This window comes from Falco cherrug, chromosome 13 (genome assembly GCF_023634085.1).
Source record: "Falco cherrug isolate bFalChe1 chromosome 13, bFalChe1.pri, whole genome shotgun sequence".
Classification (NCBI taxonomy): domain Eukaryota; kingdom Metazoa; phylum Chordata; class Aves; order Falconiformes; family Falconidae; genus Falco; species Falco cherrug.
Window position 1 is genome coordinate 18414552 of NC_073709.1, and position 122089 is coordinate 18536640.

A 122089-nucleotide genomic window follows, 5' to 3' on the forward strand; every position below is an offset into this window, starting at 1 on the left:
GAGGTTTCGTTTTACAAGTTTTGAAAATGCTGGGTTTTACCAAGTGCCAGCCTCTGTTGTAAGAAGCATCATGTTACCAAACATCTGGATTATTCTTTTCCATTTTTCCCTTAGTTTTTTGAACAATGTCTTCTGTATCGTGAAATGTCCAGATATAAACCTGTATGTTACATTGAGTATCTAACATGCTCACTTGTATTACAGATGCTATGTCAACAGGAAAATAAAGTCTTCAGGCCGCCTTATGTGTCCTAAAGAAATAGGAATGTCTTAGTTTATTTTATGGCACTAGAAAGCCAGATCTGGTGATGGTATTCTGAATAATTCCTTTTTTTGTATAGCAGCGATCACTTGCAAAGGATTTGAGTGCTGTTTTGATGTCTGGGGAGTTGGGATGTCTGCTAACATCCCATATATGTTGTGAAAAAAATACCATGATTTCATACCTAACCCCTACAGATAGGATTGATACTCTATACTAAAAGAAATCAGGAGCATCAGATACCTAATGGAATTGGCCATACCAATTCAGCTGATGTTTACAGTGTGAATATAGACCTTTAGTATTTTTGCTGTTGTCCATACTGGAAGAGGTAGAAATTATACTCAGATAAAATTAACTCTTTCTTCCATGGAAATTGCTGGTGGTCTAATTGCTAGTAAGTTTTTTCCCCAATAAAAAGCTTGTCTGTACAAGCCTAATATGCTGCTAAAATAGCACAGCGTTAGTGTGCTAGGAAGTAACAGGATTCTCAAATGAGCTGTTAAGAGGCACATAAAATGTTACACTGTTGCAGGGATATTTTTACATGTTCTTCCCCTACCCCCTTTTATCTGACAGTAATATCCATTACTGATTTCATAGTAGAGTACAACATGGCACATAGCCTCTTGTCTTGTTCCTTTTTGGTTGACAGGCATTTTGTGATTTCAAAACACTAGAGAAATACGTGCTTGAATCTAATTTAAAATACTGCTGCAAGGAGTGCTTCTTTGGTCTCTCTTGCATTGATTGATATGAGAATCTTATTTTACATCGCTTTTTTATTTTTGAATGCTTCATAGTTGTCAGTGTTTTCTGTGCATGGAATAACCATAATTGTTTGCTGCTTTAAAGGAGGAAAGTCTTTTACATAGTTATGGTTATTGTGCTGCTCTAATACTCTGAACGCTATTTCTGTTTAGGTAACATTATTTGTACTGATCTGAATTGTTTCCAAAAAATGGTGTAGAAATAGGCTCACTGAAAACACTGTAATGGATCTTACACTAGTGGCTTCTATTCAGTTTGCTGTGTCTGGACACATAGAAGTACTTGTGGCCACTGAAGTCTGAATTGATCTTTATTGCTTCTTAGTGTGACTAACAGCAAGTGTACTGCTGCTAGGTGTCACCAAGCCTCACAGTCCTGTTAAGATGATGGTTTGCATTTGTACTGTGTTCTCTGTTGAGAGAGGAGCAAATAGATATGTCTGACATGGCTTGTACTATCCCAGTGCAGTGCATTGATGTATACTTGCCTGAGAAATGCCAATGAAAATCCTTCAGATCTGTGGAAGGAAGTTGCTTTTATAGCCTGCATCCCTGTTGTAAGGTGGTTTGAAGGTAGAGATCCTCTCTGTTATGTTCTGCCGAAAGATGATAGAAGTAAGAGTTAATGAAGAGGGCATCTTATATGAAGAAGTATTGCTGTCTGTGGCATATCTTTTGATAAGTCCAAGACTATATTTCCATCGTACCGTGGAAGCTGCCATACTACATTTTCTGGCACTGTATGTGGTTGGTTTGGCGTTGGCAGACATGTTTTTTGCTCTGTAGTAATGGAAATAAAAAGATACTACTGCTGTGGAATATGGTTGAACTGAAGGTGACCTGAGAGTAACAATTTGGCATAGCTGGGATTTTCAGAATATGTAGATGACAAACAGAAATATCCCATGCTTAGCCTTTGGTGTAAAGCTCAAACATTAACACAAAAGGGTACCTGCTTTGTACAGGCTTAAGTAGATAATAGTTGTAAAAACCTAGCCTTTAACTGGGTGTTGAATTTATTCCTGGCAAACTGTCAGTGTTGTATCCATGGCTGGTGTTTCTGGAACTTCCCTTGCTGTCAGGTTTGGAGATGAAGACACTTTATACAAACCTGACAGGTAACGTTACAGCTTAGCAAAGAGCAGAGGCAAAGTGATACTGTCAATATTGTATTGCTTTTGAACTTGTTTGAGTTGTGACTTGATTAGTGATTGGCATCCATCAGCTTTGTAATTTACATAAGAATAAATGTGAGTATTTGGCTTCAGATGAACTGGTGAAAAAGCCAGGGTGAGAAAGTGGCTCCTTATGCTAGAGCAGAGATGGTTGCAGCAGTCAAATGTCTCTTGAGGCCACATGGGTTAATATGCTTTAAAGAGCAACCTGGGTTTTTAATACAAAACAGTTGCAATGAAGGTCGTGCACACAGTCCTTCTTGTCAATAAAAAGGAACTCAGTGAATCAAGACCAGACTTGGGATATTTAGGTGTTGCCCTGGATATTTTTCTCATGTGTCTTCTGTTTGCTTCTGCTAATTAGCAGTAACAGCTTTTGGGCTGGCTCCCAGTGCAGCTGTATGCTTTTTTTCTCTCCTGGATCATACACTGATTTTGCCTGCTTTGTTCCAAAGGTTGATCAAAGTTTTGATGACAGCATCTAGCCAGGTGGCTGCATGCAACTCATGAGCTTATAACCAAACATTCTTCTCACTGCATGCATCAGATGATCAGAGCTGAAGGAACCTCAGGCCATATTGGACTGAACACTGGAAAACCATGTGACAGTAAGTCAGTGTTGGGACGGTAAATAAGTTGCCGAGATGAGACACAAGTTTGGGTACTTTGTGTTGTTAGGGGTCTGCCATGTTCTCATCTTCCGTGGATTTCTGGAAATAGTAGTGCCTGTGCATCTTCCTTGCAGGTCCCTTGAGTTGATGGGGAAACAAAAACTGTTTGGTCACCTGTTCTGTATCTTAATGTGCCTTGTTAAAATAAATAATGATCATAGAATAGTTTGGGTTGGAAGGGACCTTAAAGATCATTTAGTTCCAACCCTCCTGCCATGGGCAGAGACACTTTCCACTGGACCAGGTTGCTCCAAGCCCCATCCAGCCTGGCCTTGAGCACTGCCAGGGATGGGGCATCCACAGCTTCTCTGGGAAACCTGTTCCAGTGTCCTGCCACCCTCATGTTGAAGAATCTTTCTTACATCCAATCTAAATCTGCCCTCTTCCAGTTCAAAGCCATCACCCCTTGTCCTGTCACCACATTCCCTTGTACAAAGTCCCTCCCCACTTTCCTGCAGGCCCCTTTAGGCACTGGAAGGCTGCAGTAAGGTGTCCCCGGAGCCTTCTCTTCTCCAGGCTGAACCACCCCAACCCCCTCAGCCTGTCTTCAGACGAGAGGTGCTCCAGCCCTCTGGTCATCTTCATGGCCTCCTCTGGGCTTGCTTCTACAGGTCCGTGTCCTTATGCTGGGGACCCCAGAGCTGAACGCGCTACTCCAGGTGGGGTCTCTGGAGTGGAGCAGAGGGGGAGAATGACCTCCCTTGTCCTGCTGGCCATGCTGCTTTTGATGCAGCCCAGGACACGGTTGGCTTTCTGGGCTGCAGGCACACATTGCTGGGTCATATTGAGCTTCTTGTCCACCAACACCCCCAAGTCTTTCCTCAGGGCTGCTCTCAATCTGTTTTCCACCAGCCTGCATCTGTGCTTGGGATTGCCCTGACCCATGTTAATGACCTCAATGTGTTAATTGGTAATGAGGACAAAATTGCATTCTTTTCCAGTGTCCTGTTTGAACTCGGTAATCTTGGCACCTGTATGTCCTAAGAAATGAAAATTTTAAAATACAATTCAAAATAACCATTTACCCTTGCCCAACATATGGCTATAGTCATCTTTTCCAAGGAAAACTCCTACTGCTGCCTGAAACAGTCTGAACAGGTGGAGCTTTAAGCAGGGTGTATGCACTGCATGTGGCCTAGCACAGCACCCTTCCTGTGTCCTGCTCCTTAATTAACGCAATCTGCAGCCCAAGCTTCTTGTTTGGCTTACTGCAGGCTCAGTCTTAGAAGCAACCTTATCAGAAAGCAGGTGCTAAATAGGTCCAGCTGCTAATAAAGATCAGCAAAAGATGTTCTGTATCTCTGGGCGGAGATATAAACTTTATGTTAAAGATGAGAAAAGCTCCCAAGCAGAGCTGTAGAAACAAGCACCACTCATCTGTCCTATTTCAAGGTGATTTTTCATGCCCAGATGTTAAGTTTCAGTGTCTTAACTTGAGTTACTGTTAAATGGAGGACGTAAAGCAAATAGGTGGGGTTACAACTCCTGCTGTTACAGGTGGCTGATACTCAAAACTAGTAAGTTATATTTACAGAGAGTAACATAATGAAGTTACTGGGTTTTTCCTTGAATTTTGCCTGCTCATGATGCTTTAAAGGTTTGGATCTTCAGGGTGCAGGAGAGAATGCTGTAGGTAGACCCAATTAATTACTGAAAAGGCTTAGCCAGAAAAGCAATGGTATCTTGTGGGCAGACCCGTACAGCTCATGACATGAAGCAGAGGAGCACACAACACTGATGAATGCGGAGGACAGCCTTGCCAAGTAAATATATTCCGGTGTAATGTGTTTCTCCATCACTTTAAAAGTCCCAACAAGCATATTGTAATGTGAAACTAGTTACAAGTATTTCACATTGTTCCTTCTGACTGCTTCCTAGCATCGTTTCTGCAGTTCCTCGTATAGGTCCCTCATTGTCTTGTTGAATTTCTGGCCATGTATAAATCAGTCATTTTCCACTAGCTACCCTGGAATATTTTTTGTTTATACTTCAGGTTGCTATCCTTGAGTGGCTTTCTGCACCTTCTGCAAAGGTGGAACATCTGTCACTCCTGTGTAATGCTGGGAGAGGGAGCACGTTATGAGAATTACGTTTTAGTGGGTATCTTAACTGCACCTTAATTGCATCAAGCTTTCAGGAGACTGGGTTAAGAGAATGAGCTGTAAGACTTAAGGACCCATTGTGTTGAAGCAGTGATGGAGAACAAACACCTCGTTGAATTATTTCCTACTCAGAGGCTCTTACCTAAAGGTACAGCAACAAATAACTGACATGCTAGTCTTGGAGGCTTTTACCTTGCCTTTACCACCTAGAGTAAGAAGACATATTCTTTTCCTTGGTCTGTCTTGTGGATGCTAATGCTACACAAGAATTTTAACACGCTTCATGAAAAAGACCCAATCCAGTTGACATAATTTTTTTCATGTTAGAAGTGGTCTAGCATGCAGGTGACATCTAGTGGTTGAAGGCCAGTGGATGAAAAGCTGTCAGTGCAGAACTGGCACTTTATGTTGGTCCTGTACTTGCCTGATGTGGAAAGTTTGTCCCTTGAGCAGTACCGAAGTACGTCCATAGTGCATGACTTCAAAATAACCCAGATCTTGCTGCACTGAAACCAGGCTTGCCTCAGTTAGGTGTGCACATTTATTTCCCTTGAAGTTGGCAGACTTCATGAGGTCTATTAAAATTATCTGAGGATTCTGAATGGAAAAAAAAAAAATATCAGAGGTGCCATGAAAAGCATAGAAAAGGTAGGCTTTGTCTTAGGCGAAGTTTTCTAGGTTTCTTCCCCGCTCTGGAATCTTTTGTTCCCAAGTCTAACAAAGTAAGGTGATAAATTTTCAGTGATTAGAGGAGAACTGGTGAAAAAAATGTAAGATGTAGTATGTTTAGATCTGATGTAAAATAATATGACTACATAGAAGGAAAAAAAAAAATTGGCTTTGGCTTAGGTGTGGTGAGCTTAATTGGGAGATGCTATCAGAATAGGGCTGGTATTAAATTGGAATACCTTATCTACCCAAATGTTACATAATTTGTGTTGCTTTTAATTAAGCAGTTCTTCCTCTGCTTCAACCATGGGCTTGGTATCACAGGCATATACTGTGGAAAAGCAATTTGTGGAGTTTAGACCTGATTTGAGGGAATCAGTTGATACTCGGCCACGTTCCACTAGTTGTCTACAATGAGTTGCTCTTGGAAAGCTGTATCTACGCGAGTGTGTTAGAGCAATTATGAAGTGAATCCTCCTGATTGTCCTTGTATACTGGTTTGGACTGCAGAACTTGTGCTGTTCTATGCAAATTAGATCTTTTGATTTAGTTTCATGCAAAGGTGATTTGTTCCTAGTGTATGTCCGTGGTGTCAGTGATCCAGACTACTGAGTGGGCCATACCACTGTGAAGTCTCCTTCACAAGCAAGAATCGGTGACGTACGGGTGGTACACAGGTAGAATGGAATCAAAATGTGAAAAGCCAATGTGACACTGAAATGCTTCCCGTGCTGTGTAAAGTCGAACTGGCACCCGCACTTCTGAGATTGTCAAGTGTCTGTTACTCGCCTGTTCTACAACCTACACAGTGGTTTACTCTGGAACCTTTCCACTCGTTCTGTTGTTCTCCTCTTGCACCTGTTTTTTTGGTGTCTCTTTTCTGACTGCTTTCCTACCCAGGAGTGGAAAGGTCTTTTTGGCCTCCCAGGTCACACCTGATATGCAAGGGAATACTAATTTTCAATCTGTTGTGAGGGCTGAGATCCGAGTGGCTGGATAACCTAGCAGCAGGAGGTGGCAGCTGTGTATCTCAATAGGCACTGACTACCAGAAGACCAGCAGCTGAGGTATGTATACAGTTCAAGAAGGTAGAAGGAAGTCTTCCTGCAGATCAGGGCAACAACCGGATTTTGAGGTGTCGTAAGCATGTGTCCTCGCGGCAGTGAGACTGGAGATGTATTTGGAAGCATACAGCCTCCTGTGTGTGTAGCAACTGAGACGGAGCCCAGGTGCATGTACTGCTTTCCTGTACATGTTGTTAGGGTGAAGGCGGTAGGACAGGCATGTGAGGCTTCAGTTGGAACTAGGACATGGGTCCAAAGTGTGTGGAGAGGCAGTATGTTGCTACTCTGAGCAGGAGGGCTGTTCTGGGTCTTTAAAAGCAATGCCATATGGCTGTGACCTGTAGGAGAAGTCTAATGAAACTGTTTTGTCTCAAAGTGCTGATTTCTAGACGTGAGGTCTCTCCAAGGGACTAAGCAAACTGCGCACAAGGATGATGTGCTTCTGTTACCTTCCTCGGCTCCAAGAGGCAATGCAGCCTTTATCCTTCCACAAATGCTGTAGGGAATGAGCTAATGGCACTGCGCACAACCCTGGTAGCAGCAGCGATGACCAACACTGGTTGAGGTATCAGTTCAGTGGGAACGAGAGCCAGCTACCTGCTGACACTGCAGTAATGTTTTTCCCCCTCCACATTCCAGCAAGCCTGAAGGGTTTCGTGGCTGCCCTTCCTCGGCCAGGCCCTGGGAGCAGCAGTGTGAATTTTGCCCTAGAGGAGCTGCCTCCCACCATGGTGGGCCACTTCAGGTGGGCCACTTACTTCAGGATCTGAGGCTTGGATGTCAGGTACAGAGCTGCTGTTTCAGTAGGCAGCCTGCAGGTATGGATTGGTTGTGAGCCAAGGGCCCCCAAGGATGGCAGAAGAAAAAGGATGTGTCGTCCTGCTCGCTGGCATGGTTTTGTTCCATATATATAGCAGTCCAGTGGGAGGTAGACAAGCTTAGGTCACAACAATTTCGGGTGGTTGGTTCCGAAGGGGAGGCTGTGCTGGAAGGCTGCTGCTCACAGCTGTGGTCTAAAGCAAAAGTGAGAAGGGAATGAAGAGCTTAGCTAGAGCTCAGAGTTACCTAGAACTCAAAGCAGTTCTCGGGCAGCCTGCATGCCAGACTGCCTGCATGCTCAGGAGCAGGAGGCTGCGAGGATGGTGGGAAGACCAGTATATTCGGTAGGCATTTGATGGCCCTCCAGAGTTCCCATATCATACTCTTTGGTAGCGAGTCATGGACCGACTGCAGGAAGGAAGGTAGGTGAAGGTCAGCTTGACTCTTCTAGCAGCTTTCATGCACCTCTGGTTATCAGATGATCTCATGCTCACCAGTGTGAGAAGAGGGTATGTGGCGTGGGAGCAGACTCTATAAAGTCTCCCAGGAAGAGAAGTTTAGACACAAAGAGCTTTTTTTTTATATGGTTTTATTTATTTCAGTGTGCACAAGACCATGTCCATCTGATGTTAATGGTGGCAAGGTTGAAGGAGCTTGCATTACAGGTAAGGAGGGCAATACAGGACCTTATTTTGTAGTCTTGGAAGGGATTCTCTCCCTGTAGAGTTTTACATCTGTGTAGGAAGTTATATATTTTTGACGTATAGCTGTATAGATGTGTGGATGAAGGCTGATCCTCTAGCCTTCCTCAAAACTGGGAGTGTGATACTTGCCCCTTTGGTTAGGCCACACTGTTTGGCCTGTTAGTCCCTAGTGGGCCGTGTTGAACCCCTAGGAGAGCAAAGGGTATCGGCCCGCTTACTCCTATCTCTGAAGTTGTAGGCCCCCCTGCCTCCCCCAGGGCTCTGCCTCTGCTCATCCACCTGGGGATTACGGGCCACTTCTCGGGGAATACAATTTGGATGCTTTTGCTGAGCTCACTCAGCACTCGGATTTTTGGGTTTCCACCTCAAATTACCTGGCTTCCTGACTTGTGGTTTTCTGGGGTACAGACTGAGCCATGTGTAAAGCTGGAAGGGTGTGATAATTCTGAAAAAGCTGCTTCAGCAAAGGCTGGGCTCAGAATTAATGGATGCCTTCAGCCTTCTGCTGTATTACTGGCTCAGACATCCATGGGGGATGAGTAGCACGTATCTATTTTGGTTATAAAATATACATTGAGCCCTTATAGTAGTATCTGGTAGTTGAGAACAAACAGCTTATGCCCTCAGGGCTCTGCGATGTTGACCTGAAGCTATGAAGCAGGCTGGGAGGAAAGAGAGAAACTCTGAAGTTCGTGGAAAGCTTGTGGAGACTGGATTGAGCGTACCTTGTTGGACACCTCTGGGAATCATGCAGGAGCTTGACTGTCACATACTTAGACTTGCCAGGCATGAGTTTGTTCCATACAGCGCTGCACATTCTTTTTTTTTTTTAGCTTGTAGTAGAGAAATGTTAATGGCACTAAGTATTTTTGCATTCAGATGAACTGCTGTCTCTCCCTTAAAAAAAAAAAATAATAAAATAAATTCAGTACTAGATACAGAAGTTTTTTGTCTGAGTTACCAAAATGGTCAGGAGGTGGCACCAGCCTACCACAAATGAGCATCTGAGCTCTAGGTGGCACTGGAAGGAGGCAGGTTCACTGAGCGTTTCTTCAGTGCTTGCTTAGCCACCCTTGTCTGTACAAGTCTGCTGTGTTGCGTAGGTGAAGTGCAGCGTTTTCACGTAACTTACCTAGATCAAGAACTAATTATTTGCAGGCAGTTACGGTCAGGTAATTTTTAGGGTGATTGGATGTGGTAATTTTTGTACACACTTACTCAGACTGTATTTATGTGGTTACTAATTTATGCATGTAGGTTTTCTATAGGTCACTGGTTTTAGTGTCCCAGTCTTCAAACTGAAGAAAACTTGGGTAGCTGAAGCTTTATAATGCTAATGCTTTATGAACAAGAAATGCTTGCTCCATGCTGCAAATATAATGCATTCCTGTCCCCCTTTCAGGTTAAAGTCATCTACAATCCACACAAGTATCCAAGCAATAAATCTGCCTCACAATCTTTTAAGGTAGATTAAGCATGATGGTAGAAAACAAATAGGACTTTTTGAAAATAGTGCTTGCGAGGACTAGAGCAAAGATGTGAGAGTTCCTGACTCAAGCCTCCAGTCAGGGTTACATTCCTACCTAAAGACAGTAATTGTCCTGTGTACAATACTGACAGTTGCTGGACACTATTTCCTAGTAAAGGGCTCGTGTTTTTTGGTTTTGGGTTGTGTTTGGGGTTTTTTTGGCTTGGAACTCTTCCAAAACTTTGGTTCTCCTTCAGCCTTTGTTTTATCCTGATTTCTTTTTTATTTTTTCTTTCATTTCAACCTTTTCAAACAATGAGCAATAGAAGACACTTCCTCCACCTGTATCAAAGACACTGCTTTGTTCCTGTGTTTTTGCTGACCCACCAATAACACTTCTAAGCTGTAGCTGAAGAAAACACTGCGGTCCCTCCTTCACAATGGTGTTGTCATATTGACAGTAGCACTGACCTACTGCAGGGTTAACGTGCAATGCTCTCCTCACCCTAGATTGTTGGCTGCTCATCTCCCTATCCTCTTCTTATGCTTCCTAACCTCTTTTGTTTGTACTTTGATGCCTGCAATTCTTGAAATCAGTTCAAGAGCGGACAAAACAGTGCTGTTGTGAGACAAGAAAAAAAAAATAATCCTAGCTTGGCTTTATTACTAGCACATACCAGAGGATGACCTGTGCTATGCCGGGGTGATTGTTTGGAATGCTGCAGTGATCTTGCATGTGGCTTTGATAGATGATTTCTGCAAAGGCTGGGGACAAAAGCATCTGTCTCCATTCTTATTGGAGCCATTTGTTAGTATGCTGTGGAAGATCCCATGTCAACATGTTGTCCGTGAGGTAGGAGTTGAGCTTCTGAAACTTCACAAGGTGCTTCTTGCTGTTCCTGACAACAAATGTCAAGTGATTGTAATTCTCTAAAATTCAGTTTTGCATTTGTTTTGCATATGTCCCTTTTTTTTAGAAAGGCAACATGTATACTTGAATTTACATGGTATTAGCCTGTGGCGCTAAGTTATTGTACATCTCTCCATGCAGGAGGTAGCACACGCTGCCCTGTACAACTTAAGAGAGAAACAAGAACTTCAAAGTGGAGAGCACTGAACTGATACGCGTTTCTTTGAGATAGGCACCTGAGCCTACTGCTAGCTTTTACTGGAAACTACTCAAAATTCCACTCAGAAATAACATTTGAAAGTCAATTGTTTTTATACGTTTCCCTATAGGAAAAACGGAAGTGGTGTGCTGCAGTTGATGCTTACCTGTTGTTTCAGTAAGACTGGTGTTTTTGCAAGAAAATTGTTCACATATGACTTCAACCCGTTTTAGTATTTCCATTCTGGGAGTACTAAGCATTGTAGGCCTGGTGGGAAATAAGCTGTTTGTGTAGTTCCTTACCCACTTATGGTGGTCTTACTTATTTTTATGTATCCACTTTCTCCATCCTGAAAATCTGCCTTTATTTCTATTACCTCTGCTCCATGTGTATTAGTTTGTGGCTTCTGGTGATATCTCTTCTTACAGGTAGGTGTGTGTATATATAATTTTTCAAATATATCTTCTGACTCCTTTGCAGTGGAAAACTGGGTGGATGGTTCGGGGGTCGGTAAGCCCTGAATCCCAGTAGACACACAAGCTCATTAAAAACAAAAAAGCAGCAGTTTAATTGCAGTAGCATAAAGTAAAGGTAAAGGTAACTTACCTTGCTGAGGTGTTTGCATGTTCTGTGCTGCTTTAGCAAGTGTTTTACTGGATATCCAGGCTACCTATTTCAAAGCTATCTTGCTGGAGGCAGTTATGGCTGGTAATACTGTTTTATAAACAGTACAGCTTGGTGTGAACAACCCCAGGAACAAATACATCTTTGAAATGCATGGTGCTTCTGGCCAAAAGAGTAGACACAAAGTGACCTTTCATACAAAGAGTTAGAGATGTGCATTTACTCACTTAAATTTGAGCTGCAATAATTTAGGAAAATAGCATATAGAAGTTTCTGCCTAAAAGGAATTCTTCAGCTGAGTTCTGTAATCTGTAGCAAAGATACTGACAGAAATTATATTGGGTCTCTCTCTCTGTTCTCCACCAAGAAGGACTTAATCTGGCAAAGTGCTGACCCTCTTCTATTAACAACTGATATTTCCCAACAATTCAGTATCCTTCAGAAATGTTCACTTCTATAAGGACACCTGGAAATGGAAGAAATGTGGCTGTTTTCAGTGGCAGGTCATCTGTATATCAAACACCCTTTCCTTTCTTCCTAGGGTTATTTTTTGAGAACTATGGAGAAGCTGCAGGGAGAGCAGAGGACTGAGCCACAAGCCTAAACACGGGAATAGTTCGGTCTGTGTACCCTGAACACAGCATAGGTCTAAACCTCCTTGATTTCCTTTTGCAAAGACTTGAACTCTTAAGATATTACTACCTCGTGCTTCTAACCGTTCGTACCCTGTTTATGATACAGGGCAATGCAAGACTGTTTTTGTTTTTGGTTTGGTTTTTTTTTAAGAACTCCAAACTGTCATAGATTAGAACATTAGCTGCAGTTGTGTACCATCTGTTGTTGCCTCCTGGGCATACAAGCATGTTCCTGAATATCCCCTGTGTCAATATCCCACGTACAGTAGGCAGAGAGATTTAACTCTTTGTTGATGGAGCATCTGTGTATTGGTTATTTATTAAGCAAATGATATCTTGCATTAGAAGATGTTCCTATATCACATGCTACTTTTAACTCGAACTATTACTGTTATAGCAGATATTTAAGAGAAAAAAATTGTAATTTTTTAGGCATATTAAAATGTTCACTGATTTAAAATTAATAAAACTTTCATGTAGTTACAGAATATAGCTGTATCCACAACCAATATATGTCTGTAGTTATTGATTCTCTTGAAACGCTATTTCACTAATAAGAGCAAATGTTGTTCCATAAAAAGCAAGGAGCTTATGTTGATCCCTGTAATTACTGTTATAGCAGATGGAACATACATGTCCAGCTCATTTCAGAAGCCCCAGGCACAGTATTCTTGCAGTTATGAAGAATCACTCTCACTTCCATGAAAAGGAATGGCATTAAAGATAAGCTGTGAACTTTTCTTTGATCCCTACCACACAGGAAGTGCACTGCTGAAGGGCCGTGGCAAGCCTTGAAAAAATAGTTAAAAAGAAATGAATGCCGCACAAAGTGCCCTGAGCACTGGAAAACGCTGGTTTTCAATGTTAACTATTCCCAGTGTGAAGCTTTTATTTCAGTGATGGTCATACTTTGAGGCAGGCCAGCCTAATGAGTCAGCTTTCTGGCCAGAATCCTGCATAGATTGTTAACAAGTAGTATCCCAAAAAACAGCAGGGCAAAGGTTCCTTCTCACACTGTACAAAAGCCATCTGTTTGGGCTTCAGGTTTAGCTACTATTGCATGGAATCAACATTCTATTGAACATAAAAATCTCATTTAAAGATTGTCTAATGATTAATATCTGCAAACTGTCTTTTGTTGGATCCCAACAAAAAGCCTGTCAAGTCATATATTAATTGAAGCATGACAAACAACTGTTTTTCTCACAGATGATGGCAAAAAAGCAACAATTTAAAGGGCTACAGTTGCTAATTTGGAACAAAAATGAAAGATGGGATCTGGATTCTTTTCTTTTGGCTTGTACTTTATCATCGGGATTTCTGAAAGCAGCTGGAACTTCTGCTAAAGAGAAACAGGGTCTGGCTCGCTCCGCTGTGTATAGCACTGCCTGTGCCAGCTGAGCTGTCTTTCCCAGTGGAAGAGTTCCGTGCTGTGGGAGGGCATGTGGTGGTGGTGCCTCCTGTCCTCCTGGCTCTGTCAGAGCAAAGCCCAGCTCTCTGCGGGAGTCCAGGAGAGGATGCCCAGAACCCTTCCACTCTTGGTTGCCCTGGCAACGGCATCTTCCTTTCTGAGCTGCTTCTCTACCACAGGTACTGTCACATACCCCAGGGCTGCAGCTGCCTTTTGCTCTTGGCCCCTTTCTGTCTAGGTTTCCGCTAATGCAAACCAGGAGTAGGTTAGGCATAACCTTACTAGCGAGAAGGTTAGCGTCCCTCTTGCATATATTGACCTCCCATTGATTCTGGCAAGAATGGCGTATGAACTAACACTTACTACATAACCATGAAGTAACTAACCTTACTAGTTGGTTCCAGTAAAGATGTCCCTAGTACGTAAGTCTCTTCAGATCAACCACTCACCTCAGTCTGTTGTCTTTGATATTTTGTTGAGTATTCACAAAACATCTGTAGCAAGATGTAGCAAGTCCAGATAATAGAAATCCTCTGCCCTCCCACTCTATCTGTAATTTTTTGTGCATTGTGCAATCTTCCTTCTGCAGTGTGGTAAGGGTACATACAGATGTCTGTAAATGGCTTTTTGACATGGGTGTAAAAAGCATGTCAAGGCTTGTGCTAAAAATTTAGTGCAGCAGCTGTACAGTAGTGCTTGGCCCCATTCTCTGGCCCTCTCTAGTTTACCCATATGGACATGTCTGTGAGTCCTGCAAGACTAATAAGTGCATCCAGAAGGAAGCTGCAGAATGTGACCTATACAACCTGTTTAGTCATAAATTGCTCCTAAGTTGTAATTTCAATGAAGCTCTTGCCAGCAGCTCCTTTCATTGTAGTCATCCTGTCCTGCATCTAATGGCTGAACAAGATGAATTCGGGAAAGTTGCATTTGTAAGAGATAAGAAAGCTTAATTCTTATATTTACAGGAAAAAATGTGACCTGAAAACCTCGGCAACCTGAAGTTTCATCTAGGTTTATCTCAAGACTTTTACTAAGGAAGACAGAACTGCCTTAAAAGACAACAGCCAGCTGCCTCCTGAGAGAAAAGGGTCTCCTTCGTAGGGACAGTAGCTTTGGACAGATGACATGCAATTGAGCTGATGTAGTAGGGCTGAACTAGTGGAAGTAGGAACTGTACTTGGAGATTGTATATATGGTGTTCTGGAACCCTCTGCTGACATGGAAAGAGTGGTGTCTGCCTCCTTAGCCCTCAGTAAAGTGGCTTGGAAGCATCTGAGATAAGCTGCTCACATCTCCAGGGAGTCGTGTTTGTTGCTGGAACCTGTGCAAGCTATGTGAGATTGAGGAAGGTTATGCCAGTGGAGGCCTCGCCCAGCACAGCCTTAAGAAATTGAATTCTCACTCAACGGGGCTACTCTCTTGTGAGGTTGTTCTCTAAGGAAGAGGAAAAAGCCTTAAGATAAACCTAACTACTTTCAACTTGCTGAGCTGTCCAGGGAGACACTTTGTCATGCTGAAGGTGAAATAAGGTGATACTGCTTCCTTCCTTCATATGATGCTTCCAGTAAAAAGCAGATCTGCTTCATCTGCCTTTCATTCATCGTGATTTTGGGACTTTATAGTTGTTGTTGAAGAAATATTGTAGCCTTTTCCACATAGGGACTTTGCTTTTGCAGAGTCTGCAAACAGTAGTAGCTATCAGTTGTTAAGATGAATTTGTTTAATGAAACAGACTAGGTGGTGGGAGGGAGGACAAGCCTTTCCTTCCACTTGGGTAATCAACCTTTATGAAATAATTTGCGTGCCAAGAAGAATAATGTATACTTTAAGATTTGAAATGTTTTCTAGTGGGTAAAATAGATGTTACAAAAGAGGAGACTGTGTGCAAATGTGAGAATTAACTGAAGGTGAAAGTGAAACCAGAAGCATTCTGTTACTACCCTCCTGCGATCTGAGTGCTGCTTTTAAAGCCAATAGGTTTTGCTCATGTTCGGGTTCTGTTTGGTTCTGCGTTCTCTTTTGGTAGTTTTGCACTATTGAAAAGTAGTGTAGAACAACAGTAGAAATTAGCCTTTCAGATCTATTTGGTTATGTTCTTCAGGCGTATAAGGTAGAAGGAAGCTTTCATACGGATTAGCAGTCCTTAATCCTTCTACACACCGATTCATTGGAGCACCTAAGTGTGTACTTAAAACTAAGCACGGAAGTAGGTCCCTTCCAACCGTTAGGCTATTTGCATGCTGAACTTTACAGAAGTATTCATGGGACTTACCCAGATCAGGATCATAAACAGGGACTCTGACATGGCTGCAAAGTACATTAATACCAGCTCTAATCTTTCCTGAACTGTTTCACATCTTTGGGCTGTTTGTGCATGCTTTCTCCAATGGGTAACTTGAACTTGTACTTGTCTGATCCATTCTTGAGAAGCTTCCTGGTCCCTTAGAGTTCAGCAAAGCAGTGTTTCGTCATGCATGCCACCCATAAACAAAAGAACTGTCCTTTTCCCAGTGTTCTCTGACTTCAGCAAAATTATGGAAGCAGAATGTGGCTTTTGACCTACTGTTTCATCCCCCAAATTTTGCCATTGGTTTTAAGATCATGTGTGTACTGTGATAGAGGATGGTAGGTAGGCTCTTACATCTTGTGTATTACTAGTTAAGAATCAACATCAAACAGGAATCAGATGTTCTCCAAAGCTTGTGATGCCTGTGTCCTATAGACGAGTGTCCCCAGCCCTTTCCAATATATTCTATACATTATTGATCTCGGTAACATTTGTGCAGTTGCCTGCAGGCTCTGTTCTGCAGTTTGTTCCCAGGTTTTCCCATAATTCAGATGTCTCAGTTACTGCTTGTCCTTTGCATAAGTTGAATGCAGCCTTTAAAAAACCAAAAAGTGAATGCATTGGGCCGTTTGAGAGCTGTAGCTGTGTTCTCCTTTCTTTGAAGTTATAGCAGCTCATACAGAAAACTTGACCCAAAGTTCAGGGAGGGTGGTAGGAAGAGGAGAAATCTTGTTGGGCTTGTATGAGGGTGCAAATATGTGCAGGTGTGGATTTATCTATGGGTCGGTACCTTGCCCATGCAGTGTCTGTGTTGCAGCCTTGACCGTATGATTCTACTTCCCTTGAAATATAGCTGCTTGCAGAGGTGTTGAAAAAGACTTTACAAATGAAGTTACAAGCAAGAGTTAAGTGCTAGTTCCCAAACTGTTCACAGAAGAGGCTTTCAAATCCACCAGAGTGATTTGAATATCCAATTCCTCTTTTAATAGGAGGTACTCATATATCCAAATGGCACCGAGAATCTCGGCCTCTGTTTATATTTACATTAGCCTCTCTGTGTGACTTACATATGCAATATTTTACACGTGCGTATTGCCAAGCTAAAATTGCCATGTTACAGTAGTGCACCTGTCAGTCATTGTGATGTCTGTTTTACTTCAGGGAGGGGCAGGATCAAATGGAATAGTTGCATCGTGTTTGCTGTCCCTAGATGTATATTTTCTATAGGAAGTGGGTTTGTTTGCATGAACAGCAGCGACAAGAGAAGAAACACCATATATCTTAGCCAGCTTCAGTAAGTTTAGTCTTGTTGGTGTTTGAGTAGTAAAGGGAAAACACAGAAGAAAATGAATGGAAGAAAATGTTATTCGAGTTTTGCTTGTAGCTTATAAGCCTGTAGCAGCTCTGTAAAAGTCTCCATAAATTACAAAGCTTTAAAGGACCGCGAAGAACTACTGGGAAAATTGCTGAAAGGAATTCTCTGTATTATAGGGATCAAATTGCAGATAGACATCGGTATTATATAGTGACCAGCATCGTTTCTTATCTGTAACCTAAGTGATATTGCTGTCTTTATTTTAAGATGATGAATTAGACTTCTTTTTAAATGCTTCCAAACTACTTACTAGGATGTTTTGTCTGGACAGCCTAACTGCTAGGCTGCTAGGAAAGTTTGATAGGTTTCTGGTGCTGCAGTGATTGTGCACTGCAAAGGAGGCTCCAGGCAGCTTCACTGGGACATTTTGTTAGGGAGACTTACGGTAATTTGGTACAGTCCAGGTCAATATATAGTAAGTCCTAAAGTAGAAGAAAAAAACAAAAGATGGTACAGTCAAGGCTGCAATGGTCTATCCATTGGAACTGCAAACTATGGACACATAATAATGGAAAATATATAGCCTCATAAGCAAAAATGTAACAAGGAGCCGTCAGCCTATGGTCTACTTTACAAAAAGTGTGTATCCACTTGAAGAATTTTAAAAAGCAGCAAGAAATCAAAGCCTTTTGTTCTACTTGTTTTGTTCTGCTTACCACAGTTTTATTATAGTCTGAATGGATGCTAGTGTGCACATCAGGCTGGCTGGCTGGGTACTGCCTTCTCGGAAGTTTTAGAAATGTGTTACAGCAGAGGGCAGCAGGGACCTACCTCTGCGTAGAGCTGTTCTGTATTGCAAGCGTGCGAGTGCTGTTTTCTCCGCACTTCCCTGCTATCATGATATTCAAGGGCCACATAAAGCTTATAGAGGGGAGCTGCCACAACTGTTGTCGCTGCACTTGTCACAGTGAATGCAAGGTCTGTGTTTGTGGATCCATTTCTAGTCAGCGACTGATTCTCTAGATTTGATGTATGCTACAAAGAATCCACACCCAACCTGATGGCAGAAACTGGGCAATTTTTACGTCTGTTCAGTATCCTCTAACTGTTAGTAGAAGGGAAATGATGTGACAAACTGTACAGCTCATCCTCAAGCATGTTTTCCTGCTAGCTGCTGAAATACCTTAATCTTCTCCTGGAAAGCTGTTTGTTAATTTCCCAGTACAGTATTTAGGGTCTAAAAACCGGAGGCTAAAAGTGCATGCCTTCAGGGGGAAAAAAACAATGCTGCAAAGCAGCTTCAGCTGGGAACCTCTCCGACGATGCATACAGTGTGATGATGTCAACAGTGCTAGGATTACCTCCCGCTGCGCATCTCCTCATTGCTCACCCTCAGCATCTTCTGCCAGTGCTGGCGAGCCACTGCGGTTCGCTGGGCTTTAGCTGCTGTTTCCTCCTGGCAGTTCAGGTTAGTGTTCCAGCACAGCCAGCCACCTCAGTAGGTCTGGGGGTTCCCTTCTGTCCTGTTTCTATTTCCTGATGGGGAGACATGCTCGAACACCCGCTTCTCTGGCTTGGTGAACTTGTGTCCTGGCAGCAAGTGCCTCTGAACGTAGGGCCGGTTCACAGCAGAGATCAGCAGAGGCTTTGAACTGGCTCCCTCCTTTAATTGGGAGTAGCCTGGGTCTGATGAGCTTCCAGACAACATTGCAAAGCTCAGCTTTTCCCCCGCCCCCGGCTTCTCCAGGCATGTGAGAGTGTAGGTGTGTGTGAAGGAGGGAGTTGTCTTTGTGAAGAATTGTTCAGGAGAGTGGGGGATTTACTCATTTCCTAGTTTACTGGTGAGGATCTGCCTTGTGTATTGCTACACCTAGGATGCATTTTTAACTTTTCTCTGGTAACTATAGCATATGTACAGATGGACTTCCTGAAAGACAGATAAGACATACTACGGATTACACAGACTGTGCATAGGGGCACAAGGAATGTGGCTGGCAGTAGAAGTTCCTAGTTCTTGCAGTGATTCATATTTTTTTTAATGGAGACGTTACTAGATAGTCTGGTTTCTTTTTTATCTTATCTTCCTTTGTTTGCCTGTACGCTTGTAAAGGATAGGCTGAAATCAGGACTCACGTAGCAGAGCAATTCACAAAGTGGGTTGCTTCTGAGGCCAGACCAGTCCTATCTGTAAAGGACAAAGGCTGCTCACTGCATGGTTGTTCAGAGCTATTCAAGGATGGAAAATGCAAGAAATAATAGAGGTGAGCTGCAGCTTCCAAAGATACGCTGTATCTTGTTCTGGTGCTTCTCTTTCCCTATTACTGAAATTAAACCCATGCCAGGTGAAGTCCCATTTTGGGCAGACAACTGTCTTGCAGGATAAGCAGCAGGAAGGGGAGTCAGGGAAGTGAGTTATTAAAGTCTTTTGCTTTGGTAATGCATGCAGCTTGTCATGTTGTAGCATTGTCATAACTCCAGCGTTGCATTATTGCAGCTCTGTGTTCAGATGACCTCTTTGTGCCGTGCTCTTGTGCTGCAGGGGATCAGGGAATACTTGAATGTCTGCCTGCTTCTCAGAGTTGTGCCCAAGATGCTCTGATGCAGGAAACATTTACCAGGTACCGGGTGGAGAACACACACCTCTCCAGGCAATCTCTGCTTTCAAAGCTAAATAACCCTGAAAAATTCCTTTTAGAAACTGGTTTCTCTATGCATAGCTATAGAGATTGCTTTTATAAAACCATATTTAAAAAAAAAAAAGCACAGAACTGACCACACAAAAAATCAGTGAGATGATTTTAATATAGAAAGTTAGCTAATGATTGTTCCCCTAAAATATAACCATTTGGACAGATAAATATACTTTCAATACACATTTAAGTCCAAATTTCAATACTTATACCTGAAGGAACAGCAAAGGGCGTAAGAGAGACCCGTGTAGTTCTAAGAAATCTTTAAATAGATGTTGTGTGGTATATTATCACAGTTTCACCATGAAATGTGAAGAACGCAGCTTGAAATGAACCTCTGTTCTCAGCCCAGCTTCTTGAGCAGATGGGTGTCAAAAGGCTGTTTTCTTCTGTGGGCATCAGAAGACTGAATGATTCGTCACGTAAAATGTACCAGGACTACAAAGACAAAGCATAGTTCATTAAAAGGATGTTTTGTGTTTAAATTTGAACTTGCTGTTTTGTCAGTGTAGATTTTTGATGTGAGTACTTGCAGTGGCTCTGTTCATGTCTTTTTAGAGAAGACCAGAATCACTGAAACTCTGGGAGAAAAGCTAAACCACATTATTCTTATCTAGTTTAGAGCCCTGCATATGCTGCATGATACCAGTGAGACAACTCCTCTCCTATCAAGTCATGCTGCAGCAGTACCTTGCTTATGTTTAATTATGTGCTGCTTATTAACAGAAAATGGTGAAAAGAATCAGCTGTTCAGAGGACGAGCAAAATTACTAAAGCAAAATAGTTGACAGTTTTCAGGCAAACAGATAGTGTTGGAAATCGCTGGTTAAGTAAAATGAAAGCATTTCATATATACAGACAGATTCTGTTTAAAATTTCAAGGAAAGCTTTTGAACCTTTTCTTAATTTGACAAGCCAAAAGTATCTCATTATAATTTTAGACGTTGCATACAATGTGAGTTTGGTACAAAGCATTTTGAAAGGCAATTTCAGTATTTTATTTTGCCATTTTTTGTATTTTTAATTATAAAGCAAATTTGAATGTTTCAATGTCTTCCAGAGAGGATGGAAAGTATTTTGAAGCCAGTACTGCCTGATGTTGATCAGTATCTTATGCAGATGTGAGGTCAGCATGCTGGGTGGAGGAGTTACATTGCAGGAGTTAAGGGAAAATAAAGAAACAAATACGTTGAATCTGCACAGCCTATTTTAACCTTGGTCAGACTTTAATGGATGGTTGCTTTAATGTGCCTACCTGTAGCTGAAGCTGAACCAGAGGGCTGTTAGAAATGTTAAAAATCCTAGTGTGAGGTCTTGGGACTCCATCATCACTGGACTTTCCCATATTATGGGCATTTTGGTAAAGCTGTCACTGATGTGGAAATTTGAGGAAAGGTCTGAAGAGGGTTCACAAAAGCCATAGTTGATCCAAACACAGGGAAAAGAGCTTGGCAAGAGCAGAGCACCCAGCTGTTGAGGACCAGATAATATGATGGTGTTAGCTTCATTATATAGGCTTAGAATACAGTAACCTAGAGGAAATATTCCTATTCTTATAAAAAAAGTGCTACATTACCTGATAGGTCCTTTGGTTTCCAGTGTCAGATCCATAGTCAGCCCTGTTCAGATAGGTAGGTATTGAAATAGGAAGGGAAAAGCAGCTGTTGTTACCCAGTTCCTCCTATTGGGTGTGAATTGAGAGGAATTTGGGCTCTGTATCTGTCTGTGTTATTGTTTGGGGACTAAACTGCTAAGTAAACTGTGTGTCCTAGCTCATCCTCTGGTCTGCTCCTGGCAGGGTGCTGAAATGTCCCTACAGAGATCCTGTAGCGTTACTAGCAGGATTTGTGACGGCACGATTTTGGCGGCATCCATAAGGAAAAGCACTGAGGCAATAAATTTCACACAGGTCACTTGTATATCCTTAATAAGAAGCTTCTAGCACATGACTAAGAGGAAAGTAGCAGTACAATTGCTTCTTTATGTTCAACAGAAGTTTCCCAAACTAGGTAGTAAATTCCTAAGACCTACACCATGAGCTAATCTTCCCTGGAGTAACACCCTCTGCTACCTCGGAATCGTTATGATTATTACTGTTACGTAGACATGCTGGGGATCAAGATTTCATTGCTTTGAGGTGTGCAGTATGCAGAGCAAGAGGGGCCGCCTGATGTTAAGAGATTCAAACTAAATGGAAAGACAGATGAAGGGAAGCATTGCAGTATGCTTGAGTCGTGTGTTTTCTCATTGGTCTTTGCTTACTTTGAAATACAGCTTTCACTTTGCCCTGCTTTCAAATTCTTAAAAAATCCTTTTAGAAGAAATTAGGCAGAGGTTAATAGTAGCTTTGCTTTGAAATCTGCTTATACTTTACATAACATAAAAGCCTGCCTGTCTAGGTTAGATGTCTGCTTAGTTCTGTGCCACCTTGTATGAACACAACAAGTAAGACTCAGTCTTAAACAACAGAAGGTCAACTGAATTCCTGTTAATTCATTTCTTTCAACTCCCAGAAAGAGAAGGGGGGCGGGGGGGGGATTGGCGCAGAATAGAATGACACTCAGATGGTGAACTTCTCATGTAATTTCACAAACAGAGGTAAGTTTAGCCTGTTTATCCACAGTCTCTACTTTGGGATCAAGTACAGCCTTTTCCTATTCCAAAGGAGAGAGTGTTCACCTCATTGAGAACACCACTGTGGCCAGCAGACAGCGTCTGGCACATCGTCTCGCAGCTACAAGGAGGGCTTCAGCTCTTAAAGTGAGTGCATCCAGCTATGATGATCTGTATAGAAGATTCCTGGATATTGGGTTTTCTTTTTCTTTTCCCTTTCTTTCAACAGCTGGGAAAACTTCCATGAATTTCAGACCTGCGTTGTAGCTGAAAATTAGACAGCTTGGGTTTTGCCAGCATGCAGTTCTCCTGGCCACACTCACATGCTGCTCTGACACTGACTGCTACTGAGGTAAAACATCCTGCTCCTCTGAGATCGAATGGGGTGCCAAGCAAACACAGCCAAGAGGTTTTGGTAACGCAGTTAGCCTGGGTCCCTTGGCACAGCACCAGATCATGTATGTATGCGTTTGCAGCCCAAAATATATTAGCCTGCATAGCTGCCGAGCTGCATGATATAGTAATACCTAGCTAGCTCCCTGCTTTCACTTCTCGTTGACTTTTGCTATTGTTGCTTTTCAGATTTGTCTCTTAGAGGAGTATCTGGCTTTGTTTCCTGCAGAGAAAATGGTAGTTTGAACTTTTCTTACTCAAGAAAGCATCACTGAGTCAAGGGCTTTCTATCCTCAATTCAGTAGACTTCAGGTGAGGTCCTAAATCTGCTTGTGTTGTATTTTCTTTCTATTTTAGCCACACTTAAATTACTTCCCTTGTAATATTTCTTGGCCCTTTGAGAAAAGTTTTGGTTTAATATTGTACGTTACTGTCATTAACGTGCCAATGACTCTGTCTTCAGTATTGCTGAGGATGCTGAGAAAGATGCCTGGAGACATCCCCCTTCTTTTCATATTTCAAATTCATATTTAGCCTTACTCTTTCAGTATTTAGGGAGTTCTTAGTTTACATGACCTGGTTCGTATCTGAGAGGAGCTGAATCAATTTTGAGAGGAAGCTGTGTGTAAATTATCTTCTATAATCTAACCCTGTATCTGATGCTTCGTTTCTGTTTGCTGGTGGTATGTCTAAAATGAAACAAATGGCAGCAATATCTGCAACTGAAATTAACCAAAGATTTGTGTTTTAGAGACCCATTCAGTAGATTGCTCCTACTTTTCTTATCCTCTGTATGCCTATAGATTTTCTTTCGTGTCTCAGAATGTGTTCATTTTATTGGCAATAGATGTTGTCATTACTGCCACAGAGCAGAGCTCAGCAGTTTTTCAGGGATGCTTTACTATATTGCATTTTGTGTCCCAAGATGGAAGTCAAATGTGTTGTCAGAAATTTAGCAGAACCCAAGAGACGCTTCCTCATGAAGAAATAAGATGCAACCAGACATTTTAGCAAAGGTGGTGGTCTAGCTCTGGCTGAGTTCAGTGCTCAGTGGGCACCAGAACCCACTGCCTTTCACTGAGGTTACCACAGGTGCTGTAGTTCCCAGGTCTCCTGCACATGATTCAGCATTTGTCTATATGAGAAGTTTGCTGTTGAGGTGTGGTGGGATGGCCATGGCTGGCAGCCAAAGTCCCACCAGCTGCTTGGTCGCATTCCCCTGCAGGAAGGGGAGACAGAATAGGAAGAACAGGAATGAGAAAGCTTATGCATTGAGATGAAGACAGGGAGATCACTTCCAGTTACCATCATGGACAAAACAGGCTAGACTTGGGGAAAATTAACTTAACGTATTGCCAATTATTATATATGTATTTAATTACTGATTTGGGTATTGGAAAGCAAAAAGACAAATTAAAGAAAACATCTTTCCTTCCCCCTTTCCCAGGCTTAACTTCACTCCTGATCCCTCTCTTCCCCTTCTTTATCACCACAGGTTATGTATGATGGGTCCCTTCAGCGAGGCAACGGGGAGTGGGCTCACAGTCAGTAGCTAGAAATGGTGGCACTGTGCCCTGTGCTGGATGCCACGCACAGCAGTAGCGTCAGGAGGACACCCAAGGATGCCCAGTGACAGGGGAGCCTGTGTTGGCCCTTGTCTCAGTGTCCATGGTTGAGTGTGAAGGTGCTCAGCACTTTCCAGGATTAGGCTATCAATAATAAACCATTTTAAATATCTCAAAAGCAGTGCTGTGATGACAACCCCAGTAATTAATTGCATTACTTTTAATAGACCCTTCAAATACTGCCAAGTCAGTGACATCTGCTGCAGTGTGGAAATACCTTCAGGGAAGAACATTTTTAATACAGTAATACCTCAAAAGGCAGGCCGTAGATAGATAGGCTGAAAATGACCATGCAGGGGATAAAGTGTTTTAACAGCCTGTAGAGCTCTCCTGCTTGTTGCTCAATCAAAAAAAATGACCATTCACTCATTTACTGGTGGATGATTTAATTAGGACCTTCTTCTAAAAACACAAAACTTGTCTGCCTAAGATGCACTCTGCACTTCTTGGAGAGGGCCATGTTCTCCTGCACCTTATTTCTGTTTTGTATCAATTTGCTATTGCTCGTTTTAGCATAGCTATATTTGGTACCCCATGGTGAATCAAATCCAGAAAGGCCTCATCCTCAGCTGATGCAAACAGGCTTGCCCCAGAGCAATTAAGAACACAGATTAACAGCAGTAGAATATATGGAGCTGGAGTTTTCATGCAAGCACAAATTCACTTGCTGCTCTGGTTCTCTTGGGGAAAAATGCAAAAGATGTTATTAAAATAGGGCTTGTTTATTGACCTTCTCTAATTTCTGTGTTCATAAAATGATCTTGTTTATTAATAAATCATCCTTAGCTGAGATGCACTGTGTTCCCTGAAACATTTTATGCAGAATTCGTGAATTGAAGCTGGACAACTGAATATTGGGGAATTCATTTCAGAGGATATGGTGTCTCATCTCACTATTCATCTCTGGAGATGGATGGATTTTTGGCTGGCAGCTGCAACCCTGGAGATGAGTGCATCCATATATTCGAAGGAAATGAAACGTTTTTTTTAAAAGATACTTACTGCTACATTTTCATGCTTGTGTCAAGTATCAGGGTTTTAATTAAAGGCTAGGCTTGTTCTTTTAGTACTGGTACCTGGCCCACTCCTATTGAGTGGAGTTAATGTGGAAATAAATAGTGACCTAACTTTATGATCCTGCTCTGGTGACTCTCAGAAGGACTGGCAGTAATGCAGCTTTCTAGGGTCTCTCTTCAAGCCTTCATGATTCTCTCTGCACCAAGAACCATGTGCTGCAGTGGCAGTGCTGAGCTGGTGGAGTTGGCTTTGTGTTTCGAGGTAGTGGACTTGTACGTCTAGGTTTATTCTGGAGCCAGTTTGCAGCCCCTTTGCTCTGTGCACACAGCAGTGGTGAATCACAGATCCTGCAGTGCTCCTGAAATGGAGAGAGGGACAGTGTGCTGTAGCAGGTGGAATATTCTTACTGTTTGAAAATGTCACCCCCATAGAAAACAGCAGAAAAGTTGCCTGGAAGCAGGGGAGGGTTGTTCAGTGGGTCTTTGCTATCTCTGTGGCCTGGAAATAGAGGGCTGGCAACAGTGTATCAGTGACTGGAAATCTCCAAGGTAATTTCCAAGATTTGCTGAGAGCTTACATGGAAATTGGGCAAATAATTTTACAAAAGAGTACTTCCCAGTTAATTCCTCCTCTCTGTATGCTGTTCCCTTAGTAAATGACTGTGTAATTGCCAAAATTTACTTGTTTGGCTGCATTGTTTGTAGTCTTCCTTTACACATTATGTGCCTAAATTTCAGAGATTTCCAAAGGACTCATGATTTCCCCTGACATTAGCTAAACCTGCCTGGAGTTCAATAACTGAAAAAAGAGGCTAGCTAAGTTCCTTTAAAGCAGCAAGTGAAAAACCCAGCCTCTGGCACTTAAATCCAGAGCCAAAGCTAGGTCACATCAGCTGTGATGCAGTTAAGCATTTATGTAGGTGAGTAGGAAATGTTGCTACTCTGATTCCTAGGGGCTGTTCTCATGTTTAAACGTGTCTGCCTGCTTTGCTGAGCTGCAGTCAACGTCCCAGAAGCTCAGGTGAAACGGGTGCTTCGATGCCGATGGGCCAAACTGCCCCATGTGCAGATCTACACTCAGCGTCCTGTCACATGGTGAGCTGGACCCTTCAAAGGAACAGGGGCTCAACCTTATTTCTGTTTACTTTGCCCTAGATGAAGGGAGCAGACATAAAACTACATGAAAAAGGAAATGGGCTTGCTAGGAGATATAGGACATCCATAGGTATTAAGACTGAAGATCTCGTAGTGAGGACTCTTAATGAAGCAAGGCCCTTGGAAAAGGGCCTGAAAGCCTTTAGGCTGGGATTGTAGGTAGAAGTTCTGGAAAGAGACGCTGGGGAACTGTGAAGTTGGGAGGTGAAGAGCCTGATGTTTTAGAAACTGGCTTCTGGGCTCTGCTGTGGGTGGAGGTTGGATAATGATGCACCCAGAGAAGCTCGTGCTGGTTTTCTTGCCAGGAAGGAGGAAAAGGGATGAAGGAATGGAAGTGGAAGTTTGAAATTGAAGACTGAACATTTTTTTCTTTGATTGGACTTTTGTTCTGGAAGCTGTTGATCAGCATTAAGTCACCTCAGCTGGGTCATGACCCTGTGATGAGACGATATGATATGAATGAGCCTATGGCTAAATTGAATAATCCCCTGCTTGAGGAAAACTTGTCTCTATTCAGTGCAGTAGTAGGCTATGTTTTACCAAGTCCAGGTGTAGTCACCTTGCTTTGTACTCACTGCCATGTGAGCAATTCCAACCATGTAACATATCCAAAGTTACAATAAGCTAAGTGGGAACAAAAGTACTTTTATGATGTGGTGATGAAGCAGAATTTTAAAAATGTGAGCCACCTTGAACTGCTGGTCCTCTGCCGAAGTGTTTTGCGTATTGCAAATTGCATCTAGGTTTTCAAAACCAGGAGAAGGAAGAGCAGCGCCAGAACACTTGCAAGAAGGGCTGTGCCAGACACTTGAATGTTAGTGTTCTCATTCACAGGCCCACCTGAGAAGTGTTGCCAGAGATCACAGGATGACATGTGATAGGTATTAAAAAAGAAAGATATAATTAAATCCCTTTTTCCATGACTTTTCACCTGATACAAACTTCAGGTGAGCCTAGTACTTTTTGCATGTTGTAGCTGAAATGCTGTGGTTGTCCTTAGCTTAACAGGTGAAGAAGAACGAAGCAAACAGTTGCATAATTCAGGAGGAGACTGCTGGTGCATCTGTCAGAGGTTAGCAAGGATGAGACTCTGACAGCAAATGCCACAGAGAGTAGACTGGTAAGAAGGCTGTCTTCTCCTTTGCCTTCTGGCTGATTGCCCACCAGGTTAGCTGAATATGCTTAAAGATTTGTTGTGCTGGTCACTAATTTGTTGAACCTGACAAGTACTTTCCCATGCTGGTCGTAGAAGGCTGGACTGGAAGATACGGCGTTCTTGTGTGAGCTGCAGGCACAATTTCAGTTAATGTTTCCATTTTTACTTTGGCAGCTGTGGGCCTATGACTTGTTCTGAGTAGTAAAATCTTTCCTGAAAAATAGATCACCTAGTATAAAGTAGATTTTAGTAAAACTGCACAAGTTGGGTTTTGTAAGGATTGGCTTCGATACCCATTGAAATCCATAGAAACATTTCAACTGACTGTGGTGACTACTGGTGAGATCAAGTAGGCTGTTCCACGGAAAACCTGGAGGAGAATGGCTATGATGCTATATTAAAACTGTGAACAAAAGCCATTACTCTCACTAGCATCAGTGAATGGATGGAATTTTTTTTTTTTTCGTAGTGTGCCTGGCAGAGAAAGAATATAAAGGTTAGGAAGAAAGATAGGCCCTAGAGCAAAGAGAAATATGAGAATCAGTCAGAGCTTTCAGCAGGACCTGACTCTGGCTGGGGTTTTCATCTTTGTGCACAGAATGAATATAGCGTACAGAACAACTACTGAAATCAAGATTTACATGCAAAATAACTGAAGTGGGTGAATTTGGTATGTATGATGGCTTAATTTTTTGATCTGCAGAATAAAATGTGACAAACTTCTGAAGAAACGCAGTCATCCTTGTTTCAATACTAAGTGCTCTGTGGGAGTTGCAGCACTGATTAAGTTGCAGCCTGTGGATTTCAAGGGCCCATTTTCGAGTGTGATGGTTGAGAGTTGTTGATAATGAGGTTAAACTTCACATGGAAACCCAGTGATTCAAGGGAGCTGAACAACAGTGCTGCTTTCTGCACCATGATCTGTGCTCTGCTCAAAGGTCAGCTGGAATAGGCAGACCTAGGAGAAAAGCAGCAAGTGAAAGGAAGTTTTTCTTTGCTCTGATATACAGCAGGGAAGCAAACATTGCCTTTTTTTTTTTTTTTAAATGGTGCTACTGCTTTGGCAAGGAAGGTACATAGAAATCTGTTGGTTTTTATTGGTAACATGCAAAGTTTTATTGATGGTTTTTACTGATGTAGACTCTGTGTGCAGTGAGCTCCACATCTTTCCAGAGCCACAGCGAAGTCAGGAGGCTCTATACAAGTGTTAAAATGTCCTATGCAGAGATCTCTGTCACTGTAGGGTTTTAGACACTGCATGTCATAAGGATTATTTGCTGCACAACAAGCAGTTTTGTGTTCAAAACATATTTTAACAATATGACAAAAGACTTGAAAAAAATTGTTCCCAACTTTAACTAAAGAGGTAATTGCTAAGAAGAACGGGACTACTTTTCTTGTGTGTTACTTAGCTGGCACATCTCAAATTAGCTGATGCAGGAATAAATCTGCATTTTTTGAGAAAGCTGTAGGTAATCCAAATCATATACTTGGCTATGCATTCCCACTCCACTCAAATTCCTTTCTGAAGTGATGACATACAAGGAACTTGAATACACTGTGGAGGAATAAATGCTACAGTAATTTAAGGGGAATTTAAAAAAGGGGAAGAAAACCCACAAAGCATGCTGAGCTGCTGTTTTCCAACTTGAGTTAGATTGGGTTTTTTCCCTGAAGTTCTTGTGTTGGTTTCTTCTTTTCTGTTCCTTTCTCTGCCTGTTGAAGGATGAAATGAGCCCTGGTAAAAAGAGAAGTCTATGGCTTTAAGTCCTATTCTGTGGACTGAAGTGGGTCTTAATTTCTGCTTAGACTTTGTGCCAACTGTTTCCCAAGTGAATTTCATTCATTAAAAACATACAGCTTTATTTCTCTGTTTGCATATTAAGTTTGGGTAATGATCAGTCCCAACTCCTGTTTAGCTCAATAAAGAAAGTTTTGTTTTTTATTAATGCTCACAACTCAATCAGTGCTTGTGCATATTTAATTTTTTATTTCTTCTTCAGCTTCCTTTTAGCCCACCCATATTAGATGCATGATTTTGCCATTTCCCTTGTTAAGTTCTTGTTTTTCTATGAGCACTGTGGTAATATGCATGTGACATAGGAGGATGGAGTTTCTAGGCATGGTCTTGTGGGCAAAAAAAACCAATTCCCTGCCTTTCTGTTAACCAGTATGATGTCTTTCAGACATTGTTTAAGTATTTTTTCTATTTTTTTTCCTTGAGTAACTTTTATAGGCAGTAAAGAAAGTCCTTATTCGTACCAAGATCAGCTCTGAGAAGCAGAAAATTCCAGGTAGGCATGGGGGCTATCTGCCATCAATGGACCAAGGACACTGCTCAGAAGCAAACAACTCCATACCAACCCTCCAGTATTGTTTCAGTTTCTTCCTCATTGTCTAGTCCAGAAGCTACTTCCCAACGGCTCAAGGTCAAAAAGTGGAATGCAGTTTGTAGCCAAGACCCAAACTGAGAGAAACCAAAGGGTCTTTAGTGCAGGAAATGTGAAATGCTGCGTGTTTCCTTCCCTAAGTATAAATAATTATCTCTGTGACCCCAGTTGCATGGTCCCTTGTAAGTGATATAAATAGTACTTTCTATCAGAAGTAACGAAATGCTAACTTTCTGGGGAATGTAGGTAGGCAGGCATCTTAAGACCAACAGGAGGAACACTTGAGTAGAGCAGACAAAAGCTGGCTTTCAAAATTCATGTTAGCAGCCTTTTCATCTGCAGAAGCTTGGGTTTTTTTCTGAAGCAGATTTTGAAGCATGTTATTACAGTAAATGTAGGGCTTTAATAGTGGTGCTGAGCTGATAATCCTGGAAACCAAAGCTCTCAGCTTACCTAAAAAACCTAACACAGGGTAAGCAGCAGAAGTGGATGCTTCTCCACCCTAGCTCCCTCCCAGGAGGGGAAAGCATAGCTGTGTCCCTATCCCAGCAGGTGCTTTGCCTGCTGAGCTGCTAGTAATAGAGTATTGACTCACTGCCACTTGAAATATCTCACATACTGATGTTGCCCAGAACCCGAAGTGTATTACCTCTGCATTAATTGAAATGTAGCTTTCAGCAGCCCTTATAAACGTGCTCGACTGTAGTGTGAAAGCATTTGTTTCCAGTGGAGATCCTGATAACTACTGAGATTCAGGAGTGGTGACTGACCTTTGATCATCAGCTTTCAGCTTGGCTTGCTGCCTTGCTGGAAGGAGGAAGGGAAAGTTCTTCCTTATAAAAGCCAACTTCATGTCAGTGTCTCCTGTTAACATTTAGTTTGTTTAGCTAAAAACACGCAGCTTTAAAGCTCCCTTTGTACTGAGTTGCCTGGCTCCTTTTGCCAATGGTACTCACAGCTCAGAAGTTATGTCTTCTTACTTAATCCGTATGACTTCCATTTTAACTGATACTGCTGCTGCTGCATTTCCAAGTTTGCCTGTCTCCTAGCTTTCACTTCAGCTCAAAAACTGCCTTGGGATTTTCCCCAGGGCTACCAAAATCACCTTCGCTTCTTCCTTGGAACCTCCTTAGCCCCAGTGTTTAGGGACAAAACCTCTCCTTGGATGCTGCCCGAGTGCTGCTCCCGCTGTACTGCCCTGAGGGCTGGGAAGGTCAGGGCGGGCTGCTCTGTGCTTTTGCAGTCATCAGACTTCTGAGAGAACCAGGGCTCTCGCACTTGCAGCTCCTTCAGGATTTGTTCCCGTTCATTCACCCCCAGTGCTTTTTCTGATCGTTCTTCATGACAGGAGGGTCAACTGACACCTGTTCAAATCTAGGTTTTAGATTGCCGTCTGCTATATGACCTGGTTCCTCCTGTGACTTTGGAGAAGTTTATGCAATCTGACCTTCACTCTATGCTTTTCTCTGAAATTACTCTGATTTACCCTGATTGTACAAAAACCTTTAGCCCATGTCACTGGTCATGTAGTTCTTTGTTAGTGGAAACAATAGCAGATCTATTATAGTATCTTTGGCCTCCAATGTGCCCCAAAACAAAGCAAAAATGAAAACAGGAACGCCTGGTAAGGCAAGTTTAAAAAAGGAAATGCAGAAAGGGGAGCAGGGAGGTCACAGTATTAGAAAAAAATGTAAATTGAAGACACAAAGCAAACGCATCCTGGGATAAAAGCTAAATCTGCAATGGCAGCTGCCCACTTTGAACTGTGTTTTCTTCATGGTGCACTGCACCATTACACTGTAGGTTAAATAACCACAGCATAAGGCCAATGGCACATTCAGGAGTGTGCTAATTTCACACTATGCCATTACTAATAGGCAAGAAACAAGAAATGAGTTGTTGGTATTTAGTCTCCTAAACAAATTTTAGATCATTTTGAGCTGCCTTGTTAGAGGATCAGTTCATTGTTTCTGGCAATTTTCTGGTTGGAAAATTAGTCTCATCTTTAAATACTGAAAGAAATGCATGCTGTTATTTCTGTTGGTGTTCTCCTCCTCTGCCTTAGTTTCATGCTTTCTGGTGTTTGACAAGGTCCATACAAGCAGATGTGCAGAAAAGGGGGAAGGAGTAAATCTGTGAGTGGGACGAGTTCTGGGACAAGTTTAGAAATGTAACTGTTCTCACAAATATTTTTTTCTATCCCCCTTAATGGTGTATTTTGAATCTGCTTTGTTGTAACAGGTCACAAGTCACTTGGTGTTTTGCCCAAGCCATGGATTCTTTGGAAACCCCCGTTGGTTCAATTCATGTACCACTGTTACATGGTTTCCTAGAGAGTGCCAAATTTCGATCTGGTGTGAACTGATACAATTCTATTGGCTTTAGCGTTGCTGCTTGATTTTTATAGTAGCATACCTAAGGGACAATTTGCATTGTACTTATGAAAAGAGGCTTGTAAAAGGCCACCCGGCTGGGAATCTCACTGCCTTTTGTGGTCCTCTGGATTTTGCAACCTGCCGTAGTTGTATTTGCATTAACAGTCTGCCTTAATGTGCATGAGGAAACACTAGGGCAAGCAACTTCAGTGCATGCCTGTTGTTACCTCTGGAGATTTGCTGTGCCACAGCAACAGCAACCAAGCTGTGAAGCCAGGAGGGCCTGATTCTCAAAAAAGGAAAACTGAAGGAGGACATTCAAATTCTGGATTTAGAGGCACGTGTGTAATAGGTTAGTGTGCCTGTCAGAATCTGATCAGCTTATTTCTGAATTCTGGTGAATTTACATTTTAAATTTGGGCTCACACTAACTCAGTAACCCATGAAGTTCCCTTACTGGGTCAAAATGCAGCTATGGGCCATACTTGCCAAACTGGAGTTTCTGAGTAGAGGCTGGGCTCTGGCCTGGGTTTTGATAGCTTCAGTTATGGTGACACTCTGGACTGAGAACCTCTTCTTTTTCAGTAGGTAAGCATATTTTGAAGGTCTGCAGCAAGAGAGCATTTAACAAGCCTCTGCTGGAATGAGAACCAACAGATTGTAAATTGCAAAGTGCAGTGTAATTGAATCTGATCTTTGGCTTTTACAGACTGTAGTAATTGGAAATTGCCTTTCTTTTAAATATATACCATTTCTAGGGTGGCGGCTTCTTGAAACTGTGATCTGATAATTTTTAAAGAAATAATAATGCGAAGTAAGAAGTGCTATACAGTCCCCTTGGTACTGGTGGAGAATGGCAAACTAGAGACTTTGGGATACTTCCTGCTGTGTCATTGGTATTAAACTAAGTCCTACACAGTAATTAACAGCTTAGCAAATATGAACTCAGTCCTTGAATAGCCACGGCCTGGAGCCCAAATATCAGTGCTCTGTTCCAGGTCAAAACAGATGACCTACAGAAAAGCTGCATGGAAGCAGTCCCGGTTTGCACTTGGCAGCAGGATGCAGAGCGCTGCTGCAAGCGCCCCTCTGGCCAGCCCTGCAGGGGTGCCTCCCAGCAGCTCCGCGCCTCCTGCCCAGGCTCTTCTCACCTCTTTAGTCTCAGCCTTTGAACACTGTCATGCGCAGTGGCTAAGCAGGTCTATATGTAATGCAGGGGTTCTAAAATTTTCCTTCAGCCATGGATGTATGGCTTCCCTAATTTTTTCATGGAATCGTTGAGGTTGGAAAAGGCCTTTGAGATCATCACGTCCAACCATTAACCCAGCACTGCCAAGTCCCTATAAGCCCATATAACCATATCCCTAAGCACCACATTTAGGCATATTTTAAACACCTCCAGAGATTGGTGATTCCACCACCTCCCTGGGCAGCCTGTTCCAATGCTTCACCACCCTTTTAGTGAAGAAACTTTTTCTCGTATCCCATCTAAACCTCCCCTGGTGCAACTTGAGGCCATTTCCTCTTGTCCTGTTGCTTGTTAACTGAGAGAAGAGACCAACTCCCACCTGCCCACAGCCTCCTGTCAGGGAGGTGTAGAGAGCAATAAGATCTGCCATGAGGCCCCTTTTCTCCAGGTTAAACAGCCCCAGTTCCCTCAGCCGATCCTCATAAGATTTGTGCTCCAGACCTGTTGTCAGCCCCTCAGCGTCCCCCCTGCAGTGAGGGGCCCAAACCCAGCCCAGGGTGCGAGGTGCGGCCTCACCAGGGCCGAGCACGGGACGGTCACGGCCCTGGCCCTGCTGGTCACGCTGTTTCTAACACAAGCCAGGAGCTGTTGGCCTTCTTGGCCACCTGGGCACACGGCTGGCTCATGTTCAGCCGCCCATCAACCAGCCCCCCCAGGCCCTTCCCAGCCCCCTGCCCCAGCCTGCAGCTGCGTGGGGCTGGTGTGACCCAGGGGCAGGACATGGCACTGAGCTGCGCTGAACCTTATGCAGCTGGCCTCAGCACATCGGCCCGGCCTGCCCAGAGCCTCCTGCCCTCCAGCTGACCAACACTCCCCCCCAGCTTGGTGTCATCGGCATGCTTACGGAGGGTGCACTCAATCCCCTCATTCAGGATATCCCCCTGTTGGCCCTCGCCATGATTCTCACCCACAAATGCTCAGCCCTGTTGCCACCATCATTAAGCTTTAGGCAGTTGAAACGCTCCCTGACATACAGAGCTACCCCACTGCCTCTCCTTCCTTGCCTATCCCTTCACAAGCATTTGTAGCCATCCACTGCAGCACTCCAGTCATGTGAGTTATCCCACCATGTTTCCATGATGGTAACTATGTCAGTCTTCCTGCTGGACGATGGCTTCCAGCTCCTCCTGTTTGCTGCCAGTGTTTCGGGCATTGGCATAAACATGCTTCAGCTGTGCTATCGATCCCACTGCAAGCCCTGGCATGCCGCCCCAGGCCCATCTCTAATGAGACTGGGTTTATTCCCTTCCCCCGTCAAATCTAATTTACAACTCTTGCTGAACCTGTTATCTCCTGACCTAGAATCCTTTTCCCCCTTGGAGATGGGCGGGTGAACCCCTGGATGTATTTTGTTCCTGTATGCCTGGGAAATGTAAGGTTGAACTTAAGGAAACAAAGTAAAACTGATGAAGTCTAGACCTGAACAGTGTCTTTTGTAACGTTGTAGGCTTGCTGTTTAGGGCACACACTCTTTCTCTTCCTATGTTCCTTTTCTGTCTCTTTTTTTTTTTTTTTTTGACATGCAATGATGGATATGTTAGTTGCCTAAGTATGGATTAAAGATTGTGCAGAAAGCCACAAACAGATTTGAGGCCTGGGATCGTTAGTGGAGAGCCTATTTAGCTTTATCAGGAAGAAGGTTAAGAGTTTATTTTCTTATTATAAAGTACACTCATGGTAAGACTGTACTGGTCACCAAAAATGATTGAACGGCTCGAGACAATGTGTGGAGACTGGTGAAGTATTTCTTAGCCATTTGGAACCTGTTGCTAAGTAAGCTCAAATTAGAAACTTGGCTTATACTCTGAAAGGGTAGTATATTGCTAAGAAAAACCTCCAAAGGAGTTCCTATCCTCTTCTATAAAACAAGACTGAATAACTTTTTAGAAAATACATTTTTAGCTAGATGTTTACTCAAATAGAAGGTTATTTGGTTCTATATGGGGTTACTGAGTCAAAATTAAAAGGTAATATATCAGAAATTAGAAAATGTGATTGTAATGGTCCTTTCTTGCCTTAAACTCTCTGAACCTGTAACAGACCAGATGAGTAGATACTCAAAACTGGGTCTAGGTCTAAGCCAACAACCATGAATTCTAGAAAATTCAAGATATGATGGTGGGTAGTAACTTCTGCGGACCTTTCCCCGCACCTACCTACCTTTTCCATGGAGGAAAGAAATATTTGCAGTGCTCTTAGCTGATGCTGCAGGTGGAAGCTGGCTATCACCTCCTTGTCCTTAAAACAGTTGTTTTGTTGTCATTCTTGTTGATGAGAAGATGACATACCACCACTTCTCCTGTCATTGTGCATAGTGAGTAATAAGAAATATCCTGATGATCAGGTGGTTTGGAGGGTCGTCATGGAAGAGGCTGATCAGCACCTACTGTTTCAAAGGCTGAGTCTCTTGTAGTTTCCAAGTACTTCAAAGCTGCCATCCACCTGCTTTGACTGCCAGTCAAGATGATCATGTTCTCAACTTTCTGTTTCATGGGCGGGGTAGTACATGAGAATTTGGACTGTGAAGACAATTATTACCTGCAACTGCACGCTGACAAGATGTGGTTACAAGCTGGGTTTCAGTTTCACATTTCTTACTTGCTGTAGCTATTTGGAGTGGCTATGGCATTTTGCTCGATGTTTTTCCTTCATGAAACCCATCTGCTGGTATCTTCTTACTTAAAAAACATATTTTGCATGCAAGTTCTCCAAATAGCCAATGCTTCCCCAACTCCGACCTTTTTAAGGAAATACAGCTTGAGTGTCCATGCATGCTGAGCAGTGTTTTAGAAGAGTGGGAACATATTACTGTGATCACAGGGAAGAAGATGGGATTAGGTATGTATTGCCCATTGCTTCCATTATTTCAGTTGGAGTTTGCTGTGCAGACCTCTAGCCGTTTGGTGATTCAAGCGAGGCACCTGAAATAAGAAACCACTTTTAATAAACACTGTATGAATAACATTAGTATGAGGGATTAAAGGAAGAGCATTGAAGGAATTTAAGGGCATGGGGCTGATGCTTCTCCTTATGACCCTCCTTCGAACCTGTGACCAAATCCCACTGTTTACCCTGCGGTATTACTTTGCTGTGCCAAGGCAGTTGTCTGTTTTGGAAGAGGTAACAGTTTCACATATGTACCATATTTTTAGAATGATTGATGGGCTTCAATGAATCAGAGTTTTAGTTACATCTAGGTAATTCTGCTAACTAATAAATATACTTAGCACTAACCTCTTTGTGGCTGCTCAGAAATATCTGCACACAGAGTCTGAAGGATTCCCTATGCTTTTAACTCATTTTTTTCCGTGCTAATGTCAGTGCTGGGATCCTCTGTTCCCTGTTGAAGGTAGAAGTGGCATTGTTCCTCTTTCTAGGACACAACGTGCTGCCTGCATGTTTCTACCTGTGAATTCACAGCTAGGCTTCACCCAGGAGGTACTGACATAAATTATTTAATGTTGTGTTTTGAAGGTTCCCTCTGGTCGTATAAAATAGATTCTATTTGAAAGTGGGTTTTTTAATCAATTTTTCTATTAGCATTTAAGCCATAAAGTTGTGCTGAATGCACTTGGACAGAGCATACCCTTTCAATTAACTTTTGTGTTAAGAACCCTAAACCAGATCTGTTTAACAAATGTTCAATGAACATGTTCTCTGCTGCTCCTGTGGTAGTGTAATGTTGTGATATTTCTACAGAAAGGCAGACTGCAAGCAGTTTGGACCTGAGAAGTGGTTAGCAATGTGTGGAACACAAGTCAGGGTCTCTGCTGTGAATTCCTCTGCAAATGTTATGTGATCCCGAGGAAGTCACATTGCCTGTCCATTCCTGCTTCTTCCCATGTCTCATCTGCTGACAGTACTCTATTTAACATGTTTCCTTTGAAAGGTAGTAAATACAGCATTTTCGTGTCCTAAACTGTAATTTTTTAAACTCATTTTATACTGATACCATTCCAGTTGGATTAGGTAAGACATATAAAGAAGAATTTGGTCTTCACCTCTTGGTATCACACATCCTGAACCACTTACAAAGGTATTATCTCCTGCGTAAACAAGCCACAGACATATAACCTCACTGAGGGTATTTGCTCAACGGTGTGGCTTTGGAAATCCAGCTCATTGTGTGCAGGCGTTGTATTAAATATGTCTTGTTCAAAAGTACTGAGCACATTCAAGTTGCCAATTGCAAATTCCCATGAGAATATAGAATGTTGCATCTTACAGGGGGAAAAAAAAAAAGCCACCACAAAACTCCCACATTCGATGCTGATACCACACACTGAAGTATTTCTTAGTCGGCCACTGAACAATTCTGCTTAGCAAGTTAATTTAAAAATACTGTTTATTTATTCCTTCCATTTGTTTGCATGGTAGGAGAGAATAGTTTCATTTTGACTGACTACATCATACACCTTTGTGCTGCAAAGCAGTAAATGTTCACGTTGATAAAATTTCTCTCAAATTCTGCTGAGTGCAACTTTAAAAATCATATGATGAATGATTTTAAAAATGCAGAAGTCTGCTTTTCCTAAAGTTTAATTACAGAAACCATTTAACTGCTTAGGCCTCCCCAAAACCAATCTTTCCTAATAATATATAAAGATTCTGCTCAGTATCTTTGCACTATAATATATATGTGTGTGTATATATATGTTTATATAAAGTGTTAATGCAAAACCCCATCTTCATTGTGTAATGTGACATGAAATATAGTCACCAGTGTACATGTGTGACAGTAGGCTGTGCAGTGGAGGAAATGCATTGATAGCTGCCTTAGCTTTCCCTGTAAATCTGGGGTGGCACGTACTATATAAGTCTACAGCTAGATAATCTATGCAGGCTCTACCACAGAAAGCACACAGAGCTTGATCTACAAAATGTCTTTTACAGAGATTTCCATGGGGAAGAAGCTATTTAGATGCATCACTAGCTCTGGAATCAAATATATGGCAATTCTGAGATTTTTCAAATGGTGCTGTATCTGCTTCCTTTGGAAAATGTATCTGGATGATTTCTGTGCCTGTCTTTCAGACAAACTACTATTCTGTTGAGCATTGCTGATATCCAGATGAGATCCAAAAGCAGAGCTCCCACTTTCCTACCCATGCTGCAGCCGGTGATGGACTCTTCTGGTTGTGGTACCTTCCATCTTCTGATCAATGCCGTACCACTAAGCAAAAAGAAATACAATACTCATAGGGAGGAAGAGAGAAAGCAAGGAGCTATGTCTCTATTTTTCAGTGATGTGAACAGGAATGCAGACACCTGGATTTCGGTCCCCACTCTCCTTTTCAATATGCTACATGTGACCCAGCATCGAACAGAGAAAAGGTAGTATCTTTTTAGGTATCAGATCCCATATTTAGAAATTAGCATCAAGTCCTATTTCTGTGCCAAGCAGCTCTTGGCTAGCTGCAGAAGCTATCTCGCTACTCCCACCTGTGGATCTTGTATTATGAAACTAGGTACAGATTTCTTTAATAGTCTCTTTAAGTGAAAAAGCAATCTGCTGGGTCTCTTAGAAAGATTTTGATAGGTCAAATGTAATTTTCCATGTAGGATTTGGCCAAGACATATAAACTACTGTCTGCAAAATAGTGAAAGCTTTGGGGCCTTAAAATGACTATTGAATAGTATCTATAAACCTCTGGTTTTGTCTCAGATAAATATCTGTGCATACTGCTGCTATCATTTAGCAGCATTGTTAAGCGCTGTCTTCAGAAATTTCACTGTTGCATCACCTCAACTCAGCTGCAACTGCAAATTAAACAAGAAGGGAAGCAAAGCTTCCCCTACATTTTCTGCAGCTGATATACTATAAGCATTACAAAAATAAAATGGGGGGGGGGGAGCAGGTGGCAGGAGAGTGTCAGCAATAAGCCTATTTTCTTTGTGCATTTTAATAGAGATCTGCTATACTGAAGCCTGTACGTGGCTTAGTAACAGCCGCCTCTGTGTTGCCCTAGCCACGACTTATCATTTGCTGCACATCTAGTACTGAAGGCTAGACCCTGCTTCTTTACACAGCGTCTTAACCTTGCTTTGCCCTTCTACCTGACAACAGCCGCTTTGTTTCCTTTCACTAAGAGTCAGACATCACAAATTCCTTCTCTCTAAAGCCATTAAAACAGAGCCAGCACCACCCCAAGTGGTTTCAGAACTAACTGATTTAGATGCTGGAGTCTGCTGCAAGGCCAAAAATAACTCCCCAGGTTTTTTTCTCCTTCATTGGTGAAAGAGGAGAGAAAGTGGCCAATGACAGAGACACAAATCCCCTGTAGGCATCGGAGACAAATCTATTTCGTGGCAGGGAAAAAATAATGCTCTTGAAAAATGTTTCTTTGCTCAGGCCAATAGATACAGAACTGCTGCATGCAATTTTGCTGAACCGATGGTATCACTTGAATGGCTCACGGACTACATAAAATGCATTACATAATTATATTTTTAAACACTGTCCCCAGCTGTGCTGATGCACATAAAAGCTGTGTTTACAATGGCCTCTGCACATGTAATTATTTTGTGGCACTAGCTCTGTGCATTTCCTTGATGGATGCTCCATGGTGCATAAAATTGTAGCTTTTATCATAGAGTCTTGAATATATTCTTTTGCTGTTTCAGCTTTAAATACTCTGTTGTCCTCGCATGGGTGAACAGAACTGATGCCTGGAAGGGCTAAATTATAGCATCTGAGGGGACACCTTTAAGCCCTCTGGGAGCAGAAGCGGGGGAATGTGATGAGTGGTGAAGTCAAGGCACCTGGGTCACGGGAAGCACAGAGCAGCAGAGCTGGCTGCTCCTCCATGAGCGATTTGCTGTGCTGCTCCTCGGGATGGAGCAACAGCTCCGCTCCTATTTGGCCTGCACATGTTAATTAACACTGCATCAACCCAGCCGCTTTGCAGCACAGGGAGGCTGTGCAGTGCCCTGTGCCTCTGTGAGTGCAGGAGCAAAGGGGCTGGAGGCTGCTGGTACAAAGTCAAACAGAACATGGCCTGGACTGTCAGGATCAAAGAGCACCTTTGATTTATCTTCCATTCTGTTTGTGTACAGTGAGCAAGCCCCCGGCATTTCACTGTGAGCTCTCCCTTGTCTGTTCTCCATCCAGTTGTGGAATACCTAACATTTCTTTATGCTAGCAGAGTAGTTGATGTGTAGGACCCAGCAAAAAGGACAGTGGGATATTTATCTTAGATCTGTTCCAGTATTCTTGAGTATTAATGTCACTGTGAAAACCTAGATGCTGGAAGGATTGGTACATAACACAGTCCAAGAGTTTTGCCTGCCAAGCACTAACGCTTGGAAATAAATAAAGACATAAAGTAATACAATATCCTGAATGACAGCTTCAAAATGATGAAAAAGCAGCATCATGGGTAGCTACCTTTTCTTCTACTATTTTTTTACTATTGCTGCAAAGAACTGGCAAACTTTTATTGTCAATAAGCAAAATGCTTTGGCATTTTACCTCTCATCCCTGACTAGCCTTAGATAGGAGACTTCACAAAGGAAATGCGGATTTTCTTGTGAGCCAGTTTTTAATGACAGGTGTTTGGTTGGAAGTCAGGTCTGCTTTCTGGTAGTAGATAGCTTGAATTCCTTTGTTATCATTCCTTGCCCTTTTCAGTCCTGTGTTTGGTCGTGGAAGCTGGAAGCCTACGCTTCCCAAAGGACAGTTGCACCATGTAATATAGTAATTGGTCTAATGCCAATAGTGACCAAATTATTCCACAGCAAATGGCCTGTCTGTTGGTAAACCAAGTTTTCCACCCTTGCATGAGTATAGTCTTTTCCCATCATGGAAACTGTTCAGCTATGGATGTCCTTAACATTCCCTCTGTTTGGCATGTGGAGTTTACATACCAGCTTCTAGGCTGTTGATGCGTTTTTCACCAAAGAGTCAGGCAATGGAAGAACAATCTCTGGAGTGGAAAAAATGTGGAACTGCAAAAGTTTATTGTATGTTCATTTGCATAGTCTGCCTTCAGATAAACCACATCCTTGCAAGTATCCTGGCACTTAGAAAAGAGTCTTTGGATAACCTGCACAGAAGCTGAACCAGCAGAGAGATGCTACTTTGGAAGAGCAAACAGATAAAGGTACCAGCAGCAGTGCAGGGACAACGCTTCTGGAGTAAGCACCCCCTTGTATTGTTCATATACATGTCCATCCTGTTTCTGAACCACAAGTTGTTGTTATTTTATTATTTATTTATTAGTTATTTTATTTTATTTATATGTGGCTTGTACATATGAAAAAAGGGTACATTTCTCACTGGGTAAGACATACTTCTTACTGAAGTATGTGACTATTATTTTCTAAAAAGGTTTATTTCCTTCCAGTCCTTTACTCTAGTAAGCCCTGAGAGCCTATCAGCCATCTAGGCCAAAATACTTTTTCCAAATATGTGATCATCTTATACAAATCAGTCTAATTCCATGTGCTTTGATAGATCCTCCGCTGGCTTAAGTTGTAGCTCTAACACCTCAGTATCTTATGCAACAGATAAACCCCCAAAATCTGTGATCAGAGAAGATATTTTCCTAGGTATAACAGGCTTGCATCATTACTCTTCCACATTAGGTGCAGTCCTTTACTGCAGCCGCTTGTGCAAGACTTCTGTGTTTATCTTTGTGATACATGGAGATAAGAAAGAGTTGCCTGTCCTTTGCAAAATGCTAGCGTTGCATATAGACAAGAGTAGACACTGAAGTTAGTACAAATTTCACAGTTCAACAGGAGCAAAACAGTCCTCTTAAGACTACTGTTTTAACCCTGACCTTTGCCTTTTTCTGTCTATGTCACCAGCAGCTTCTGTTTCCAAAAGCACGATAATGCTTTGAGAAGTCAAAGTTCAGTGTAAATGATGTCATGGCTAATAGGGGTTAAGGCATCATCTTTGTTGCAGTAAGTCCCTCTTGGAAATGTCTGATAAAGCCAGAAATAAAATGGGACTTACTTTACAGATTTTTGGAGCACTATAATTCCATTCTTGCTATATTATTATCTGTGAGAAGCTTTTTCTTTTTTAATTCCATAAAGGCCTATCACTATATTATCTGAGCAGCTAAGTACTCAGATTATGTAAGTTGAGCATAATAGGATGTCTGGAAAATGTTGCTGCTTGCAGCCTTGGAAATGTCTATATTGCTTTTTTGTGGTGATTCAGCTGAAGATGTCCAATATGATCTTGGAGAATGCATGGTGGGGTGGGATTTCCATCTCTTGAAGGAGTGTAGCATGGTCCTCAGGTATGACCTCAGCTGTGGCCTTGCTCTCCTTCCACATCCCTTGGACTTCTCAGGGCAATCTTTAACTGCTGATCAGAGAGGATGCTTGCTGTAGTTCCTGTCATGCATTTCAGTTCTGTCCTTCTAGGAATGTTTACCTTGTGTTTTCAAAGCAATCCACCTTCTGATTTGCACAGCAGGAGAATTTGCCTCTTGTACCAGATAGCAACCTTAATGTGTACTTTCACATTCTGTTTTTTCTAGAGGATATTTTTGGCCTACAAGTGACATTTTAAGAATAATTCTACCAGTACCATTTTTATGATATCTATAGCTTCACAGTGCATTACTAACCGTAAATCCAAGCACAGTACATGCAGCTGCATGGCAAGGTTTACTGCCCAACAGAAATGAGAAGCATGTATTTTGAATAGATGTGTATTGAGGAAAAATGGTTCCTGGTTCTCCCTTGCTCTTGAATGAGGTTCAGCATCGTCTCCCTTGGAATCTTAGTGCAATAATATGGGCTCAGAGCAGCTGTTTTGACTTTGCTTTGTTGATGATAGGAGATAAAATGCAGAGGAGTAAATTCTGCCTGGCTGCTACAGGTTGCATCACATAACCACTGGTAGGTCTCTGAGAAGTGTTGCTGATAGCTAGATTTTATCTTCATGGGGGTAAGAGCTAATGAAACGGGATGGGTCAAGGAATGGCTAATGAAAGCTTTATGATGAAACTTGTGTCTAAGCCATGTCAGCTGTGATGGCAAATTATCATCAGGGGGTTATCTGACAGTCTAGGGTGAGTGAGCGGGTGCCTTGAGTCCAGTTTGTTGTAGATATGTGTCTTCAGTGTAAAATCCACTAAATCAGTTTTTATCAATTAATGTCAGTGGGGAGAACCACAAATGGTGATGTGGCATGGTGGTGAACTGCACTGTTACCCCTCAAGTGGCTTCTCCGATTTAGAGCTGGGCCACTTAATGAAGCAGATGATATTGCCATTACTTTGTGTTTTTCTCTTTTGTAGAGAAAAACATCATTCCAGTCAGATGAATACACACAGCTGTGTTTTGTGTGTTCACACAGAAACACAGACTCCAGTTCTCTCAGGAGCAGTCCCAGCTACTCAACTGGGACTACATTATTAATGTATCCCCTCATTATATTTAGGTGGGCCCCCCATGCAAATGTCATGGCGAGTCCCCCTGTGTGACTCTAATTTACAGCTCTACCAAAATACCCTTCTTCAGCTCCTTGATCCCAGCCCCTGGGATTTGCAATGCTTTACAAGTATCTTTGCTTTTCTTGTGACACCAGTAGCTCTTGTACAATCCCAAATCATTAGTTACGCACTGAAGTCAATGTGGAGGTTTCACGTAGTGGATTGACTTAGTAGCGCTCAGTAAGATTACTTACTGCCTTCTTATGCCAACGATCATATCCTGCTTTTTGCAAAGCAATGTCCAATTTCCCCGTTTCTGCCATAAAGCATTATTTCCCCTGAAGAAGAACAAACTCCACCTTTTTGGGCAGGGTTTCAAATGAGGCAGGATGTGCTCAAGGTGTGTGGGGGTGGGGGGGTGGGGTGGGGGGGGTGTAGAAAGTTTTTTTTTGCTTTTAATTGCCAGTTTTGCGGTGGGCAGTCGGGAGACAGAGTGGGAATCAGGGAAGTCAGACCTTTAGCCTCGGCTCCAGTAATGATTTTCTGTGTGGCCTTTTGTAATCTTTTTCATGTTTCCATCTCGTTTTGCCCAAACCTAAAATGGAGTTCAAAATCATCACTTCTCTAACACCTCCCCCTCCCCCCACACACACACAGAGTTGTGAGAAGGTTTACTGTTTATCTTGGAGGCTTTGAACAGTATCATACATCCAGGGAATGTATACAGGCATTAAGAACCCAGAAAGAGCTCTATAAAATCATCGGTAAAGAAAATGGCGTTTATATTGATCATAAATTTAGGATTGGAACAGAATATGTGGTTAACAAACCTGCAAAACAAGCTTTGTTTTGTTGGCTTGAGCTGCTTTATGGTTCTGTTTGTGTACGTGGAAGTGATGTTCAGTCTTTTTAAATGAGTCACAGGACTGGAAGAAGAAAAATATTTGATGGTAACATATAGCAGCAAAACAATTACTCTTTTCATTCTGACAAGCCTGATAACTAGAATAGCAAGTTAGAGGTAGAGATCTAGGCTGGTAGTTTCTTTCCATATATCAGGGATTTTAGATCTGCTTACAAGACAGTGAAACAGAACTGAAATGTCATAGCAATAAAAAGACAACGCTAGATCAAACAATAAAATCAAGCATGCTGGTTAAGATACAACTATTTACACTTAAGAAGGCTCTCCTGGTCAGTGAGTCCATGCAGTACTCACACAATGCAGCCTTGTCTAGCAGCTTTCTGTACCTTTATCCAGAGGAGACTCCTTTCCACCCTGCTTGCTGCATTGCACCACTGATTTAGTGAAGACATCATCCTCATAAGGATGCTCTTCTAACTCACCTCTGAAATCCGCTTGCTTTTCTCCTCTGACAATTAGGTTTAAATGTGCTGCAGCAAAGTACTCATCCTTAGCAGTCGTATGGGTTTTTAAGTGATAAACTGCATTAGCAAATTCCTTCTTAGATAATCTATCAAATGAGGTCATACATAATTTTAGCGGTCTCATCTTGATTTATAGCATGATCGCAGCAAATTACACATACACAAACCAGCATGCAGGCTGTCAAAGTCAGGTATTTTTATTCTCCTAAAAAAAGCTATTTCCAGGACAGCCCAGTGGCCTACTGGTAGCACTCTGCATCGCCACGGCTTGCCCAGTTTGCCTGACAGCCCTCAAGCTCACCCCTCACCTCTTATTAGGACTGATGAGAGTTTGAGGCAGCAGTCTAAATCCTTGCTTCATACCTCCTAACAATAATCCTTAATGGTCTTTATTCTAACAGGTTTTCCGTACTCCCCTTAAGTAAGGGCATAGGCCCACTAAAAGCGTAAGCTTAGGTACAGGGAAACTGGGTCTGCAGGGTGCCAATCTGCTCCCTGTCTCCTTTCTGTGTTCCCAAGGGAATGGACAGCTAGCTGGAGTGAATCACCCGGCAGCGTTGCGCACGACTGTACGGCGTCTGCTTGCCGGTTCAGGCTGCTCGGCCAGCAGAGGCTGGGTCACCCGCGCCCACAGGCACTGGCGGGAGGAGGCACTGCTCCCTCTTCTACCGCCATCTGCATTGGGAAGCTGTGCCACCTGCCTTGCTACGAGCAGAAGGGATGAAATCCAGGGGAAACGGGAGGGAGCTTCAGGAACTAACGCTGTTTCTGACCTGCACTTCGTTATCGCTGCTGCACTTCTGCCTGCTGCACTCAGCGTCTAGTCCCCGTGCTGCAAGTAAATTGTTGCTGGGATCCAGGAGCGAGTGATAGGATTCCTGTCCCCCAGCTTCAAACTTCTGCAAACAGCATTTAATCTGTGATTTATCTGTAACTACCGTAGGGGGGAGCTACAATAAGTTATCTAGTCTTGCCTTTCTCTTCACCTGCTCTCACCTCACGTTGGTATTTCTAGGGCTTGAGCTGTGCGAAATGGCGAGAGCACGTCATCCGCACGTCTCTGAGTAAGATACGTCTTTCCCGTTGGACACACGGCGAAGCCCTGTCCATGAAGGACAAAGCGAGACAGAACAAGATGTGTTCCTTGGCATTCCAGGTACCTGCCCCTAAACTCTAAAATAAAAACTAAATGAAAATCTGAATAAAAATTTCCCCAGGAGATACAAGATCGTAGAGGCCTAACTATCACTGCATGAAAACTTCTTGAAACGCTCAATACAAAAGCTTCCACGTTGTCTTTGCAAGAATGTTTCTGGTGTGAGAAACTGGAAGAAATCGGTGTTGTTTATCAAAATGAGTAAGCAAAGGGCACGCTTGCAGCAAATGGCACTGCTGTTCTGTGCACCCTCTGGTAATTTTGCCTAATCCTACTGAATGAGTTTTTCATGCATATATATGTATGTGTATGCATATCTGTCATGAGTAAAATAGATTGTATCCTCAGCTGACAGGCTGTGTGTGACAGATTACAGCAGGGCTTAGGGAAAGAAATTCATGACCCACACTAAGTGTGGAGTTGTAGGACTTCCCTCCAGAGCCTGTCGGCCGCAATAGCAGTCGCACCACCTCCCCACACCGGTAGCGGTGCCGGTTTGGGGTCCCTCTCCTCCTCCTACCCCTGCTAGGGGTGACTGAAGATGCAGCAGAGGGGATGATGAGAAGGGGTTTCTTTCTTCGGGGTGCAAATACAGGGTGAAAACTGGGCGAGCGAAGGAGCGCCCTGGGTCACGCCAGCCCTGCAGTGAGGCCGTGCCGCAGGATGGAGAGGGGTGAGTGGACAGGGCTGGCGGGCTTGCTGCCGAAGGGGTGAAATGCCCCCATGGGGGGCCTGAGGATGTGTGCTGAGGGAGGGCGGGGGGCTCTGCAGATACCCCTGCAGACCCCGCAGCACCGCCGTGCAGATGGCAGCCTCTCACCTGGCTCTGTGTTGCAGGGGCTTATTCCTCAGTGGGCACTGAGCAGCGCTGACCGAAATCATAGCTGGAGGCCCGGCAGAAAGTCTCCATCGGTGCAGCGGGCACTGCCTGGCCCCCTGGCTGCTCCGGCCCCTGGACAGGGACCCCCAGGCAGGCAGGGGAGGGGGCACAGCCTCATCTCCCCACTTTACCCCCGCAGGGACCCCTGAGGGAGCAGCCGTGCCACCCCCCAGGCCCCACGGGGTGTTGGGGGACCCCCAGCAGCGAGCAGCCCCGGGTTGGCCGCTCCTTCGCTAGACCTGCCTCTGCAGAGGTGTTTGCAGCCATTGGCACAGGCGCTGCGGAGCCGGTTGCCTGGCAGCAGGAACGCGTCCTCTTCCCCATGACAAACATCATCTCCATCGACCCAGGCCACCTCCTGTTTCAAATGTCTGCCCAAGCTGAAAAGCCCAGCGAGGGAAAACGCAGCTCACCGGAATGAGCTGGGTGAGCCCCGTTTCATCATTCTGGTGATGCAGGGACCCTTGCGCTAAGTGGCTGCCCACAGGTGAATTCATCCAGCACCATAAGCAAAATGCTGCTGTGCTCGGCAATTCAGCCTGGATTAGCACTAAAAGAACAAGCTCCCTTAAAGAAACATGCTAATTAGAGAGTATGAATATTCAGCTTTCTGCAAAACTGTCAGAGGAAAACTAATTGTGAAGCTAAGCCCAAGGTCTGCCTTCTTGCGTCTGGGTCTTTGGTCCCTGCTGAAAACAGGCTGATGGGTTTGATGTGCCGGAAGAAGGCAAAGCGTTGTGTCTGAGAGCGCAGAGTTGCTCCAGGTCTCTGTGGCTTCTAAAGCATGTGCAGCGTGTTTATCTGCTCCCAGCTTGGCACTCAGCCTCCGAGCTTGCTGCTGCATCCAGCCACTGTGCTGTAGTAACTCAGATGCTGAGTATTGCAGCGATCACAGGATTATGAATTTGAGAGAAATAAAAATTAGCAACTTCAGAGTTAGACGTCTTTCTTAAAAGAAAGAAAACCATTATGAGTGAGTCAGGCGCATTCCCCACCAGCAGCCTACTGAAGAGAGCCATCTTCTGCAGAGAGGTGGAGGACAGGAGGGTGCCTGATGAGTCCAGCAAGGGTGAGGGCACAGGCTAGGAATGGAAGGAACAGACTTGTGCAGCCACAGAGCAGCTATGGTCAGCGTGCCAGTGCCGTGCAGGGAGCGCACGGGAGAAGGAGCCAGAGGGCTCTGCCCGGGGGGGTTGCGGTGTACTGCAGGGATGTAGACTGGGGCTGCTCAGGCTCTGGGAGAAGCTGGGTTTGACAGAAATGCAAAGGTGCCCTGCTCTGCTGAGCTCCACAGCACTGCAGCTGACCCTGCGTTGCGAGGTAGGGGGTGTCTCTATGCTGGGGTGCAGTTGCTTGTATTGTGAGACCCTCTCTTCCTGCCTACAGGAAAGCTGAAATCAGTGTGGTCTACCAGGAGTTTTCTCAGTGTACTTTGAAACATGAGATTTGTTTCAAGGAGGCTCAAGCTACATGAAAGCGGGCACACCAGGTGCAGAGGCAGCTCTTTTCTGACTGTGACTGCTTGCCATGACGTGGGAATGACCATCATGCCATCGAGGAGCTGCAGCTCCATCCTTGGCAACACCAGCATCAGCCCTCCCCACCTCGGGCAGTGGCGATGGCTCAAGGGAGCCAAAGCAGAGAGGCAGAGACGAGGTGGAGGGCAGTGTGGCAGCTTGTCCGTTTTCAGGTGAAGAAGGAAATCTCTGGTGGGTGCTGCATGAGGGGAGCTGTGCCACAGCAGGCAGGGGCATAGCTGTGGGAGGAGGCCGGGGAAGAAGGGCTGCGGTTTAATCGCCAGCCCCGGTTCTATCAGCAAATACAAGGACAAGCTGTCGCTGGTGTGGAAGGTAGCAGATGGCCTAATTGTGAGATTCTCCCTTGCAAGAGCAAAACGATGTACCGTTTTTAACATCTTTGCCTAGAGCTGAGTGCTAACTTCAGATGCTACCAAGATACACTGTACAGAGGCACTCTGTGCCAGAAATGTGCTCTAAGGATAATCAGGAGAAAACTGTGCTTGAAGTGACATTTAAAAAATAATTATTATGTCCCATTGCTGTTAGTCACACATCCCAAAAGCTGATCTGGCTAACAGAGCTTTCCAAAGCATCTCCTGCTCGACATATCATCTGGAAATTATGCCATCATTGTGTCACTGTGTCTCGCCTCGTAATCACCAGGACATTGTGTATGTACACACACTGTTTCTTCCCCATTTCTTGGAGAAAATAATTCTGTCTCCTGATTTTTCTCATGCTGCTTCAGCTGGCTTCGTGCAGATTCTTGCCTTGGCCATTTGCTGGAGGGCACAGGCCTTACCTTCCCAGAGACAGCTACAAAGCATTGCCACCTTGTCTCCTTGTGCGAAGCCTCAGGCAGCACCACTGCTGTGAAGGTCCAAGGTGCCTTGGAACAGCTCAACACTCTGCAAAACTCCAGGCCTGTAGCAGAGACAGCAGAGCTCACCAGCGTCACACTAATATCAGGTGCTTGAAACTTTATATTGAAGGTGCAGGGTCGTTACTGGTGAGTTGTTATGGCAGGTGCATTTTGTCAGCTCCAGCTCTGATGTGAGGACAGGGGAGAGTGCAGCGCCTCTCTCAGCTGGGTCAGCTTTTCAGAGAAAACTCTGGTAAGGACCTCACTGGGAGAGAAAACTTCGACTAACCTGTAGATCTGCTTACTATTACTTATCAGTAAGCGCAAAACTCATGCCAAGGATCAGCTTGGTCTGAATCAAGTGAATACTCCATTTGAGGGTAACAGCCCTTTTCTTGTTGACTTTTTGCAGCCCACTGGATATGTCTTTAAGGACTTTCACCTGCCGAGTATACCATGTGCTGTCTCTCTTCCTGCTAGTCCTTTAAACTTCACCATGTTTGTTGGGGGTTTTTTTTGGTAATAAAAGGGCTTTAATGGCTTATCTGTAAGCTTTGTCTCCTACAGTATTCGGACGTATTGAATCTTCTTTGAATCTACCTTTACCTTACTGTCCATCTTCAAAAGACCCTTACCCATGCAGCAGATGTCTATGCTGCAACAGTCTGTCCACTTTCCCCTCCCCTCCTCTACTTTCTTCCCCGCAGTTTGCTCAGGAGTCTCCTGCTTAAAATCTCACAGCTGTGACACACCAGCCCATCTCTCTCAAATCCTGCTGATTGCATGTCTCTCTCAGCTTTTTATTTTCCCTTTCAAGGCCCTCCATAATGTTAGTTTACCTTTAATCTCATTCCTCTCACTCCTCCTGCCTGTATTCTCCCAGTCATCCCTCCTTTCTGCTATTTTAACTTGTTCTTGGATGGTTCAATCCTGCTTTTTTCTTCACCCTCCTCTGACACCTCAATCCACCTCCCATTTTCTGTTAGCCAAACATTTGTCCTCTCATTCTGTCACCTCCACCTTAAATCCCTATCTTTTTCTTCCTTGCTAGCACTAACACCCCACACACGCTCATGCAGAGTCACCTGAGTTGTTGTCCCATGTGGTTTTCCTGGAGTGCATGTTATTCACACCAGGAATTTGTGGTTCTCCTATAGTGCACACACCCCAGTTACAAACACACGAGGGTCTTTTGAAGAGCAGCAGCCGCTGGTAAGTAACCATTCATTATTAATCCTCTTGCTTATATGATACACAGAAAATGCTAAACTTTGTCTAGCTGGGTAATAAGAGGAATCTTTTCTATTTTGATGATGTGAAGGCCCACTTTGGATGCTCTAGATAGGTAAATGTATAAAAATGGATGTTATTTAAACTTACAGTGACTTAAACTTCCTCTAGGCAGCAAAGCCATTCAAGGAACATAAGTAAGAAGCTTGCTACGAGAAGAGGTTTTGGGTCTCACTTCACTGTGCTGCCTTGCACTACCACGTCATCACTGGCCACGTTCAAGTTGCCTTTAACATCTTTACATTCCTGCACATGACAAACAATAGGGACTAGCTCCCATACAGCAGAGGAAATATAGCAGCAAGTGTCTCACGTCCATTTCTCAACTGTCATCAAATAGCTTTTATTCATGGCATAGCACAAGTGTCAGCCAACTGGCAAAAGCAGCCTATATTAAAAATGTTAGGGATTATTCATGTCAACAGACACAAGGGAGCTTTTCTCAGTCAGTGGTCTGAAAATGCAGCAGGTTCTCTAGAGTAATCTCAAATCTGAATAACTGCAGAAGGAGGCCAACAGCTGACTGTCACTTCCAAGTACAATTAAAAAATTCATCTAGCACAATTGGATAAGAGCTTGGATAGGTGAGTGTTTTAACTGTGTGGATAGCTAGAAAAGGCTATACCATAAGGATGTTATGTAGAAAGAGTAAGATGATATTTTTTTAAAAATGCTCAGATCGAAGTTGGTTTGCAGGTTGTGAGCTGGTGGTGGCTTCTCAGGTTTGCTTCTGATTACATAATTAGCTGATAGGTCCTTGGCCTGTTTGATTGCAGCCATTTACTGTGCTATACAGAATATGATTTTCATTGGCCGCGTAGTTTGTCTTTTGTGGACAAGATGCGATTTAGAAATGGATTAATTCTTTCTCCTCTTAAAAGGTGATTTAAAAAAAAAATCCCCATTTAACTGAAAATACCTTTTATTAAATTTGTGAGGATAATAATAGAAAAAAGAATAAGCTGGACACAAGCAGTAAAATTGCTTACCTTAAAAACATCAAGTAAAGATGGAAAATAATGGAGGTTTCAGATATCTAAGGTTAACAGTTAGAGGCAATTCCCTAACCAGTTATTTCAGTCCTACTGTATTTGCAGAAGTCTATTGTATTCTGTCATCTTGCATTTTTCATTTGTTGCTTTTAAAACGTATGGCCTGCTTCTTTTCCCCCTCAATTATTTTTGACTAGTTTAATTCCCTGAACTCAGTGATGTTATGGATATGAAATCAGGAGCAGTTTAAGTGGAAAATAAAAAATTAAGACCCATGCAAGTTATCATGAATAAGGTGACCTGATCTTCTCTGACACAGATCTATGTTCCACTTATGCTCTGGAAAACTTTGGATACTATATTTTCATCAAAACCTAATTTCTGTACAAATATGTGATACAGAAGAAACCCAACCGACAAAACCCTCAGACGTATCCCATGGCATCTCCATGACAACATATAGATGCAGTCTGCTATATATGTCATTATCAGGAGACTAACTGCTCCAAGATTTTTCCCACATTGAGCTGAAAGGCAGACCGACCAACGGGGTAGCTGGCTGCAGAGGATGTTGCTGGGATTTAAATGTGGAAACTGCAGCTCGTGATTGATGCCGCGTAAACCAGAGGCTGATGGAGCAGCCTTACCGAGGGGGTCAGCCCTGTACCACAGCTTCCCTGGCTGAGGCTGCTTGGTCAGGTGAAAGAACAGGCACCGGCAGGTTCTCCACCGGGTCGGAAAAGTCACACGGAGCACCTTTGCAGGGTTCTCTAAGTCTTCCTGAAAGGCCGTTAGTTACCAGCAGAGTGAGATAAGAACAGAAGGTAATTTGGGTTAATAAATTTTCCTGAGAGGTGTCTTTCTCCCCTGCACATGTAGAAGGAAAGAGAGAGTGACCCTGCCCTCTCTCCCTGGTGGAGAACTCCGAAACCTGTGGCAAGAGGTGTGCTCCCCACGCCCTGGCGGTGTGCAGGGAACCAAGGTCAGCAAGCCAGGCCAGCGGCACGTGCAGCCAGGGCTTTTCCCAGATGGATGATCCATTCCTCACAGGTAAAGGATCAGGCTAGGACCAAGAAAAGGAACCTGCCACTCACTCTGTGTGTGTGGTTATTTCCCCTTTCATAATCCCCAGTGTTTGTTGCACTGGATTTAATTGTTCCGTATGTTTCATGTTAAACGATGCCTTGTCATTTACTTGCTTCCCAGAGCAGTTGGGAGCAGGACCTCAGGTGGATGAGCAGTCCCATGGGGTCAGGAGACTGGCTTTCTTCTTTGGGCCACCCTGCAGAGGGACTGACCCCGTACAGCTGCCAGCGCCGCGTCGGGTCTGCCTTAGGCACTGGTGCTGCATTGCGCCAGCTCCCAGGAGTTTCAGAAGCGTGGTAAGGATGCACCCGCTGGGATAGCTGAACAATGATCAATTCAGTACATCCCCCGCTCCCGCCTTTCCTCCTAACCTGTCCTTTCCTCAGCTCCTTCCCCCAGTGCTGGTGTGGTTTACAGGACTTCATTGAAGGGTGAGCGGCCCTGCCTGTGCAGCGGCGCCCGGGCACGCGCGGCCGCTCCTGCGGAGCAGCTGAAGTGCTGTAATTTCATACTCCAGCTGACGGTGCAGGAACTTGTTCATCTGCCTGTGCCCTAGTGCAGACACGGTCCTGGCCGCCGTAGGCAGGCTCAGTGCGGTCGGTGGCGCTGAGTTAGTGTTTGCAGTGGTTAGGAAACATTGCTGCTGGAAACAGGGCTGCGTGTGTAACTGCCCGAGTAAAGCAACGCTGGCCTTTTTATACTTGTTTCTGACTTCTGGACTGGGGAGGTCTTCTTCATTCCTGCACCTCTCTAAGGCACCTTAGGCACCTTACCCCGACTCTCTGCTGCTCGTCTTTCCTTTCTGAGAAATGGAGAGAACAATATTTACCATTCTGGTAGAGCACTTTCTCATCTGTTTCGTGAGACGTGCTACTTAAAAGGTGATTGTTAGGTTTTGTCCAGCTATAAAAAGTCCTCAGCTTCACAGCAGGGCACAGTATGTTATCAGCCATAAAACCCCCCTTACACTGATCTTCAGCATTTAGGGATAGACCTTTGTTCAGCTTAGTTACTCATACTCTTTGGAGTGGCGCGGCCTGCATTTGGTTTCTTTTTTGCTACTCTCTGTGTATGTATTGTGTACATATGGTTGGCTTTTGCTTCTATTAGGGCCAAAGATCATTTGGTTTAGCTTAACATACAGATGTCAGTTGGCATCAGATGAGTGACTTGGCCTTTGATCTGCTGTTCAGCACATTTCCTCTGAAATATAAGGGAAATTAGTTTGCCAACAAATAAGAAACAACTGAACCAAAAAGGACAAAAAGAAGGACTATGACCCCAAGAAATAATCTGCCTTTCCTTCAGCATACACTCTATGGTTGTTTTATGCTGACAGCCAAAGCCTGCCCATTTGCTGCAGATAGCCTTTTCCTTTACCATAATAACACATTTCCTTCTGTGTAGCATCTGAAGAAGAAACTACATTCATTTTTTGTCCATAGGGCAGCTGGAAGCTTGTCTCCAGCCTGGACAGCACAGTGCAAGGGTGGCAGTGGTTACAGTGGAGTGCCCAAGTTCATGGCAGATGGCATGGCAGAACCAAGAGGCAGGTTCCTATTTAAAGCATTTCCACTGCAATATCTAGCTACGCATGTCAGGGAGGTGTAGACAGACAAAAAGCCATCACAGATAATAATCGTTCAAAGTCAAGATAATAGCAGGAGCAGCAAAGTCAAGCCCCAAATAGTTCCCCGTGGCCTAATACCTCTTATTTTGAAAAGCAGTGTCTGGAAATGACAGTGGAGTGTACAAAGCATGGGGAGCTCCTGGTGCTGGGCTGGATGATCCTGGAGCCTCAGCTCTCTGGGTACAGCCTCAGCAAGCGGCAGTACCGCTGGGACAGTGTTTACAACAACGATGACTGAGTTTAGGGTGTTTCAGAAAGGATTCAGTATATTCTGCCAGCTTGGGCTGATGTTCCTGATGGATGCCGACGATTCAGTTGAGAACAGAATAATTAACCATTCTTTCACTTACAGATAACTGAAACAACTGGAGCTGGGCAGGCTTCCCATAAGGCTCTTCAGGAATCCGAGCTGAGCAGCAGGGTGGCTTGGCCAGGGGCTAATCTACCCACTAAGGTGGAGATCAACTTGAAGGCAGCAAGTTCCTTGGAAGATAGAAGAGAAGAAATGGAACAGAAAGCCTAGAAGGCTTTCCTAGAAGGTTTAAGGTTAGCTCAAGGAGCCCCCAGCAGGGTGACCCTGAACAAAAGCCAAGGGAGGGTTTTTGGACACAGTGCTTTCAAGCAAAAGACACTTGAAATTGTGAACAAAACTCCTCACTTCTTGTTTGGCCTTTGTTTTAAAAGGTCAAGGACAAAGGGCTTTGTGCCTTCAGTGCTAATCAAGAGCAATGATGTGAGGAATTCCCCGACTCCACCAGCATTCCACCCAATGGAAGCAGCCCAAAATAACTCTCGCCCCAAACTGATCCAGGCTGTGTAACTGATACAAGCTGAAAATAATAATGGTCTATATATTTCTTTAAGGAAAAGTTCTTCTTGAAGACTTTGTTGATAAATACATGCAGGAGTTGAAGACAGCAAAGAGCTGGATAGGCTATTATTCTCCAATCAATTCAACTTTTAAGCCTTACTTAAAGAATGCTAATTTTAAATGAGATATTCCTCTGATCATTTCTACAATTGAGGGGATGTAAATTCACATTCGTAATGAATGCCTTTTTTTAAAATATTTGATTGCAGTAATCCAAATGATCCTATTTAATATCAAGGACAGAGCTGGTATCTATTTTTTGATAACTGCTTTGCATAGCATACTCCATAAAGTTAAGATTTTTGGAGAATGGTTTTAGAAGACACAACTTTTTGGTAGGACAGTCCTGGTGGCTGGAACAGGCTCCTCCTGCAGACAGAGCACTGGCAGGCCACAGATTTAGAAGTCACAAATTCCAGGTTCTTTGTGTTTTGTCCTAATAATATTTTACTGCATTGTTCTAACCTCAAGCATCACCTGTTCGGACTTCAAAGAGTAAGATGTGCTTATCTTACCTGTCTTCTCTTTTTAGCTTTCACCTTATGCTGTCATCAGAGCTAGCAAGTCTTATTCTGGTTCCCAGTCTTACTGTCCAGTTGTACCTTCTTCAGCCTGAAAACAACCTCCTGTGCAAGTTGATTGGCTTCCCATCCTCAAGGTGATGAGTTTAAAACCCCACAGTCTTTGGAAAACTAAGATAAAACTTAAGCTCTCAGGAATGGACATGTGAAAATCCTGGGAAAAGAATTTTGGAGAGCTTTTGACCAATGAAATTTAGCATAATAAAAATCCTTAGAACAGTTTAGCTTTTGCATGGTAATTACATGCACTGAGAGTCAATGAGGATGTGCAATAAATGCTATTAGTTTCTATGTGTGATATGAATAATCATCTTTATCAACATTACAGAATGGGGAAGAAGACAAAAAGCAGATATTGTAGATATGTTGGTGATAATGGACTGTTCATAATGGGAACATTTTTATGTGTTCCATGTAGTAATATGTAAATATTTCAGTTGAGCAGATTTTTAGGTCATATATAGTTTTATTAAGATCTATAAAAAGATCAAGAATCATATTTGCAGAAAAGCAGCAGAGTTGAGTGTAGTGCAGATGAGAGGCAACACTGGTCCCTGTGACATCTTCAAGCGTCTTGAGCCTGAAAGTTACAGCTAGCCAGGTGCCACATGGAATCACAGGGCAACTGTATACTCCCTATCCACTACAGTGCTTTATTGTTAATTATTATTATTCAGACACTATGCTGCCTGCAGTTTGTAGATACTGAAAGAATTTTAAGAGGGACATAGTCAGAATTTCTCAGCATAAGTCCAGGAGCCAAACATTTCACCTCTAACAGAGACTTGCTTCATGGCTTCAGACAAAATATCCACTCTACCTTCATTCTCTCTGTAAACGAGGGCTAGGATTTGTGTCTCATGGGATATTGTGAGATTAATTTTTTTCTGGTATGCATAAACTGTTTTGAAGGTGGAAAGATCCAAGTTTTATTTCACAACAGCCTTGCAGTTACAGTACAAATGGAGCAGACCCCGTCTCTCTTCAGAAAGGGACAAACAGCTTGGAACTCGGCAAGTACTCTAGCCAGCTAGAACAAATACAATTTTGCAGTCCATTGATTTCCATTTACAATGCCAAGTTTTATTTGATTTATTTTTTTTAATATCTATGTGCCACAACACTAACTTCCTTTTTTTTTTTGCTGTTTTTTAAATGAAGTGTCACTGGCATGTGATTAGCCTAGAGATATTTTGGATAAGTTAAGACAAAGGATCAGCAGGCAAACAAACCAGAGCCATTTAGGACAGTGTTGATGATGCAGCCCAAAATTGTTTCCTCCTTATGTGAGAGAGTTTAGGACTTCTGAGCATAGCTGCATGGACTATGTAGGAGGACCTCACACATATGTAGTTAGAGCCAGAGTTAAACGTCTGCATCCTAGGTGGTGTTTAATGACTTTTAATAAAGAATGGCAGCAGATGTATGAATGCTATTTGGGAAAAATTCTGTCCTCTGGTGTGACTCTCCCTGTACTCCCTTAGCACTATGTGATTCCCAGCAGAGTACTGCAAGGCATCCAGCCAGAATCTTCCTAGTGTTGAAAGGCTGATGCTGGGAGTGGGTCCAAGCATGGGGTCCTCTCCACAGAGTCTGATTTCGGGCTGTTTCACCAACTGGACATGCACCCTTCCACCTTTCCTTTACCTGGTGTACGGGTCACTGACTGTGACCATGATTAAATAGTGCCTGCTGTTACTGAATGAGCAGAGGAGTCTCAGGCAGAGTGGTACAGGTGCCATCGTCTTTCTTGCCTAATGACAGTGGGCTATCACTGCAGCCCACTGGCTGGGGAGGGAAGAGAGAGAAGGAGGGAGTAGCTACTATCAAGAGGAGCCATGCATTGATACCCTCTAAACTGCTGGAAGAAGAAAAGTTGTTGCTGATAATAGAAAGTACACACGATACCTTGGGCTTGCAAAGAGAATCGGTGATTAAATATGGGGAAACGTGCATTGTCATTGCTCCCACCCACGGGTGCTTATGGGTAAATGGAAGATCGGCCTGTCAGGCTGTCAGCTTCTATGAGCCCTAACTTCCCCATGAAAGGGAGATGGCCATCTTCCCAACAATGGCCCCAGCTCGTTCGGTTACAGCCAGTCAAGTCCAATGACATCAAATATTAATCTGGCACAGAACTTGGGCTGTCCAAGTGCATTTTATAACCAACAGCATATCAAAGCTTTTGGACCGGATGACAATCGCTCCTTTGTTGTTACATCAGTCAGTCACTTTAACCCAGATTCTCAGTCAATTCAAAGGAAAGAAAATGGTGCTTCAGCGAACTGACTGCTGCAAAAGTACTTTTAAAAAAAATTAACAGAAGGAAGGCAGGGCTGAAACTTATTACAAAAGATCCCACCATAAAATCAGGAAAACGTACAAGGAGCCTTACATGACCTCACAGCAAGAGGCTGTATTGCTGTTCTGTGCACAGTTTCTCTGCAGGGGCAGATCTCAGATCATCCTGAATCTAGTCTTTGGGCTTGCGGTTAGTTAGAGGCTTGGGCCTGATCTGTTTGCCTAAGAGCGTTTATACTCCTTTTATAACAGAATTTCTGTCTGCATAACAGAAATTTCTAGCACTATGAAAGCAGACAAACTTCAGAAATCAGTTTTCCCAGGTGGAGTGTGCAAAGGCAGATCCAAGGCACCGGTTTCTTCCAGTTGTTGTCTGACCACAGCCGCCTGTAATCTGGCTGGCAGATGCCAGCTTGACTCTGTGTCAAGCAGCTCCTGTCTATGTTTTCTCTAGCATCCAGCACTGGCATGACACTTTGGTCCACCTCTGGGTTTGCCTGCTGAATGTGCGAGGAAAAAACTGTTAAGACTGTTAGCAGAGGGCTGAGCGTACAAGCATAGCACATTAACAAAACCACTCCAATTAGCTGGAGGGGGGAGACAAAAATGACAAGAATTTTGCTTCTCTCTGCACAAAACTAGAGCCAGTGAGAAAAAATTATCATTTGACTCTAAATTATTCAAAGGAAGCAAAGAAATAAAATATAGTCTAAAGAAGAATTCTTCCTAATAACTAACTAAAAGTCAAAGCACATTAACATGTGAGGACTGGAAGATCTGGAGAAAGAGCTGGAAGGAAACTGCATGCCTGTAGTCTTGGAGGAAAATGTAGGAACTTAATTTAGTGATATTCGTGCCTCAAGAAAGAGAAAGTTTCTACACTGTGTTGGCACCAATCCCGATCTTATCGTGTGCAGAATAGATGGCTCAAGGAACAGGTGAGGAGTAAAAAGAGGTAGTTTAAATGTTCAGAGGGATTCTGCCATTTAGGTTTTTTTCAGAAGGCGTTTCTGAGTGGGCTGGAGTGGGAGAAAGGGTTGGAAGGCCAGCGTGACTGCTCTCATCTGCAGTCACCTATTAAATGATGCTTAGAGGCATAAGCTACCCCAGCTATGGAAAATCATGTACTTCAGGGTATTTTCTTTAAGAGATCAGAATGAGTGCTTTCAGGTGTCTTCCAAGTCCTTGGAAACCTGGTAAGAACCTTTGATATTTCCAAAGTTGTGTACAAGTATCTGAGTTTAATCTGTTTATTTTTAACAACAAAAAGTCAGCAAATAAAGAAAAAATAGACCCAAGCATGTTGCTTAAGGATATGTCAGAAAACTCATGAATTCATGTGAAAAGCTACTTCTGTGGCAATGGAGTGCAAAATTCAAATACACTGCTAAAGCTTAAAAGTAATCACTGTCTGGAAGGCTTGATAATCTTGTGTCTGTTCTAGCAAATGTTTGAACACTCATGTGCGTGTACACACATGCATGGGCCATCATAGCTGCTAGTTCCCCTTGGGGCAGCTTCAGCTGCGAGGACAAAGGCAAAATAAGCGCAGGGATGGGGAGACCCAATCCTTGGTATTTGCATTACCGGAGTTTGCAGTATAGTAGTCCATGCAGCAGTTATTCTGCAAATGGAGAGCTCTGGTCTAGTGCTGTCAGTCTCACACCCACTGTTCGGGAACACCTACATTCCCTTTAAAAATAAAATTGTAAGAGCTCTGAATACAAATGTGTGAAAGTTTTACTATTTAAAGGGATCTTCTGGAGAAACTATGTCAAATGTGTAGCTCTTTCTAAAATGCCAGTGGCACCCAGGATTACTTGTTCTGGAACCGCTGCTTTCTGCAGCCAGCCAGTAGATGGATGAAGCTCACATCCCGTGTGGAGCTACCCCTTCTCCCAACCACCCGCCTCCTGCCATGCTCCACTTTGCTACTGCTTAGGCAAAAGCATTTCCCAAAGTTGGAGAAGGACTGGAAATCGCATGGGTTTCCAGCTGGCAGCCTTAGCAGTTGTCCTGAGTCATCAAAGCCAGTGGCCCGGGATGAGCGGTGGGAGGTGCGGGAGGCATGCAAGCTGCCTCCGAGTGATGCTCCAGAAAGGGAGAAGCAGCTGGAGGGAGCGTGCTGTTGGCAAATACCACCCACACGGGCAGCACAGCTTTCTGAAGCTCTTCTAGCTTCAGACAGGTTGGGGCACATGGCACGTTGTGAGGGTTGTGGAGGTGCAGGGGGAGCAGAGGGAGGTCAGGATGATGCAGGATTCCAGCACAGGCACTATGCCAGGTCGGTAGTGCCCCATTCAGAGGTTCAGGCGCTCCTTCACCCATCTATCTGCTCTATATACGTTGGCCAGTTTTAGTGGGCATTTGCACCGTTCTCAGCTTCCTGAAGAAGTGAGATGCCTTCCACTTAGGCATTACTGTTATTTAAGATGGAAAGCAGGGCATTTGCACAGGAATGGAGGCATCGAATCTGATATCCCCTTTGCCAGGTAAGCCAATAGCATGAATGGGATGTTCACCCAGTTGCAAGGCATTCAGTATTTCTGCTCTGACCTACACCAGCTCTGAGCTATTGTCAGAAGAACCATTAGCTGCTTACATCAAGACATTAAGCCAAATCCTGGCTCCAGTGAGGTCAGTCATAAAACTCAAAATTGTTTTCAGTGGCAATAGAAATTCATCTCCTAGACAGTGGTCAGGAGGGAGGAGTCAGATGGCGGTTTGCTGTTGCCTAACGGTGCAAATTTAAGTTCAATTCACTCAAGTTTCAGGACATACTGGAATTCTGTGTGTGAGTGTGTGTACAGAACAGAGGCATGGTAGTTACGGCACTAGGAGACCAAGTATTGGTAGCTACTGGAAGTGCTTTCCAAACTTTCCTGCAAATACAGATGACTATTTTAGGAACTGAGGGATATGGGCATCCTGGCTCCCAGCTGTGTATGGCTAACAGTGTCTCATCTATGTCATATTGCTTAGTGCTGATATTCTATTCATTTAATTACTCAACCAGACAAGTATTAAATGGTGTTTCAGAATTCTTTATTACAATATATGCTTTCCAGTAATTAGCTCACTCATTCTTTGATAGCAGTGGGGGGAAAAACCCTCCCCCCAGGTATTTCCTGCCTGTAAGAGTACACACCTCTTAGAAATGGATTTTGTTCTACAGCTTTTGTTGTTTCCAGTTGCATTTGGATTGGTCCCAAGAAGATGTGCAAATCTCTGTGAGTGCTCTTCAACGTACATTTACATTTTCCCTTGCCTTGAAGGAAATGCACGCCGACGATATGTTTTTGATTTCCTATTTGCTTTTTATTTCTCTGTAGTTTCCTATTGTGACCACTTTTTAAATGCATTCTTTTCAGACTCTCCATTCTGCACACATATGAAATAAGTTATTACACTTTCTTCTACCCTGGACCTAAATTTTACATTCATCATTAATCTGGACCGTTTCCTCTTAGATTGCATAAGAAAATCTACAACTCGGAGTCATGTCTGCTCTCCTGTGGTAATTCAAGTCTTAGATTTATTATAATTGCTAACAGTAAATACTGTATCCATTTTTAGAGAATGATCCAATCTGCTTGTGTTTCCTGATCTTTCTTCTCATTCCTTTGTTATGATATGCTTTTTGCCTCCTAATTGTTTCCATATGAAATGGCCTCAGTCAAAGCGGTTGCAATGAATAATGTCCATTTCAAAATGTCAGCGTTTTGGTCACAGCAGATAACCACGAGCTGGTTACTCCCTGTGCACAGTAGCACTCCTTAAGGACAAGTAATGCGTTTTGCAGTCTTCTTAAGTGAAAACCAGTAAAGATCAAACATAAGGCAGGTTATTAAACGTGAATTCTGCCCTTTCGGCCAATAATCTTGCTACAATTTCTGCTTTCTGCACACCCATAACATTTTGCTTTCCTTTTAGTATAGCTGAATAGTATTAGGAAGTAACTTAGCTTCTCTCCCATGGACTGTGTTTAAAATGTCTTTTGTCAAAATAACTTGAGTGGGGCGGGATGTCCCTTATACGCTTTCAGTACTGAGACTGCTTTATTGAAGTATAAATCAGGGCCCCTTCACCAAGGCAGAAAGCTCTGCTGGTTCTGCTGCATTTCCACAGCTCGGTACAGGGCTGGATACACTTAACTGAGAGGTGTGAAGGAGCATCCTGGAAGAGATGGAAGCTAAATATATTCTGCTACAAGATTTCTTCCATTCCTCTCTCCACCCCCAGATCCCAGAGACAACAATGGCTTATGCAGGGTTTTACATATGCAGCTAATGGTGGAGGGAGGAGAATTCCCACAGATAAAGAGCTTTAAGTCCAGTACCAGCACAGCACACAGCCTGAAATGGTGCTGGAGCTGGTTTTGAGGGAAAGCATGCCAAAGAGAGGTCCTGCACAATTATTTTTAGGAAAGGATCCCTGGCTATAAGGAGATCCTTCCCTACAGTTTTGATATAAGCACCTGGACAAGGTGGTGAGGGGATCGGACTTCATGTAGACCCCCTGCGCTTAGTGTTTCCTTTTGCTTAGTCCTAAGGTCTTCCTGGTTTGGGAAGTTTATTTTGTTTCAAACCACCCTTTGACACCCAGCTATCTGTGTGCATAGTCCTCCTGGGGCCAGGTACCTGATGACACGCTTTCCATCCCTTACGAGAGCATCATCTTGTTCATGTTTAAGGAGCCCAACTCCATAAAAGCACAAAAGAGCGAACGAGTTTCCTCTCATTTGCCCCTGATTTTATGCTTATATAATTCCACTAATTTCATTTGCATGGGAACAGAAACAGATCCCTAGTCTCTTGGTAGAAATGATTTTACAGGGCTGTTATCCAAACCAGAAGGCCAAGCAGGAATCTACTTCACATGCATAAACCACCGCAACAGAAGCGACATGCATAGTGGTTGTTTTATTCCCACTCCACATTTTTTTGCACATTTACATACACTGTATATAGTGGAATGGGGGCAAAGGAGAATAGCAGCTGAGCAGCCCTTCCTCTACTACAGGTGAAAGGTGTCTAGCTGAATGGTTTTGTCTCCAGGTACACAAAAGAAAATTAAACCATGAGAAGGGATACCTCAGAGCTGTAAACTCCGAGGGGAAGAAATTACTATCAGTTTGACAGGTTTGTAAGTGAATTACTTATTTATGTAGCTCAATAGATTTAATATTTTCACAGATGAAAGACAGAAATTAAACATGCTTTGCAAACACATGTGTTGCCTTCTCCGTTTACTTGAGAATGGGTCAAGTTAAAATTGCTGCTGGTATGGCCACAGATAATCAACGGGGGAGAGCTGAAATGATAAACAAATGAAAGCAAACAAAATTGCTTTTAAAAGTTTCAAATGAGTATGCTGTTGGAAGTGCTATAAAAGATAACACAAAAGAGCCAGCTAAAAACCATGGCTCAAGCTCAATTTTTTGCAAGCAATCATAAATCTTCACTTCAGCGGCTTTGTGCTCATCTGGGGGCACTGGACAAGTGAAAAAAGTTGACCTCATCATCATGTGAAGTTTCCTATTCCTGTCCTAAGTTGTCATTGGTAAAAGCAGGCAGCAAGAATTCCAGTTGTAAACAGTCGTGTACTGCCAATGTTTCAGCAAGGGTAACCCACATTTTTTCCTCTCTGCAACTGTAACAGCTTGTGCCTAAGGTGCTTAGTGGCTGCAGCGGAGAAGGCTGTAGACCAGCCCTCGCTTCATTTGCTTCTCTGGTGAAACATAAATGCCCTTGCTTAGCTATAACTACAGAGGGAGATGCCGTAATTTGGCAAATGGACTTTGAGAGTCATAGGGTCTTGTTTCTGTGCAACGACTCACAGAAATAGGAGCAAGGAGCCCTTATCCTCTCTTGCACCCACTCCAACTGCACAGCATGAAGACATGTCTGCAGGTCTTGCACCCTCCTGACTTGTTCCCAGAGCTCATGGCCCTTGTCCAGATCATCTTCCTGGGAGGGAGGCAGGATGCTTGCTTTTTGGGTGGTTGACCAAGGACCATATGGGTGGCATTGCAGCCCTTCCAGTGAGCAGATATTCCTGAAACATGAGGTGAAATTCAGCTCACCCCAGCTGCTATGGGTTTGATATTGGTGCGGAGCCGAAGGACCTGATGCAGCAGGATAATGAGCTCCCTTCCAACACATCTGCCAAAGGCAGCAGGCATGTGCTTCAGCACGCAGCTCCCGCTCTTACTTGCGGGATGGCTCCCTCAAATTTAGTTTTAAAAATGCAGGTATTAGTGACTAGGTATCTCACTACTAGCCTAACAGTTTTCCTTGGTGCAATTAAAAATGTGTTCAGAACGTATAATAGGAGTCAAATGAATTTTTAAAGCATTGTGCAGACAATGTACATCAGGTTGAAAAATATATTTGACATCTGCTATCCTATGACTGCAACAGCCATAGAGAAAAAGCTCTCGTTAAAGGAAATCAGAAAAAAAAGCTTTGGAGCAAATTTCAAGGATAGTAATCTCCCTTTGAAATGTGTCTGTGCCACCATCATCTTTGAGAACCTTGAAAATGTTTGTGCTTTTTTCCTGCTTTATTATCCTTAAAAGTATCCCACACCTCCCACTCCCCACCCACCCCACCCCTGGTCTTGCCAATATTGTCATTTAAGCAACCAAAGGATCTCTTCTAAACAATTAGAAAAAAATGTGCTTGTACACCTGTGCAAATACCTATTTCCAAAAATAACTAAAACTGCTGTTTTATGTATTTATGTTATGATGCATTTTGAAATAGGACTAAATGTTTATTTACATGAGAGAGCACGCTAGCTCTAGTCTATTAAGAAAATAATGGGCATTAAACCTTATACAGCATACAATCTACTGAATAAAAGTAGATTATATTTTAAAGAGATCTGTGGCTTAGTGATCTACAGTTTTAAAGCAAAACAACTCACTTAGCAGAAGAATAACTATTTTGGTAACAATTTATTTCTTTTGATTTTAAAACTCTTTTAGGAATTGCTTTAAACGTAATGAAAGATAATGAGAGGGGACGATAAATTAAAGCAAGAGTGAAGATGGATTGTTGTGCCCTATAGAAAAGTGTCAGTCTAAAGGCGGATTGTCAGCTCCTTCACTCAGTCTTCTCTGTGTTGCTCAGTCGATGTAGTGAGGCTTTCATATGGTCTTACCCAGCCAGTGGTGGATCTCCTCCAAGGCAGAGGATGTCCGCAAAGGTAAGAAAGCTGCCCGGTGCCCTCGCCTACCTCCATCGCTCAGCGAAGGAGATGGTGTGAACAGTTAATGGCAAAGAGATGCGGCCTGAGCAGAACAGGGCTGTGATACTTGACTGCTCAAGCAGCTAGCACTAACTTGAGCAGCCCAAAGGTCACGACTATTTATGCAGATAAAAGGTCAATGGCAAGCTGGCATGTGGCTGCAGGCTATCTTGGTACGCACTTCACCCGGAGCACTGATACAGGCTTCTGATTCACAGTTTGTCTTTCTGCATGAACTTTCAGGCCAAGCTTTGGCTGGGAAAAAAAATCTCTGCCATGGGAGTTGACACAGTTAGGAGCCAGATGCAATTTTTGTGGCTCAGGCTCATTTGTAGCTAAATCAAACCTTTGAATCATTATTTATAAAAGACAGCCAAATTCTGAACTGTTTGCTCAGTGTTTAGTCAGCCCTTATGTGGATAAACTCCTCTGAAAGCATGCCTGAGTACAGATAGAGGAAAAAACTGAACAAGATGCTCGGGATGTGACCTGCTGAAAGAAAGCCTGTGAAATGCCTACAGCTTCACCAGAGGCGGGGTTCTTCAACTGTCAGTATGTAGACAAAAATCACTTTAAATGTGCAGGACCTTACAGCACAAGACTAAATGACACGGTTTGAATTTCCAGAGCAGTTTCAGTTTAGGTGAAACAGTGTCTATTTGGGTGAAAAAGGGAAGTAGATAAACTATGTTTAGTCTATTCAGGTTCTATACATTTGAAATTTTATAGTCAGTAAATGCTTCATCCTTTGCTGTCATTAGAAAATTAAAACATACTTTAACCTTCAGTTCCAGCAGCTGTCTGTCTACCTGCACTGATTTTGAACAAAATCTTTTAGCCTTCTGTTGCAAATCAGTCCTGTATGCCCTGGTTCCCAGTAGGAAGTGTGCAAAATATTTTGTGACATTTCATTCCCCCCAAAAAAGGTAATGGGAAAGCATCATTACATTGATTTATTTTTCATCATAGAGGTATTTGGCACTATGCCCTGATTTAGGTTGCAGCAGTAACTCTATTATAAGCACTGCTTTGCCTCCTCCGGTAATTTTTTAATAGGAGTTAGCTATTATTCTGTTATTTTTGTTTGCTGATACAGAAAAAATATGTTAGGATGAAAACCCGCCATGCAGAAAGCAACCAAAACTGTCTTCAGACCTGGAAAAGCATATTTTTCTTCTAGCCATCTCTTCCCATCAAAATGGAAAACTGCCAAGTTCTTCCTTGACCACCGTCTTCCCAGATCTCCACATGAGGGAAAGTTTAAACAGTTGCTCGGATGCATTTTGTCAAGTTTATTAATTCCATTATACTCCTCCTTCACTTCATATTTTGTGGGCTTGGCTTCAGGCAAACTGAAACCACTCTATAGCAATGGTAAAGTCTGGTTGGTGAATAAGCATATTTTATATGTGTTTTCCCACTGAAAATGGCAAAATCCTAGCCACTGCACATTTGCAAGTACTTTCTTGCTCGTATTTATCAAACTGAAGAGAGTCTCCATTCAAGACTGAGGTTTATTACCATGTCCACAGACATGCAGGATGCAATTCGAACGGCTTGTGACTCATGCAGTGCAGCTGTAAGTGCCATGGCGATAATAATCGTGTGGCAGTTCCCATGGACGAAGGCTTCTGGTCCATGTGTGGAAGTGCAGGTGACTCTTGAAGACCTTCTCTTTCTCTTATAGCTCATCAAAGGAAAGAAAAAGAAGCCTTTGCAGAATCTGATGTCATTGGAATACATTCTGCAATTTCCTGGACTTTATGCTGCTTCTTGTAAGTGTTCTGTTATTATTGCCAGTCCCTAAAAAACAGGACTGTACTTTACTATAGATGATGGCTGTGGGATTTCTGTTATCTTGGAGCAAATATGGTTTTTATGCTTTCCTTCTTATTAAGGTATTTGAGAAAAAGAAACGCAGAAAAAGCAAGATCTTGCTCATAGTTAGTGTTGAAGGCCATCTATTCTCACACTTTAAGAACATGGTTTAGAAAGGGGATCTTCTACTGCCTCTGCCCAGGTACCTTTTTCTCATCTTTCCAGAATGATATGCTGGTGAGATGAAGACCTAGAGCTATGTTTTCCTCATTGGAGTCCAGAAAATACTGCAGGTTTACGGACAATGTGCCATCAGAAATCAGCATAAAATGGAAGCAGTTGTTTATCAATTTAAAACAACAACAACGGGGGAAAAAAAGGCAGAAGAAAAGAGTGTGAGCCTCACTGGCTTTCTACTCTTAATCCTAGTCTAGAGCCTATGATTCGATATCGCATCTTCCTCCAGCTTCTCTGTTTTATGTGAGTGCACCTATCTACTTTTGTGGGCTCTCCCATGTTGTTTCATTTTAGTGAATGGTCCCAATGCAGTTAAAAGACTCAGCTTTAGGTCACCTGAATCAGCTTTACAACACCGAGCCTTGAGTAGGGGAGCCATGTAATCCCCACAACAGAGCTCTACATCTGCTAACTGCGAAGCTGAATGGCTTCTTGAGTGGCTCTGGCAGTTTGTGTTGAGCACCACACTGCTAGACCTGCCTTGCTATCCATATCTGAGTTACTTAAATGCTAATTTGGACATGCCCGTATCACTTCCAGCATTGACACAGCTATGTAACATAATATTCTGAAAGCATTTGCAGTCCCTTCTACCTGGGACTCAGACCACGTAGCGCTCTCGTCTGTGCACTTCCTACAGAAACCAAAGGGGTGGGAGGAATCCCCTGTCCTATTGCGTAGGGGAAGAAGTGCCATCCCAGTGAATTATGGGCACTGGATGCAGTCCAGGTGTGAGTGCTTCAGGGATGACACACAAAGGACAGGGCAAAGCTTTCAACACGCAAGCAAAAAGCGCAGCTATTCCCACAACCATGTTTATATTAGAGGCAGTGTCTTCCGACAGTCAACAAACCTCAATTTTTTTTCCTGACCACTGCTGCCATCCAGGTGAGGGAAGGGTAGCTGGATGAGCAGTCACCCCAATTCCTCCCAGTTCTCAGCATTCTGGGTTGTTTGATCAATAGATGCCCTCAGGATACCAGAAATGGAGATGTCTCATTTAGTACCTTAAAATTTTGCACAGCGAAGTTTTTCCTTGCTGAGGGTGGAATGGGCCTTCCAAGTACCTTTGAGTGGCTAAATATTGATTTACACCCTAGTTTTATCCCCATAAAGTTGGAACACCTTTCTCAGGTGGTAGGTTCTCTGTTACAGACAGAACGGTAAAAAATTATACCCATTATGCAAAACCAGCCAAGAACTATTCTCCTTTGGTATGTAGCAGTTAGTTAAATGCTAAGTTTTAGTACTTGATGTAAGTAAAGAACTTTTTTCTTCTTACTGCAGAAACTCACTTAGAAAAATTGCAATTAATTTCTAATTAGGTTGTTCAAATTATTACTATAATCTGCACAGCAATGACATAGCAAAACTTGAGGAGGCAGCTATAGCGTTTTATAGCATTGCACAGTGCTCTGTATACATCAGTCCACACGATCCATTAAAGTATTATTAAAATGATAGAATAAATTGACTTTGCACAATATTCAATATACCACGTACAGTAACTGTGAAAATTGCTGGCATATACAGCTCATCTAACATTGTAACTCAAATTACTTTTCTAATTTGTTGTCCCCATCCTGAAACTGGACTTCTATATGACTGTATTCCTGCGGGGGGGGGGGGGGGGGGGGGGGGGGGCGGGTTGAAAAAGGAAAAAAAAGCACAGTGCAGAAACATTGACAGATATATTAAATTACATACAAGAGAGAGAAATTATCACGTTAAAAAGTCTGAGTTGGTAGAGCTATACTGGGCCATTGCAACAGAGAAATTACAGTCAATTCCCATTATTGCTCTGTCAGAGGTGTCAGAGTCGCAGCCCGCAGCTGCGGCCGGTCAGTTGATGTATTTCCCTGCCTCTCACCGCACATGCAGGCTGCAGAGAGTGTCAGCTAGGCTGCTGGAAAGCAATTCTGCCTCTGTAGGCTACCGAGAGTGGATCCTGGCCTCAATATACCTGAGGAGCTGTTGTTTTACTTACCTGAGGTTGCTAACAACCTCTTTGCAAGGGGGATGAATTCCCCCCTCTCCCATCAATGTCACTGGGGCGTTTGCTTTAATGCTTAGTAATGCCGCTGTTAAGTGTTGGTGTAATTTCACTGGTAGTGTAATTGCAAGTTAACTTGGTGGCTGATCTCCTCAACAGATGGAAGCAGGGTGGGGGTGGTGATGAAACCCACAGGAAATGGGTGCTGCTGGAGGAAAACGCAGATGGAAAAAAAGGAGACACATAAGAACAGAGAAAGGGGAGAGAAAGAGATCAAGGAACCAGGGGGCTTAAGAAACACACGGCAGAGAAAGGCTGCTCTGAATGACCAGTTCTTCTACCTTCAGAGAAAACTGAACCTAACTAAAAAGAGAATTTGATAAATTACAGATACTCAATACTTTAATGGACGTATACAGAAATAAACAGTATGGTGGTCGGTGGCCAGGTTCTCTGGGACCTGAAATTCTTGCATTCAGGTCCCTGCTCCTCAGCAGACCCTTAAGCCATAATTAAAGAGCCTACATTTTATTTATGCTGTGGGCCTTATGTTTCCTACAGCCTCTGTGCTCCTGAGACCGGCAGTGGCAAACTCCAGGAACAGGACTCGGACAGAACATGCAGTTCTCGGTACAGCCCTTCCATATACTTCTCATCAAATCTCTCAGGACCTGCTTCACAGAAATGTTGACATACCTAACCTCAACCGATTCCTTGAGCCTTGGCACCCGAGTAACCCGCCCATGCGTGAAGCTGGGTGTCACGATGCTTTGCCTCTCTGAGCCACTGTGAAGATAAAGGACAGACGCCAAGGAAAGGGCTCAGTAAACCAGGCCCAGCACCACGCACACGTGAGCATTTCAATGCCAGGGCTTAAGCTAATGTCTCCGCAGGAGATGGTTTTGCTCCACACAGATGCACCAGTGCTCTGCTCTGCTCCAGATCTGGGGGTGCGACATACATGCACCCTGAGCGGTGCTATGCCACTTCTATCCCAAATCTAGAGCAGATGATGAAGTCAAGAACTTGTCTGCAGTGATTCACGCCTCTGGAACTGTAAAGAAGTTGGGAACGTCAGAGCAATCCCTAAAACTGATTCAAAGGGGCACAGGGAGGAGTAAAACTGCTTGAAGCCATCTTGATGCCTCATGAATCCACGTCGAGCATAGTGTGACCATAGGTGGGGATTTGCTCCTATTTCACATCTCAGAGGTATGAGGAGGTGTGCATAACAATAATCTTGGCATTTATTGCTTTCTCTGAAAAGTATTTTGTTCATCTAGGTATATATTACAGAGAGAAGAAATGTTATAAGAGTTTGAAGTGAAAATAGTTTAGATGTGCTTGATTTGTGGACTATAAATACACTTAAGCGTGTATATATATTAGGAAGCCTAAAAAAACTAGTGTATCACAAAACAGTAACTGCAGATTTCAAGGCTGAAGGCCAAATTTAAGTACACCATGTTGTTTTCTGTGTTCCCTATGATCAATCACAAAGTGAGTAGAGAAGCTGAGAGGCACAGGGCTTGATGAAGGGGTCTCTGATTATTGTAAGAAATCAGGCCTTGTTCTGGGTTCCCCCACCCCCCTTTGTTCTGAAGTTTGGTAGACACGAGATTAGTTCTGAAAAGAGAGCAGGCCCTGAGAACTGCAGTCAATATTCAGAGGGAAAAACTCACAGAATTTTTGTTAAAAATTTGTTCATGCCAGTCCCCTCCCAAGCACATCCTATTTATATGGCCTATAAAGCAAAAAGGCTGTGAAGACCGGAGACGAATGAAGCCTCTTCAATGTGTGAAGTGAGTGCCGTTGCTCTAGTTTGTGTAATAGCAGTGATAAGTAGATAGGTATAAAACACTGTTTGTTTAAGTACTGTATAAATATCCACTAAATAATTCTTGCAATAGATATGGAAGTAGGTAATTTTTATTGTAATATGGTAATTTGCATTCAAACTTAGCTCAGAAAACCCAAGACTTGGGCCTCCAAAATTTAGTAACGTATTTATGGCCCCAAAATAAGCGTTGTGCTTTTCAGAGGTGACAGGTAGGCCTGCTTTCACTGAACTCAGCCAGCATTGTGGCTGTTTGTTGAATTATCAGTTGTTTATGCCTTTGAAAATGTATTTGCAAGTTTGAAAATTTTGTCTGGAGTGATGTGCCCAAATGCATCTTAGGGGAAACCCTGGTAAGGCTCGAGATCCTAGTGCTGGATTGCTGGCCACCGGCCTTGCCCTGGCAAGCACGGCACCAGGGCGTACGTGGTCTGTAGCAGGGGAATCTGTTCTTTTAAACAATGCTACCGGCCATAAGGCATCTCTGGTGTGCAGAGCCAGGTGGGAATTGTTCTGGACCGTTCTGGCTGCAGAGCCAGTCTCGTTTAGTAACTGTGGGTGAGGCTTTCCGGAGCACAGTGAGATAAGGCTTGAAACGTTCTGGAGAGGCGCTCCCGGGGATATGCAACTCAGGTGCACCTCGGTGAAGCCCCGGGGTGACGCACCGAGACAGGCCGCTGCCAACGCCGGGCCGCGGCCCCACTTCGAGGCCTGCGGTCCAGGGCCTGCTCCAGCCGGGCCTGCCTGCCTCCCTCCGCGCCCCACCGCGGCCTGTCGGGGGGAGGCCCCGCTGCCCCCGAGCCTCTGCGGCGGCGGCCCTGCCCGCCCAGCACGCCCCGCCGCAGCGCCCGCCGCCCGCAGGCCGCGCGGCCGGCCACCGCCGCAGGCAGCGCAGCAGAACGGGGCAGGGCCCGGCGGCCGGGCAGCGAGCGGAGCGCGGCGGGGCGGGCGGCGGGGCAGGTCAGCGGCGCCCCCCCGGGGCGGGCCGGGCCGGGCCGGGCCTCGCGCACTGCGGGCGGGGGGAGGGGTAACCGCTTCCCAGCCCAGACTGTGCATGTCCAAGTGACGCATTGCAGGTACGAATCCACCAATCAGCGCGCTCCTCCTGGAGTCCCTGCACTCCTCGGCATTTTTTTTTCTAAAATCCCCCTCCGCCCAGAGAAATAGTCCCTCAGCCTGTCTCCTCCGGCACCCCCCCATGCCGTTCCACAAGCGCAGCCCCACTCTTTCCCGCATCTCGCCCTTTCCTGCGCCGGGGCCTGGGGGCTCGGGGGCAGAGGAGGGGGCGCGCTCGGGGTGAGGGGGGGGCCTGCCGAGAAGAGCGCGAAGAGCCGGGACTTCTTTCGCAGCTCCGTTCCCCGGCGGGGAAAGGGGAGGGGGGAGGGAGCGGCGCGGAGCGATCCGGGCGGGCTGTGAGGAGGTTTATGAGGCACTGCTGGCGGCCAGGCAGGGCTCAGTGTGAGGCGAGCTGTAGAGCGGTCGGGTTGCTCGTGTGCTCTGTACAGCCGTTAGCTTCTACCACACCCCACAGCCAGGCCGAGCCACCATGGTGAGTCCCTGGGCATGGGGCAGCGATGGGACTTCGCGGGTGCTGGTTTGGTGCTTAATGTGTGGGGCGCGGGGGTGGGGGCGCTTGTGGTTGTGTGCGGGCGGGTGGGTGGTGGGGAGAGGGGCAGATGGTTTGGGTGGTGTGGGGTGAGGGCGCCTGCAGAAGGGCAGGGGTGAAGGCGTCCCTTGCCGCGGCCGGCGGGCTGAGCCCTGCAGCGCGGGCAGGCTGGGGTGGAGGGTCCCTCTCGGAGGCGCCGTCTGCGTAGGAGGAAGTGGCGGTGGACGAATCCCGCCCGGGTCTTTTTCCCGCCCTGGGGCGTTGGTGGGGATTCAAAATTCAAACTGCCACTCGGTTCGAGCGCCATGACGCTTTGTCGGGGCGTGGGGGGGGGTGTGGGGGAGCGGCAGATAACGGTTCCTCCTGGGAGGAGACCCGCGTGGGGGGGTGCCGGGAGGGGGGAAGGAGTCTGCCACGATGGCACCAGCTCCACTTTCTTATCGCTTCCTCCCCCCACCCCCCCGGCAAGCCGGCCAGGCCGGCTGAATGAGGCTGGGGAGCCAGCGGCGCGGCAGCGCTGCTGTCAGCGCTTAAGATGTCTGGCTCGCTAGCGAGGTGTGTTGCGCCTGGTAATAATGCAATGCGGAGTCCTGCAGCTTCTGAGCAGCATGATGATGAGGCGCAGGCTGCCTCACTGCACCATCTCCCTCCTTGCTAGACCTGTTGTCAGCTCACGTTGGAGCCGCTCTCCCCTGCCGACTTCATGATAACGCCTTGCTGTCGGTGGCTCTATTGAACAAGGGATTTTGTTTTTTTTTAACAGTTTTGGCTTCTCGTTTTGGTCATTGCGATGGACAGTCCTGCATTTTCTTGATCAAGCGCAATTTATTTTTCCTAGCGATACGTTTGTTTAGGATTTTAATCAACTGTCGAAATAGAACACATTTTGTGGAATTGGAGAATGGTTTCAAATTCGGTTAAAAGGATATGAGTTTAGATTTTTTAATTAAAACAAGTGGATACTGAAACACGTACAAAAAGGAATAATTCTGTCGAAAAAGCAATGCCAGTGGCCACTTAGTACTATCTCTGCATTGAGAGAAGATATGCAGTATAGTGGAATTGCCTTGCCATTCATTACATGCTTTTAAGGAATCGCATCACTTGAACTCTCCATGTGTAATGTGAACGATGGGTACTTAAAATTAAGGGTTTGGGTTTTTAAAATGTTCTCACTGGGCAAAGAAACTGCCTGAATTTGTTCTTTTACTTGAATTGTGAACCTATACAGCAAACATCTATAAAGGAAAAAAGCAGTGAATGTAGCAGCGAAAGACTCTTACTGCTTTTAGTCATCATCCGTACAGAACCAAAAATGGAGTATCTTCAAGCAAGGTCTATATAAAAATGGGTGTGTCCAGGAGGCACAGTGACACTTTGAATGTGGTTATAGTTCATCCTGACAGACCAGACTGGCTAAACCTGTGAATATATGTAGTCCAATACAGCATATGCTAGATGAAGTAAAATGATTTGCTCCCAAAATCGGCTAACTTTCTGTAAGTGTAATTTTAGCCCTTATACGCTAGCCTGTCTAGTTCTTCAGTTAAGCTTGCCAGAACAGAACTGTCCATTCGGACCTGACACCTGTGAAGTATACCAAAATGCCAGGTTTTGGAGGTGAAGGGTGTTGCCTGTTCTGTGATTTGTTGACTGCTTTCTATTAGGCATCGTTAGTAGCTCTGAGGATCTTCCAAACAGATTACTGCATCGCAGCTACGACTGTAATGAAACACTACCTCTAGAGGCTGCATGTGCCACTGAAACTGCTGCACACGCAACAGCTCCCCTTCTTTCCTAGGAGACTTAGATTCTTTGTCAGGCCCTCAACATAATCTGATGGTGGGGGGATGGGACCTATTGCAGTGAAAATGAAAGTGCTGCAGTATGGATTGGAGAATGCTGTGTCAAAGCTGTGATGGGTTCCCCGGCTCCATCCAAGGTTTTCAGGTGGATCGTGGCCATGGTAAGGGGCATATCAAAGCTTCAGCATGTAATTTAACTGTTTATGAGGTTGGGTTGCATTACTGATGGTGTGCATGCTATCACATGTATGGTGTACGAGTGTCTAGCTTAAATTCAGGACAGAGAAATCCAGAGGGTCCCTCTAGGAAGGCCGCAGTGGCCTGGAACTCTTAGGCATAGATCCGGGCTAATAGCCCCTCCACCTGAGTGGCACAGGAGGGAGTGTTCTGGCAGACTTGGCTGGCTCCGCCTTTTGCTGCTGTTGCGCAGCAGTCCCTGCAGAGCCTAGCACTGCAGAGTACAGATGGTGTTTGTTCAACCTTGCCCCACCTCCTAGCTTATCTTTCAACTGCCGTATACCTGTGGCTTCTAATAAGCCTTGTGCTCTTCTCAAACACTGCACCTCTTACAGGTACTGACAAAACTTAGACAAATTTATGGTTAGTGGTTCTAGGACGCTTTATGTTGCTGGAAGTGTTAGAAAGGAAGGGTTCAGGCACACTTAACAGCTTAAACACTGCTTAATGTCATGTGTTTTATATAAAACTGTTTATATAAACCAGTATGTGACTCAACTTGGTAACCCGTAAGTATTGACCTAAATAAAACTGGGTTCTTGCTACTTAAATCTGATCTACAGTTTTCTGTGGATATAAATATCCTACAGAAATGTAGCACATAGTTCTCTTCACTCAAGCAATAAAAATGTAAATAGCATGCAAAGGTATGAGTCTGTCTCCGTTAATGATACGCTCCAGACAAGCAAAAATATGTTAGATTTCTTTTAAATGACTAGCAGAATGCTTCCATCTCAGAGTCTAATGTTGGTTGAATTAGTGATGTGCTCAGCAGTGCTGCTGCCACTGTAGACAGTTTTATTATTTTAAACAAAAAGTTGAACCTGGATGGTAATACTTCTTACAGCTGCTGAAATTGGAACAAGTGGAGTTGAGCTGCAAATACCCATTGGCTGCTCTTTCTAGAAGATGCTCAGTGGTGTGATCTTGATTTTTAAAGAGTAGGTGAGCCACAGGCAGTCTGAAGAATTGCTGGTTATGGCTTTGTCTTGGGCTGTTGATGTATTGTATCCATATGTGTTTTTGTAAGCAGTGTAGCTCTTGTATGGCTACTTAAGGAGCTAACTTCATTCCTGTTGCAGGAAGAATATCCAAAGCTGGTAATATCTAAGTTTGTATGCAATATAGGAATCTAATTAAAATTGAAATTAAAGTAAAAATTGACAGGTGGTGTATATATTTTTCTAAGTTACATTGGCAGATGGCTGATGTGTAGAGATATTTGTGGGCACAGCTAATGACTGAAAATATTTCAAACTTAATATTGCAGTAATTATAAAAAGGTTGTTGCTGAAATGGTTGTGATAGGAACAACACTAAAAAAGTGGCATTGAACTTAAGACAGTGAATGTATCTTTTATGTATTTTAAGGTGGGGGTTTTTTGACTCTTGGGTAGAGTACTGTGGGGTAAAGAGCTCAGGGAGCTTCCTTGAAGGAATTGCATGCCCTTTTTACTGCAACTCAATTTAAGCTATCCATAATTTGTTTCTGAAGAAGCAGCTGATTTGGAAAACCTAGGGAAGGTATTTCTACAGTCCTCAAATACCTTTGTGCTCTTTCAAGAGTGAAGTTCACTTTGGGTTTGGCCTTGAAGATAGGGGGGGTTTATTGCTGTCAAATACAGTTGATTCAAAACTGTTCAGTGATAAAGCAAAATGAGGTATAAACTGGGGCTTATCAAACTGATACAGAAACTGTCTTACTACTGAACTTTTCTTTAGTGGCCCTGTAAACTCTTATGGTACCTGAGTCTGTATATAATGCTCTGAAAAAAAGTCTAGACAGCCATATGACACATGCATTAAAATTATCAGGTTTGTCTGAAGCTGCTAGTACTGATTATATGGACTCTTGACTTTTATGACCAGGTCTTGGGCATGAAGCTTCATGTTAGTCAAAGGATGATTTAATTCTAGAGTATATTCTTCTAATTATGGCATTGTAACTTAGCAGAAGAGAGTAGTCTGCCATAAAATTGGTATTTGGGTGTTACTGCTACCTTACTTAGACATAAGGTGTTTAGTGATAAAGCTGAGGCTAGTTTACCAAAGTATTACTGCTAGTAGTCTGCTGTGTTAATGAGTTTTTAATCAGTCTAGAGGTACCTGTGTGCCTTGAGTTTGCTAGTGTTACTTGGGCAATTGATTGATGCACATGGTAGTCTGGGTGTACTGTATATTGCAGGCTCAGGAAATGCAAACAGGCTGCCAGGCTTACTTAGCAAGCAATCCTGATGGCTTTTGAGCTGTGTTAGTTAGGACTATTTCAGAATGCTACAGATTTAAGTCCTGAAGAGCAGCTGCCGTATTCAGAGGCCTCTACAAGTCTGTGTCTTAATTTTGCCTTGATGTTTATCTACAACTATAATGATACTGTCTTTTATTGCAGGCTGATCAACTGACAGAAGAGCAGATTGCAGGTGAGGCTTTTACATGCTGCGTTGCTACTCCTATTTGACCTGGCACATCTCTTAATCCACTGACATTGAGTTACACAAGATATTTAGCTTTCTTAGATACTAAAAAAGTATTGTAGAATGTTTTAATTTGTCACCTAAGTTTTAAAGGCTCATGTACTATAAAAGCACCATGGACACAGTGAATTTTTGTCCTCTAGAATAGTTAGACAATCCTCATAGATAGCTTTATGAGCTGGTACACTTGGGACCCTTTCTTTTTCTCTCATGACTACAGAATTGTTCTGAGTGCAAACTGAAGGGTGGTGGGAGGGGGCAAATCTCTAAAGTTGGAATCTGGAGTGCTTTTCTAGCAGAAGGAAAAAAAAACAAATTACTTTGAGGTCTCCTGTCAGTGGAGATGTTTCAGAGTGTGGCTGTTTTTGACAGCAGAGACTGGCTTCATGAAGGCAACTCCTGATACTCCATATTTGGAACTGCATTGTGTACTTGGACACAAGTGTTCTGTGCACTGTTCTGATGGTCTGGTGCTTGCTCTGAAATGCTTGAATAAATATTTAGTTGGACCCCTAACAATGGCTTCTATGCACTAGCAACTGTCTACTAGTGACTGAAATCTCTGGTTATCATGTCTCCTACTCATGTAGGTTGCACAAACTAATACCTGTCACTGCCCTCTGTAGACTGATTTCAATTTCAATAATTGATGTAACTTAAAGCTGGTAATGCAGAACTCAGCCTTGCCATGGACATTAAAAAACTTGAGTTTTGATCTGACAAATGTATTGTGTTAATACTGGAAAGTCAGTGTGTGTGTAATGGCCATGTGAAGTTATTTTAGAGGGTGTTAGGGTTCTGCTAATCTAATAGTACCAGGTCAAGCATACAAATAACAGTCTCTAAGAGGTATTGCTGTTTAACTATAGTGTAGCTCTTGAAGATGCTGTATTAAACAGAAGATTCATAATGAGACAGTTTGTTTTTACCGTAATTGCCAAATTTGAAGTGTAAGAACATTCTTCTGTAGCTTTTAGACTTCAGAAGCTTGCTTTATTTAACTCATAGGAGACTAATTATGGTTTTGTGGAAAGTCCTTAGTCTATTTACTTGTTGCCATGGTACTGTCTTACGAGTAGGCACAAGCCAAATCTAGTTCAACTTGAGATTTTTCTGGAAGTGGCCTACATATCTTGAGGGTTTTGTGATCAGTTTAGTTGGAGCAGGCTTTATCGGTTGTCACTGCTGTCTTTCAATAATGGTTCATTGTTGCAGTTCTTAACTGTAGAAGCTTTATATTCCATAATCAGCTACATCAACTACTAAACAGGAAGCTTATTAACACTACCTTGGGATTAGTGCAAATGTTAGCTATTCAGTAACAATAGTATAGTTCTTAGAGCCGGAAGTGAGTATTAATAAGCTTGTCATACTGAAATAGAGGGTCTTCGTCTGTGTGGAAGGAGTAAAAGTATAACTTCAGTACCCAGTGTAAAACTACGTGCCACTTTCAGTTCTGCAGTGGTGTTTCATGAAGCAAATGTATTTGCAAGTAAATGATAAATCTCTGATGTGAAGACATAAGCCCACTGCTGCTCTGTTGGAAAACCATCCCTAGTATGGCTTAGGAAAGGTTGCAGCCAACTAAGCAGCCTGCTTAGTTTTGCTGTCAAAGGCCAGTGTCTTGCATGGGAAGAATGTTACAGGTACAGTTCACATGTTTTACGAAGGCTGTGTGGTTTTAAAGGCTTGGCCCCCCTACTCTTCCATTTCACCTTACCTGAAGATAGACCTAGCTTTTGATTTGAAGGCAGGCTTAAGAAAATGGTACTGCAATGTAGAGACACTGTTGTCTTAAATAGAAGGCCGAAGTAAAGGAGCAGTTTCTCCTGGGCTGAAAACAAATCCTCCACTTCTGCTGTGAAGCACCAGAATACAGTTGTTAGAAAATAAGAACACCTGGAATCTATGGAACTCATTGGTCATACGGGAGTGAAGCTTCTCAACATAGTGGGGATGAAAGAATTCCCAGGTTTTGCTTATATGAAAGACTGATGATTTTTTTTTTGAAAACGGCATAGGTACAGATTGCGAATGCATGTGAATGCTAGTTGCAGCTTCACTCAGTAAGAACTGAAGTTGCCAAATCAAATGGGTTTCCATTTGGTTAAGTGTTGTGTTAACAAGAGGTATATAGGTCAGGACCACTTGATGTGGGTGGTCAGGGAAGAAAAAAAGTCTAAAGATGCTATTGCCCCAAAGCAACTAGTCTAGCAAGCTATACATCCTTCCATTAGACCTCATAGACATCTAAACGGGCTCTCTGAACAAGTAGGCCTATGTATGGTGTTCATTGTGCCTTGTTCCTTTAGTGTGCCCTGGTTCTCTGTTGGGGATTTGACCACATGAGTTATTTAGAAATTATTTCATAGTAGAAATAGCTGTGTTTAAGTGTTGTGCTCCTGGTAGCTGTGAAGAGAACAATTGACATTCTGCTATAAAAGTTCCAGGCATAGCTGGCTAAAATGCATGAGTGGGAGTGATAGGTTCAGTGAACCGGAACTACTGGGTCACTGAAGACTGCCACTTCATCTGGAAAGGTGATGTGATGCAGAGTTGCCTCAGAAGCTACTGTTAGAACGTTGTGAGCTAGGGTGTTAGAGTTCACATTCTGTTGGACTACCTTTCTTTGGGGCCTGGAGGTAGTCTTTTGATGCAGTGTGTTTTTCAGAAGGAAGGAAAGGCTGAGACATTGTAGGCTGGCCTGAAGACTACTAGTTCTGCTGGCACTGTCCTCCGGTTTCTCAAAGGTTAGCCTTATGTAGAATGCCAGAGAATTTTAATGTGCAGCTTGATACGGAGGAGTGTTGAATAGAGGGAAGATTTGCTTTACATGCTACATGGGGTCAAAGGTGTTTAAGTGTGGGAGGTGTGTATTTATAATCTGAATGTTGCAGGAAGGCAGAATTGAGTTGCTCACAGCAGTATTTCATAGCTACCTTCCCTGGCCATTGCCACAAATGTATGCTACGTGGGTTTTGTTCTAGTCTGAACTGTATCTGCATAGGTTGTGGTTCCTTAGTTCTAATTACTGAAGGTGATTGAAGAGGTGTATTTATCATACTCTAACGATTCAGCATTTCAAACAGGAATATGTTCCTCATTCTTGATGCACTTTCTTGAAGTTTACAATTTATAGCAGGTTATTTCTTAGTCTGCAGCATCTTTGATTAAAAGAAGGGTAAAGAGTTGTCCATTGAGTAGTTAATTTTGGGTGTTCAGAATATACCACTGAATGGCCTGTGTGTCTTAGAGTTTTGTGTAAAAAAAAAAAAAAGTACTACATTTTCTAGACAGGGTCATTGCAGTACTGGGAAGTTTGCTTCACATTTGGGTTAGTAATAGTTGACCTTCAAGCCAAGGATGAACTGGTTAATGGCTAAACATTTTGAATAACACTTAAGTGCCTGACTCTTTACCAGACTCTTGACGAAGACTCAGTTTTGCCCTTTTGAGGTCCTTCTGTGATGGACTATGAACTTTTCTACTAGGCTTGACCCAAAAGCCTGTTCTTCCCTGTTGTAAAACTTTACTCTTAATAAAGTCCAAACTTACTGAAACCCCCTGAAGACCATTTGGAAATTGCTGTAGGTTCAGGTTATAGCTTCCTGTTTGGGTAGGCCCACTTCTACTTTGATTATACAACACTGGCTTGAAACTTTTTTCTGGTCCTGTGGTAGCCTTGCTCTGACTTATGTGCTAAACAGTGAGAGTTTGCTTTTGGAACACTTCAAACTGTTAGATGAAGAGTGGTTTTTTTCCTGGATGGGACTCAACTGTGGCTCTGGTGGTGTAGCTGCATTCATGAACTATGAAAAGCCTATTTTTGTAGTTGCATTTTTAACACTTGACAGCTTGTACTCACCTCGAGTGTTTCAGATTACAAAACGGATGAAAGAAGACTTTAATCAGTTAATGTGAAAACACAACTTTTACTGTAACTAATTCTGGTCTGGGAAACCCACCATCTGGAAAGCTAGTTGCTTGGAAATACTGAAAAATTAATTCTTGGAAGTAGTTCTGATGCAGAAGTACCCTTGAGCTAATGAGTTCTCTGAAGGCATGATCTCAGGTGCCTTGAAAGCTGTGAAAAGATCTGAGCTATACAGGGAATAGATAAGGGTTTTTGCATGTTTAACTATAACTTGTGTATGAGCTACTACATACAGTCCAGTGAGCTAGTTTAAGGTCTGTGGGCAAAGACAAACAGATGGCATGGATTAAAACCAACTCCATTTTTGGACTGGACAATTAAACATGTTATGCTTGTATTAATATTGCTGGCTACAATACAGTCATTGTAGGGGATTAAGAGGTAGCATTGAAACACAGTTAAGCAGCCTTAGAACTGTTTTTGACTAGTTCGATGAAGCCCACTTCAGGATACAGTAGCACTGAAGCAATTTTCTAAGCAGCTTTTCAGAAATTAAGACTGCAGTGACTTCCCTCCTTGAACAACTGACTGGAGTTGTGTATATATGTAGACAAACTGCAAAGTCCAATGGGAGAGACCTGGGAGAGGTTCCTCTTTAGCTAGATATGGCCAGTTAAGAGCTATGGTACTGCAGCTTCACATAGCATAAACTGTTCAGACTTGTGTGTCCAGCGGAAGTGGTTTATAATGAGAAACTATTTTTAGTTTGGTCTGATTATACGTTTTTTCACTGACTAGTCTCCTTTGTTAGTAATAGAAGCACTGTTAAGCTGTAGCATTTGTTGTACTTTGAGTACTGTTTTTTGGCTTTCTCAAAGTAATACTATTTTCTCATGAGGTAAACTAATTCCTACTAAGGGAGTGGATTATTCTAGTTGCTAATAGCTGTTCCTTTCAGCTCTGTATTAGGGACTCTTCCCTGAGTACTTTTGAAATTGTTGACCTTCCATCTTACTTGGGTCAAAATGTGGTTGCTTGGTAGACTGGTGGGTGGTTTTCTGGATGCTGGTACTTCTGTATTGGCATTACAATTATAGCAGACTGAGCAGTATACCAAAATTTGTCTTGAGAATTAAGTTTTATAACTTACAACAATAAACAGCAGTGGGTTCTCATATGATTGGCCAAACTTTAACATTTTAAAGCTGAAGGGATTAACTCTATTTTTGTTGTTGTGCAGAATTCAAAGAAGCTTTTTCACTATTTGATAAGGATGGTGATGGTACTATAACCACAAAGGAGTTGGGGACAGTGATGAGATCGCTTGGTCAAAACCCCACAGAAGCAGAGCTACAGGATATGATCAATGAAGTAGATGCTGATGGTAAGATTTTGTTAATAAGTAATATAATGAAGTGCCTAACAACTGTTTTTCTAACAAAGTAATTATCTTGCAGGCAATGGCACAATTGACTTTCCAGAGTTTCTGACAATGATGGCAAGAAAAATGAAAGATACAGATAGTGAAGAAGAAATTAGAGAAGCGTTCCGTGTGTTTGACAAGGTACCAAAATGTTTACCTTAACAAATACTTCTGTTGTGAAAAATTGGTCTGACTTCTAATGAGCTTCTTCATTGAACTGAGGGGTATCTGCAGTACTGTAATCTAGAACTTCTAGGTTAACTAGTCACCCTGAAGTTCAGTCTACTGTGGTACTGTACCTGGAAGTCAAATAAATCAATGTGATAGATAGTACTACCTACCACTTGCTATGATACCAAAATAAAAATTTGTACAAGTCTGGCAGCGAAATTGTTTAAATATTTAAAATGCTACTCATAAATCTTTCACTAAGTCTTTACTAAATAAATTGCTAGATGAGACTGAAGTTACTCAGCTTCTGAAGTAAGATGCACTTTTAAACAGAAAATAAATGTCTTGGCGTGTGGGGAAGAAAAAAGTCAGTCTGGAGTTCATATACACTAGTACTTGGATATCCAGTGTCCCAGGTAGGATGAAGTATGTGAAGGTAGTCTCCGAAGGCCTTGTGGCTTTGTGCTGGACTCACATGAAACAGGTGAATAAGATAAGTAGCTTCTGTTCTGGTCAAGAAATAGACACTTGAACCAGGCAGTCACATGATTGAATGGACATCTGTGATGCAAAAAGATTGCAAAAGGTGCAGATTGCTCTGTCCTGAGACATTTTTAATCACTGACAAACCTAGTAGACTGCATTGAGTAAGTTGTTTTTTAAAATGTCTTTTTAACACTAAGATCCTGGACAATACTGAAGATATGCTTAGAACTCTCATTTTCCTTGTGCAAGTGCTAGTAGTTTTAGTAAATATTTTACATAGAAACTGTGTTAACTTCTTAATGTTCACCTTGCTCCGTACTATTAAGCTAAGTCGCTAGGGCTTCGACAAGTCTATTCCAGTCTGTCTTTTTCCCCTCACAGGATGGTAATGGTTACATTAGTGCTGCAGAACTCCGTCATGTGATGACAAATCTTGGGGAGAAGCTAACAGATGAAGAAGTTGATGAAATGATTAGGGAAGCAGACATTGATGGTGATGGTCAAGTAAACTATGAAGGTAAGGAGTTGGTAACAGACTCTTTTTGTGTAGCACTTTCCGTGCTGGTAGCCACACAGAGTTGAGGTGAGATTTGGTCAACAGTTATTGTCCCTTTAAGCTAACGTCTTCCAGTATGTACATTGTGTACCTCTAAATAGGTGAATGTGCTGTTGCTACCTTTGTGCCAAAGGCAAAAAATTACTGTTAAACTGTGCAGTGTAATAATAACTTTCTGAATGTAATGATGTCTAATGACCATTAGAATAAGGAAGCTGGCAGAGATGTTCACATACTGTTCTGTCCACTAATGTTGATCTGACTGTAGCAAGTCACTCATTTCCTATTAATGCTTTTTAAATTACTAATTAAAAGGGGAAAGCCTCTAAAATATGCAGGAATTTCAAGACCTTTAGACTTCTTAAATTTCACACAAGTTAGCTGCAGCAGTAGCTTATTTTTATTTCCTTCTTCCTGGCATGGAAACTTCAATGGAGTCATGCAAGCAGGAGTTCTGTTAGACAACTGCTTGCAGCTCAGAAGCACTAAGCTTGTTTTTATTTTAACTTTCTGAGCACCTTACCTGAAAATACCCTAGCTCTTCTCTATAATACCCCTACTGTTGGAGGTGTAGGTGTGGCTTCCCTTTAAGGCCTTCTTGGTTGTGGCCTCAGTATGAGCAATTGTGAGTGAAAAGGCATTTTTATGAACAAGGCTGCTTCTCTGTAACCATACTTATGAATAAACTGTTTAGAAGCTGGCACTAGAGAGGGTAGGCATCCCTCTTGTTTCCGCTTGTTCTCTTGAAACTTGAGCAACTAAACTAGTTAACTCTTTTTGAAGTTTCTTCTTGCTATGGTACCTGAAACTATGGCTCAGCAAGATAAGTGAAGGAACCCTGTTGTGTGGGATCTAACTTCCAATGTATGTGACTAAGCAATGATTCAGTCGCTTAAAGCTGGTCAGCCAAAATAGTAAGACTTGGGCTATTCTGCTTTGGAAGAAAAAAATCATCAAACCAATACAGTGTCTTGCTTGTATACCTTTATTTAACTGATCTTTACTTCAACACAATTTCTACTGATTCTAAGTCATTCTTAAATATCTTGTCCCTATCTGTAAGTCAGTAGGCATGAGGATTCTGTAATGTTTTCTTTTGGAATAAAGGCTATTCTGAAATTCACTGAGGGACCAGTTTTTTAGTAAAAGAGGCCTTTTGCCTTTAAAACTATGGAGGTTTTTAGGTGTGATTGGTGGAAAAGGGGACTGTCTTGAAGATGCTTTTTTGAATGCAGCTGAAAACATAGTTTTGAAACAGTGTTCGGCACTAGTAAGACAGGTCACTTCTCAGATCTTGCAATTTAGATTTTTTTTTCTCTGAATAACTCTTATGCAACTCTTTCCTTTTACAGAGTTTGTACAAATGATGACAGCGAAGTGAAGACGTTGTACAGAATGTGTTAAATTTCTTGTACAAAATTGTTTATTTGCCTTTTCTCTGTTTGTAACTTATCTGTAAAAGGTTTTTCCCTTACTGTCAAAAGAATATGCATGTATAGTAATTAGAAGGCCATTCCTCCATGTTTTTCTCCTTTATCTTACTGTCATTGTTCTGATTTTTGGAAAATTGATCTAAGTAACAAATGTTGCATGTGGCTTACTCTGGATATTTAAGCCCTTCTGCACATCTAAAGTTAGATGAGTTGGTTAACTGAGGGAACATCTGGGTTGTCTGTTTTTAAAAAAGTAGCTTTCTTTAGGAGACTTAGGTATGACTAGTGTAACAAGTTACATAAAGTAAGTTAGGGTTTACCATGCATTAGCAATTCCTTAAAGTGACATGCTGGCTCTAGTTCTCCAGTACATAAAGGTGTTTATTCCACTTTCTGTGATGGAGGATGAAGACTCTTGCAGCTAACTGCAGGATAAAACCATGTGAATAGTATATATACATGTAGCTAATGCACTGTAAAAAAATCATTCTCCTAGCTTACTTAACAGTAACTTGTTTGTGGCCATACCTGTAACATGTTGTTGAAATGTGGAGTCTTAACGTTGTGGACGATTGACAGTCAACAATATGAAACTTAAGTTGCACTAATGCAAAACGGGTGATTTATCCAGGTACTCGTACACAAGTTTTTTTTGTACTGCTGGTCCTGTACCAGAAAACATTTTTCTCCTCTTGTTACTATGCTTTTTAAACTTTGTTTAGCCACTTATTTTCAAAAGAATCTGCTTATGGCACGATTTGCCTCAAATCCATTCCAAGTTGTATATTTGTTTTCCAATAAAAAAATTACAATTTACCCATACTGTTTCAATGTATCCTTGAATTATTTACAGGAATTGTTCAATACAGTTGCTGCTCTATGTGTTTCAGTATGTAGCAGTTTGGTTTGCTTATGCAATGGATTGGCTGTCTTAAAATGGCTTGGAAGGTGAAAACTTAGTCCTTAAACTCTGGCCCTTAATAGTATTGTTGACTTGAAGAAGCTTTCTTACTAGTAGTTTAAAATGTATTTTACAGTCTTGTGTGGAGCTTGGTGCTTCAATAAACTTACCGTAGTGACTGGCTATGCCCACTATCTGTAGACATTGTGAACTGGATGTTGACCTAGTTCAATAGTTGACCTAAAATTAAAATTCCTTGTTCGGACAACTAAACCTGTTTGCTTTCTTTTAATTATTTTGGAGTTTATTCCCTGTCAGCTGCTACATCGGGTAACTTTAGTCTCACACCTGGACTTCTCTGAAACTGCCATGTCTGAGTTGCCATTCAGGATGCAGTCAGCTCAGAGCACAGAAGGAAAACATTCTGTTACTGATCTGCTAATAAGCATGATTGTGCTTCTAGTACTAGCTTGTTGTCAAGGTTTGAAATTTTTTTAAAGCAGAGAACAAACCTGACTTTCACCAAGGACAAATGCAAAACCTCAATAGGATGCCAGTGGCTGTTTCTGCCCCGGCCTCTAACTCTCCCAGTGAGAACTGATTGATCTTAACATGCTATATGGTTATCTTGTTTGGGGATTCTGGTTGCCTTCAAACAAAATATTGGCCCCTGCATCTGGTTACCCTCACTGGGCCTGGCAGAGCAGTTACCTAATATTTTAAGACTGTTCTCGTAATCTTTGAGGTATTTGTAGTTACAGTGAAAATGGGAAAGCAGGACAGCTGATAAACTTTATTTCAGAAACACTTGATCAAATGTTTATGGTCGCTAATCTTGAAGCCAAGGAGGCTTGTCAAAAGTCCTTAAACTGCCAGCATCAGAATTCCTTAGAACTGTTGGTTGTGCACCAGCAATGTGATACAGGGAGCTTGTGTAGTCTGTTCTAGCAGTTAGGGTTTGCCTAATGAGTGACTGAAGAAATGCTTCCTATCCAGTCTTCATCATGTGGCCTAGGAGCCTGAGGACAAGACATAGGTGCTTAAACTGGCACAGGATGAGGGGAATCTGACAGAACTATCAGAATAACCACTTGAGATCCTGAATTACAGGAGTATCTAATTTTTAGAGGTAAGTAATGCAGACAGGATCTGACAAGAATCTGTATTTACCAGTCTGGTGCCTTTAAGCTGTGAATTTCATTCTGACCCATAAATCTTCTGCTGCAGCTCGGCATCCATTTATTTGGAAACATCTAAGGTAAAAAGGAGAGGGTTCTCTCCATTGGGAAAGACTGCCTTGGTCAAATGAATTGCCTTTCATAAAACAAATGGGTGAAGAATCGTGATGAGAAGGCCACCTTTATTTACTGTCAGTTTAGCTGCTCCCTGTTCAGTGTTTAGCCATGGGAATCAAAGCTCCTGTTTCTGTTCAGTGTAAGCATCCCTGTTGCTGTTAACTAAATGAAGTGCCTGATTTATAGGTCAGTACTGAAGTCCTGTAGCCCTCTTCACATCTTTAACTGGGGAATGGGGGTCATGCTCTTAGTGCTTTCTGCTAGTGAAGCCATGTCTTCTAAGGCACAATCAGTAAAGTGTGATGGAAGCTAATGGCATTGATCTCTACAACTTGAACCTTTTGACTGAGGTGCACTTACAGGTGCTCTTGGTATTGTGAAACGGGTAGTCCTTGGGTCATTCTAGGCAGATTTCTGGATATGTGTGTATATGTAGGAATACTCTGAAATTCCAAGTTCAGCTTCTGGTAGCTTGCTAAAACAAAATCCTTCATCTCATTTTAAACAGAGTAGAACATTCTATATTAAATAGTAAGAACAAAAGCTTGCATGGTACAACACTGCAGTAAAACACCTGGTGGTGCTGTTTTATTCTAAATGGGGGGGGCGGTGTGTGTGAGGAGGGAGATGTGCATCTAAAGACTGCTGTGCTCTTAATGTATAGGCTTAGGGGGAGATCGTATTGATGTGTGTAAAATCCTGGTTGGAGGGAACAAAAATGGGCAGATTGATCTCTAGCACCCACTGGCAAGATGAGAGACAATAGGCATGAATTTCAAAGGATTAAGTTCTATTTGAATGCAAGAAAACAATTTTTTTACTATGAGGGTGCTCAAATACAGATGTAGAGTCTGCAGGTTCAAAACCCAGCTGATGAGGTGCTGGGCAAGTGGCTTTAGCTGACCCTGCTTGAGCAGGGAGTTGGACAAAGTGAACCAAGAGGTTCCTTCCAATATAAACAATTCAGTGAAGTGAAAGCGCTCTTGCTAGCTTCTTAGGCTTACCATGGTGTGCAACCCTACCTTCATGTGGTGGACCTTCCCAGTGAAGGATGGTGGTGTAACTGCTTACTACAGCTTGATACATTTCAGAGTGTGTCTCAATTCTAGTAGTGTTAGTCCCCAGGCAGGACTACAGAAGACACTGTACCTCAAGGCTGAGCTGTCCTGAAAGTAAATACTTCCCAATTCCCAGCTGTGGAATTTTGGTGGGGGACTGTGTTGCTGGGTGGGGAATAGTAGCTAGTAAGCTTGTAGCCTGTTAAGATACAGCTAATAAATTGAGGAGAGCTAATGGCTAAAGGAGATGGTAAGTATTGGGAGCCTGCTAGTAAGATCAGTAATTATTTGAGGGAGACACTACTAGCTCAGGAGGTAGGTGAGCATATAATGCAGGAGTACAGCTGATGGGCTCGTTGGAGGCAATGCAGGCTGCATGTTCAGTCTTTCAAATGGGACTGTTGGTCTCTAAAGACTTGAGCCCAGGCGTCAGGAGCTAAATCTGCTGCATCTGCATCCAGTCAGGAATTGTTTGGTAACAACCTGAACACAATGAGGAGTAAAATGACTGCTTTCTTCTCTTTATCTCACTTCTGTTTTATATACATATATATGGGTCCTGTGTTTCTTGGGCAAGAACTCGGTCCAATTAAGAGAAAAGCTGTATTTAACTGGTTTACTAACTGTTGCGTAAGGAGTTCCCATAGTTCAGGATTAATTGTCATTGCTGGCCATTTCCAGTGGGGGTGGCTGAGAAATACTAGAGAGACTTGAAAAATTGTCCTTGAAATACTGCATTTAAAAACGGCTTTTCCGTTGAAGTCTTTATGTTGTTATGGATACTTAAGGAACTTTCATTCAGATTTAGTGTTAAGTCTGTCAAAGGATAGACATTTCAGTTAAATGTGTAGTTTAGCAAAGAATTCTGAAAAGTGAATCTTGAAAAGTAGTCTTTTTTCCAAGTGAGAATAGTAGGTGCTTGAGATGACAATGTATATGGATGCACTGGGGTGTGCTAAGTAAAAAACCAAACCTGTAATGTTCAGCCAGAAGGGATGATGCTGGAAAAACTTGCGTACTGCATAACGAATCTATACTTGACAGAACTTTGAAAAGGAGATAAAATTGTCTTTGGGACCGAGAGAGAGGGATGACAGAGTTTGTTAAAATAAGTGTATTTCTGTATGATAGTATCTACTCAGCTATCAAGTTTTTTTGTACTTGTACCTACCTTTATTTATGACTGGAGTGAGAACCACCCTACTGTATCTACTCCAGTTCCTGGATTTGAAAAAAGTTCTTAACTCTCCTACAAGAATAGTCAGTTTGTCAGGTTATCTATTTACTCTATTTTTGAAGAACTAAGTCTTTGATAGCTGTGTATACACTTAAAAAAAAAATAAATGGATTTTTAAGGACTTCCACTGAGTTTGGAAAGAAAGATGATAACATTGGAGTGGGGTTCAGGACCTTAATTTTCTAGTTTCCCCTAAGTGCAAGTGTGATGTCATAGTGTCATCTTCAGATGATGTAAATGGCAATTTTTATTTTGAACTGATGACTCCTTTCTAGCTGGTCCTTAGAAAAATACTTCCTCTGGCTTTTTTAATAAGACCTATGAAGAAGAGGGTATTTGTTTGTGTCTTAAACTTGAGAGTCCTGAGATACTGTTCAAGAAACTGCACAAAGTTCTAGTCCCGTTGGAATACCTGAAGATGAGTTTTTTGAAAGACATGGATGACTTGGTAAAGATGATCAACAGTAACAGCCTAAAGATGAGTCATACCCTCACAAAACTCTGAACAATATGATAGAATAACTCTTACACTTATATTCAGAGTTTCAGTAGGCTGTTGGAGAACGGCTCTGCATTTCACTCGATGCTTTATGCAGAGTAGCAGATGGTTCCTGCTCTAAGATCTTGCTGTACAAACAGGCTATCGTGCAGTGTCACGTGACGACAGCACACTGCAGGTTGGCCTGCTTGGTTTTTTTGTTGGGTTTGGATTTTTTTTTTTTTTTTGGGGGGGGGGGGGTTAGGAAGAGCTGAATTAGAAATGATTGAAAGAAAGAGGACAGGGAGAAGAAAGAGGATGAAAGAATATAAAGTCAAGAGTATACTGTGGGAGGAAGTTTGCAAACATCCAATAATTGGTGCAAGACAAAGTCCAACACTATTCTCTGAACAATTGCAAGACCCTGGGGCTGGAGCCCCTGCCTTGCTCCTGCAGGTTGTTCTGAAATTACAAGGGTGGTAGTTGACTTTGTTGATGTATTTCTAGTGGCCCCCACAGCTGGAGTAGAGTATTTGGATTGTTCCCATTGCATAATCCTCATCTCGTAGCTAAGACCTTTGGGTAGAGGCATGTACTTAGGAGTTCAGCTTTCCTGTTAGTAAACCAGTACTTCTGTCAGTAGTCATTGACACCTTGGTCATCAAACAATGCCAGCTCTCTGCTGAGCATCCCACCCTTGGTCATTTATTAGGTAGCTGTCTTCTTGTGGTGCTGGCTGGTTCCTTTTGTGACAAGGCAACCTTACAACCTAGGTCAGACAAGTATTCCCCTTCCAGATCTGACAGGCCACACGTTCCGTTCCAATTAGTTGCCTGTGGTACCTTCTGGAAAGACGCATGCTTTTTGGCAGTCTAGAAAAATGCCACTAATGGCCCTTGAGGGAAGGAATTTCTGCTAGCTTTCGATGTTAGCAGGATTGTAGAAGGTTGTTGTCTGTTTCTGGAGTAAGGGCTCTTTTTTATTAACTAAATTGAGAGTGTTTTTGCATACAGCTACAATACACTGCTATTGAAATAAAAGGAAAAAAACAGTTCAATCTTCCCCCCTCCTCCCCATCTGTTATTAATTGTGAAGCATTACATGATTAGTAACCCCAGGAAGGCTGTGGGGGTTTCTCAGTTCCCTCTATTTCTAAGGTGTTTAAGCCTCTGACTACTATAAATGCTTTTTCTCTCTTAAACAGCCACTGTTTTTCTAATATTAACTAAACCTGAAGCCTTTGAAAGACCTTGAAGCTCCCTGTGTTCAAAGTGGAAAGGCAGAGTCTTTTGTTGCTGCCAAATCATTCACACAAAATAGGACAACTGTAATTCAAGGTCTACTGCAAAGCTCTATGGTCAGTGTAGTCTTGACATTGATTAAAAAGGTCTTGAATATGCTTAAAAATAAAGCTACTTCATGTATTAGGATGTGTGAAAATTTTAAATAGTTTGGAATTGATTGACAGTGCGGTGTAATATGTCACTAGAACTCCCCATTTCTTTAGGATGGTGGAATTAAGACTGCATAATTGATTTGCATTTTTAACTCTTTAAGAATGCTAGGTATTTTCCCTGGGATTAATATTGGCATTTATTTATATATGTTGCATTTTAAAAGGCTGCCAAGATAAAAAATATTGGAGGGTTGTCTTCAGTTGACTTTCACTATGAGGAAGCCATTCCCACCAGGCAGATTAACAGGCCAGTTTGCAAGATCATCTGAAAGTGAGAGCAAATGAGCGCTTGAGCAATGCTTCCTGTTGTTTTAATCATTATTCTACCATTTTTTAAATGGTCTGTGATGCCCAGGCTAAACACACAGGGAAGTTATGCACCTCTGCTAGCTTTTCCATCCTCTTCCAGTCCCATGCTGTAGCATCATAACTGGATTGATGCTGTAGGGGTTTCTGCAGGCAGCATCTGCCCCTAAAACCTTTTTAAATCCTTTTGTGATTCTTTACTGGGCTTTGGAAGAAATACTACAAGAAAATCTTTACTTCTGGCAGTTTTTTCTTTCCCATGAATTTGCCAATGATCTACCCTTCCCTAAGGAAGCACTGGCTAAGGAGATACATCTCCACATACCCTGAAGGAATTACCATGTGATCGAAGCTGAAGGTCCTCCACAGAATGGCTCAAATTGCTGTGCTGTAGGTTCATCATTTATCTGGCATAAATTGCACTGAGGATGGGTTTTATTGCCAAGGTTCTGATAAATTCTCTTAGGCTACTGAGGAGAGCTATAAAATGCTTTTGCTGTTTTGCTCTTATTGAAGAGCAAACTTCATTACAAAAGCAATGAAATTGGGGAAAACTGTGTGTGTGTGTGGCGTTCATATCCATGGTCCTTACCTGGCTGCCTCTATCTAACAATAAACCTGCCTACCATGTTAGCAGTTTTTTAAAAAAAAAAAAAAAAAAAAGTTGTTTGCTAGTGAAGCAAATTAGAAGCATCTACATCAATCCCAAGAGCTTATTCCCCATCTGTATCTGAGAGAAAAGTACATCCTTGCAATGTCTGTGAAGTGTAGGCAAGCAGCTATTGAGGTGATCTGCTGAATAGTCTTAAGCAAACTGATGATTTTCAGAGAACATCTGACACAACTACATTTTACATCAGAAGCATTGGGGAAAACACATCCAATATTCAGCTGTGTATGTGTGTGTTTCTTCAGCCCTCATCCAGCCTTCTCTTCTGAACCTAGCCAAAGGAGGATGTTTTCACCAAAAATGCTAATAGCTACATCCATTCACTCTTAGCGTAGTAGGATAAAAGGTGTCATATAAATGGTTTCCTCCACTTCAGTTGCACTTTGTTTCCTCAAAGGGGAGAGGCAGACCCTACCTTGCCAATCATGCCGAAGGGCAAAATTTTATTGTTGACCTAGTATGCCTCTGGGGAACACTCTGGAGCCTTTCCAGACAAGAGTGTTCTCAGCCTGTAAACATGTCCATAGCTCTGAATTGACTAGCTATTTCAATAATTTTTTAAGAATCCACTCTTTTCTATTAATTGCACTGTTGAAACAATTAGGATTCAATATTGGTTTGCATTTTCATCAGTCTTTGACTAACTTTTACTTAAAATAAAGACAAATTGAAAGGAGAGCTTACATTTCCAATATGCCTTCAGAGAATAAACTGCCCATGAAACTCAACGTACCTGCTTCAGCAATGCTAATACTAGGTAGTTATGCAGTATGAGATTTTATTCAAGAAGCCCAGCTCAACTGAGTGAAGCTCACATACGGTTTTAAAGGAGAAGGCAGAAGGAGAATACTTAACTCTGTAAACCAAAAGCTAGTATCTCACTACGAGTACTTCTGTGTACTTTCTTCCTGCTTGTGTAGATTTGATAGGGAAAATGCTAGCAACATACTCACTTTGAAAAACCTACAAAGTGCCACCACCTTATGTTTTAAAGACAAGGTAATCATTTATGTAGATACGTACATGTGTGAGAGAGAAACAATAGCTGTGGCACGCTTTTAGAGTGTAAGTGGGTGAAGGCTCTTAGGGTTCGCTATTCTGTAGATTGTGACCTGTATTGTCTACTTCACCTGAGCTCTAAAATATGTTCCTCAGAATTTTTCTTTTGTGTTTTCACAGTTTTCACATACAAGAATAATTTCTGTTTCCCCTAGGTAGAGATCAGAGTGGTGTAGCCAAGGTCCACATTTTCGCATACTTTTCCTATCTCATCAGCTCTTGCCACCAGTCTCCCCTTTGTGGATGGAAGCAATCCCAAAATAAACCTACATATTCAACTTTTTGAGTTTCTTTCTGTGAAAAGCACAGCTGTGGCTGCTTCTTCCTCATTTTATTCTTATTTTTCTGTTCAAAATATAGAGCAGGTGGGTTGGTTTGATCAGCTCCAGAAATTCTGAACTTTGGTCCACAGTCATGAGATAACTTCATCTTGCCAACAAACAGAGCTGCTTTTAACTGCTGCTCAAAAGTTGCCTTCTCTATATCTTCTTGGGCAGTACTTTTGTCAGGAATCTCTGTGCTTGAGACAGAATGGGAAACAAGAGACTGTCTAGTATGAAGGTACCCAGCAACAAAGCTCTTCACCTCTTGAACAGAATTTTTTTTACCTCTTCAGTGAAGCTTAGAAGGCAGTTCAGGGCACCTACAGAGGACTGTTGAATACAGCCTATGTAAAGCTGTTGCCAGGCAAAAAACACCCCCAGTTCAAATCCTTAATATTTCTCATGGTAAATGTATATTCTAATTCACTTATCATGCAGAAGGCCCGTCTTCTCTGCTAACTTACAGCCCCAAAGCAGATCCTAGTCAGGAAACCTTTTTCCAGAATTACTTGCTCTTTGACACAGCACAGCAATATCAGTAATGTGGGGATGAAAACAGAAGTGGCATATGGATTTTGAGCCATTCAGTCAAGCTACCCAGCATTTATGAGTCTGACAGAGTCTCAGCTCAAATTAACTTAATGAACAGGTTTTTGGATTTGCCATCTATGCTTCTTCCATTTTTGCTTGAAGACTTACGTATTTCATTTTTATCCTAAATTTTTTTTCCCCTCAAACATCCTCTACTATTCAGAGCAGTTTTGAAGGATTATTCAGTTATGACTAACACTTTAGAAAAGCTTTGGAGTCTTGCCTTTATGGGGAGCTCTGCATAAGCATAGTCAGAACCTTGAAAGATACCTATGCAAAATGATGGTCCACGCTTGTGAGTCCAATTCTACCTTCAGTTCCACCATGTTATTCTCCTCTATTGTGTGGAAGTCTGGGAAGAACTCAGTAGCTTGGAGGACTATCACCTTCCTGTCTATGCTGACTTTTTCTTCCAGGATATTAACATTATACCAGGACATTAAGCCCTCAGCTTCCAGGTTTGCATGCAAGTAAGTAAATCAGATGAAAATTACATGACAAGAAAACCGATTTATGTCTTCCAACACTGAAGCACACTGTGACTGCCAGTTATACGTTTCAACCAAAGGCCATTGAAGTGTCCCATTAATTTCAGTGGTATCTGGATCAAGCCCTCAGTTGGTATCTTGACCATCTGCGGGGTAGGTCCTGATACAGCATATTTTAAGAATATGCTTAATTCCATCCCCATTTAATAAAGCAATTAAGTGTGTGATTAGTTTGAGTAAGAGGTTGAAGCCTGTGCTGAAAGTCAAGCACAAACTTCACTGAACTGGAACTTAAGTAGCAATTTACATTAGAAGCCATCCTCATTCAGCATCTGAAAAACAGGTTTTCTGCCTACAGACAGACAGTCCCAGTAGATATCACTGTGGTTACAGATCTTTCAGACCAGAGCTGTCTAAAATCCAACCATTGTGAAACAAAAAAAACACTCTGGCTTGTTTGTACTCAGTCATGTACACAGGTCCTTCACCTTACAGTAATTTTGATTACACTGCCTGAGGGCATTCATAATGAAAAACAGTGATTTTGAAGCAAAAGCTGATCTAAACCGTAGAAAAAAAACAGTGGCATCAGTGCCTCAACTCACCGTAATTGCTTCTTTTTCAAATTCCAGGCAGTTTGTTTTGTTCTGCTGTCCAGAGGTCCTCAAAAATTTACTTTACTCCAATAAGTAGTGTGCAAATTAATATTTCCACCAATAAAATATGCATGGCCATCTGAAATGCAAAACACATACATAAATTGGTATGTGTTGGCTGAGGCATAGGAGCTCTGTGTATGACCTGAGCACACATGAGGTAATTCAAATCAGCTCAGCTCTCCGGATCACCGGCTCTGCTAGTGCTGTTGAGGGGCTGCCTTATTTGCATAAACTCATACTTTCCACAGGCTAGGGATACCGATAAATGAAATCCAGTGAATCTCCATGATGGCCTAAGAAGTTACGTCCTCTAGTTATTGACTGTGGTCCTGTCTTGAAGGTTGCCCCTTTCCACAGCAAAACTAGCAGAACAGAATGTGTGCCCCACCTCAGCTGCTTTATTACTACAGTCTGCTCCTCACTTTAAACCGCAGGTGAAGCAAAATTTAAGCTGAACCAACAAACTGCACACTGAAGCTATGGAGGCACTGATTATGTCCTCTTCTTCTCTACTTCTGAGTTCACTGTGAGCATGGCAACCACAAATATGGGGGTAGTAACTCCTTAAATTACTGCAGACAGGCCTAACAATCAACAGTAACTTATCTCAGCTGGTGCCTGAGGTCCCGTTACACTCATGACCATTTATTCCTATGCCTGTGGCCTTCTAGCACACTACGACATCGGTCTTTTAAGCACAGCTTGTGAAGAACTGCATTGAAGGAATTGTCTTTTTGATGGCACCCTGACTGCTGCTGGAAGAAAGGTGACACATCAGCTGATGTTTACGGGATTTGGGCCAGAATGTCTTCAGAAGGTTAGTAAAACTCCTTAGCTTTCTCTTTGTGACTATTCAATCTTGAAGGTTCTTTATGGTGTGCGTAGTGAAAAGCAATGTATGTTGTTGCTATTGTTAACCATTCTCTAAAAAATAGACAAGATAAGCAGTATTTTTGTTTTCCCTTGTAAGGGTTTAAAAGAACTAGGAGTATCTGCCAGATTTAGAAGGTGGTGTGTTTTAGCAGTGTGGTTAAGATGAATTCAGGTAGCAGATGAGCCAAAGTATGAATAATTCTGCAGCTGAAAACAGGAGTGAGTGGATTAGATGCATATCGTATCCATGTGGCAGAAAAATGATTTGTAATATTCCTTTCTTACTTAAATTACAATTCCATAAAATTTAAAAAGCTTTCAGCCTTTATAGAATTGAGGCTTAACCTAATTGCTTCAGTAGTAACACGACTTCTCTGGCCTCTGTAATACAATTCCTGATTTACTGCAAGAGATCAAGCTCAAGGCTGCTGCAGCTCCATTTTACTACTTCACTCAAAATAGCCTGTATGTTGTTGATTAAATCACCAGCTATCCCTGCACAGGCAGCACCAGCCGGTGTAACTCAGCTAGTAGCTATACTTCCCGTCTGTGCTTTCTGTGCCCCACTGAATAGCGCTTTAGTCGCACAACTTCCAGTAAAAATAGGCCAGTTTGATGTCTTCTCACTGAAGAACGCTCAAGTTACTCTACCATTGGAGTATTACAGAAGGGGCAATTGCTTCAGACAGAGTCACTGAGATTACAAAGCCGGTGTCTTAAGTTTACCTGATTGAATTTGCTAAATTGGAAATGGAAATATTATTACAGTCTCTTCTTCCAGCAGAACTAGGTGATGGGCCACGCTGAGCAGCTCCAATCAGTAGCATCCTTCACAAAATGAATGTCTGTTATGGCCCAAGTTAGGCACCTCAGGGAATCTCTGCATGATCTTCTGCAGAAGGCTTAGGCTTTCTCTGCCCACGTCCCAAGCAGGTGCAGGCTCCAGGCTGGAGAGAAGCTATGTTAGGATGGCAATAAGCATGAGGTAATATTCCCAGGTTTCCAGAGGGATTACTAGATCAGGTTTGGCGCTCTGCTGATGAGAACTATGCTTTTGGCTCCAAGTGGCTAATGTCCGGGAGAGACAGCTCAGCAGAACCAGTGCGTGACATAGATAGGATCTGTGGAAGAGATGGCCAAAATATTGCCTGACCTAAGCGTTTCACCTCCCACACCCCAGCACACATTGGACTGTAAATCTGATTCCCAGGTTCTTAATTCCCCTCGTTCACTTCAGAGGGATGGCAAGTACCTAAGTCAGCGTTGTGAATGGCAGCATTTTGTTTTGCTTTTAGGTATGGCATTAAGCGTTATGACATCCAAGCCTCTTTTTGGACATGGCACTAAATATCTATATGTTATTTTGTAGCTTCTGTGAGGACCAGATTTTGAATTTTTTCAAAAAATCAAATTTTATTAGGAAATGTGTTTGGGGGTCTATTAATCTCTCCACAGCTGACACTCAAGCCCATCTGTGCAGCAATTTGTTACAACGCCACTAAACCTGGCACTTTAATTACGGGATGCCAGTTCTTGCTTCTCTGTTGTGAAGCGAACATAGAGTCATCACTGGTTTCTATTTTTGCTTGAAAATGATTCACAATGTAGAATGTGCTGTACTACAAAAGGGATGGAAGAAAATAGTTCCATGATACATGTTGGGAGACAGGAGCAATGGCTTGCTGCTGTGATTCACGCTTGTACTGCCCAGGCATTCCAAAAATGGCTTTCCTCACAATATAGCCTCAAAATCTGTGAACCATAAAAGGGAAACCATTGATCTAACAGCAAGTGATTCCAGCTGGCTGCTTGAAAGGTGATAAAGGAAGGCGATAATTCACAGAGAGGGTCAAAATGTCAAAACTTACTGGACATCTTCTCCCAATTAACTTCACAATTGGGCAGGCCAAACCAGCAGTCTCTGCTCTTAAACTGACCAGACTTACTGGGCTTCAAAAATCAATACAGTCCAATGAGAACCTCTCGCTGATATTTATTAATGGTTTGACTGGCATCAGTGCCCTGTATGCAGCCGCTTGTTGAGGACAGGGCTCCTCTGGGGAGCTGAGGGGCTGCTGCTCACGTATTCCCTGTGGAACAGACTTGGCAGGAAGAAGGCAGCGAGTAGGCTGAGCCCTGGCAGATTGCTCTTCCCCCAGCACAACTGAAAAGTGAAAACAACACTGCTGAAATATGATAATGTGGGTGTTGCTTCCCTCAACACATCTGCATTTTTGGGACCCCCTCAAGCCTGGCATAACCAGGTGCATCTCAAGGACAACATGCGCCTTCCAAGGCTTTTTATGAGGTTTGAGGTTCTGTCAGCTTTGACTAGGAGAAGCTTACAGTAGCTGGTGACGAGGTAAACTCCAGCTGTAGCTGCTGACACCCCTCTTATAAATTATAAGCAGACTATTTATTAATGCATGCCTCCTGAGAGCCTTTGACATATACTTGAGAATGACTCTGGGAAAATATATATACACAAATGTAAGTACAGAAGCTCCTACTGGAAAAGGCAATTTATTACAGCTGCTGGTTCACTTTTTTAAAACTAGAATCCTCAGTGATAATGCTTGTGTATGTTTTGTCCTTTGCCTGTCAGGAATTCCTGCCTAACTCGGCCATGGTCTTGGCTGTATTTCTCACAGTAGATAGGTAGACCCTTTTCCCTTTTGGGGCTGAATCTATTTGCCAATCAACAATCTCAAAGTACCAGTAATTTCTAGGTATCTGATGAAAATGAGAAAATGTTTTTTTCATCCTGCAAAACAAATTATCTATGCTCTGTCTATACACATTCATAGTTCTAGAAGGAATGGTATCTTTAAGAAATAAAATAAACATCAGTACAGTTCCTCAATGTTTATTTGAAAGTATAGCAAAGGACTGTATTGATACAAATTATCATGGGACAGACTTTCTCGGCTAAGTAAATGCTAACCTTTTATTTGAAAATCCTTTAGGATCTCATTAACTGCTCCGTGCCAGGTGGCCTGTTGTCGTAAGAGAGACATTCTGGGTAAAAGGCAACTTCTTTAAATGAGTTCTAGATACTGCTATTGTACAATAATTTGCAACAAATGATCTGTAACACCCTTTAAAATTACATGAGCAGCCTTGAAACTTTGGCCTGAAATCTGGTGTGTGTTGTTGTCAGACTAGATCTGCTGGGCTACTGATTTGGAGAACAGCTTTACAATTTCTGTTTATTTTGCTGTATAATTGTTCTGTGCCAGAAACCTTCTCATTTGACCTCGAGTAACGACTAGTTCTAAATGGCGTGCATGCTGAGGTTTTCGATCATTTACCCTAAGTAATCTCATAAGCAAGTGCTCTCCTTCTAAATCTCATCGTAATAATAATGACACAAACTGATGCACTTGTGCAGTGCCACTATCTGTGGGGGCTAGCTTTTCAATTTCATAAATGCATATCAACATCCTGTGAATGGCTTAAAATACAGTTACGGTCAGGAAAAGGATTTTGTAAAAGCAATGTCTCTGTGTTCTATATTAATTCTGAATTATAAACATAGCACAATATACACAAGTCCTACTTTCCGGATGTTTTTTTTTATCCTGGTATAACTGTCAGGAGAAAGAAAGCTCTATGCTATTAACAGTCTCATGTCTATTGCTAAATGTCAGCTTCTCCAGATATAAGAATATTTTTTTTGTCACTTCCACGTTTTACATTTCCAACTTTCATTTAATTAAAAAAAAAACACCCCAGTTTTAAACGGTTGTGATCCCGAGGATCTGTGACTGTCAGGTTTAAGGGATCCTTTATTTATTTTTTTTGATGGGGTCCTGACCATGCCAGGAAATGCCTTTCCCATTAATCACCTTTGCTCAACTAATCATCCCCAAGTCAAATTTGCTAAGCTTATAAATTAAGGGCACAATCTTTTGGCCCTTTTAGCTGTTACTCAAGGAAGTCACAGTAGATTTTGGTTTAGCTCAGTGAGAAAAATCACAGGCTTCCAAAACCAGTTTGGTTATGCTTTTCCCCTTCCCTACTGCTAATCCCTGAAAGTTTAACCAGGTCTCTGAAGCTGCCTTGTAGTTTCAGGACAGCCCTGCCGTTGCTGATGAGGGTCAGAACTGGCCCTGCCCCAGAGACGCAGGCTGCCGCCATCCAGCTGGCTATGGGGTTGATCTCCTGCATTCAGCACCCTCTTCCCTTCTCTGCAGTCCAGTTACAGCTGTCATGCTTGTGAAGCTTCTGCCTCAAGCACTCTAGTCCACTTCTGCGAAGCTTTGAAGCTTGTTTTTGTAGTGCTTGGTCACTGCAGTGTGTGTTTTACCACGTGAGTGGTACGCTGGCTTGTGGATTACATCCATGGCTGTCTTCCCTTAGTAGCTCTGCTGCTTGCTTGCTTTGCCCACTGCACCAGAAACCTAAGGTTGGCAGGAAACATTCTTTCTTTTCCTTGTTCCAAAAGCAAGAAGTAACTTCTCTTCCCCCTGGCATTGCCTGACTGATTGGTCTTTTCTTCGACGATGGATAAAACACAAATAATTTAAGAACCGTGTGGCATAACAGCATGCAGCCAAATGGATTTGTTCATATCTCCCTTTGACCAGCATATTCAAATCTTCTAAGTGTATGTAGGAATGTCTCTGCAAGCATTGGAGAACTATGGCAAGCCTTGCCACTTCTCCGGGAGGCTGCTGCAAGCCTGCTTCAATCGGTGGCTATTGGGAGTGGTATTAAGGTGCTTGTACCTTCTTTCTTATTTCTCTTTTGAAGCATAAATAATAGCTATTATTAACCACCAGCAATTGAATCATTGTCCTAACATAATAACCCATCAATGAAGCAGTTGTAGAATGAGAACAGCAGTATTTGTAATGACAGGGTGCGGCATATGCTGGCTAGCTTGTAGGTTGGCACATACTCTACCTACTACCACAGCCATCTCAGGTCAAAATCCTTCAAGAGCCAAGAGAAATCTATTAATATCATTGTAAGTACTATGGCTAAGATCCAGGTAAGGAGAGCCTCAAGAAGGTATCTTTAGAGAAGCAAAATAATTTATTTCCCATCTATATTATGAAAACGAATAGTCCACTTTCATGGGTAGTCCTTAAATGGTCACCGAATCAGTATCAGCATGGTTTATCTGCTGTGCAAGTAACAGTAACCATGTCTGTGAAATCTGTGAAAACTCTGGTCTGTTTTGGAGAGCTTTTTCAGAATGCTTTTCATTCATAAACCTGCTCTTCTTTGTCATCTGCCACCTCCATCATGCTTTTCCCATATAGCTTATTCTTTTTTTCCTCTTCTCTGTCTTGTCTGTAGTATTGCACTTAGCTTACTACTTATTTCAAATGTACCGGCTTTGATCTATCTGATCTTTTATTCTAAATGATCAACATGATAAAAATTATGACAGAAAAGCTAGGGAAAATGCTGATGAAGTTTAAGAAAGAAATCCAGTAAGCTCCCTTCTTTTGTAATTATTTATTGCATTTTGTATTTACTATTCATCATAAGGTTGGTCTTTAGGATATGGGAGTCTAAGCTTCCCATCCTAGATGGTAGAACTATTTGATGGCCCATTCAGATATTTAAGCTGATGAAGGCTGATTTTTTTTGTTAGACTGCAAAGGAAAGACATCATACAATTTTTTACTGTGCATCTCCTGACATTTTAGATTTAAATAGGGCTTATGTGGTTCATGAATTGGCCTTAAATCATCTACATGCTGTCACTAAGCATTTTCTTAACAGCTGTTCTTTCCTTTAGTTAATTACTTATCAAATGTCAAAATGTGATGGCTGAGATCAACTTCCAAATATAACTAGGAATGCCTTTTCTGGATTGCTTTGGATTGCTTGCATTGCTGAAATCTGAAGTTTGGGCTTAAAATGAGGTGGGAATATGTAGAGGAAAGCCTGAGTTACAGAGTAGCTTACTGTCTGTGTCTACAAACAAGTGGTACGAGCTGCACTTCAGTTTTGTACCAGGAGGAACTTTCCTAAATACTGCTCCTAGTTAGTTCTCCAACCCCAAAATAACAGGAGATGCTGAAATAATGTGTGAGTTTCATACCAGTGTCTATCAGCTCTAATCAGAAATAAGCCTTTAATGTGACCCTGACCAAAAAAAAAAAATGTGAGGCCAGAATCTTTTATATGTACAAAAGTACTTTAGCTTAACAGGATGACTCTACATGTATTTTATACCTTGCATTTATTTCTGTGAATGAAGAGCAGGGATCAGAGTATCTCAAGAATGAAGGATCTGTTCGTAGCTCTGCTCTGGAAAGTACAGATCTCATTTGCACATTCAAAGCTCACCGCTTAAAAAGCTCTGAAGAAACAAGCAGAAGAACCTCGCTGAGCTCTGCAGCAGCTCTAGCTGTTCAATGAACAAAGGCAGGAGGACTATGGTAAAAAAAGTTGACAGGCAACATTTTGCTCTGAGGACTGGAAAAGAATGTGCCAGCATGTGTTTCCTTACTCTGGGACTGTGTTAACTCACAAAATGTGAGTATGAGTCCCTGGAGAGGAAAAAGCAAGGAAGTAATATAAAAAGGGTCTGTACCACTGCTAGCCGTTCACAACACCAAGGAGGGGAAACTGAGGCAAAGGGTTATTGTCCACAGTGCTGTGAACAGTCATGTTTTCCTTTGATTCTATATAAAAACAAGAGCTTATTTACCAGTCTTTTGTTAGTCCTTTCCCCTCAGCCAAAGTTCTCTACTTGTTAGGAGAGACATACGGCCTATCACCGGAGTCCAGGGAAGATATTTTCTGTTCTAATATCCTGAGCAAGCATTTCAACTGATGACAAAGGAAATCTTCCTCCTTTTTGTTGCTAATTATACCTAAGAAAACAGTTGCATCTACTGTTTATAAGTAGCAAGTTATTCTGTGCAATCTGAATGCAGTCTAAACAATGATGAAATATTTAGAAATTACTTGGTAGTGATGCACCAGCAGTTAATGGAGTTCTCAGCTTCTTGTTTACATTACAGCATCCATATGTAACGCTTGATAATGTATTTGCTATGACATTGGCATGATTATCTGCATCAGTTAAAATGAGTGTTAATTTATAATCAACTGTGATTGGAATACTGTTCCACGGCATTGAATTATTCACAGCAAGAAATGTTCCATTAATCAATCCAAGAGACTAAAGGACAGGTTTTTTTAAAAAAATGGTTAACTGCCAAGAGATGCTAATGATGTTCTTAGGCATTTTTTAAAACCCTGGCATACAGTGAGCAGCTACAATTCTTCAAAATACCCACTTATTCTGAAACCTGTGCTCATAAGAAGTCATTTATTTGTGCATTTGTTTCTTTAAAAGTGCTTGCACCAATAAAAGTACCACAAATAGTATGGAGGGCTCAAAAATTAAGATACTTTTTTAAAGAGCTAGTTGGAAATTAAAGAGACCCCTGAACTGAGAAATAACTATCTCCTTTTACTTCTGGAAATTATAATTTGGCATATACGCTGCAGAATGTTTTTCCTCAGTTACGTGTTCATTCTATGAGCTGCGCTGAAGATGTGCTGGATGTGTAGCCAGGCTGCTGGAAAACAAATGTGCGAAGCAAAAAGTCTTCAATCAATATCTGTGCACATTCTTTATTGCTTGATTGGGGTGATCTTGCCGTTTCTAAGAGTTATTAGGCATGCTGCATGTTTAAAAAAATGAAGTAGCAACAAACAAACTTTCAGTGCATCGAGATGATTCATGTCACGGCTACTGGTGTTCAAAATATTGTGAGCTACGTATGTTAAAGAATACATTTTAAGGGCATTTATCTAATTCCAAATGGCTTTTGCTGTTGATGGGCAACATGAGGTCCATGAGTCACCCAACTCACTTAATCACTGTGGCTGACAATTAAAGAAAAGGAGCTCCCCATGGAAGCAGTTGTGTAATGTTGATTTTAATAGGTCCTTGCCCAAGCCTAACCTTTTCCATGATGCGAGGGCTATCTCCTAGTATCTCTGCCTCATGAAGGACCCCAGTGATTTCATTGTGAATGAAAAACATGGAGTATTGTGAAAGCCTGACTCCACCAAAGACAGTGGTAAAACACACACTGTGTGCGGTGAGCACAAGATCTTGCCTGCAAGGTTTCTCTCTGCCCAGCTCTGGCAACTGACAGATGAGGACCATAAGGCCAGTGTCCTCTTCTGTCCTCACTAAGTTTCACTGAGTGAAACGCTTGCCAGCCAAGCTGACACCAGTCTTGAAGGCAGAGGTACTTCTTTATGTCTTTGAATCTCAGATGCTTTGTATTGGCTTACACAATCTGTCTTTTTTTTGTATCTCAGGCTGAATCCTGCTTTCAATCAAATATTTCCCCGAAGTCAGTGGGAGCTCCAATACCTACTTCAAATCTGGCAGGATGGGGTTATGAAAGCAAATCTTGCAACCACTGCACTGAGATGTGCAGAAGTGCCAAGTTCCACCTAGCTGACTTGCCCCTGTATAGTGAGTGCCCCTGTGTGTGCCTCTTGAGAAGGCTTACATGGATCTGGCAGAGCAGCACCCGGTGCAGGATTCCTGCTGCAGCTCACTTGTATGATAGGCCTCGCAGTGTTGTGACTCGGCTAATTTTATTTGTGGCAGAAATGTAAATGTCTGGGCTACAAGGCAGGAGCTAAGTGAGAAGCTTTGAGTTCAGCAGTGTTAGGAACCTGAAGCTGCTGTTGTGTTCGGACACATAGGTCCTTGAGTCAATTTAATACAGATTTTACTCCTAGCTGGGGTTGTTCATCCCCTCTGTAAATGAAGCCACCTTATTTGGGTAGCCAGTATGGTTTTAGAAGACTAATAATGGATCCCTAGGTTAGAAAACTTGGACTTCAAGTTTTCCTTTGGATGTAGGACTCTCATGCAAACTGCAAGCAGAGAGCAGGGGGTCGAAATGCAACATCTGGTCTGTTTTTATAGCTTCTACTCTAATGCATGGTGGCAAATCCATTTAACTAAGCTGTACAAAACCTCATCACTTCTGCTTAATTATAAATCTGTTGCATATCATTTTGGGTTTTGAAAATGAATATGGATAAACAGACTTACCTCTAATCTATATTGATTTCTATCAAGAGCTGAACAGATGATGAACTTAAACCATCCAGTTCTGTACCAGTGCATTTCCCATCTGTACAGAAATAGAAGAATGTTTACTGTAATTAAGGCCAAACACTTCAAGTAAATTATTATGGTAGTAAGCAAAAAAGAAGAAAGGGGGGAAAAAAAAAAAAAAGGCAAAGAACAAAACCACATGTGAGAAAATGTTGTTCCATGTTGCCAAAGTCAGTTGACACCAGAAGAGAGAGGGCAGGAAATATATTCATCAGTTTGAGTAATGGGTTGTGTTCTTCCCCTTAGCAAAATGCATGAAGGTGAGCGTATTGCTTAACATCTATGTGCTTCAGTTTTTTGCTCCTCCTAGATGGGATAATAGCTCTCTAAAATGGATCTGAGAATGCTTTAAAGGCAACTGGTTTGGTTTTATCCTGATACTGTGTTAGTCAGAAGAAACAATCACTCATCTTCCAGGTCTACCACTAAATTGGGAAAGACTCACAACTACACTGCTGGAGAAGTGATAAAATTAAAACACATCATGCTGTTAGGGGAGACAAAAAGACAAATGACATCCATCATAGCCACAAAGACCAAGAGGGCATCAACCTTTGTGCCTTGTGGGAAGATCCTTGCTGGCTTAGTTTTATAACTATCACAACATCTTGAAATGGTACCTTGAAATTTCCTGTCTGCCTGAAAAGCATTTAGTGGATGAAGAATCCTTCACTAGGATGGTATAATTTCAGTTCCAGAGCAGTATGTGACCCAGTTGGCACTTATGAGTCCTGTAATCTGTCACTCCCATCTGCCTAGATTTGGAGAAAAAAAGATCTCTGTTTCCTCTTTCTACTCATCATCATTTGTCTGATGTAACTTCTATGTCAAGTTTCTGAACAGCAAGTGACTTGTTTAATACGATGGCCATATGGATATACATCCAGAGATGATAAACCTCGGTGCCAGTGGGCTTAGGTCTGCTTAACCAACTGTGAGAAGGAAATACGAACAAGGATGAGACTGTTTTCGGTTTACCCAAGTGTAAGCATAATGAAGACTTCCTTATCAGCCTATGAATTAAATTCTCGCAGGTGTCTGGATATTCAAGCTAGCCTGGGGCCGATTAGCATGTGCTGTACTCCGCATCCCTGAATAGCCCATTGTTTGGTGAATGTTATTTAGAAAACTACAAAATTCAACACGATGATTCTTTCTCCAGAGACAAGAATCATCACAGTACATTTATTTTTTTCCCTGGAGAAGGAAATATATACACAGCTCTGTTTTCTTCTTAACTTCTGAATCTGCAGGAGATCATTATCTTATTTCAATGTCCTATTCCGATTACATTCTGGTTTACAATCCTATAAAATTCAGAATAACATGAAAAAAAAATCCTTATATACCTATATAGATATAGAAGTGTCATATGTAATACTTTGCACATTTAAAGCCAAACAGTTTAAAAAGAAATCCAGTGTCATTTCTTTGTGCTTGCTTACTTGCATTACTTTTCAGCTTGTGTAATACCAATTAGATGCTTTATGATTATTTCACTCCAGGCTCCCTCTGCACCAGCACAGCTCTTCAGTGGTTCACTGGTTGCAAATCCTGTGGGAAGAAAGTTTATTTCTTTGTTGGAAGACAGAATTTATTTTGGAATTTGTTTAAATTGCTGCTGTCTGCTCATCAGTCCTGGGCTTCATCACAGACTCATTAACATGTCAGCCCTGGTACTGTAGTAGATGCCTTGGCAAACCCAGAATATGGTTTGGACGTCCTTGCAATGCCAAAGAATTAAATCCTGGACCCAGTGAGTGCCAGGAGTGAGGAATGAGTAAAAGAAAATAAGTTTAAAAATATAAGTAACTGAAATAAGAGTTTGGCCTTACTGAGTTAGCCAAGAGCCTGGGAATCCCAAACGAGCACATGACTCGCGTATAGAGTGACTTGCTGTGCGCCCTCAGCACACAGCGTGCTGTGGTCTGGTCACTAGCTCTGCAAAGGAGGTAATAAATGGGCGCTCACTTTTTTTGAATTAGTACACCCTCAGCCTGTGTCTCTGTTATCCCTTGATTTTGCAGAGATCGGTGCCTGTACTTCCATCTAAGTGCGTGGGTCATCAGTGAACTGAAAATTGGATTGTATATGTGTGTAAATGAGTAAAATCCAGGGACCTTTCTGGACATTTTTCCTGACATTTTTCCTGACTTTCAGTTACTGGGGGCAGCGTGGCTCAGTGGGGATTGAAGAGATGTGGAGACCATGGGCAAGTCAGTTAATATTTCTGTGTTTTGGCTTCCCTACCCATCTGTAGAGTTAATGACACTCTCCTGCTTTGAAGATGACTTTGGAGATCCCTGGGTGAAAACGGCTGTTCAAAGGCATTAGTTGTTACTGAGCAATACAAAAGGGGCTGGGCTCTTGTTTGGAGGTTCAGACTCTTTTGCAACACAGTATTCCAAAAGAAAGTCCGTTGCTAACAGCCCTGGGAGTTTATGGCTCCTTCTTCCCTCCTTTATCTGATATTTCTTGTTTTCCATTTGTGTGGGCAACAGCAGGGCCTGGAAGCGATACACCCACAAGGCGGTTTCCCAAGCAGCCGTGAACTATTGCTGGCTTGGGTCAGGAGCACAGCATCTTCTTCAACTTGCAAAACAGTGTCAGGAACACGAGGGGGAAGGCAATGTTCTCTCTCTTCAGACACAGTTTCTCACCTGGGAGAACCTATGAGGTGGTTCAGAGTAACTGCAAATGAAGGAGTTACAGGCCGTGAGGCTTAGGGGAAGAAAAAAATATTCAGGAGGATGAGGGGAAGGTGATTGAAATTTTTTTCTTAAAAAACTAAACACCCCCTTGGCAGGAGAACTAGAAATAAACCTGATGACAAGAAGCCGTGATTAGGTAAATGTTAATCAGAAAAGGTGGCTCCAAATGTCAGGGAATGTTCTTATTGATGGTGCAAAGTCTGGAAGTTTTATTTTCTGACCCGACTTTAAGGTTATACTTAGGTCAATGTATAATTTAAAGTATTGACTTCAGTGGGAATACTTGTGCTCTGAGAGCGCTGTGTGTGTTACGTATCTGTTGGAGCCAGGGACTCTGGCGGGAGTAGTGCTTTCTGCGCTGGTTAAGGTTGCTAAAGTGTTTTAAATTCTATTTTTGCTCCTTCTCCGGCGCTTACAAGTGCTTACAGCTTTCTGAAACTTCATGTACTGAGCTGAACTCTTCCAGATGGTTTCCTTTTGAAACTGGTTTCATGCATGTGGGCTTGAGGGAAACCAGTTCAGCCATTTTAAATCAGGAATGGCCTTTATTTCCATGTGCTGGCTTTAAATATTTCAGAAATCCCTTTTAACCCGTACAGTTGTTTTCAATTAGAGGTCAGCCTGGCGAGGTCTAAGGACTCTCTCTCCTGAGACTTGTAAGACTGAACACTTCTTAGGGACGTGAATTCCACCTTTTTTGATTTACCTTTTTTGTTTTAGTCATTTTCTTGAAGTAGTCCTAAAAATAATAATGGATTGTCCATAAGAAGATGCAGTGTGCCCTTTGTGGGTGAATTTTTAGGTTTCTGTTTAGGTAAGTGAAATAAATAACTGGGCCTTAATATTACAGGTGAAGTGGGACATGGCCAAGGGAAACTGTAGAATAAGCTTCCTAACACGGAAGAGAGAAACTCACAGTGTACTGAATTCATTACTGTTGCTCTTGCTGAAATTTAAAAATGTTACATTTGTGTCATTCTTCTCTATGCAAGGCTGAGCAAAGTCTTGGAAAACCTTACATTAACGGAGAGGGATTGGTATGACAGGGTATGTCTTTGCTGATGACAAGCAAAAGCAAGCAAGACCTTCCTGGAGGAGTTTTATTTATTTATTTATTTATTTATTTATTCCTGGTGATCCTCAGGCAGGAAAAACTTTCCACAAAGTGCTGTGGCTGAGACTCCCTCAGGAAATGCTGAACTGCTTTCGAAAGGCAGTAAAAAAATTCTGCTCTTAATTTGGTCGTCAAGTCTGTGTGCTGGCTTCGTGTCCTGTGTGTGACTCTCATCTGCTGACTGGCGTTAGCAGTGCCTGTGCCTGTACTGATGTACCATGGCAGGAAGGTGTCCAGCTGCTGAGAGAGGGAAAGTCCTTTACTGTCTCAGCTGCTGCTTTACAGAAGAAATTTTTCACAATGAGGGTGATGAAACACTGGAACAGGTTGCCCAGAGAGGTGGTAGATGCCCTGTCTCTGGCAACATTCAAGTCCAGGTTGGACAAGGCTCTGAGGAACCTGGTCTAGTTGAAGACGTCCCTGCTCATTGCAGGGGTCTTGGACTAGACAGCCTTTAGAGGCCCCTTCCAACCCAAACTATTCTATGATCCTTCTGTGGTGGCACGGTTCCCTTAGCACTGGTGACAATGACCTGTATCAGGCCTGGTATTACTTAGTGAAATGGAAAAAAAAAAGAAACTTGGGTGCCGCAATGTGCCATGTTCTCAGGCCACCATCTGAAGGGTGATGAGCTGCCCTTAGAAGCAGAAAGGTGAACGTGGCCAGGGGTTGCCATGCTACCCGGGAAAGCCCTGTGAAGAAGTCATGACATCACAGAAATGCCTTTCTCCCATTTCATGTCTCTCGCATCTTTCCTAAATCTTCTTCCCTGTGAAGTTCCTCTTGGCTGCTGTGGTGCTTTCCACTAGCCAAGGAGTGGAGGTGGGCCCCCCGATACACCCAAGGGAAAACAAATGTTCTTTTCCTTATGGAAAGACATGACAGAATGAGGGTGGAGCAGATGGGTGTACCTGCCTTTAAAGGAGAGTAAGGACAAAAGGAGAAAACCCTTATCAGGCATGATAAATCTCTCTGATTGAGACATATCTAAGCAGAAAGCTTTAATACCTTCTGGTATTTCTTGCTACAGAAGGACTTCAGAAGAGTTGGGGCAACCCTGAGCAGGCTTGTCCCCAGGGTCAGGCGGGACTGGTAAACGTTCCTGTCCCTGAGATGAAATATGTCTTTGCAGCCTGTGAGTTATCTGTAGTGGTGTTATTGGCCCCGGTAATCAGTAACTAGCTATGGATACGAGATAAAACAGAGTGGTTTACTGCACTTAAGCACATGGGAGCCATTTTAGATACTGGGAATGGCATGATCTGGAACATAGCAACCAGTTCTGCCTGTGCCCTGCTTGCCATTTTTGCAGCATGGTGTTCCCAATGGGGCTAGGGCAGAGACTTGCTGCTGGGGTGTGCGTGCTTCCTGGCTTGCCTGCAGTTCTATGACGATATTCAGGAAATGCAACTCATAGTTCAGCCCTCTCTTCTGTGCCCTGGTGCTTATCCATAGACAAATTGCATGCCCATTCTCTGTTAGCAAGCCCAGGAGTTATCTGCTTGGGCTGTAAACACTGGGAGAAAGGCTCCTGTGGCTTTACAGCACCTAGCTCAGAGGGAATCCAATCTCGGATCAGACTTTGGACTTTCTTGAAATTCAAATAATTCTAAAGGTCACTGCTCATGTGGAGGTTGGGGGAAACTTGCACCCAGAGGAAGGGGAGAGCTTGGGCGGCCATCTGCTTCTTGGTGTGAGCACTTGTAACACGCAGGTTGCCTGACACCCCATTTTTTGTTGATCCCTGTAAATAACAGATTGCTTTGTGCTCCATCTAAATGACTGAGACAAAGTATATGTAGAAGAGTCTCGTTATACCTACATGGCCTTCTGGGCAGATGCATTGTATGCTGCTCCTTAGTGTTGGGAAGTGCTAAGGTTTCTTGATTTGCTTTACTGCACCATGTCAGATCTGCCAACTGAGCTGCTGATAGGACATGTCTGTCCAGATGACCCTTTGCTCCTTAAGTACATGAAGGGCCTGGGTGAGCTTTCAAGAGGCATTTGGGAATGCTGGTCCAGAAAAGGAAATTGTCTGAATGCTGTAGCCAACCCAGCCCTTTCCATGCTTGCAGCGGTGTTAATTCGGTGCGGCTTGGCTGCGGGCAGCAGAGTGCTGCCACTGCAGAGCCCCGAAGAGGGGATGGCAGCCCCAACAACACGCTGCTTGGTGGGACATCCGACAGCCCAGTAAGCTGCTGTCCTTCCCTCTAAGTGTCCTTGGGCTCGACTTAGTTTTCTAGGAAAGGTCCTAAGTAAGATCCCAGTTCTGAAGCCCTCCCACTGCCCTGCTTGCTCCAGGGTGGAGAAGTGAGTAGCTTACATGCTTGTGCCTTACCGCCAACGCTTCAGCCATTGTTGGCCGAAGACAGCTCTTGCCTTGTGTCAGGTTAAGGGCTAGCCTTCGCTCTCGGGTTACCTTCACTGCCACAGAGCTGCCGTGCCGGGTTAAATGAGCCTCTGCGAGAAGGGGTTACACTGTCCTCTCCTCCCCATCAGAAAAGACTGATGAATAACTCAAACTTGCAACCTGATCTGTAGGGTTTTTTGCCACCAATTATGTTTCTGCTCGTGTAACCCTGGGGTGCCCATTTGAGTATGTGAGGGGGACCTGCAGTTCTCTCATCTCCCCTTTGAAAACAAACCTCATGGTCTGTGATACGGGTGTTCCCGCCATGTAATGATAATACATCCTCTGATGGGCTTAAAATAAAGAGGTATCTATATAAAATAGTAGCACCCAGTATAAATTGATAGAGATTGATGCCTGCAAACTTGGTTCATTGTTCAACTTGGAACATTCAGCCTCCTTGTGTTGCCATTTGTCTGAACGTGGCTCCCATTGTACTGACGTGGCTGCCTGGTAGGTAGCAGGGGACGCATGGCTGAGTTTTCTTTATAGTTGCTTTCAAATATTTATCTGCAGGAGGATAATGGGAGAGCTGTGTTTCCTCTTGTCGTCAGAATTTCAGAAAGGATTTTAATCCCTTGTGCTCCTTCTGCTCATGGAGCCCTGACAAGAATGGCTTGGTCCTGCTGGCACAGCACCATCTCTCCCATCTTCCCCTCTGCCCCTGGCAGGGAGGTACTCGGCCTTCCCAGACGGAGCAGCATGCTGGGAAAGTATCTGGGTTTTGGAAACTTGGCTGAATGTGCTTTTCTGGACTACAGGGTACAATCAGTGAGACCCAACAGGGCCTCCAGCTCTTTCTTTTTCTTTTCTGTGTTCCTCCACTCCTCCTTTTAACCCGTGAGAATGTGAGTGAGGCTGAAGGATGTACAATTCTGACTCCAGTGTGAGATGTAGGTGTCCAGCACATATCAGAACTGGGCACTGATTTCACTCTTGTCAGCATGGCCATTAACGTGAGCATGTCTTGAGATGATACAGACCCGACTGCAGCTTCTGTTCTAAGTGCTTATGACTTACGAAGGGTCTACAGTGAATCAGTTAAACCCTAGATTAAAACCTTAAAAGCTGCCGCAGGTCTGTGTACTGCTCAGTTTTAAGTCAGCGCTGAGATGACACTATTTACCATAGGGTTGTCCACAGGGACTGCCTTAAGGTGCTGCCTGCTCATTACAGTTTAGTGCTCCGGATTTCCCCCAGTCTGAATGTCTTCCCTTCCTTTGCTGTAGCTCCAACTGGGCATTAGGAGTTTTATTGTGTCTTTAGAAGTACCTGGCACCACAGCAGCCGGAGCATCAGTGTGCCTGGCCTTTGTGTTAATGATGGTGTTACAGGCCATGCACTAACAAAGATAAGGATCGTGTAGGGTTGCCTTCTGCCTCTCCCCGCCCTCAGAGTGACATTGTGAGCTCTAATAACATTTAAAATATAGTTCAGCAATTGTTGTGAAACTAGGGGGACAACCCTACGCTTAGCAACCTGCCTCTCTGCTTCTCAAACTCTGCCCCTTTTGCAAGGTACGCACACCACTGCAGTGCTGGTGCACAGGGGACAGGGTGTGCGCAGTGGAGAGAAGCACAGCAACGTGCATATTGCTGTGCTGGGATATGCCACGTGCACCCGCGTTTTCATAGAGCATGTGAGAGGGGCTGCAGCCTCCTTACCTGCCTCCCTGCCCACTAAAACTGGGGGTTTCACAGCTGCTCCCCCGGCTTTATTCAATGCATCTCACCCCTGCTCCAGGCAGGAAAGTGGTTCTTCTCCCCTGAGCCCAGATATAAAGTGAAGTTCCTGTCTTCTTCCTGTTTGGTAAAAGAAACTCTGCAAGAGAAAGTATTCTTCAGCTGCAGAAAGCCAGTGTGAGCTTTTCAGAGGACGCTCCTTGCAACGCATAGTCGCCTGCCACTGGGGCTCAAGGATACGAGGAGGTGAGAAGGGACCGTGTGCTTGCCCGTCTTTCCAGGCCGGGTTGTCATATAGATATCTGTTAAATTTACATTGTGGCTTATAGTGATAAAGTACAGCCTGGTGACTGGAAAGGAAAAGAATTCCTCTGTAACTTAACTGAGAAGTATAACCTTGGACTGTCAGCTGCAATCCAGTTTGAGGTACAATGCTGGTGTTAAGCTTTGACCTATTAACTGCCTGAGAGAATAGCTGGGTTGATAGATACCAAGATGGTATCTGAAATCATGTTTAAGACACTGTGGTGGTTTTCTTTTTTCCAAAACAGGGCTCTTCATTAGTATGTCACACGTAGCACTGTGTCAGGGGAACACCTAAGGCTTGCTAGATAAACATGTACGTTGCTCCTCTACATGTGGGAGGAGCAGCCACAGAACTGCATCACGCAGTCCTGCTGGGTGCTCCTCTGTCTGCAACCTGCTTGGTATGCAAAGATACCTTTTCTGCAGTGAAAAGGCTTTGATTCGCCCAGGTGGAGATCACTTTATTAGCATTCAAAAAATCCCAAGAGCCTCTACAGGTGATAACCTTCTGTTCAGTTTGATCATCTGCTACTTTTGTGATCCTAGAAGAGATAATCTGGAAAGGTGTGTTTATTGCCTTGCACTTAGCAGATACGGATATGCCTGGCAGTTTCACAAACGTGTCCTTGGTTAAAGTCTGTTGCTAAGCAATAGCTTAAGATAAGCAATATATACAAATCCCTACATGCTCAATTTTTAAGGCTTTAGGCACTCATAGGAGAGAGGTATAGCAACATCCTGCTTTTGCCCAGAGCACCCAAATGAAATGTTAATCTTTGTTAGCCTGGGAACAGCACTGAATTGTAAGGATCTGCAGAGCATGTTCCCCCTCCTGCAGCCAGCTGCAGAGCACAGCAGAATAAGCAGGTTGGATGAGTAACCAGCGGTACTCCCCATCCGAGGTGACAAGGTACAGAGAAAGGACAACTCCTTCTACATGTGCCTTTTATTTATGGCAGATATTTGCTCAGGGAGATGACAGGAAGGGAATCGCAGCCTTTCACTTCTTATCCCTGATTCGGTGTGTTCCATCCATGTGGCCCTTGTGGCTAGAGGTCACCTCGCACATCTGTCACCCATGTTGCCTTGTGCCCAGCAGGCAGTGAGTCACTTCATAAGCAAAGGCAAACTCTCCGATAGTGGTTCTCTGTTGCTCATGTCTCATGGATCGCGTTGCAGACAGGCTAATTTAATCTAAAATTGAACCTGCTTCTTCATTCTCCACCTGCCCCGGAGCTTTAAGTCACCAGGTTTCCACTCGTGCCCCCTAAGCAGTTTTCTGTGCTTTGCAGCCTGCCTTTGGTAGATCCAAGCAATGCTGCAGAGCCAGGAGATGAGCTCCATCCCTGCGTCTCAGCAGAAGCCTCATGGAAAGCCTTCTAGCCTTCTGCTCTCTCCGTTTTTTTTTCTCCAGTGCGTGTGAGGGAAAAGCTAGTAGCTGCAGGAGCTTGGCAGCAGCGGTGGGCTTGAGCTGAACTGACACGTAGGGTGCAAGTAGAGTCATAAAGTATATGTGGCAGTGTGATGCATATTAAAGCGATTTGCTGGGTAATGTTTCCCTGACTATATTCTTAGTAACAGAGAGAAGTGATCTTCCCACCTTAGCTGTGGGCACGTAACAACGCCCACCGCAGGGGCCATCAGAATCTGGATGTAGTGCTGGCTCCAAGAGACCTCAAAGCCTGGGTTTGCAAGGGCCCCGTCCCTCCTCCACGTGGCCAGCCTGCACCCTGCGACGCTGGGAGACCCAGTGCCATAAATCCGTGCATGTGTGAGCACATGCTGTCTCCTTGTCCTGGCTCTCAGTGGCAAACATAAAAACATGCCGAAGAAATGACTGTGTTCCCTCAGGAATAAGGAAGGACCAGCCTGGCTAAAATGAGAGGAGAAAGTTTTATATCTGTGTAGTTAATAACTCTTTATTTGGAAAAACAGAACTGTTTGTCTGGTGCTTCTTGGGCCTTTGACTTAATATTAAAATGACCCTCGCACAAGCCTTCTCCAACTTCTTCCCAGAGGAGAAGACAGAAGTCACAGTTTTCTTTTCATTGGCTCTTGCAGAGGCTTAAAACTGGGCTGCAGCTGCCCTCTCTAGTGAGGCCACAAATAAAGCAACTGCATTTTAGCTCAGGAGATGTTAACCCCGTAGTCTGCAGGGTGCGTTAGCCCCGTAGTCTTGCCAGCTGGCAAGAGGTCTTGTCAGCTTCGCAGGAGTATGTCCTTAAGCAGGTGAGGGGTCTTCCTTCTCACCCGCTCTTCCCAGGCGTGAGAGCTCTGAAGCCCTGGCCATGGGATTACCCTCTCCTCTCCTCCCTCGCTCTCCACCTCCAGCACAGAAGGTGTGTGTTGGGGTGGGAGGGACTGGAAAGAAGGAAAAGAAGCTTTTTTTTTTTTTTTTTTTAATATCTACATGACTCCTCCAAAGCCTGCTGCCAAACTCTGGTGATATAATGTTCTGCCTGTGGCCTTGCTTTGCAAGCTTCCCTTTCTCAGAATCACAGCATGGTTGAGGTTTGAAGGCACGTCTGGAAACCACCTAGTTCAGTCCCCTTCTCCAAGCAGGGCCGGCCAGAGCAGGTTGCTGATCTGATGGGATTTTTTTCTATTTGCAAGGGTGTATGCCCCACAGCCTCTGTGGGGAACCCGTTCCTGTGCTTGACCACCCTCACTGAAAGAAGTTTGGTTTCATGTTTAAGTGGAATTTCTAGTATTTTACTTCCACCAAAAACATACCCTCATCTGAACTGGGCCAGGAGTTCCTGCCTTCAGGTACCTGCGCAGAGAAGGAAGGATTGCCTGCCTTTGTGTGCTGTTTCTGGGATGCTATGTTTGTTCCCATGTCAATCAGCGACTCTCATCTCTTCCAAGCAGAAGGAAGTGGCAATATCTCCTCTTGGTTTCCAATAGTTTTAAAAGTCCGCTTATGTAGTTTTTACAGGTGTGTGAAGTTGTATGCACAAAACCTCCTTTGAAACAAGCTCCTCCACTTAGTATGTACTTCAGAGTCTCTGGTGACGGTACTCTGGACCACCTTTGTGCTTTGCTGCCAACGTGAACAAAGGCATCTTGAGATCATGCCCTACCTTTTCTGCAAGTTACTTTTTAACCTGATAAGAATACTATTATCATACGGCCTCTAAAGCCCAAAAGCACAAATGGCCTGGGCTGCTGCTAACAAACATGGCAAGTTTTCCTGCAAATTCTCCTGGGAGGGTTTGATCATGGAAGTTACTTTTGTTATACCCGACTCCACTAAATATATCTCCAATTTTCCTTTCTCTACAGCAAATGGTACATGTTAAGGAGCCTAGAATAACAGCTGCTGCCACTCGTGTTAACTGAGAGGAGCACAAGACACTGAAGTGTCTAGTTTCTCATCACTTACGGGATGGATAAAAGTATCTGTTGTACTGACTAGTCCATCAAATATGAATGATGCAGATAGAGTGGCTGTTTACACACAGCGATCTATTTTAGTTAAATTGAAAACACACAGGGGAGTGTTTCAGCTTTGTGGATAGAAAACACTGGAAACGTTTTTTTTTGTTTTGTCTTTTCCGTTTGCCGGTGACAATTAGCTCTCAGGGGCGCCCGGTCTGCACTGGGAAAGGATAAGCTCTCTTCCTCTAGGATAAACGAAGATCCAAATATCATTATCCAACCAAATCTCGTGAAATGGAGGATGAGGTGCTCGCCTCCCTTTATAATTCTAATTTTACCCAAATATGCAACTCTTTTGTACAGGTTAACATAAGTATTTACAAAGCTGGTCTCTCTGGAGGATGACAACAATTGTTTTGCTTAATGTTTAATGGCTTCCTCTCCCTCTGGACTCTGTGCCAGTGCATGTTGTAATGAACAAGCTCTGGAAGAATATCATAGCCTCACTTAATCTATTAGGACACTTTACACAGAAATTTATTTTGCACTACCATGAATTATATAAACACACAAATTAAAGATACATACGCAATGACTGCTCGCGGAGAGCATTGTCTGCAGCAAACTCATTAGGAGAATGAATTACTCTGTAGAAAACCACTTAACCTTTGCGGATTTCCTGGTACCATGTTTATTAATGCCCTTGCTTTGTTTTGAACCAATATCTCTGTGCTATCTGAAAACATGCTCCAGATTTGAAAATGAATGTACAGCATTAAGGTTTCCCCTGAACGTACTAATTATATAGAAAGCAAAAAGTGAGGCCGTGTTCTGAGCTCTCCCACATCCATGTATAAAAGAGTACAGATGTCTCCGCCTGTGCAAAGACTTCCACAGCCAGAGCCAAATGATACGGTGCTAAACAACTTTGCAGGAGGAAAAGAAAAAAAAAGGCTTTGGTTTCCATGGGCAAATGTTGATTACAAGTGGAAAGCTTCGCTGAATAGCCTTTATCAGGATTTGTCTGCAGGGCACAGTCGCTAACATTCTGCTGTGGAAAATATTTCTCCAACAGCAAATGGAGATCAGGGAAAATAGCAGACCAACTTTTTGGCAAAAGGTCTACTTCAGTTAGAAAAACAATGCTCAACGTGCACATGATTCTGTCAGGAAGACTGCTAGCAGGAATACGGCAGCTCTAGTAATTTTGCAAGTAGTAAAAACAGGATGCATCAGGAATAGCATGCTCGGTGCAGAGTAACCCACACAGAAACGTGCTGTTGCAGGAAGCTGTGTGTGTGGAGACCTGCACCCGTTGATATTTTCAGTGGCAAAGCATCTTTGAAGTCTTATATAGTATTATTGAAATAACAAAAGCTAGCGATTAGTCACTGAAAATTTCAAGTGACCTTGGTAACCTGACTTCCAACTCGTTCTGTGGCGAGACGGCGGCTTGTCCTGTGCATTGGGAGAGCTGTGACCCACTGACCGAGGAGAAGCTGTTGCAGGTGCATATCAGGGTGACTCACTTGCCATTGTGCTGCTAACTGCATGGACATACGGGACCATGCAATGTAAGCAATGGAGAGATTTGGTTCAGTAGGTTTTAAGTCCGTAGCCTTATTTCAGGGACATGCTGATGGGAAATGAAAGCAGGAAGCGACTCTGATGTGCACTGGAGCAGACCGACGTTCCTTCAGTCTGTTGTACTGGGGATCTGTGGGCCTTTGTACCGCTCCTGTGGCACAGAGTTGCTTCTACCTTTGCTGGAAAAATACACATCGTTGTATGCATACTACAACATGCTTGTATCTTCTATAGCTGCAATTAGAAGCCTGCAGAGTAAGTCAGTAGAGAGCAAAGGTTATTGACTTTCACTGATATGTTTCAGGTGATACTAATACAAATAGAATAAAACTTTGGCCTTGAGGGGAAAGCTTCAACAAAAGGCTACATGGAATAATTAAACCTACGCACAAACCATGTCATCCTGAAATTAATTGACAAGCAATATGAACCTGACTGGAACTCCAGCATCCTCACAGGTCTGAAGGCCTGGCATGGACTGAAAAGGCTGGCATTGGGGTGGGGAGTGGTCCTGAGGACACGTATGCTCTAGCTGGCAGCACATCTGAGTCTTGTAATTACTTAACTGTAGTAAAAAGAAAAAAAAATATCCAATTTTTGCTGCTTCTGCACATCAGCATCATCTACCACTTTATCCTTTGCACATTGTGAATTCAGTATGGAATAGTTGCCAGCAGGGAAGGAGGGCTGGGTGTGGAGGGTGTTGCCGATACTGCCTGTAAAGTAAGTAGAAGACCTGGAAGGGGGAAGAGGGAGGAATCTGTGATGGAGAGAGGAAGACCTGAATTCCTACAACCTTTGTGCTCTGATGTTTCACTTCCACCTTAGAAAAGGAAGCATCTTATAAGAAGCTGCTAATTTAGATAGGTTATGGATCAACAGACTTCAGCCTCCTATGAATTACATGAACAATCTTATTTGTTGCTGGAAGTTATAGCGGGTTAACCCTGTGTGTTGGGTTTGTAAGATTTCCCAAGAGCGATATGAAGTGTTTCACACACGGGCTGAAGAATGGAAGTGTCTAGTCTGTAAAAGCTCCTGATCCAAATGCTGTAATTTGCAAAGACAAGTGAAGCAAGGTTACTTGTTTCTGTAACTTGGAGACTTACAAGAAGAACACACCTTGTAACTATTTAGATTTTTCTCCTAAGGGAGAAGAGAGGAGAGAAGAGAAGAGAAGGGAAAGAGAGAAGAAGATGATACTAGAGTAGATTAGTGCTATGTCATCCTTTTCCATAAGAAAAGCCAATGAATTTTAGAACTGTTCTTTCCAGTGAAACCAAACCAGCTCCGATTTTGAAACCAACTTCATTGTCCTGGAGCTGGGGTATAATGATTTGTGAGTTGAAACTAAAACGTAACTTTGTCTATCTTGTCATCATTATCTGATCACAAATCAATATTTCCTAACTGTAACGGTGGAATGCAACTCTTGGACAAAAAATGGACTGAGCGTCTCTTTATATTTTAGGTTTTGCATAATGAAGCTATGGGACCCACTGTATAGGGATGAACATTTCTGTTTTCATAGTAGGTTGGTAGCAACATCTTTCTCTCACGTGGGATGACTGGAAGCACCACAGCTGCTTAGTTAGCAATTGGGTTTTCGTAGTATTTATCAACATGAGTGAAAATGTGCATACATGGATTTAAGAAAGTGGACAGACTGCCAAATCCATTGATCAAATGTTTGGAGAGATAAGTTGAAGACATTTTTCAGTGCTGTAAGACAGCTCTTAGCCTCTAATACAGTAAGAAATGTTGGGCCCTATATGATGAATCCTCTAACTGCTTTTTTGCAAAGCATGCATGCTCCCTGTTTTTGCAGGTGTTGGGGTGGTTTGTTTTTTCTTAAAGCTCTTCAACACACACACATTCTCAGCTTCCACCTCACCCTCTCAAACGCAATGATCTCTGTGTGTGATTGACCTACGTGATCACCATGGTTTCCAATTCAATTCAGGTCCCCAAAGAGGTCTTTTAATTAAGAAACTCTAATAGAATCTTGGAGAAAACTTCTAAGTCCCCAGTCTTCAGGCTGTGCGCTACAGATCCCAGGGGTGTCTACGGCCAACGAGCGCGGGACCCTGAATGTGCCTTTTTTTGGAAAGGTCATATCCTATGCAGAAATTTGCGTAAGTGAATCTTACAGATGTAGATATCCCATGGAAAATTCCTGGGGATCACAAAGAGTTGAAAAGCTCTGTAGTACGCTGCTGTTGAGCAGTGGATAGTGACCGAGAGAGCAGTGGTTTGGAAGCAGACACACACGGAAATGGCTGTGTGAAGCTCTAACTGCAGCTGGTGTAAGGTGCTCAGCCCAGCTCACAGCCAGCTCAAGCAGCACCACAGCACAGGGCAGCTCTGCTTCTAGGACTTTGCTAGTGCTTTGCTCTATGTAAAAGTGCACTTGTTTTGGTAGCGAGACCCAAAATATTTAAGAACTAATTTTTACCCAGAGTGTGTTTGAG

At 42.9% G+C, this 122089-nt stretch overlaps 1 protein-coding gene and 1 long non-coding RNA gene across 2 annotated transcripts; both read left to right on the forward strand.

Annotated features, from left to right (window-relative positions):
• The first annotated feature begins 7449 nt into the window (after positions 1-7449).
• LOC114015117 (uncharacterized) lies at positions 7450-72883 on the forward strand. The gene is made up of 7 exons (XR_008734890.1): positions 7450-8197; positions 22621-22849; positions 22974-23096; positions 46552-55498; positions 56356-65917; positions 67647-67734; positions 70569-72883. It is a non-coding gene; the product is annotated as an uncharacterized LOC114015117 (long non-coding RNA).
• Positions 72884-73236: 353 nt separating this feature from the next.
• Positions 73237-86725, forward strand: CALM2 (calmodulin 2). Its single transcript, XM_055725536.1, has 6 exons — positions 73237-73393; positions 77882-77912; positions 83081-83224; positions 83298-83404; positions 84302-84437; positions 85829-86725. The coding sequence occupies exons 1-6, from the start codon at positions 73391-73393 to the stop codon at positions 85855-85857; spliced, it is 450 nt and encodes a 149-aa protein (XP_055581511.1). The 5' UTR covers positions 73237-73390; the 3' UTR covers positions 85858-86725.
• The last annotated feature ends 35364 nt before the right edge of the window (positions 86726-122089 follow it).

Bases quoted from the DNA above. Each gene is read 5' to 3' on its own strand.
- CALM2 (XM_055725536.1), top strand. The intron at 77,913-83,080 runs GTGAGGCTTTTA...GTTGTTGTGCAG, and splicing joins GACAGAAGAGCAGATTGCAG to AATTCAAAGAAGCTTTTTCA. The intron at 83,405-84,301 runs GTACCAAAATGT...TTCCCCTCACAG, and splicing joins CGTTCCGTGTGTTTGACAAG to GATGGTAATGGTTACATTAG.